Source organism: Ursus americanus, chromosome 26 (genome assembly GCF_024610735.1).
Source record: "Ursus americanus isolate L20-20 chromosome 26, mUrsAme1.1.p, whole genome shotgun sequence".
Classification (NCBI taxonomy): domain Eukaryota; kingdom Metazoa; phylum Chordata; class Mammalia; order Carnivora; family Ursidae; genus Ursus; species Ursus americanus.
Window position 1 is genome coordinate 5,900,806 of NC_142152.1, and position 121,896 is coordinate 6,022,701.

The window sequence follows — 121,896 nt, forward strand, 5'->3', positions numbered from 1 at the left end:
GGAGAGGTAAATGCAGAATGAGGTCCACTGTGTCACGGGAGAACAGAAGAGGCACCCTTGACTCCGGAGGCCCAGGAAGCCTTCCCAGAGCTGAGAGCTGAAGGATAAATAGGCATTTGCCTTGTGAAAAGGGAAGGAAAGACTGTGTCAAACAGAGAAAGCAGCTTGGAGACGGAGGAACAAATGAAAGAAGTTTGCCAAGGGTGGGTCCTAGAATGAAGGGGATCAGGCAGAGGGGTTGTGAAGGGTCAAGCGATAAGACTGGGCAAGAACAGAGGAGCCAGATCCTGCAGGGTATTGTAGGCTAATTTAAGGAATGTGAACTCAGCATAAAAAGCTAAGAGAAGACCTTGAAACGTTCTAGAGCATCCAGAGGGATGTACTCAGATTTTGCATTTTAAGAAGTCCCATCTGGCTAAAGTGCTAAGAATGGATGGGAGAGCCTCAGGACAGCAGAAGGAGTTACAAAGCTGGGCAGTCATTTTGAGAAGAGATAGGGCATGAGCTGGGGCAGGGTGGGGAGGTAGGGGCAGAGGGCAGAGGGAGAGAGAATCGAATCTTAAGCAGGCTCCATGCCCAATGCAGGGGTGGAGGGCTCCATCTCCAACCCCGAGATCCTGACCTGAGCCAAAAAATCAAGAGTCAGACACTTAGCTGACTGAGGCACCCAGAGGCCCCGCTAGAGAGAGGTGATAGTTACCTTGCCTGTCCATGGAAGGGGCGCGGGGGAGGGGGCATTTCAGGGTGGATGGGGAGGCCCTTCTTTAAAATAGGAAATGAGGAAATGAAGAAGTTACCTATCTGGGTGGCCTTTCCCCCACTCTAATGCGGGTGTTTTCCCAAAATCGCTTTTATTTGGGAAAATAAACAAATGTCTCAAAAATGTTCCTACTGTATAGGGCGTGCCAGTTTAGGAACAGAGGGGTGAAGAAGGGGAAAGACTGGTTGGTGGCCCAAGAATGAGGAAGCTGGGTTCTCATCATTGTTCCACTAACTTCATTTCCTCCTACATGTGTTCTTCAACGTCTTTAGTTTATTGTCTCCTTCATGAAGGTTGATTTTGTTGAGTACTTCCTATATCTTGGCTGTGGGCTTATCTGCGTGGTTGTGATTCCCAGTCAGCTTCTCTGTCACGTCCGTTTGCATGGTCTTCCTGGAAGAGAGGCAAGAGTTGTCCTGCTGACGTGCTTGCATTCTGGTCTGCTTTCAGGAGAGGAAGGACAGGATGTGTCCCCGGGCAGGGCACCTTACTGGTTTGTTAGATGTTAGTACTCACCACTCCCCACGAAGGTCATCGGCTACCTGCGGCCCCGTCTCTGATCTGATGGAGGCTGGAGGCAGACACTCCATGACTGCTGCCTGGCTGCTGTCCCTATGATACTTCTACCCTGTCTCTTGCCCAGGACCCCCTTCTGCCACAAGTTTAGACAGCCTCTGTGTGTATACCCCCTTAGTGGGATTCAACGTTCCTCAGCAGTCTCAGATGAGTCTGGACTACAGATTTCCCTTTCAATCTAATCTTCTCAATTTTTATTCCTTTTTAAAAAGGATTTTATTTTTAACTAATCTCTACACCCAATGTGGGGCTCCAACTTACAACCCTGAGATCAAGAGTCCCATGCTCTACTGACTGAGCCATGCAGGTGCCCCTCAGTTTTTATTCTTTAAGTTATTTATGACCAAAGTCTTATCTAGTTTTTAAGCACAATTATTTCTAGGAATTTGGAAGAAACTGCAACTTGTACTTGGTCTACCATTTTGATATGGAAGTCTCTGTTCTGGCTAACCCCCCCAGGTATCTCAGAAGCCAATCTTTGATGGTCATTGGGATTTGTATTTATTCACCCATCTTTGCTGAAATGAGAAGAGGACATGGACACTTGGTTAGAAAGTAGGAACAATTTATTTTCTTAAAGCCGATTTCTTTTAATACCTGAATGGGAGTTAGAAGTTTGTATCCAAAAGAGTATTTTTTGGTTATTGGGAAATGGGTCAAAGTCAGAAACATGCTCAATGTCAGAAAAATATCTCTACTTGCCTTTTGGAGTTTGGAATTATATACTCTCCAAAAGAGTGAATGTCAAGCCCCTGGAGCAAGCAGAGCTACCTCCTCTGGGCTGAGAAACGGTTTGGTTCCAGGCAGCTGGAGAATTTATGGACATCTGAATCCAGTCCAAATGAGCAGGAGAGAAGCTTGGGAAAGAGCCAGCCAGGTGCACGACAAAATTAGGACTACAGCTGGAGAGAGGGGATTCCATGAGGGGGAGGGTCAGCCTCAGGGGCTGAGTCATCAGTACAGAGAGGATTCCGAGGGCTCTGGAATTCTGGTTAGGCTCTGGTGGTGAAATGAAATTTCGGCTTTGATCCTCTGGGAAGGGGCAGACCCTGTTGAAAGAAATTCCAATCAGAGGCTACTCTCTATTTCGCAGAAAAGGGAAAAAAATTGCAAAGTCCTGAACAAAGAAAAAAAGGTTTTTATTTGCTTATTTGTTTGTTTAGAAGTGTTTTAGTCTATTTGGGTAGAATGTAAACAGAAACAGGATTTAATAAGTTAGTTAAGAAATCGTTGCTTTGTTTCCTTTCAAGAAGCTGGGTAAAAAGATTCAGGACCACCTGACCATTTTCTAAAATTTAAATGAGTGTGGTCTGCAAAGGGTGGGAGCAGGATGTGGTGGGGCGAGGGGGACTGGCCATGGAAGTATGAAGTGCAGTGCTTGAACTTCAGGGTTCTCACTGGCAAGGACCCCTGACAATGTGTTCACTCGGTCATATGCTTTTGCAAAATTTGCAAAAGTAAAACCAATGTCTCCTTCCACCCTGACTTCCCTCCATCATCATCATTTCATATCATGTGGCAGCTAAGGGTATTTCAGGATCTGACTAAAGGGGTGTCAAAGCAGAGACACAGTGACTTTGGCTCAGCGTGATGTATTTACATAGTTTGCAGGCACTTTCGGGTATAGTTATTTCCTGCTGTTTGTAGGAATGGCTTTCAGGAATGCCTTTTTATTTTAATTGAGATATAACTCCTATTTCCATAAAATTGAATCTTTTAAAGCATATAATTCAGTTATTTTACTTTTAAAGCATATAATTCAGTTATTCAGTTATTCACAGGCTGTGCAACTGTCACAACTATTTGATTCTAGAACATTTTCACACCCCATCCCCCAAAGAAACCCCATTAATCACTCTCTGTTCTCTCCTCTCACTTCCAGCCAGCTCCTGATCTCTTAATCCCCTCCTAATCTACTTTCTGTCTCTACGAATTTGCTTATTCTGGACAGTTTATATAAATGAAATCATACAATATGTGGTCTATTGTGTCCGGCCTTTTTTTTTACTTAGCACAATGTTTTCAAGGTTCATTCATGTTATAGCATGAATCAGTACATTACTTTTTTTTTTTTTTTTTTGACAGAGAGAGAGGCAGCGAGAGAGGGAACACAAGCAGGGGGAGTGGGAGAGGGAGAAGCAGGCTTCCTGCTGAGCAGGGAGCCCGGTGCAGGGCCTGATCCCAGGACCCTGGGATCATGACCTGAGCCGAAGACAGACACTTAACCACTGAGCCACCCAGGCGCCCCAGTATTTTATTCATTTTTATGACTTAATAATACTCTATTTGGTTCATCCATTCATCAGTTGGTAGCCATTTCGGTTATTTCCATTATGCTCCTCCTGACCAATGTGTGAACTCAGCTAACATGAAGCTCCAGGGCCAGTGGTGGTCTCTCACTGTGGAGATCGTAGGGTGCCCGATGTTGGAAGTGTGGAGGGTTATGGAGGAGAAACACTTTGAAAAGTACAGTCAGAAGCTATCATATTAGAAGAATGGCTTAATCTATCTCTTCTTCATATAGAAGTGATATTACAAAATTATTGTCAAAGAAAGAAGTTTTCAAAAATTTTTGCAGCCAAAAAATGTAGAGAGACTTATAGAGGTGTGTCTGGTAGTTAATTAAAAAACTTTTAAAAAAATTTTGGTACATTTTTGTTAATTACCAATTTTTTTCAAAATGTGTGCTTTAACACTTTTAAATTTAAGTTTATATTTGTAATTTTGATTTCTTTTCTCAAAGCCCCTAAATAATAAATTGTAAGCCCCTCAAAATCAGGATCCTCCTTGCCATTAAGCAGTACTTTTAACTCCCACTTTTTTTCCCCCTCAGTAGTACTACTTTGAGGCGGCCAGGAGCCTGTGAGAGATTTCCTCCTAGGGAACGTTACAGCAAGCAGCTCATTTTGTTGCTTTCCACCTTCTTCTTGTCCATTCTTTTCTTTTTCGGCTCAGAAACACTTTCAGGAAAAACTAGCTCAGGCATACCTTATTATCTCATTAAATATGCAATAGCTTGTAGAGTTGCTGTGATTGAATATTATTGTCGAGCCAACATTTACCTCTAGGCTCCCCTTCCCTCTGGGGCCGACTCTACCTCCCCCTGCTTCCCTTGGTGGGCTTGGCCATGTGACTCGCTTTGGCCAATGGGATGTAGACGGAAGTCCACGTGACCGTTCTGAGCGCCAGAAGCCCCGTTAGGTCACGTCGTGGAAGCCAGTGGTCCTTCAGCATGGGTCCTGCAAGAGGCTACCCACGGAGACCTGCGTCCTCCTGAATCCCATGTTCAGCCGCAGAAAGAGCTGCTGCCCTGAGCTGCAGACCGTGAGTGAGAAAGAAACCTTTTCCGTTCTGGTGGGGGTTGTCTGAACCCCCCCCCCCCCGGCGCTGCCGGGAGCTCATTCAGACGCACGTTCCCAATCCCCACAGCAGAGCCAAATCGTTTCTCTCTCATATAGTCCCAGAGCTTAAACTTCCAAGATCCTTGACAGCCGATCCCAGGACACCACCTTTCTAGGTTCCTAATTTAGCATGCTTCCCCCCTTTCAAGGAAATCCTTTTCTGGGTTGAGGACATGCCTCCTTTTCCCCACCTCCCTTCAGCTATAATTTTAAGTACGAGTTATTTCATTGTTTCTACTCTCTAGAATAACATTTTTGTCACTTCAGTTAAACTGTTTCCAAAAGCAGCCCACTAGACTTCTACACTCTAATCTGTAGCTTCAGTTTGACAGCCCAATCAAAAATAGAGAAAACTCTGGAACTCTTTGATCAAGTAATTGCACTTCTCCCAACCTCTTGACCTCACGACCCCTGCCCCGATAGTGCCCCAGGACTCCCCCCAAAACCCACCTTCCCAAACCCTGTCGTGTTATGCCTAAGCCCCCCAGGGCTCTTAGAACAGGCCTGAAAACAGGCCACATTCTCAAGGAGAAGCAAAAGAACGAATGAAAATATGACTCCTGCCACGCACAGGGCTGGCTGCCTCTAAGCACAAAGTGAAACTGGAATGGTCCCTTTGAACTTACAGGGAAAACATAAAGGAAATTAAAACGGCCTTCATGGTACTTGGAGAACGGCAAATCTAACTTCCTTTCTACTGTTTCTCCATCTGCAGCTCTGTCTCAGGTAGCATTGGAGGTGGTGTTTTGTTACTTTTTTTATTCTTTAGTGTCTAGAGAAACAGCTCAGCTTTCAGAGTAGAATTATTAAAATAATTTGGGCTAAGATGTAAAATCTTTCACTTTTCCCAAGCCATCAAATCTTCCTGCATTTCATAAATTCTCGTAAGCTTAGCTACTGCCTCTCCTCTCCTCCTTGGCTGCAGGGTGGAGGGACATGATTCCTTTGGATTGGGTGTCAGTGGGACAGGGACAAGGGGCTGGGGAGTGAGAGACTAGGCACTGACATAAAAATGGCATCCTGTTTTAGTGTCCACTTGGCATGGTTGTCATTTTTTATGCTGGTGTCTTTAAGTCTTTTATCTACGTGTGATCTGTCGGTGCTACTTATAAAAATTCCTATAGCAACAATTTAAGGCTTAATTTAATGGCTATAATATGTAAAAAGGAATGAGAAAAAGAAGCTCCAGATCCTGAGAAATCTTCAAAAAGACAAGCTCTGTCAGTAATACGGTGAAAAATAATGCTTTGAAATTTCTTTATAAGAGCATCCATGTATATAAAAGAAAATTTAGAATATATGAAAGCATAGAAAATAGTAGGAATCACCAGAGTCCCATCTTCCAGCCATGATGACTGCTTCCCTAAGGTCTATTTCTGTGTGTGTGTGTGTGTATTTATTCAAATATAGAGCAGAAGATGCAAATGGGTAGCCTTTCTGTAAAAAAAAAAAAAATCTGGTATGTTTTATTTGGCCCATGCAATATATTTATAATTTAAGTTAGATTTTAACCTGCAAAAATGAAGATATTTACATTAAATCCAGATTTAATGTTTGTCTTGAAAAATTGAACCTGGGGGGCACCTGGGTGTGACAGTATGTTAAGTGTCCAACTCTTCATTTCGGGTCGGGTCATGATCTCAGGGTCCTGGAAAAGAACCCTGTGTCCAGCTCTCTGCTCAGCGGGGAGTCTGCTTCTCGCCTTCTCTTTCTGCCCCTCCCCTCTCCTTTCTCTCAAATAAATAAATAAACCTTAAAAAAAGAAAGAAAAGAAAAGAAAAAAAGAAATATTGAACCTGTATTTCAAATGGTAGGAGCTGAGGAGAGAGTCACCTTCAAAAGGAACGCATGCTTGCCAATGTGCCCTTGTCCCAATGCATTTCTTTTTTTCTTTGTTTTGTTTGTTTATGCTGCCTGTTTGGCTCCTATTGGTATTTAAGTTTGATGCCCTTAATGTTTTTTTAATCATTGCATTCATTTTGCATATGCAATTTTATGTTCAGTTCTTTTCCCTAAGCAGTATATCACTAACCTTTCTCCCTGATTATTCCAGTATACATACGTGTTACATACCATGTCATACTGTACATGCTTTCTGCCTGATTTTACTAGTGTTTTATACACTAGTAGGAAATTAACTAACAGTAGGAAGTATCAAGTACCTGAAAGTATGAAGAGGAAATTAACTATTATTTGGAACTTTTCTTCTCTTTTTTTCCCTATGCAAATATCCTTTTAAATCGTGGCAGTCATACTATACATACAGTTTTGTATCCAGCTTTTTCACCTTCTCTTGTATTATAAACGCTAACAGTCCTCATCAACGATATGCGGCTTAGTTAGCAATAGTCTTCCCCCATGGTTGGATATTTAGGTTTTCCTTTTTCTGTCATAATTATGTTGTAATGCGCATCTTTCTGCTGAAAGCTGTTTTCTATATTGAGGATTCGTCTGCTAGGGTATATTCCTAGAAATGGGCTATGCACTTAAAGGATAGAAACAGTTTTAAGGCTCTTGATGTATGTTGTCAAATTGTATCCCAACAGGACTATCCAAGTGTTCTGATTTACACATGTACCTACATTATGTGAGAATATGCTTCCACACACCTTTAACAGCATCAAATATATATTTGTATATATATATTTAATATATAATGTATATATATTTATGTTTCTGTTATATATTCACTATTGATTTGATATAGAAACATCGTACCTTCTGTTTTTAATTTGCATTCTTCTCATCCCCGAGAACCCAACTTTGCCTTTTGTAAAGAGCAGAACACCAAGGAAAGGGTCTCCCTAATTGAAGGGGACGGCATGGGACAGCCACGGCAATGGAGAGGGAAGTGAGTGTTAGAGGCAGAGACCCAGAAATCCCCAGCCGAGGTAGAAGAAGCCAGGAGAAAGGGGATCCCTCCTACATTGTTGATAGGAATGCAGGTTGGTACAGCCACTCTGGAAAACAGTGTGGAGGTCCCTTAAAAAGTTAAAAATTGAGCTACCCTATGACCCAGCCATTGCAATACTGGGTATTTACCCCAAAGATACAGACGTAGTGAAGAGAAGGGCCATATGCCCCCCAATGTTCATAGCAGCATTGTCCACAATAGCTAAATTGTGGAAGGAACCGAGATGCCGTTCAACAGATGACTGGATTAAGAAGCCGTGGTCCATATATACGATGGAATATTACTCAGCCATCAGAAAGAACGAGTTCTCAACATTTGCTGCAACATGGACGGCACTGGAGGACATAATGCTAAGTGAAATAAGTCAAGCAGAGAAAGACAACTATCATATGATTTCTCTCATCTATGGAACATAAGAACTGGGAAGATCGGTAGGGGAAGAAAGGGATAAAGAAAGGGGGGTAATCAGAAGGGGGAATAAAGCATGAGAGACTATGGACTCTGAGAAACAAACTGAGGGCCTCAGAGGGGAGGGGGGTGGGGGGATGGGATAGACCGGTGATGGGTAGTAAGGAGGGCACGTATTGCATGGTGCACTGGGTGTTATACGCAACTAATGAATCATTGAACTTTACATCAGAAACCAAGGATGTACTGTATGGTGACTAACATAATATAATAAAAAAACATTAAAATAAAAAAAAAAGTAGAAGAAGCAGCAGCCAGGAGCAGAGGCACCCGAGAGCAGAATAAGGCAAAGGAGTGGAGACCACAAGAGTTGGCCCTGCGAAAACCAGGAAGGTTTAGACAGCAGTCTATGATCCAGACCTCATTGCTAAAGCCCAAAATAGCTAAATCCACAGGATTCAGATATTTTTTGTCTTCTAACGCATAGGTTTTTAGGTCCAAAGTCCTAATGAGGCCAGTAGTCCGGGGCCACTTTACGGTTTTCTGCACGGGTCATTTCTCCATTCCTTTATCTTTCTTCCCAGTTCATCCTGCCAGCTTGAAGTTCCTCTTGAGAAAGGATTTCTCCAGAACCTACTGTCCTGAATCCAAATAATTTATTTAACTTACAGAAGCATGTAACTAAACTAGAAATCAGGTACCCTGGACGTGGACTGTGGGGCCTGAAGTAAAATCACTCAAGACAGGAAGGAGACGTCAACATGGCCAATCAGACTTCAGAGCCAAGGGTAACATCAGGAGTAGCCAGCGTTTACTGCCTGGAGCTGTTTATTATTAATGTGGAGTCAAAAATCTTTTTATATATTTTTTTCTGTGAACACTTCATAAAGCTGAAGTGTAAAGGGAAAAGGAAAATATGAAAATCTGAAACCTCATAGGAATAAGTGAATATTCTTAGCTACAGTAATAATGTAATTAAACTTGAGGGAGCAGTTGTTTCTAGATTTTAATTTCAAATTTATTTCATCGAAGGCACTTTGATTAGTTTTTATCTCTAGTCTTTAGGATTTGATTCTAGTGCCTTTACTGCCTGAGAAGCTGAGAGTAGGGAGCATGAAAGTTGTAGGTGTCCCTAGCTCACAAAATATTAATAAAAGCATTGATCTCCACATCAGGGCCAACAAACCTTGCCAAACTCTGGCCTGCCTTTGTACAACTTGTGAGCTAAGAATACTTTTTATTTTTATTTATTTTTATTTTTTTAAAGATTTTATTTGCTTACTTATTTGAGAGATAGAGATAGAGAGAGAGAGAGCAAGCAGGGGGAGGAGCAGAGGGACAGAGACAAGCAGACTCTAAGCTGAGCTCAGAGCGAAATGCAGAGCTCCATCCCAACCTGAGCCGAAGGCAGGCAATTAACTGACTGAGCCACCTAGGTGCCCCTTATTTATTTATTTTTAATTAACATATAATGTTATGTTAGTTTCAGCTATACAATGTAATGACTCAACAATTGCCTGCATTTCTCAGTGCTCATCACAAGAAGAGTACTCTTAATCTAGTTTATCTGTTTCACCCATCCCCCACCCTCCTTTCCTCTGGCAACCTTTTGTTCTCTGTATTTAACAGTCTGTATTTCTCTGTATTTCTCTGCCTGCTCATTTGTTTTGTTTCTCAAATTCCACATATGAGTGGTGAGAACATATGGTATTTGTCTTTGTTAGTCTAACTTATTCCACATAGCATTATACTCTCTAGATCCATTCATGATGTTGCAAATGGAAGATTTCATTCTTTTTTTCTGGCTGAGTAATATTTCATTATCTATATTTGTATCTATATCCTGTACATACACAGTACATCTTTATCCATGCATCTGTGGATGCACACTTGGGTTGCTTTCATATCTTGGCTATTGTAAATAATGCTGCCATAAACATAGGGGAGCATCTATCTTTTCCAATAGTATTTTCATTTTCTTTGGATAGATATCCAGTGGAAGAATTACTGGATCATATGATAATTCTGTTTTTAATTTTATTTTTTTATTAAAAAACTTTTTTTTTTAGAATTTAATTTATTTATTTGACAGAGAGAGACACAGCAAGAGAGGGGACACAAGCAGGAGGAGTGGGAGAGGAAGAAGCAGGCTTCCCGCTGAGCAGGGAGCCCGATGCGGGGCTTGATCCCAGGACCCTGGGATCATGACCTGAGCCGCAGGCAGATGCTTAATGACTGAGCCACCCAGGCGCCCCTCTATTTTTAATTTTTTGAGGAAACTCCATAATGTTTTCACAGTGGCTGCACCAATTTGCACCCCCAACAGCACATGAGGGTTCCTTTTACTTCACATCTTTGTCAACTCTTGTTTTTTCTTGTGCTTTTGATTTTAGCCATTCTGACAAGTGTGAGGTGATATCTCATTGCAGTTTTGATTTGCATTTCCCTGACAATTAGTGCCTTTGGCCATCTTTTCCTCTTGGCCATTTATATGTCTTCCTTGGAAAAATGTCTATTAAGGTCTTCTGCACATTTTTAATTAATTAATTAATTTATGATTTTTTTTTCCTCTGCACATTTTTAAATCAGAATATATATATTTTTTGGTGTTGAGTTGTATAAGTTCTTTATATATTTTGGATACCAACCTCTTATCGGATGTATTTGTCATTTGCAGATATCTTCTCCCACTCAGTAGGTTGCTTTGTTGTTTCATTGGTTGTTTCCTTTGCTGTGCAAATGCTTGTTATTTTGGTGTAGTTTCAACAGTTTTATTTTGCTTTTGATTCCCTTGCCTGAGGAGACATATCTAGAAAAATATTTCTATAGTTGATGTCAAAGAAATTACTGCCTATTTTTTTTTTCTAGGAATTTGTGGTTTCAGGTCTCACATGTAGGTCTTTAATCCTTCTTGTGTTTATTTTTATGTATGGTGTAAGAAAGTGGTTCAGTTTCATTCTTTTGCATGTAACTATCCACTTTTCCCACAAGACCTTTTGTTGAAGAGACTGTGTTTTTCCCATTGTATATTCTTGCCCCCTTTTTCATAAATTCATTGACTATATATGTTTAGTGTTATTTATGGGCTCTCTTCTGTTCTATCGATCTATGAGTCTATGATTCTATGAAAAATTCTATTGGTATTTTGCTAGGTATTGCATTGAATCTGTAGATTACCTTGGGTAGTGTGGACATTTTAACAATCTTAACTCTTCCAATCCATGAACATGGACTATCTCTTTCCATATGTTTGTGTCATCTACAGTTTCTTTCATAGTATTTTATAGTTTTCAGAGCACAGGTCTTTTACCTCTTTGGTTAAGTTTATTCCTAGATATTTTATTATTTTTGGTGTAATTGTAAGTGGGATTGTTTTCTTAATTTCTCTTTCTGCTACTTCATTATTAGAGAAATGCAACAGATTTCTATATATTAATTTTGTATCCTCTGACTTTACTGAGTTTATCAGTTCTAGTAGTTTTTGGTGGATTCTTTAGGATTTTCTATGTATAAAGTATCATGTCATCTTCAAAGAGTAAAAGTTTTATTTCTTCCTTACCAAGTTGGATGCCTTTTATTTCTTTTGGTTGTCTGATTGCTGTGGCTAGGACTTCCAGTACTATGTTGAATGAAAGTGGGAGAGTGGACATCCTCATCTTGTTCCTGATCTTTAAGGAAAAGCTCTTAGTTTTTCACCACTGAATATGATGTTAGCTGTGGGTTTTTCACAGATGGCCTTTATTGTGTTGAGGTCTGTTCCCTCTAAACCTACTTTGTTGAGGATTTTTATCATGAATGGATATTGTACCTTATCAAATGCTTTTTCTGCATCTATTGAGATAATCATATGGTTTTTATGCTTTCTCTTGTTAATGTAATGTATCATATCAATTGAATTACAATACTGAACCACCCTTGCATCCCTGGAATAAATCCCACTTGATCATGGTGAATGATTTTTTAAATGTAGTGTTGAATTCAGTTTGCTGATATTTTGTTGAGGATTTTTACATTGATGTTCATCAGAGATATTAGCAGTTTTCTTTTTTTGCAGGGTCTTTATCTGATTTTGGTATCAGGATAATGCTGGTCTCATAGAATGAATTTAGAAGCTTTCCCTCCTTTTCTATTTTTTGGGATTGTTTGAGAAACATAGGCATTAATTATTCTATAAATGTTTGGTAGAATTCACCTGTGAAACCATCTGGTTCTGAACCTCTATTTGTGAATTTTTTAAAAACTATTTTATTTATTTATTTGAGAGAGAGAGAGCATGAGCAGAGAGAGGGACAGAGGGAGAGAGAGAGGAAGAAGCAGGCTCCCCACTGAGCAGGGAGCAGAATGCAAGGCTCAGTCCCAGGACCCCAAGATCATGTCCTGAGCCTATGTCAGATGCTTAATTGACTGATCCACCCAGGCATCCCTTGTTGGAGTGTTTTGATTACTGATTCAGTTTCATTGCTAGTAGTCAGTCTGTTCAAATTTTCTATTTTTTCCTGATTCAGTTTTGGAAGGTTATATGTTGCTAGGAAGTTATCCATTTTTTTTCTAGGTTGTCCACTTTGTTGGTATATAATCTTTCATAATGTTCTGTTACAATCCTTTGTATTTCTGTGATGTCAGTTATTTTTCCTCCTTCAATTCTGGTTTTATTTATTTGAGTCCTCTTTTTTTTTCCTTGACGAGTCTGGCTAAAGGTTTATCAATTTTGCCGATCTTTTCAAAGAACCAGTTCCTGGTTTCACTGATTTGTTCTATTGTTATTTTAGTCTCTATTTCATTTATTTCTGCTCTAATCTTTATTATTTCCTTCCTTCCACTGGGTTTGGGCTTTCTTTGTCCTTTTTTTTTAGCTCCTTTATATGTAAGGTTAGTTTGTTTATTTGCGATATTTCTTTTTTCTTGAGATAGACCTGTATTGCTATAAACTGCCCTCTTAGAACAGCTTTGTTGCATCCCAAAGATTTTAGACTGTTGGGTTTTCATTTTAATTTGTCTCCATGTATTTTTTAATTTCCCCTTGGATTTATTGGTTTGCCCACTCATTGTTTAGTAGCATGTTCTTTAGCTTCCATGTATTTATGTTTTTTTCCAGATTTTTCTTGTGATTGAGTTTTAGTTTCATACTGTTGTGGTTGGAAAAGATGCATGATATGATTTCAGTATTTTCGAACTTATTAAGACTTGTTTTATGGCCTAACATGTGATTTATTCTGGAGAATGTTTCATGCGCACTTGAAAAGAATGTGTATTCCATTCTTTTTTTTCTTTTTTTTAAAAGATTTTTATTTATTTGACAGAGAGAGACACAGTGAGAGAGGGAACACAAGCAGGGGGAGTGGAAGAGGGAGAAGCAGGCTTCCCGCTGAGCAGCGAGCCCAATGCGGGGCTTGATCCTAGGACCCTGGGATCATGAACTGAGCCGAAGGCAGACACTTAACAACTGAGCCACCCAGGTGCCCCTGTGTATTCCATTTTTGGATGAAATGTTCTGAATATATCTGTTAGGTCCATCTGCTCTAATGTGTCATTCAAAGCCAGTATTTCCTTGTCTATTTTCTGTCTGGATGATATATCCATTGATGTAAGTGGGGTGTTGGAGTCCCCTAGTAGTATTATATTACTGTATGATTCTTCCATATGTCTGTTAGTAGTGGTTTTATATACTTTTCTTTCCTTTTTGCTCCCATGGTGGGGCGCAGATATTTACAGTTGTTACATCCTTTTGTTGGATTGTTCCCTTTATCATTATGTAGTGTCCTTCTTTGTCTCTTGTTAAAGTCTTTGTTTTAAAATGTATTTTGTCCAACCAAAGTATTGCTACCTTGGTACTGCAGCTTTCTTTTCACATACAATTGCATGGTAAATGTTTTTCAATCCCTTCACTTTCAATCTGCGTGTGAGAGTCTTTAGGTCTGAAGTGAGTCTCTTGTAGACGGTGTATAGATGGGTCTTAGCTTTTTTATTCATTCTCTCACCCTGTGTCTTTTGGTTGGAGCACTTAGTCCATTTACATCAAAGTAATTATTGATCGGTATGTACTTACTGCCATTTGTTACTTCTTTTATAGTTGTTTTTGAGTTTTCTGTTCCTTTCTTCTTCTCTTGCTCTCTTCCCTTGCTTTTTGATGGCTTTCTTTACTGTTATGCTTGAATTCCTTTCTATTTTTTGTGTATCTATTATAGTTTTTTGATTTGTGGTTGTCATTACGTTCATATATAACATGTAATGCATATAGCTGTCTATATTAAGTTGATGATCGCTCAAGTTCAAACCCATTCTAAAAAGCACTAAACTTCTATTCCACCCCCCATGTTTTATGTATTGGATTTCATTCTTTACATCGTTTTATTTTGTGAATTCCTTAACTGAATTTCATAGATATAATTGATTTATTGCTTTTGTGCTTTAACTCCCATACTGGTTTTACAAGTGATTAATCTACTACTTTTATTATATATTTGCTGTGAAATTTTATCCTTTTCCTAATTTTCTTACTCCCGATTATGTCCTTTTCTTTCTATTCAAAAAATTCCCTTTAATATTTCTTGTAAGGCTGGTTTAGTGATCATGAATTCCTTTAATTTTGTTTTTCTGGGAAACCGTTGATCTCTCCTTCTATCCTGAATGATAACTTTGCTGGATAGAGTATTTGTAGTTACAGGTTGTTTTCTTTGAGCACTTTGAATATATCATGTCCCTCCCTTCTGGCCTGCAAAATTTCTGCTAAAAAATTAGCTGATAGCCTTACGGGCTTTACTTTATATGTAAGGGTCTTCTTTTCTCTTGCTGCCTTTAAAATTCTCTCTTTTCACTACAATTTGCCATTTTAATTACTATGTGCCTTGGTGTGGACCTCAATGGGTTGATTTTGTTGGGAGTTCTCTGTGCCTCCTGGATCTGAATGTCTGTTTTCCTCCCCCAGTTTTGGGAAATTTTCAGCTATTATTTCTTCAAATAAATTTTCTTCCCCCTTCTCTCTCTTTTCTCCTTCTGGGATCCCTTTAAGGTGAATATTATTATGCTTGATGATGCTGTTGAGTTCCCTTAACCTAGTCTCACTTTTTATCTTATTTATTTATTCATTTTGCTATTCATCTGGGCTCCTTTCACTACCCTGTCTTCCAAGTCACTGATTCATTCTTTTGCCTCCTCTAATCAATTGATTCCCACTTGTGTATTTTTTATTTCATTTATTAAGTTCTGTATCTCCGACTGGTTCTTTTTTGGTTTCTCTGTCTGTTTGTTGAGGGTCTCACTGAGGTCCTCTACTCCTTTTTTCTCAAGTCCACTGAAGGTCTGTATGACCATTACTTTGAATTCTTTATCAGGCATATTGCCTATCTCCATTCCATTTAGCTCTTTTGCTGTGATTTTGTCGGTTCTTTCAACTGGAGCATACTCCTCTGTCTCCTCATTTTGTCTAAATCTGTGTTTCTGTGTATTGGGAAAGTCAGCTGTGTCTCCTGCTCTGGGAAGTCATGGCCTTATGAAGAAGAAGGCCCTGTAGCACAATGCCCCCTGTTCACCAGGGCCAGGCACTTCAGGGGTGTTTCCTGTGTAGGCTGCATGTGCCTTACTGTTGTGTCTGAGTTGCATTTACCTTCAGTCCAGTCAGCTGTGGTAGTTCACTTTGACTGCTCTGGGTACACCAGGAAGGGCTCGGTCCCTGTTAAGGGGCCGGTCTGGGACTACTGTGGGTTTGTAGTTGGGCAGTGTCAGCCATCAGACCAGAAGCCTGTCCTCAGCCCATAGCTGAGCCTGCAGTCACACCAACCTGCAGGGCACTCTCTCTGCGTTGTCCTCTGAGAGGCTTTCACTGGTGGGTGGGTCAGCAGTCAGACCAAATGCTTGCCCCCAGCCCAGGGCTGCAGCTGCACTGACCTGCAGGGTTCTCTACTGTACTTATCATAAGGTTCAGCTCTTGGGACTCTGGGTGTACTGGTGCGTGTGGTTATCTTTCCCTGTCCCCGGTGCAGGAGTCACTATAGGGTGGCACTGGTCCCTGCTGGGGTTCCTTGCAGGGTATGTTGGGGCAGGAGCTGATTTGGAGGGATGCCTACTAGTGGGACAGGTTGGATGGGGTGGATCTGCAGGAGAATGTGGGGGCAGTTGCCTGGTTTTATCGAGATAGGTGGAGAGTGACCACACTGTTCCCTCCAAGTGTCCTGCTGTCTAGTCTGGGGGTGGTTGGTGGGGATATGAACAGAAATGGCACCGGCCAGTACTTTTGTTCTTGGAAAAATCTCCTAAATATTCTTGCCCCTCCAGTGCATGTTCTGAGGTAGTAAATAAATCTCCTTCTTATATATTCCAGGCGCTTTTCAAACTGCTGCTTCTGTGCTGTCTCTAGAGGGGATGTTTATTACGTTAGCTCTATAAGGATGGGGACTCGGTTTCCTGTCATCCTCTGGCTCTCCCGGAGCTAAGCCTGCTGATATTTAAAGTACCCAGAGTTAAGCCCGGCTGATTGTAAAAACGCACAAAATTAAGCCCCCCTGGTTTTCAAAGGCAAAATGTTAATGGGGACTTTCCAGTGCAGGTCCCCTGTGGCTGGTTTGGGGTCTGCTCATCTCCCTTCTTATGGTGTCCCTCTGCCAGGGGTTTGGTTCCCAACAGTGCCTCTGCCCCTCCTGTCTTTATATATATATATATGTATTTTAGTATATATATTTATATATTTATTTTGATTATATTTATTTTTAATATAAGCTTCTTCCACCAAAGTGTTAATTCCATAAAAGGAATGCATCTTCCTTTTTCATGTGTCCTTTATTTAAGTTCGTAGTAATAGTTAACAAATATTTCTTCAGTGAATGATGACTGTCTATATATGTAATATTTATCAATGTATAAATAACACTGTTTAGAGTAGACTCAATTACTTTGGGCATCTAACATTTATAGAATATTTTATTTATTTATATTTCAATGGCTTTTCATAGGAATATATCATCTAGAGGACATACCTGTATATAAAATTAATAGAGTATTTAAGGAAGATAGTAGACTTACTTTTCTTTTTCTGGTTTTATTGAAATGTAATTGACATGTAACATTGTATTAGTTTTAGGACTACAACATGATGATTTGATATGTGTATATATTCTGAAATGATCACCACAACAAGTTTAGTTAACATCTATCACCTCATATAGTTATTTTTTTTTCTTGTGATAAGAACTTTTAAGATCTACTCCCATTAGCCACTTTCAAATGTATGATACAGTAGTGTTCACTTTAGTCGGCATGCTGTCTGCACTTTACATCCCCAGAACTTACGCATCTTATACCTGGAAGCTGGCCTCTTTTGACCACCTTCCTCCACCCCACCCACCCCCACCTCTGGAGTCCACCAGTCTATTTTCTGTTTTAGGAGTTTGGTTCTTTTAGATTTTAGATGTAAGTGAGATCATATAGTATTCATCTTTGTCTGAGTTATTTCACTTAGCATAATGCCCTCAAGGTCTATCCAAGTTGTAGCAAATGGAAGAACTTCTTTGTTTTTTTTTATGGCTGAATAATATTCCTGTGTGTGTGTGTACACCACATTTTCTTTATTCATTTGCCAGTGGGCACTTAGGTTGTTTCCATCTTGGCTAATATAAATAATGCCGCAAGGAATAAGGGGATGCAGATACCTCTTCAACATAGTGATTTCATTTCCTTTTTTTTTTAATGTTATGTTACTCACCATACAGTACATCATTAGTTTTTGATGTAGTGTTCCATGATTCATTGTTTCCGTATAACACCCAGTGCTCATTGCAATATGTGCCCTCCTTAATACCCATCACCGGGCTAGCCTATTTCCCCACCCCCCTCCCCTCTAAAACCTTTAGTTTGTTTCCTGGAGTCCATAGTCTCTCATGGTTCATCTCCTCCTCTGTTTCCCACCCCCCTTCATTTTTCCCCTCCTTCTCCTAAAGATACCCCTGCTATTCTTTATGTTCCACAAATAAGTGAAACCATATGATAATTGTCTTTCTCTGCTTGATTTATTTCACTTAGCATAATCTCCTCCGGTCCCATCCATGTTGATGCAAATGTTGGGTAATCATTCTTTCTGATGGCTGAGTAACATTCCATTGTATATATGGACCACATCTTCTTTATCCATTCGTCTGTTGAAGGGCATCTCGGCTCCTTCCACAGTTTGGCTATTGTGGACATTGCTGCTATGAACATTGGGGTGCATATCGCCCTTCTTTTCACTACGTCTGTGTCTTTGAGGTAAGTACCCAGTAGTGCAATTGCTAGGTCATAGGGTAGCTCCATTTTTAATTTTTTAAGGAACCTCCACACTGTTGGATAAATAGCCAGAAGTGGAGTTGCTGGATCATGTGATAGTTCTATTTTCAGTTTTTTTCTATTTTCTATTTTTCACTTTTTTCCACATCCTTAGTAACAGTTGTTATCTCTTGTCTTTTTGATGATGGCCATTCTGACAGGTGTGAGGTGGTATCTCACTGTGGCTTTGATTTGTATTTCCCTGATGATGAGTGATGTTGAGCATCTTTTCATGTGTCTGTTGGCCATCTGTATGTCTTCTTTTTTTTTTAAGGACATTTTTTAAAAAAAGATTTTATTTATTCATTTGATAGAGAGAGTGCACAAGCAAGGGGAGTGGGAGGCAAAGGGAGAGGGAGAAGCAGACTTCCCACTGAGCTGGGAGCCCAATGTGGGGTTCGATCCCAGGACCGTGAGATCATGAACTGAGCCGAAGGCAGATACTTAACTGACTGAGCCACCCAGGTGCTCCTGTCTGTCTTCTTTAGAAGAATATGTATTCAGGGGTGCTGGGTGGCTCAGTCGGTTAAATGACTGACTCTTGGTTTCGGCTCAGGTCATGATCTTAGGGTCCATGAATCGAGCCCTACATCGGGCTCTGTACTCAGTGCAGAGTCTGTTTAAGTTTCTCTCTCCCTCTCCCTTTGCCTCTCCCCCTCCCCCTCACATGCACATGTGCTCTTTCTCTCTAAAATAAATAAATAAATAAATCTTTTCTTTAAAAAAGAAAGAGTACCTACTCAGTTCCTCTGCCCATTTTTTTATTTGGATTGTTTGGGGGGGTTGCTATTGAATTGTATGAGTTCTTTATATATTTCAGATATTAACCCCCTATCAGATATATAGCTAGATCACAATATGTTAGTATTTAAGTATTGATCTCTAGATCAAGGCTACCAAACCTTGCCTGATCTTAGGCTGCTTTTGTACAGTCTATGAGTTAAGAATGGTTTTAAGGGTTTAAATGGTCAGAAGAAAATTGAAAGGAAAATAATATTTTGTGACGTGAAAATTATATGAAATTCAAATTTTAGTGTCCATAAAACAAGCCGTATTGGAATGCAGTCATGCCCAATTGCTTATGTATCATCTACGGCTGGTTTTGTGCTATGATGGCAGAGTGGAGTCGTTGCAACAGAGACTGTATGGCCTGCAGAACCGAAAATACTCATTCTCAGGCCCTTTGCAGAAAGTTTGTGGGCTCCTGCTTTAATGCATTTAGAGACATAGCCTTACACAATTGAACACCCTTACAGAGGGGTTCTATCAATAGTAGAAGATACAAGAGAGATGTCCCACGTGACTTGAAATCAAGTATTGAACTTATGTTGGCTAAGTTTGTAGTCCTGCTAAATCAGGCAGGAGGAGGAAAGAATTGTTAATCAAATATCAGAAAAAGTATTAAAAATAAATATGATAAATGATTAAGTTGAAGTGGGCATTTAGGATCTAAAATGAAATGCTACAGGTACAAAAAAAGGAAAACTGAGGGTATGGCATTAATAATTTGATGAATGTTATCAAATTATAGTGATAAGTAGTAATGCCATATTCTCAAGAGAAGCAAACATTGGTGAGGTCTAATAGCAGTGCTTATCAATTTGAGATCAATACATGACTCAGGCCCCGGGGTTGCACTTTTTAGTGCTTTGGATCCCCTCACAACACACTCAGTCCATAAGGCTGTTGACACATGACTCGATCTATATTAGGGTGTCAGTGTTGGATCTCTAAGCACTAGAAAGACATGGGACTGAGGGTTCTACAAAGATGATTTTAAAGTGGGGGAGAAACAGATGTAAAACAAATGGTCAAGTAATCTGGCGTGTTTAAATGGGAATAAAGAAGGGGCAGTGCTAATGCTGTAGAGCAAGGACATTGTGAAAGAAAAGTCTTGGTCTCTAATGCCCAGTCTTGCCACTTCTGGTCATGTACTTTAACCTATCTAAACTTCTTCAAGTAATAGAAATAACATCTTCTTAAGTGATTCTTGAAGGAATTAAGGAAGATAATATTAAAAGGGCTTTGTAAATTCTAAAACATAGACAGATGTGGGACACTGTTACTGCTAGGAAGCCAGGCTATGATCGTGACTATCCTTGAGTACTGATGAATTACTCTGTACAGTTGTAAGGTTTGCTCACTGCACAAAGGGTTGCAGCCATGGAAGCCAGTGGGAGCTGGCCAGACTGCTCTGGCTCAGGCAGTATTCATCAGTAAGAGGAGCACCTTTTTCTCATACCATGGCATCTTCTGCTCACCAGAATATATGCACCCATGCAGAGGATATATCTTTCCTCATTCATTCTCATGAAGGTGTCGTTTTCACATATCGACATATAGATATACAGTAGCATTGTATATTCTGGCAGTAGTCAAGGGGATCATGCTATATGGTTGTTTTCCATCTCCTTAAGAGAAGATGGAATATTTGCTCAACTTGGAGCAACAAAGAGCTCAGCCAGGCAGAGAAGCTGCTTTTGGATCTAAATTAAGAGCTCAAACATTAGACCATGCGAAATGAGAATAGAATATTCATCTTGCAAAATCTTTTAAGACAAAATAGAAAATCTCCCAAATATTTGCCATTTCACGTCTGCGTGACACTCCTGATTCTCTGATTCTCACATTATCCTGAGATTAGAAGACATGGAACCTGCCTTGTGCCTTCCCTGTGCTTCACTCGCCAGAAAATCAAATTGTGTCTTTCTCTTAATGAGATTTGCATTTATCAAACACCAGACTGTACTGCATGATGATAAGAAGAAGAGCAGAAAATATTTGAAACTTTTTGGAATCTTTATAAATATCTTATGTCCTGTGCATTGATCTTATTTACAATTTTTTTCTGATCTTATTTTCAAATCTATTGATTAATTCATAATGTTTGACCTACTGTGTAGAAATGCTTCCTGTATGATGCTTCTGCATTGGCCAGAAGCTGAGGGCAATAGTGAGCGATGTCGTCTGTAGGCATCAGCAGCAATAATACTGTCTGCCCCGAGTCAGGAGTCAAAATAAAACGGGTGAGCTGTTCGCCTGAGCCGGATGTAGCTTTCAGTGATCCCAGCGTGCTTACTTCTCTTCTACTTTTAGAAACCCTGAGGAAATTGTAGTTGAATCTTTCTGAATCTTTATGCAGAGGACTCTTTGCTTTGGATATATTTTTGCAAAATAATGACCTTGTCATCTGTATAAATTTATACCATAGAGGACCATCTGTTTTTTTCAGCAATAGCAAATGGCCCACAACTAATACTGCTTAAAATGCATTCAGGGACTGAAGGGATGCTAGAACACTTTAGATATAGAATCATTTACATTCTAAATGCCTTTCTATAATTATATAATCTTTTATAACAACTCTGTGTGACACGGACAGATATCCTTGTTTAGCAGAGGAGGAAGCACATTTGGAAAGAAGTTAAATATTGGAATCAGGATCACACAAGAACTTATCAGCTAAATCTAGTTTGACCTGTTACTTTTGTCAGGTTCTTTTTGGGCTACTGTCTTTGACTAACAAGCAGGGGGAAAAAAGCTTATTTTTGGCTATTCTGAAAGATAATAAGCAGATACCACCACCAGATCACATTGGATGTTAAATTATATTAATCTAGTCAATCTCCTTGCTGCTGCCTTTTCACATATCACATGGCTTAAAAATTATTTTCAGAGGGCTTATGAGTAGAGCGTGGGATAAGGAAGGAAGATCTTGACCTGCTTTTAATTGTTCTTCATTTCTCTAGACTAAACGTGTAGGGGTTATTTTCATTCCATCATCAATCAGTAAAACTCCTCATTCACATTAATTAAATGCCTGCCCTTGAGAAATTTACAGTTGAGTCAAGGGGGCTGATTATACATATTCAGAACAGAAAATATAGGTGTAATCCTCGTATCTAAAGCTGGTAAACATAACTGTGGTCCCACTGACATACATGTCCACATCTTGATGGCAGTTGATTACCAGAGGTCCAGTGTCTTCCAGTGTCTTTCTCAACAAAAATCTTGGGATTCCCAGAAATGCACACTTGTGTCTAAGACCCAGTCTTGGTTACTGAAGCAACAGTGGGTGACAAAGCCAAGGGTCTGAGCTCCTGGTTCTGACAGTCCCCAGAGGTGTCTCTGCTGATAGGGGAACACTGCTCGCTCTGCATGGCCACTGACAGGCTGTACATCTGGTCCCCACCAAGATGCAGCTGGGCTGTTCTTCCAAGTGTTGAGAATACTTCTATATTGTCCTCCGTCAGTGCAGGAGAGGGACAGCTATTTATTCAACATCTATTCAACCATCTATTACATGCCAAGCACTATTACATCTAGGCACTGAGGGTACAGTGGTGAAGAAGACAGAGTCCCTCTTCTCATGGAACTTATGTTTCCAATGGAAGAGAAAGACAATAAACAAACAAGGACACAATCTTGTCAAAACAAACTCTTAAAGAATCAGTTTTCTTGAGGGCCTCAGTCTCTTTTTGGTGCAGCGTCATCAGTAAAGGGCAGAACAAGACAAACATAAAATATAAAAATATATTACAAATATAAATATTATAGATACTTAATTTAAAATATTAAAAAATTTGTAATTACAAATATTTAAAAAATGGAACCTGTGTTGCATTCAATTTTTAACCAGTCTAGGCCTAATCAGGAGAGTAAGTCTCAAAGGATTGGTTTGATTTGTTTTAATTAACCAAGTGACTGTTATCCCCTTTTTTGATTAATTGTTTTGTCTTTTTTTGGTCTATTTACCCAGTTCCAGAAAAATGCATTAAATATTATCAGACAGCATCTTGGCTGACTAGGAAATAGACCAGGGCAATTTTATTATTTAGGACTATTTTATTTTATTTTATTTTATTTTTTTTAAAGATTTTATTTATTTGACAGAGATAGAGACAGCCAGTGAGAGAGGGAACACAAGCAGGGGGAGTGGGAGAGGAAGAAGCAGGCTCATAGTGGAGGAGCCTGATGTGGGGCTCGATCCCAGATCGCCGGGATCACGCCCTGAGCCGAAGGCAGACGCTTAACCGCTGTGCCACCCAGGCGCCCCTATTTAGGACTATTTTAACCAATAAATTTATATTAGCCTCTTAAGGAACTCAAGATTGAGTTTTCTTATTTTATATTGGGGGCCATCGTCAGACATAAATTATGAATCTTACCTACATTATAGTTCAGAAATCCTTGTGTAGGGGCGCCTGGGTGGCACAGCGGTTAAGCGCCTGCCTTCGGCTCAGGGCGTGATCCCGGCGTTATGGGATCGAGCCCCACATCAGGCTCCTCTGCTATGAGCCTGCTTCTTCCTCTCCCACTCCCCCTGCTTGTGTTCCCTCTCTCGCTGGCTGTCTCTATCTCTGTCAAATAAATAAATAAAATCTTAAAAAAAAAAATCCTTGTGTAAACCAACAAAATCTATGTTGGACAACTCTTGGTAAGTTATCATGTAAAGCTCTCAATAAAATGTAAGTAAATGATAGAATGGTTTTAAATGCTTGGAAAGACCAGATTACCATGTCCAGAAAACAGATGATATTTTAGTATGGTAAGGACAAGAGGGCTGTTTTGTTATTCTAGAATAGACTTAAGAGTATTGAGGTGCCTGTTTAATGAGAACAGGTACTAATAACAATCTGATCTTAATTGGTCTAGTTGTAGCAGACAAAATCCTAGGAGAGTTAAGAGAAATCATGCAGTGATTCCTGCAAAGTTTTATGGAAAAATAATTTGGACCAGTTTGTATAATTAGTCACATGTCTCCTTATTTTCTAATGTCCTTGGATCCCTTTTAAGCTCTGAAAAATATCAGTAGCAGCAGCTAATTGATGGGGATCTAGAATCCCACTGAACTACGGAAATGTGTGAAAGTTAAAATATATATATTTTAGTGAATTTTGATAGATTAAATTTAATATTTAGAAAGTTTGGTGCTTACTGCAGTTCTTTGAGAAAGGCAAATTTAGTTGAGAGAATTCTATAGGAAAGGAAGTAGTTGAGAAGAGAGCAAAAGAGATTAACACAAAAGGAAAGAAATAAAGGAGACAAGAAATCTTAAGTTCCATGATAAGTCCTTTGACTAATCATAGATACTCATCCAAAGGTGTTGAAAGGAAACTGTCTATACTTAATGTCACCTTTTTCATCCATAGAGGGTTGGGAAGTAAGCTGATGACTTCCAGACGTTGTCTTGCTCCTGAAGGACTTTTAGTGAGCCTTGAGTCAGATACACAGTGGTCTAGACCTCAGGATACAAATGGAGGATCCTAAGTATGTTTACTGGCACACATGTGTCTACGATATCTGTCTTGGAACTTAAGAAAAGTATTTATGGTTAGGAGTACCTGAAAGAGCCCTTTTTGATGTAGGGTTTTTTGTTTTGTTTTGTTTTGTTTTTTTAACGTAGGCTCCATACCCAATGTGGGCCTTGAACTCAGGACTCTGAGATCAAGAGTTACATGCTGTACCAATAGAACCAGCCAGGCACCCCAAAATGTATTGCATTGCATTTTTTAAAGTTGACTCCATGCCCAGCATGGAGCCCAATGTGGGGCTTGAACTCATGACCCTGAGATCAAGACCTGAGCTGAGATCAACAGTTAGACACTTAACTGACTGAGCCACCCAGGTGCCCTGCATTTTTTTTTTCTTAAGTAAGCCTACACCTAACGTGGGGCTTGAACTCAGTGTAGTTTTAAGGCTGACTTTCATTGGGGTCTGTTTGAATATATTTGGTCTCCTTAATCTATATCATATAGTGATAAATTCAAACTATGTACCTTTTGTGATGGCAGCTCACAACTGTTGGACCTATGACCACGTATCTACCTGATTATATCTGACAAGACCAAATAGAATCTGCCAGGGGAAGAGTCAAGCTGAGTCTCACAGGGCTTTATGCAACAATTTAATTTACAATTTTTTTTACAATGCATATTTATGGAGGTTTCGACAGATCCCATAAAAATGGAAAACTGGGACACTTTTTATTGTCAAGTACCATTAGCTCATTTTATGTTCATGGAGTTTCAGGAACAGTATGTCAGTAATATATTTTTTTAAGTATTTCTTCAAATATTTTAACTGTCAAGTGAGATTTTCAAAAAATCATCCAGTTTTTCCTGGATTATGATAACTATATGTGGCAAGATTTGATCATCTGTTGAGTCTGTCAGGTAAATTTTTTCCCACTAATTTTTTTTTTTAAAGATTTTATTTATTTATTCGACAGAGATAGAGACAGCCAACAAGAGAGGGAGCACAAGCAGGGGGAGTGGGAGAGGAAGAAGCAGGCTCATAGCAGAACAGCCTGACGTGGGGCTCGATCCCAGAATGCCGGGATCACGCCCTGAGCCGAAGGCAGACGCTTAACTGCTGTGATACCCAGGCGCCCCTTTCCCACTCAGTTTTGTAAAGTCCGAACCAGTTTGGCTTTGCCACTGTTGCTTGTTTGTTTGTTTGCTTAATGCATAAGTACAAAAACTTAGAGATATGGTTTGGAAAGACATCAAGGGATGTGAGAAAATTTCAAAATAATATCTTTTCAGTGGAGAAAATTCTTTTTCTTTTTTTTTTATTATGTTCAGTTAGCCAGCATATAGTACATCATTAGTTTTTGATGTAGTGTTGAGTGATTCATTAGTTATGTACAACACCCAGTGCTCATCACGACATGTGCCCTCCTTATTTGAGGAAGTCTATTTTATTCAGAAATCAGATTGAACCACAGTAATAACACCAGAAAGGGGTGTTTGCTTTGTATAATTGCAGGCTGGTCTATTTTCTTTTAGAATGGGCACCAGTCTGAATTACTGAGACTTCCTTTAGATATTAGGTTGTTCTAATAAGTAGACATTAATTTATTTTTTAAGTTTTTAATTGGAGTTCCTAAAGAGGTTAGAAAACCCCTTTTTCTAGAATAACATGTCAAAATCATGTAAAACATCAGGTTAGACCTGTCTTAATTTTGGCATACTCATGCCAGAGCTATCTGAAGAGAATAAGCTATTGATTACAGGATATCTAGAATCTATTACTCACGCAGCACAAAGTACACATTGATTATTTGTAAGATGGGAGCAATCACCAAATATATCATTGTCATGAGGGTCAAACATGAGTCAAATCAGAGCAGAACAGGCTTAGAGCAGCTCTTTGAGATTCTCTTATACAATCATGAGATTCTCTTATATTAGGAAGAGAACGGGGCGTCTGGCTGACTCAGTTGGTAGAGCATGCAACTCTTGATCTTGGGGTTGTGAGTTTGAGCCCCACGTTGGGTGTAGAGATTACTTAAAAAATAAAAAAATAAAAACTTTTAAAAAAAGGAAGGGAAGTTGGGTTACTGGGTTTAGATCAAAGCAGCATTTAACTAGTGTGTTGGAAATAGACAACACAAGAATTTAATAGGTGATAGATAGTAAACTGGCCTAAAGTGTTGGTTACTGTTGGGTTACCTACAGCAGATAGACAAGGTGTATAAGCCTTAGATGAGGGGTCAAGAGAAACATAAGCCATGGGCTTATGATAAGCTCCTGATTTGGAATAAGTACCCTTATAATATAACTTTGTCCTTCATGCACAAATTATTAGAAGGGGTTAGTATCAGTCAAAATGTCCAAAGTAGGGAGTTAGTCTAGTTTTTGCTTAAGAAAGGAAAGGCTCATTTGGTATCTGGATCCAGAAAGCGAGCATTGACACAATTATTTCAGTCATTCGTATAGCTGATAGAGCTAATTAAAATATAAAGAGCATGAAACATACCTCATTATTTTAGCATCACTCCTTTTATAAGGAGAGGGGATAAATCCTTTTAGTTACCAAGGGACCATCTAGACAACCTCAAAGTTAGTTTAGATGTAAAAGAATCCTGGGGCGCCTGGGTGGCACAGCGGTTAAGCGCCTGCCTTCGGCTCAGGGCGTGATCCCTGCGTTATGGGATCGAGCCCCACATCAGGCTCTTCCTCTATGAGCCTACTTCTTCCTCTCCCACTCCCCCTGCTTGTGTTCCCTCTCTCGCTGGCTGTCTCTATCTCTGTCGAATAAATAAATAAAATCTTTAAAAAAAAAAAAAAAGAATCCTCACAGATTTTTTTGTTATAAAATTCGAATTGGGGGTTTAAATTTAGGAAAGACAAAAGAGTCTCTATTATATCAAAAACTAATGATGTACTATACCAATTGAATTTAAATTAAAAAATAAAAGAGTCTCTATGCATTTAGGAATAATGATGCAACATCTGTAGGATGATTTGGAGTGGAGAAGGTCTGAAGCCAAGGAGATTATTTAGGAAAATATTGCGGTAGTCTAGGTATAAGGTAATGAGGACCTGAGCAAGAATCTGTCCTTGAGAATGGAAGGGAAGGGAAGGATGTGCAGTAGGGAATGAAGTGAGAACTGGTAGGTCTTAGTGACTGCCTGAGAGAGAAGGAACAGGAGAAGCTGAAGATGATGTCTAACTTTGATCCCAGGTCACAGGGAGAAAGAAGGGAACCCAGGACAGAAATGGGTTTAGAGTACAGTGGAGTTGAGATTTAAAAGACAAGGGAAAAGGCATTTGTAACTTTGTAAAGGAGGAGAAAGAAGGAAAGTTATGTGTGTTTTCATTCACTCATTCATTCCTTCATTCAGCACATCACCTCATTCCACAATGGATCAGAAATCACTTATAAAATTGCATAGAGTACAAATAGATGAGAGAATGAGTGGGTGAGAGAAACAGGCACAGGAAGTATCAGTCAGATGTGGCACATAGGTCTGCATGCTAAAGCACTACACTGCATGTTACTAGGGTTGTAGTGCAGAGTTGGCTGTAGGCTGCTTAAGGACCTGTGCAGGGGCAGAGGCCCTACCAGTGGAGGATTTCAGTATCCATGAAGACGAATCTACTGTTTGGTGGGAGCGCAGCTTTTCCTGATATTGACATAGGAATATTTTCCTGTGTTCCCAGAAAGAAGCACAGTGATGTACTAGATGATGTCCTCTCCTGTCTAACCTTGCAGGGACTGATGATGGTGCGAGTCTGTTAATATATGAATGCTGCTGGCCTTCCCTTCTCCCGGCTCCTTAAAGAGTATTTTGGTTTTGCTCACTAAGCTGCTTCTCCCCCTCCACCGTTTGAAGACGATTCTGCCTTTGCAGATTTCTTCCCCTGGATTTTGTTGATGACTAATTGGGAGGAAAGGGAGAAGGATGGGAGCCAAGATAAGTGTGAACTAAGATTGGAAGAGAAACTCTCTAAGGGGTTTTAGAGGAGTTTCGGCTTGAAAAAGCCATGAGGCATGAAAGAAACACAGGAGAACAAAATACTTTTTTTTTTTTTTTTAAGATTTACTTATTTATTTTAGAGAAAGAGAGTGAGGGAGCGGAAGGAGGGGCAGAAGGAGAGGGGGAGAGAGAATCTGAAGTATACTCCCTTCTGAGTGCAGAGCCTGACGAGGAGCTCAGTTTCATAACCCTGAGATCATGACCTGAGCGGAAATCATGAGTTGGATGCTTAACCGACTGAGCCACCAGGCGCCCCAAGAACAAGATGCTTTTAAAAACATTGCTGTTGATTATGTATCTCCCTCAGTGTTTGAGAAATATCAGTCAGGGATTGCTTCACTTAGAAATCTGAGTTGGCTGCTGCAGCTTTTTCTGGAGATGTTGGCACCGCTCAGAGACTGATGGATGTGGGTCATGGTGTCATTATGGATCGACAAGGGGCTTCAGGTGGGAGAGGGGACCCAGGTCTTGGACTGAAATCACCAACACAGATAAGAGCCGAGAAACAGTTTCACTCTGATGGTTAGACCAAGAGCACAAGTGATCTTGAAACATTGGAACAGGAGCCAAACAAGACTTGATCCACTTTGAGTTGCAAACTAAGGGATAAGGCACTGGTGTGTGTTTACTTAACCAATGTTGTTTCATTAAAAATAAAATGAGGGGCGCCTGGGTGGTTCAGTCAGGTACGTGTCCCAACTTGTGATTCCCGCTCAGTTCATGATCTCATGGGTTGTGAGATGGAGCCCCGGATTGGGCTCCCTGCTTGGCGGGGAGTCTGCTTAAGATTCTCTCCCTCTTCCCCTCCTCCACTCTCATGCTCAGTCTCTCTCTCTCAAATAAATAAATCTTTTTTAAAAAGAAATATAGTGAAAACAAAACAGGAAGTCTCAAGAAATGACCAACTTGAAATTGTTTTCTATGTCAATTCTTCAATTGAAAATATAATTTCAAATGTAACTTTCAGGGAGGAGAGGAGGCCTAACACCACAGCCATGTTTGCTGGACAGTCTTTGTGAGCTAAGGGCAAAATTTCTAATCTCCAGCAGAATGATGGATTATGTGCTTTTGTCAAGCTACGTTTTTGTAGTTGAACTTTGGATCTATCTTGGACCACAGAGAGTTGAAGGTTGTAATATTAAGCAAAATTTGGAGTGGGGATATTCTGGGTTGCTAACTAAAACCAGATCCACATGCTTTGACAAGCAATAAAGTCAAGGGTAAGATTATGATCCTCTTACTGAAATTAAGGAGCCTGACCAGGACGGTTATTTGGACAGAACCATGGCAGAACCAAAATCATCCTCCAGAAACAATTCTGGGCCCGCTCTAACTTATAGATAAGCAGTCAAGACCCCAGGACTCTGAAGTTCAGTGGCATGGAACAGATCATTTTTAGATTGGAAAAATTTTAAAGAAGATACTACTAATTTCCCACCAAAGTCATAGCAAAATTTAAATTAAATTCCTGTAGAAATTCTGATTTTAAGCAGTGTACCTTCCGGTGTGCTCACCAGTATAAATTAATTGTAAGTTGCACAAAAGATACTTGAAAGTGAAGAGGATGTCTGGTTAGAAAGCATCATGAAGGCAGGGAGTCAGGAAGAGGGTATTGCTCTACAATCTCCTGGCTGGCTCTGTGACCTTGAACAAATGACATTACATCTTTGGATCTCTAGTACCTCATTTCTAATATGGACATAATATTTTACCTACCTGAGGGCAAGGCATAGGCCAAGTGCCTTGAAGCTCTCATTAATTTCTGAGTATCAGTGATTTTGACTCCTTCTCTGTAGAATGAGAACGTCGAATGACAGTCTTTAATGGATCTGCTTGTTCTTAATATGCTGTAATTCAGTTCTCTAGGCTTTTCAGAGAAATGGGGGCAGGGAGGAGGACTGTGAAGAGGACCAGGCAGGGAGAAATGCCTAGCCCAGTCTCAGTGGTGAATGCTGAAGTAAGCATACAGAACGATGAGCAAGAGGTTCTGAGTAGCACTTAGGATCCAACTGCGGTTGTGTGAACCCAGCCAGGCCCAGCAGCTTGGGATCACAGTGGGGAAAGCTGAGGGCTGAAGAGACCCAGACGAGGCCATTTAAATAGGGAAAGCTATGAGCCAGACCCTGGGGTCCAGCCTCTGCATGTGGAGAAGTAAATCCAGAAAGAGGTTGGTGTTCAAAGCAAATGGACCAGAAGGGGGGGTGTTCTGTGGGACTTTGGTTCAAGGTTAACCTGAAGAAGCAGAATTCTGAAAATCAATTCAGAGAAAGAGAGTTGAAATTTAAGGTCTTGGCGGTGAAAAGATGCTGTCACTGTGTAGCCTGAGAAAATTGCACTTGAGGAAAGTTAAATGAATACATACGTACATACATACATACACACATAAATACATAAACAAACAAACCTGTGTTCTAGGCACACAATAAGCTGTGAACCTCAGAAAAGGGGTTTCACCTCTGGAAGTCCTGTCAGTAGAATAAGGTGCAGTTCTAAAGTCCTGTTTGTCTTCCTGGCTTCCATAGTAATGGGGCAATGGTGGTACAGCTCATGGTTCAGAATAAACAGCTGTCCATAGAAAATCTTGATTTTGCCCCATTATATATTACATGTTCCCAACAGTCCCTCTAGCAAAAGGAGGAGGTGGATGGTGGGGATAAAGAGGAAGTGGTAGAACTTCCCCAGAACATTGGAGGACCTACAAGGGGCCATCCTTTCCACATCCTTCCTTCACCAGCTTATAGGGTGTAGCTTCCGGAACTCTACCAGTGCTCCTAAGTCATGTCTGCTCTCTCCTTTTCCTGCCCCACCCCGGTATGCCCTGGCAACAGAATGACAAATGAATGGATGACTCTTCACCCAACTGCCCAACTGGACTGCCTTGAGCTACTGTACCTCTACCAAAGGACATCAACAGGAGGGTGACAAGCCATTCCTTTAATGATGTGGAACCGAGGAAGGCTTGGGTGTAGACAGGAATCCAGCTCTGTGGTTGTCTGGATTATTCTACAATATGGAGAGAGGAACCTTAGGCCCAGGCCCTTCATCTACATGCCTCTGAACCAAAGATTTTCATATTTTGAATATTTATTTCTCTGGGTCCTGTGCGTTTGGATATTTTGAAGCTTGTTACACCCAAATTTTTAGCTACTTTTTTTTTTTTTAGGAATAACAAAAAGAATGAAAGCTTTAAGATATTCTAAGGAGGAAGATTCTCTTATTGGCATTATGTCAAATTCTTTTCTCTGGGGGAGGTTTACTGTTGGGGCAGGGTGGGGTGGGTTCAAAAGGGTTGTAACATATTCTGGCTTTGGGCCCAACATTGTTGAAAAATGCTCAGAGGAGACTCAGAACACTTAGATGTTTGGCTTTAAAACTTTCTTTGTTTAGATGTTCAAATTTGTTTAAATATTTTCTGAAACAGAAACAATAAAAGAACTTGAATAGAAATTTTTTCCATGAAGCAAATTCTTTCCTGACTTAGAGTGACAAGTTCACTCTAAAATCACATTCATGTCTTTATTAAGTATCATGCAAAGAATGGAAATATATATAGGATTTGGTTAGGTTTTAAACTACTCCCAACTTTCCACAACAATAATAACAACCACTATCAACTATTATTTGATGTTAGGTCCTGTTCGAAGTGTTTCACATACCTTATCTCACTTAATCTCAGTAGTCTTTAAACTCAGTAGTACTATTATCTCCACTTTAAGGGTCAGGAATCGAGACTCGTGGCTCCAGGAACTTGCCTAGGGTGCATTAGTGAGCATCAAAGTTTAGGCTTGGGTGCCAACCTAGATTGATTTGACCTCCAAGCCTGGTCTCTGCCAGCAGTGTGCTGATGGGTGTTCAAAATCCAGTTCCCTGGTAAGGGAGGGGAGGTCTGCTTTATATAGTGCTTGCCAGTTTCCAGTAGTATAAATATTCAAGTACCAAACATTAAACTACCAAACGTTCAAGCCACCAACGTGACCTCACTGAACATAAAGTGGGGAAGAAATACACAAAACCAACTCTCACTGCTCTCAGCTCTATCAGCCGCCTTCAGCACACCACAGCTTACCTTGTAGATTATGTTGTCATCAAATGCATTTGGAGCTGTGTCACTCACCACTGAGTGGCAAGGTCTGCAGTCTTCCTACTCCTCATATTCCCACACGTTTACTCTTGTCGGGTGCCTTCTTGCCCCTGGGTTCTTCACCTGCCCAAGCACTGCCATAAAGGTGGAAGAGAGGTCATGTTAGCCAAGTAAGATTTTATGTAGATGAAGTTTATCTATATCATGTCAAAAAAAAAAAAAAGCTACGAATCACTTGTATCAGGATGATAGTAAATATCAGAATTTTTAGCTGTGTTTTTCACTTTAAAAAACTGGATAATTTGGGCAAAGCAGTTGTGGTACAGTGAAAAGAATGTGAAAGAATCGGAGGGTCTGGATTGAGTTCACTTCAGCCAATGAATAGATACATGATCTCAGATGTGTCCCTTGACCCTTCCTAGCTTTGATGATCTCATCTCTAAAATGGTTAAATAGGCATCAACTGAGACAATTTAAGTGAATGGCATTAATCATCCAAATGTTAATATAATATTAAGTTTTGGTGTTGAACAGACACGGCTGAACCAAAGAAATAGCTTTTGAGCTTTCAGGGAAAATGTTAAAAATCGAGAATTAGGGGCACTTGGCTGGCTCAGCTGGTAGAGCATGCAACTCTTCATCTCAGGGTCATGAGTTTGAGTCCTACATGGGGCATGGAGTCGAAAAATAAAAAAACAAATTGAGAATCAGATCAATTATTGTGTAATTTGGGTTTTGATGATAAAAAAAAGATACATTTTTTTAAATCTTCAAGAACTTTAAAGAATATGTCCAAAAAGAGTATTTTTCATGGAACTAAAAAGTTGTGAATTTATGGATGAATATCTGGAATCAGTCTTCTTCAGGAGAACTTGGTCAAGTTGTTTTATTCTCTTTTTTAGAACTTTTAGTTCTTGCTGATTTTAGGGTTAGGATAGAAAGCCACCTGAATCCAAACTGTTGTTCCAGGTCCCTTCTTAAGGCTGTCTCTCTAAATTCACTTTGCACGGGAATGGTAGGTGTATCTAGCCACAGGCTTTTGAAAGCTTTCTCGTACATTGATACACGCAAATTGCAGGCAGTATCAAGACTTGATGCTTAAGGAATTAAATCCTCTACATTCTCTTTTGACCAGAAGGAATGTTGAGAAAGAAAAGTATAGCTCTGTTCCCCCATAGATGTGATAAAGTCTGAGCCTTGCAAAAGAGCTTAAGTAGTACAACTTGTGTAAGAAGAATTCTTTGGGTGCAGTTAGTATAAACAAAGGGTCCTTGGCACGAACAGAGACCTAAGCAGCTGCAAGAGATTTGCTTTAAAAACCGAAAGATTAAATACTCTTAGGAGAGAGAGGGAGAGAGAAGAAATACCCACTAAGGTCTCTGATATTTCCTTTTTCTTTCCTACTTCTGTATAGTCTTCTAGGTTTAAATAATATCTACCCGTGGTTAAAAAGACAAAAAGAATCTTCTACTTAAGAATGACCATATTGTCAGTGTTTTCCCTTTATCTCTCTTGGCTTAAGCAAGCATGGGAATCTAAGGTTAAGTCACAAGAAATAAATCATTTACATTCCCTCGCCACCATATCTATTCTCTATGAGATCATCAATGAAAGGATAGTGATAGTAATTTGACCCCCATGAGAATAGTATGAGTTAGTGGGAGTGATTGATGCAGAAAGTAATTGCCTTGAAATGAAATAATTAAAAGTACATGCCAGAACCAGTTTGTTTATTATGGAAAACCCTAGTGAGCAGTAATACGGTGTAATAAATTTCTTTGTAGTCTTGCTATTCCTCACGATACCGCAGCTACTCGTATGCCAAGTTTCTTAAGACATAAACATGGAATTGACTAGATTTTGTTTCATATTTCCACACAATTCGGCTGATCGCATTTTTCTAAAACAGTCCTTATTGCTGCAACATAATTCTCAGTTCAAAGCTGGAAAATGTGCAGTGTATAATTTCATCAGGAAGTTTGTACAGCTTTAAAGTTTACTTGAATATACTAGAAATATAATAGCTATTACATTGAAGCATATGGTATTGTGAAAATGTGATTTTTTACATAAAAAACCTCAGAAATTTTCTGTTTTATTAGAAAATATAACACATTAGATGATTGAATAAAGCATACATTGAATACCATGATGTGGAAGGCTAGCCAAGATTATTGTTAAGTGATAAAAGCAAGTTTTCAAACTGTATATATAAAATGCCACTGTTTTGTACTTGTATGAGACTATACTATATACACAGTACAGCAAATGCATGGAAACTATATGGAGGAACATACAGCTAAGCTGTTAATGGTAGCTACAACTAGAAAGTAAAATAATTAAAGGAAACTTTGGTATTCAATATAACATTTCTGGAACATTTTAATTTTTTAATAACAGGCATGTATATTGTGTTTGAAATCAGATCAAGTATTTTTTAAAATCTGTATATGCAGGGGTGCCTTGGGTGGCTCAGTCATTAAGTGTCTGCCTTCCACTCGGGTCATGATCCCAGGGTCCTGGGATTGAGCCCTGCATCAGGCTCCCTGCTCAGTGGGGAAGCCTGCTTTTCTCCCTCTCCAGCTCCCCTCTGCTTGTGTTCCCTCTCTCGCTGTCTCTCTCTGTCAAATAGATAAAATCTTAAAAAAAACAACAACAACCGTATATAGAGCTGGCAAATAAGCATATGAAAAGCTGCTCAACATCATTCATAATTAAAGAAATACAAATTAGAACCACAGTGAGCTACCACTACACATCTAACATAATGGCTGAAGTGAGAAATTGTGGCAAAATCAAATGCTGGAGAGCATACAGTAAAAAACAGATCGTGGATAAATTGCTGGTGGGAATGTAAAATGGTACAACCATTCTGGAGGACAGTTTGGCAATTTCTTATAAATTTAAACATACACTTAGCATATGACTCAGTAGTTCCACTCCTAAGACAAGAGAAAGAAAAACTTATTTTCACGCAAACACCTGTACATGAATGTTTGTAGCTGTCTTATTCATAATCATCAACATCTGAAATGGTCTTTCCACTGGTGAATGGATAAACTGGTATGCCAATAAAATGAACTACTATTCAGCAGTCAAAAGAAACAAGCTATTAATACGTACAGCAACATAGATGAATCTCAAATGCATTACACCAAGTGGAAGAAGTCCAACCCAAAGAGCTGTATGATTCCATTTATATGACATTCTGGAAAAGGCACCACTGAGTTGGTGTCCAGGGATTAGGGGTGGGGTAAAGGACATGGAAGCACTGGGCAGGGTTTTAGGGGTGATGGAACTGTTCTGTATTTTGATTGCAGTGGTGATTATACAACTCTAAGCATTTTCAAAACTCCTAAACTATACACCAAAAAAGTGACCTTTATTGTATGTAAATTTTTAAAAATGCTTTTAAATTGCTATTTAAAAAAGATCTCATTAATGTTGTATTTTTATAAGTCCACAAGTCTTGATTCATCCTATAAATTTTCTGGGTAAAATTAGAAACTGCTTTTAAATGGACCGAGGTGCTTGTCATACTGTGATATTCTTGCTACTTGAGGACAGATTAGAAGTTCAGAGCCATAGCTGGCAAACGCTCTGTATAAATGCAAACTGTATGAAGTGTGGGTCAATACTCAGTCATTCAGGAGTAGACTGTACAGATTGTGATGCTGTCCATTAAGGCTTTAACCTCCTTTGCACCAGAGGGTTGTCTTGCCCACCTATCAAAAGATGCAAAAAATTGTGTGATCACATTTGTCTCAAATTCCTATGCTGCTGCTTTTATTGAAGCCATGAGTAAAGAAGGCCCTTGAGGGCCAGAGGAAGCAAGGTTCTCTCTCCTCTAACAGTTTTGGGGGCCCTACCTGCATATACTGTTTGGGCTCCAAAATCTAAAACAATGCTTAATAGGCAGCATTAGAATAATCTTAAGCAGTTAGCATGGGTTTTGGCAAAATTAAAAGCACTGTTTCTAATTATATTTTCCCTTTAAGTTTGTGTGTCTTGTGGAAGGGCAATAAAGAAATTTTTAAAAGAGGAAAAAGAAGCAAAAGGAGAAAACAAAATAACAAAATCTGCTGGCCTAAGGCTAGAAGCCTGAGCTTTTCTTGGTCACATCCATTTTCCAGCTCAGCCAAAAGGGGAAGCCTCCCCTTTTCACATGGTTTATTAATGAGTCAGGCTTGACAAATTTGGGTTTGTTAATAGAAGAGGCTGAAACAGATTTTTCTGTATAAATAAGTCTTTAAAGTGGCACCCTAAGTACTGGTTACGACGCACCAGATGTTCTTACTGAAGTGACCGCGTCACATAAGAGCGTGCCCAAGCGTCACACTGCAGGGAGTGCCCTCCCCCAAATGCCTGCCTATCATTTGATTTCCCTTCTTCTGATAGAACATCTCCTCCTGCCTCCCTCAGAAAGTACCAGTGGGACACCAGCTTGCTGCCTATTTGATTCTATCTGCTGTTCTGTTTACTGTGGCTCCCAGCTGCTTCAAGTAGATGCTGAATGGGGGTCTTTTTTTTTTTTTTTAACATTTTATTTATATATTTGTCAGAGAGAGAGAGAGAGCAAGCGAGCACAAGCAGAGGGAGTGGCAGGCAGAGGGACAACAGGCTCCCTGTTGAGCAAGGAGCCCGATGCAGGACTCGATTCCAGGACCCTGGGATCATGACCTGAGCTGAAGGCAGATGCTTAACAGCCTGAGCCACCCAGGCGCCCCAAAGGAGGTCTTTTTAACCCAGATCATCAAGTTAATGCTTCCATATCTCAGTCAAGTGAACAGGGTCTGTTGAGCCCTTCCTATATACTTTGTCTCTGACGGGGTAACAGCTAGAAAGCTCGGGGAAGAGAGGCTCACTGCTGCTTGCAACTGATCTGAGAGAGGGTGCTTCTCATCGTGACTGTTTATCCCTGGCATGCCTGCGTGGGGACGGCAAGGCCTGGAGCTCTGGCTCAGAGATTGCTGGCCTGGGAACTAGGCTTGATTTGTTCCTACTGGTGCTGTGATGTCTGAGTAAGTGACTGTAACTTTCTGAGTCAGGGTTTTGTCACACTAAAACAAGGAGATTAGATGACGGGCTTTCCTGGGCCCCTGCCAGTTGTAAAAGGCCATGAGTCTATGAAATAAGGGGGGGAAATGAGATCAAATCAGTAACGGAGCTCAAGGTTATATAAGGCCTAGGATTCTTCCTGAATCATGAACGCCCCTGTAGAGGAGTATACTACCCATTCAGTATATAGAATACAAAGTCAAAGGGTGACAGGGGGAGACAGTGATACTGTGAGAGGAGGACGATTCTGAAAGACTGGGGATTTTCTAAAGTTCTAGGGCACACGGCATAGTGATGTTAGATGCTCAGGTTTTCGAGTCAGCCTGCCCAGGTTCAAGTGTTGGTCTCTGTACTTGGTAGCTGTGTATCCTTCGCCACATTTCTTTCTTTGGGCCTCTGTTCCTCAGATGTACAAAAGTGATGCTAATATTCTTCTCCTCGGAGAGTTGCTCTGAGGATTAAATATAATAATGCGTGCTGGCCTGGGTTGTGACACATTTGAGGTTGTTCACCAACGCCACTTCTGCTGCTGCTACGTACAGTTTCTGGTGCATGACTCACTCCAGAACTCCTCGGAGCAGCGGCTGGCGGTGGGGAAAGGGAGGACTGGTGGAGTGACTCAGGCACCAGACATGGCCTCCAAAGTTAGTTTTAGTTCAAGATAACAGAGAGATCAAGAATGTGCCCGCAAACAAATTCCACAGTATAAATTAGACTAGGCGTGTGCTGCCACTTGCTAGCTGGGTGACTTTGGCCATATTACCCAACCTCTCCGAGCCTCGGTCTCCCCATGAGGGTTCTAATGCTTATCCCTCAAGGATGTTGGAAGGAGCTACGTGAGGTAATGCATGCGAAACCATGCGTCGTCACCCACCAACTCCTCTGCAAATGCGAGGATTGTTAGGAGCTGCCGAGATGATGAATGAAAATGTAGGACAGAAGTCTTTCTGAAATGACACTCCATTTCTCAGACAGACTGAAATCATTTGCAATTTTTTTTGATGACTCGGGGTTATCTTCATGAACATCTATTACTGACACAACATACCTGTCTCTGGCGCGTTACCATTTTAACCTGCGTCCGCGTACGCAACTTCCTCCGTTCCCACTGAAAGGCACATAAGCTCTTTGTCCCCATCCTGACCCCGTCCTTCGTTCTCATCGGCATCTTCCTTCACAGCTGCCGTAGTCTGGCCGCTGCTCCCACTTCTCTCTCATTCCACATAGTTATTATTGGAAGCAGATGTAAGAATCATATCAAACATTCATCTTGAATGCTAGGTCAAGGGGAGCCTTGAGTAAGGAGGAGGCATATTCAGGCCTTTTAGAAAGTTTACCTAGCCACAGTTGATATGACAGACTGGGAGATGGGGACTGGGGTCAGAACGGAGTCGTGTTATTTACTGACAAGGAAAGGTGGGAAGAGCCTGTACTTGAATGATGGCAGGCAGGAGCAGGAGGAGGTAAAGACTAAAGAGAATAGGAGGCAAGCCGGTAAGTCTATGGAACGTTATTCATTCAATAAATATTTATTGAACATTAACCCTGTGTCAGGGTTTGTGCCAGGGAATACATCAGTGAATAAAATAGGCAGAATCCTGATCTCTGTGAAATTATGGTCCATTCCATTTGTCAAGTAACTGGAGGTCAGCGAGAAGGGAACGGGAAATCCAACAGAGGGGACTGAGGTTTCCAGCTTGCGTATCTGGGGAAATGCTAGTGTAAACGACAGCAATGGAAGGCAAGAGGAGGACTGGGTCAGTGTGGAAGGTGACACATTCAGTGCTCAGCACAATGAACTTGAAGAATTGATACCTAATTAAAATGCTTTCCTAAAATGAAATGAGCTCTGACTTCAATTCTTGGGTTGTGTGACTGGCACCAGGTGATATCTGTGGAGTGGTACAGTTTCTCAGTGTCTGATCAAAGAGACATCCAGATTGGACTAGACACACTCATTCCTGGTCCCAAATTTTAGGAGACATTTTTTTGTAAACCTAATATGAGAAAATTCAGTAACATAGACAATATCTGTAAGTATAGCTTTATAAAAAGATACTAAAATATATGTCAAGTTGACTTTTCCCATAAAGACCTTCTATACAAGCTGAAAGGCATAAAAGTAAATCTTTTTGTTTTTTTTAAAGATTTATTTATTTATTTATTCGACAGAGAGAGAGAGAGCCAGCGAGAGAGGGAACATAAGCAGGGGGAGTGGGAGAGGAAGAAGCAGGCTCATAGCGGAGGAGCCTGATGTGGGGCTCGATCCCAGAACGCCAGGATCACGCCCTGAGCCGAAGGCAGACGCTCAACCGCTCTGCCACCCAGGCACCCCCATAAAAGTAAGTCTTAACCCAATTAAGGTACTTTTTGGAGACAGTAAGACAAAATACATACATTTCTTATGATATAAGTTAATATAGGGATGGAATATAGAGACTATGTCTTGTAGCCTGTGTTTCAAATATCAGATGTATCGAGGAAACTGTTGCCAAGGACTGGATTTTGGTTAATCTCTGGCCACACTCTCTGCCTGCTCCCTAATACAGCAATATTCTGTGTGGCTCATCAAAGAAAGGTCTGTAGGCCACAGATGTATACTAACAGAGTTGACATGCTGCTGGGAAAATTTAAAAGTCTTACTTTTTTATTCTCTCCCAGGCCAGAGATCATTCTACTTCCTCACAGAGGTGGGCCACAGAGATGGTAAAATCATAGTTTCCTCCAAAAAAAAGTATAGTGAGTCTGCTCATACTTCTAAATGATTTATTTAAACCTTACTGCTTTGTACCATAGTTCTAGAAGAGACCATTTTATCTTGAAAAAATATTAAGAGTAGGGTCAAAAAACCAGTGACTTACAAATAGGTTTTCATTAGGTCAAAGCGGCCAGCAAGTGATTTATAAGGTGTGTATAGAACAGTGGTTTTCAAACTTGACTATATTTTGAATCACCTTGAGGACATTAAAACATATTGATACCCAAGTCTGACCCTAGGGGTTCTGTTTTAATTGGTCTTTGAGAGAGAAAAAATTTCCCAGGTAATTCTCATGTGCAGCTATTGTTGAGAACTATAGCTGTAAAACATTGGATTTGGGAGTAAGACCATATCCCAGAGGGCCTTGCCAACATAAGCTGGCTGACAAATAGGTCCAAAAAGAGACACTTACTTACTACGACTGTACGCTAAAATAGTGCTTTTCTCTTGGATGCGCTTTACTGTGGCAGTGGAAACGCACCCTAGCCAATTCATGGAGTATCTTTATCAGGCTACATGTCTACGGTAGAAACAAAACAACAACAAAAGAGGGCAGCCATGGAGAATAGCCTGCTGTACGTCATTTAGAACCTGAGAGTGTGTTCTTACTCATGCTAACCTTGGTAGTAGTGTTACGTTATAAAGACACATGAATAGTGTCTTATACGGGCATGCTACTGCTCGGGGAATCTATCCACATATTAATAGAATCAAGCACTAAGAAGATTTTGTAGCCTTCACATTTTTGTTTTTTCTTCATTTACTTGTTGTTTTTGTTATTTCTAATGCTTATGCTTGGAAGATTGCTGGCTCATTTTTTTGCTCATGGTTATTCTGGATGACTTATGTACCAGGTTCCTCTCACTGCATGAAACACAACCATATTTACATTTGATGTCACTGCTGGGGCCATGAGATCCTAGCCCAGCTACTGCTAGTTGTTAGAGCCTGAGCAAGTCAAATTCTCAGAATCTCATTTTCCTTATCTTGTAGGGTTGTTGTAAGGATTGCAAATAATATAGTGTCTGTTATATAATAAATGCTCCATCAAGTATAGCTATTATTATCTCCAAATCTAGATTGCAGACTCCTTAAGGGTATTGGGTCATATTTTCTCAACAAAGTTTAGGTATTTGTAATTCCCTAAACATGCACGAGATGGTTTTCAATAAAGATAACACAATTCCAACTTTATAAATGGTAGGGAATATTAGAACGAATTACCTTTTTCAGGCTTACAGAATTGAAGGTACTGTCTATGAACACGTTACTGAGCAAAGTAACTGGTCTACCAGAGAATCAGATACACAGTCTTTGGAGGTTAAAAGCTTGGGTCCTGGAGTCAGACCACCAGAGTTCGAATTCTGGTTTCAATTCTTGCTGAGTTTTTTATCAAGTTGCTTAATCCCTCTCAGCTCTTTCTTCACCTGTGGACTGGATATGTTGAATAGATTAATGAAATAATGTATATACAGTCCTGAACTAGAACCTGGTACAATATAAAGGTTCAGTTAGGCTCGCTATTATTATCTTTGGCTTCATTAGCATTGTTCTGACTCATGCTCTGACTTCTAGAGGAAGGGACAGTGGCCAGCAGGTCACATGCAATAGAAACGAGGTGACTCAATTTGGTAAGAAGCACAGGATGTCTAGGAAAGAAGCACAGATGAAGCCAAGGACAACAGCCTTTAGAAACACAACCACAGCCACTACCCAACGGAGACAGCACACACTGAGGTCACCTTTGGGCAGTCACTCAACTCACTAGAAGTTGACCAGCCCTATTTATTCAACATTGTGTTAGATAGCGGTGGGAGTATTTAAAGGAAGTGAAAAGTAGATCTTTTGAGGAACTTACAGTCTGGGTGAAGAGAGAAGTCTTTGAAGAAGATGGATGCTGATGTTAAGCGCTAACTTATGAGATTCCGCCTGTGCTCGCAGTGGAGTTACAAGAAGAGAGAACAATTTTGGCTTTTCTGCACCATTCTTTCTAGAGGAAAATAATGCCGTTAGCCATAATACCTTCAAGTATAATTAGTAGTGAAGGTATCCTGGCTACCAACGTAAAAGCCACACCTTCTAATTCCTTTTACCCCACAACAATCCAGAATATAACTAATATGTGAAGAATTGGGGAGTAGATTATTCAGGAAAAAAGTGTGGGAGTTATGGAAGATTTCTTTTTATTTATTTATTTATTTTGGGGGAAGATTTCTTTACAACACTTTTCCCCAATTCAAATCAGCAGTGGTTTACTGAACAGCCCAGAAGGTTGTATCAGGTACTCTGCTAGACCTGTGACGTTTAGGATGAGGAAGATACAGTCCTGCCTCCAGGGTTGGTTTGCATTCGAGTGGCCTATCAAGGCCTGTCTCTTTCTCTGTGCTCAGGCTTGTGGTAAAAGTGATCTGAAATAGATGTACCGAGTCCAGAAGAGTGCTTAAGAAGAAAAGAAGACTAAAGTGTGCCATTATATGGAAACTACCCCTGAAGCCCTTTTAAGCAGTTGAAGGGACAGATATAAATAGACCACTTCAGTATTTTTGGTGAGGACCTGAGATGGGAGTGTGCCAGGTGTTTCAGCCCCTCAGAGGCTGCCAGAACTCTGGGAGGCCGCTGATGTGAAGTGATGTCTGAATTGAGTCCTGGAGGCAATGAGGGGTCATCAGGAGGTAAGAAGCTGTTCCAGGCAAGGAACAGCATAAACAGGGGCACCCTGGAGTCAAGCTACCTGTGTGGATGGGGAACTACCCGTAGTTCAGTTATTGCTAAAGGTCCAGGTAGGAAAAGGCAGGAGATGACAGACAGAGGCCAGGCGTCAGGGCCTTTCCAGCTTACCAGAGCCTGCAGGTGAGGGAGGATCCACCCAACGGTCCTAGACAGGAACATGTGGTGGTCAGATTTGTGTGTTAGAAAGATGTAGAGAAAGGAGTTAGCCAAGCATCAGGATTAGGTAGTGCTGCACGTAACAGCGGCTCACACCAGCGCGGGTGTGTTTGCCCACGTAGCAAATAGTCTGGAGGTAGGCAGTTACTCACCAACTAAGACGCTCATCTCCTATCTGTCTCTTGGCTTTGCCATGCTTTCGTCCTCATGGTTGTCACTTCATGGTCAGAAGAGGGTTGTCCAAACTCAAACCAACACATCCACATGTAAGGCAGCAAGAACGGGGAAAGAGGCAACTATCCCCAGAAATCCCCAAGTTAAGAGCCCTCCCGGAAATCACCAGCCTTTCAGCAAACTGCTAGGGGTTTCGCCCGGACTCCACTAGATGGTGACTCCAGCTGCAAGAGAAGCCAAGAGAGCACTTATCTCCTTCCGTCTGTGGTGGGTTCACGCAAGGGAGGAGATTGGGAATACGGGTTGGGTAGCTAACCTGTCGTTTCTGCCACGAAAGCTAGCTGGTGAGAGCTGAGAAGGACGGGAGACAGGGCAATGGTAATCAAGAAGGAGTGGCTATTGCTGCCACTAACGAAAACTAAAAACTCAGAACTTCTGAGTCGTGGATCTAATTCTAGAAGTAGGTTTGATGTGTCATCCCACCTGCGGAGGGATATAGATGAAAAACTCAAGTGAAAGCTTAGGGCTTGGGATATATTTGGAGGTCGTTAGAATGTAGGGATCTCAAATAATCTATCCCAAGCACTACTCAGAATTTCTGAGCCATGAATAGTTTTTTTTTAGGCCTAACAATTTCGATTAAGCCTAAATCTGCAGAGATGTGCTAATTTGCACAGCCCTGGCTTTTTTTCTACATACTAATATACCCACCCTGGAATTTAATGGATAGTAAAGTTATGCAAAGAATCACTGTGCACAACAAGAACCAGAACATTTTCTGCCAAGCCCACCTCCAGTACAAACACACACACACATACCAGTCAGGGCTATACATAGAACTTGCTCTTGAATCCCCACATCTATTTGCCACACTGTGGAGCAAATGTGTTTTCATTCTCTTGATTAAAATAACAGGAAGTATCATCATTCTTGAAGTCTCGGTATTTCTAACAGGCATAGAACCACACACACACAAATATAATCGTGGAGACTCTTGACAAGGTCTATCGGCAAGGCGGCTGGTACCATTCCTGGCTTGGGATAAAAAGTTCTGTACCTAAATCCTCTTACCTCTCAAGTCATGCTCGGAGCTACCGCGCAGATGCGATCCAAGAGGACTTAGACGTCTCTAGAGGTCCTCTATAACTGCCAACCCAAAAGGAGCCTCTGCCTCTTCGGCCAGTCTGGCAAGGCATGGAAATTCTACTCTGGGACTGGCTACAAGAGTAGTATTTCTTCAGTATTTGCTTTGACCAGTGAATTACTATGACAGGTTTTTTCTTTTCCTGAAGACACAGAGTGACATTTTAAAGGAGAAACCACGGGGTTCCACAGTGTTTTAAAAATAATATTAGAATAAGAGCTCAAAGGAATGTCTGCTCAAGCACAACCGTCTATAGCCTCGTATTTCAAGCAGAATTCGGCCACTCGAAGCAGCCAGGGAGCCAGCACTGCTCTTTTCAGCCCCTGCCCTATTGGCTGTACTTCCTTGTACTCAGCATCAGATTCAGATTTGAAACTAGTGACATCCTCTCGGTGCGACCGCTCTTTTTGCCTGTTTTGTTGCTAAGTCTGTGCTATGTTGTGGTGTTGCTGCTTTTTCATATTTATACTCATTTTCCCTGACCCCAGAGCAAGAGTTTCTTTCTTTCTTTTTTTTTTTTTTTAAGATTTTATTTATTTATGTGACAGAGAGACAGCCAGCGAGAGAGGGAACACAGCAGGCGAGTGAGAGAGGAAGAAGCAGGCTCCCAGCAGAGGAGCCCGATGTGGGACTCGATCCCGGAACGCCAGGATCACGCCCTGAGCAGAAGGCAGACGCTTTAACGACTGCACTACCCAGGCGCCCCAGAGCAAGAGTTTCTTGAGGTCAGGGGTCACACGTCATACTCCATTGTGTCTTGCCGAGAGTTGTGTTTGTCATGGTAAACTGGCAGGAAATAGTTGTTGGATGGATGGATGGAAGAATGATAAAAGCTGGGAAACAGTGGAAGGTGGCTGCAGCCTGGTAAAGAGGATTAGGAAACGCAGGTCAGATTAGCAGGAAAGGTGCTGTAGGGGAAAGAATGCTTCATTTGTGTCAGCAGACATGGATCTTAGCCCCAGGCTGGCTGGCTTGCTTCACTCATTCAACAAACATTTCTCTAAATTTCTCTAGATGAGCCAGGCAAGCATTGCCCCAGGCCCCGAATAAGACAGAGGCCCTGTGCTCGAGGTGTGGTGCTAAGAGTGAGAGAGACATGTGGCAGTCAGAGATTACAGGAGATGCGGTGGGATTGGCAATATGATAATGGCATGCACGGAGCACACGGAGATTCTAAATCAGACTGTGGTTTCCAGGAAACTTCTGGAAAGAGAATGAAGGATGAATGAGTGTTGGCTAGAGGACACTGATTGGGAAAAGCATTACAGGTAGAGGCACTAGCATGTGAAGGTATTCCACACCATAAAATAGAAGGTCGCATTTGAGAACTAAAGTCTGAGCTAAAATGGTAGCTGTGGCCAGAGCTGAAGTTAGAGAGGTAGGCTAGAACTGCCTTGCAAAGGACCTTGTGGCAATATGATTTAGTGCTAAAGAGCAGAGGTTTCGAAATCAGACAGAACTGAGTTCAAATCCCAGCTCTGGTACTTGCAAGGCACATAACTAACTGATTTTTTTTAAAAAAAATTCCTCAGCACTGTGTCTAGCTGTATCATTTATCTATTGCTGCATAAGAAATTATCCCAAACCATAACAGCTTAAAACAACACACATTTATTAAGTTCTTATGATTCCTCTGGGTCCAGAATCTGGTTTTCTGCTTCAGGGTCTCCCACAAGGCTGCAATCAATGTGTCAGCCAGAGATGAGGTATTGTTTCAAGATGTGATGAGAAGGATCCATTTCCAAGCTCATTTACATGGTTGTTGGCAGAATTCAGTGCCTGGCTGGCCGTTGGCCAGAGGCTGCCCTCAGTTCCTTGCCATGTGGGCCTCCCCAACATAACAGCTTGCGTCATCAGTCAGTGACAGAGGGTCTGCGACCAAGACATATGTGGCCTAATCACTGAAGTGACTTGTCACTATTGCCACATTCTAGGTTAAAAGTCACTAAGCCAGCCCACACTCCAGGGGAGGGGATTATACAAGGGAATGAACAGCATAAAATGGGGATCTTGGGAGTCATTTTAAGCCACTAGCGTATAGCTGGTAGCTTATAGTAGTAGCTGATAGCTTATATTACCACCAAATAAATATTAGCTTTTCTTTATTATGCTCAATTGAGAGATTTGGAAAACCTAGAGAGAGCTGGTGAAGGATTTTATATCAAGAGTAACTTTAGGTGACCCTGGCTAGGTCAAATCACATCATGTCTTTGAGCCTTATTTCCTCCTCAGTTCAGTGAAAATATCTATCTCCCATAGAAATGGGAACATATATGTGCAAGCACAAATACATTTTTGTAACAACAAGCATACAACTCTTTGCAGTCGGAGGAAGCAAACTGCGTTGGGCTGGTTTTCCATTTTGTGCTGATACTGTGAATCTCACAGTCTGGTATCTTCAGAGTTTTCAGGGCTTGGCCCTGTAGGCCCAGAAGGATTTGTATAACTGGAATAAACACCCACAAAAAGAAATTTGTCTTTTGCACATCCCTCAAGCCATTTCCAAGGGTTTGCTTTTTTCCTTCTTTTTAAATACCTTTGCTTCCAAGGACCCCATGGGGGCTAGAGAGAGAAAACAGACTATCTGGGAAATTTCAAGCTCTTGATAATAAAAGTGGTAATAAAATCTCGTCTGGTTCCTGATGCTTCACAGAGGGGTTGTTTGTGGTGGATGGGGTTCCCCCACATCTAGCAGCTGGTTTCCAGTCCCAGGGAGCGGCTCAGGTTACCACCCCCTTGCCCAACGCAAGGGCAGCCTCGATGCCTGCAAGGCAGCGGGTGAGAGACCCAAAGTACCCCTACCCTGGCGCCTCACCCATTTCCGCTTGGTGCCCAAATGGGATGCTTCATTCCATGCCCCACATGGAGCCGATCACACACGGTAGTGTTTCATGGTCTTTCCAGGTCCCGTTTTCCCTGGGAAAGGTACACAGAGCTCTCTTGACCCAGAACCAGACCGGTGGGCATTTCGGCGGGTAGCCTTTGGATGGGGGCCGGAATTTAGGAATTAGCTCCCCCCCAACCCCGCCCAATCATTCCGGCTTCATACAAAGCGCGCATCTCGGCAGGGCGTCTCTGGGTGGAGCAAGGGAGCTGTGGCAGCGACGCCTCGAGAGCGAGGGGCGCCCGGGACCCCCCCCCCCCCGCCACACCCTCGCCCTGCCAGCCTGGCGGGGGGCGTCGCGCCAGCCAGCAGCTGCACACGCCGCTGCGGGGTACCCCCTTGGCGCTGAGGTCCTCTCCTGCAGCGCCGCTGCCCTCGGACTTCGCGAGCCATTTGGTGTCGGGGGAGGGGCTCGCGGACCCCGCCGAGCAGTCCCCGCAGGAGGGCGGGAGCGAGCCCTGCAGCTCTCGGATTGCGGAGGCGGAGCAGCACTCCGGGCAGCCCCGGCCCGAGGCTTCTACCTCGCCAGCCCCGCCGCTCCCGCGACCGCTGCCTTAGAAAACTTTTAACAAGAACCAGATGTGGCAGCCGCTGTCGAACTTTCCCCGAGCCTGTGATTGGTCCCCGGCCGAGGGCGGCAGCCAGTCAGCGCGCTGGGAGGGCCCGCAGTCCCAGCCCGCCCGGGCGCCCGCGGGGATCCAGGTTGGAGGCTGGCGCGGCGCAGCTAGTGGGCAGGCGGGCCGGGCCGGGACGCGCTCTGCCGCCGGGCAGCCCAGGAGCCGAGCGAGCATGCGGGGGGACCACGCAGCCCGGCGACTGGCGCTGCAACAGCTGGCGCTGCCGCTGCCGCTGCCGCCGCCGCCACTGCTGCTGCTGCTGTTGCTGCTGTCCCGGGCCGGGGCGCTGCACCCAGACGAGCTCTTCCCTTACGGGCAGTCGCGGGGGGACCAGCTCCTGCAGGAAGGCGACGATGAAAGCTCAGCCCCGGTGAAGCTGGCGAGTCCCCTGCGCTTCTACGAAGCCCAGTTCAGCTACCTCTACGTAAGTTCAGCCCCCGCTTGGTGTGGGAACCGGCAGCTTTCTCGCAGCTTCTTTCCACCGGTCAATGTAGTGTGGATCTCACCGAACCCCTGCCTTCCAAGCGGAGGAAATAGTCCGCACGCCGGGCTGTCCCCGAGTGCCCCTGGGGTGGGACCTGGCTCTGCAGCGGTGCTGCTGTCTGGCTTGCTTTTCTTTACCTCGAGAGGAAGAGCAAGAATTCAGACGCACAAATTCGTAGCTACATAAGCGTCCCAGGCAGAAAAGGAGTTGGGGATGCTGGGGCGGCCAGTAGGGTTTCCAGTAAGGACCCCGAGAAGGCTATGCACGTCTGCAGAGCTAGTGTGTTCCCTCCTCGGACCCGGAGGTTTTCTCCAGCGTTATGCCGGGAGTGAGAAGATACGTGAGCCGGGAGTTTTAGGGCTCCTGGACTTATCGCACCGCGCTGTGGGGTAGGGAGGGCGGGCGGGGCGCCGGCTGAAGTTGCGCTGGTCGTCCTGAAGGAGTCCGGTTCCCCGTGGGTAGGGAAGGGGCAGCTTCAAGCCCCAGGCGGTTCCCTTCCCTCCGTGCGTAGCAGGGTGGGCGCGCACATTTGGACCTGTGGTGGCCGCCCGAGGGCCTCCTGCCTCGTACACGACCGTCACCTTTTGTCCCTCTGCTCCACAGGTGGGCACCAACGGTATCATCTCCACTCAGGACTTCCCTAGGGAGACCCAGTACGTGGACGATGATTTCCCCACAGACTTTCCGGCCATCGCTCCCTTCCTGGCGGACATCGACACGAGCCGGGGCAGGGGCCAGGTCCTGTACCGTGAAGACACGTCCCTGGCGGTGCTGGGCCTGGCCGCCCGCTACGTGCGCGCCGGCTTCCCGCGCACCGCGGCGCGCTTCACCCCCACCCACGCCTTCCTGGCCACCTGGGAGCAGGTGGGCGCCTACGAGGAGGCCAGCAGCCGCGTGCCGCCCTCAGAAGAGGTAACCGACCGGGGGTGCTTGGCCGCCGAGCCAATGGAGGGATGGGTTTGAATTCTGGGCTGGAACCCAGGGCGTGGCTTGGAGTTTCTTCGGAGTCCGCTCTCGTGCTGAACCTGCTGTGCCGTTTGGAGGCACCAGGGCTGACGTGGCTTGGAGGTGAAGAAGGCTGTTTTCTCCAGGCGTCCTCTAAGGGTCTGAGAGCGGCTACTTCTAGCAAGGGTCGGGTGTGAGGGCCCCAGTGCAGATGCGGAAGGCCCTCAGAACACAAGGCAGTTCACTGTCTGGTTGTTGATTTTTGGAATCCCCTCTAAGTATACAAGAATTATTTCTAATTATATGTTCATCGAAGGAAAACATCAGCAAATACAGGCAATTTAAAAAAGAACAACCATTCATTTTCCTACCACTCAAAGATAATCACTGTTAAACATTTTCATTTGTATCTTCCAGAGGTTTTTTTTCCTATTACTATCTATTTATCCGTCACTGTCCATTAACACTAATGGGTTGGCACTGCACATACTGTTTTGTAAACTATTTTTTTCACTCGGTAGTGTATTGTAAATATGTTTCAGTGTCACTAAATATGTTTCTACAACATCATTTATAATATCTGCATAATATTCTACCCAGTGAATTTACCACTGTGTCCAGTGGTCATTAAGGTTATTTCCAATTTTTCATCGTTATAAATAATTTTGTGAAGCACTTTTTTTTTTCTTTTCTTTTCTTTTTTTTTAGCTAAGTCTTTCCACATGTCCTTACTTGATATTCCGGGAAGTGGAACTGGTGGGTCAGAGAGGATCCACTTTTTATGAGGTTCTTGATAGCTTTTGCCAAGTTACTCTGCAGACATCAGTTTACATGCTCCGTGGTTTACAGGAGACTGTCCTCTATTTGTTTTAAAGTGTCTACCTGAGAAGGTAAACAATCTGAGCTCCCAGTCTTAAGGCTTGGCAGCAACATTTAAAGTACTCCTAATGGACATCAGTTGGGACCAGGGTGGCTTGGCAAATGGGGACCTGCCTCAATCCTGGAATAGGTAAGGGCTTCCTCCTGTGAAATAAGACCTGAATCTAAAATTTCATTCTCAAGGGGCCGAAACTCCTAGAATTTATCTTTATTTGACTCATCATAGTTGTTTCTTAGCTATAGAAAGATGGCACATACCCTCCCTGAAAGATTAAGCAGCCTGCCTGCTCTCACTAAGTAGTTCAAGATGGTGGCCATTTTGTTTTGTATTCTGTAAGAGAAATATTCCCAAAAAGCTATTCTAAGAAGATCTAGAAATAAAAGATATTTGAATTGTGATTTTTTTTGACATTCATTTTTTGTCAGGCAGCATTTAGTTTTGTTTATTAACTTTGTTTTACAGATGTGGTTTGACATTTCAGTTATTCAATTCAACAGAATACATTCAATTCAAACAAATATATTGGGTATTTCCTTTGTGCAGGGCATTGGGCTAGGTGGAGGGTTGGAGAAAGATGAATAAGATAAGGCTCCTCATCATGTTGAATTAATTCATTCACTCATTCATTCATTTTTGTATACAAGTTTTAAAAACTTATTTAAAATTAGAGGCTTGGTGGCTCAGTTGGTTGAGCAATGGACTCTTGATTTCCGCTCAGGTTGTGATCTCAGAGTCCTGAGATTAAGCCTGGCAGCAGCTCCCCACTCAGCAGGGAGTCTGCTTCCCCTCTCTTTCCCTCCGCCCCTCCCCCAACTTGTGCACTCTCTAAAATAAGTAAATAAATCTTAAAAAGTAAAATAAAATTAAATATAACATACCTATCATAGAAAACTTAGAAAATTAGAAAATAAGAATATAAACATTATTTATAATTCCACCAACCAGAGGTGACCACTGCTAATACATTATTGTGTTTTCTGCCAGTCTTTTTTTGTAAACATGTATCTTATATGTGGCATATGCATATAAGTGTGTGTATAAGCAATTTATATGTAAATGTAGTTAAGATTTATTTATCCAGCAAACTGGTTTTGCACACTTACTATGGTTCAGAACTGGTATAGACACAGTGAAAGGAAATACTCTTTGCTCGTAAGGACCTCATAGTTTAGTGGGGACTTTGATTATGTTCAATATGATAAATGTAATAGCATCTTCACTTAAGAAGACTAACTCGGCACCTTCCTGGTTAGGAGACTCAATATGGGAAGGTTATAATGAGGAAGTAGCTTTGAATCTGAGTTGAGCACAGTGGAACAGTCTCAGAAGAAATAGCATGTGATGTACACCCACGTGCTGTAAAGTGTACTGTGTTTTGCACCTTCCGTGTGGTGCATTACTGAATAGGAAGGGTGGTTGGGCATGAGGATGAAAAAGCCATGGGGTGGGGACAGATCATGCTCTGTGGGAGTTTGGATTTGTTTCTTTGGCAGTGGGTAGGTTTTGAAGGATTTTAAGCAAGGGATTGGATTTCTACCCCCTCTCCCCCCAGAGTTCTTTTTGTCTGTATTGAGAAGGTAACGACTCAAAGGAAAGACTACTAAAACAATCATTATATATGTTGTTTACTCAAGCCATCTAGTTAATTCTTAAAACAATTATTTTATCATACTGTCTTTCTACAGCAATCCTACGAGATAAGTACAACAAGAATTATTGTTTGCATTTCACAGATAATGGCAAATAGAAGATAATGCAATTGTTGTGAATTGTGCTCTTAGTGAGGCAAAGGCAGGTTTAGAGTATACATTTCTTGATTCTTAGGTTTTTTTTTGCCTTTATTTTTAAGTAATCTTTACACCCAACATGGGGCTTGAACTCACAAGCCCAAGATCAGGAGTCGCATGCTGTACCAACTGAGCCAACCAGGCGCCCTGGGTTTTTTAATTGCTTTTAACCCACATTTTTCATGCAAGACCCATTTTCTTGGCTCAAGTGATGTAAGTGGACATAATAATTGTGCTTTTTCTAAAGGCTTCCAATAAAGCTTGATGTGCTCTTAGTATCAGAAGAGTATTTGGAATCATATTTCATTCAAAGGAAGAATGAACTTGCAATGAAATTGGCTGCCAAGGATGCTGTTGATACCTCATTACTTCCAAATTAGTGTTCTGATGCTCTGAAGAGAATTCAGCTGCATCTGTTTTACTTTTTCAACAGAACAAGGATGAAGCTGAGTTGAGTGGGATGAATTGGAGATGAACAGTTGCACAGAAGTGCTGGGATGGCGAAATTACACTAGAGCTTTAAGATTCCATTTTTTACAGCTTATTTGAAACCAAAAATTACAATACAGACAAGGTGACTTTGTTAATTATTGTTTCAATTTCATCTGTAGCATGGAAATACCACCCTTTCACGCAACTTTCAGGGTGGTTGTGAAGACCATGACGATATAAAAAGATTTTGAATGAAGACGTGCATTACAGAAGGTTATTCAGTGACTTTGGAAGCAATGACTCAGCCCCATTCTTATTTCCTAACCTGTAAAATGGGGGAGCAATGCCTACCTTACAGGATTGTTGTCAGAATTAACTAAGGTGGCACTTTTAAGTAGGGTGACATTTTTAAGTAGTCATTGTATTCTTTTAGACCTAGTGGGTGTGAATGCTCAGTCAATCTGTGTTCCTCTGTGTTGGCTTGATAGGAACAGATTCTGGTTTTTAAATTTCTCTATTTTGTAAAGACACTGGGATGTAAGGCCTTTGCCTAAGAAGTCTTTAAATACTAGGTTTTCTGAACTACAACTTCTGTCTAGTTTCTTTTGGGTGAGAAGTATAGGAAGATTTGTAGATTCCATCACTCTTACTTTTCTAGTTAAAATCATTCTTCAGACATTGCCATATGCTGAGTTGGCTTCAGAATTTGTTTCGTTTTGAAAGGAGATAAGGGTTCTGTTTGGAGAGAGGATGTTTTTTCAATTACCCACATTGAAGGTTCTTCTGCATACTTTAAAGAGCCCTGTGATTTGAGTTTTTATTTTAATAGTTCTTTGGAGATAGATTCTGGCAAACAGTGATCTGCCTTGCCTGAAGGGCTGTGTGAGTTCTACGTGGCTTTCTTAAACCTTGACACACTAACCCTATGTTGCAAAGTTACTGGAAACTTGAAGATATCAGAGGAATGGCATCTTCACCATTTGAAACTGTTTCAGTTGCTGCCCTTTCTCTCCATGGATATTCATGGTGGGTATGACAGGATGTTGTATCTGATGTGGCAGGAATGGCAAATTGTAACTGCAAATTAAAAGAAGTGAAGAAATAGGGGTTGCCTCGGAGGCTCAGTTTGTTAAGTGTCCGACTCTTGATTTTGGCTCAGGTCCTGGTCTCAAAGTCGTTGAGATCTGCCGTGTTGGGAGCCTTGGACGTGGAGCCTGCTTAAGATTCTCTCCCTCCCCCTGGCTTGCCGGGGTGCGGCGGGGTGGGGGGTGGGGGGGTGTGCGTTACGCTGGCTCTCTTAAAAAAAAAAAAACAAATAGTGTTTATCAGTTCAATTAATCTGAGACTCCTCATCTGTCATAGGTACCTTATGGGGCAAAGAAGTCATGGTATTGACCTTCAGAGAACTTGACGGAGACATAAAGAGGACTCGTGTTTACTTCAGCTTTGGTTTTTGGGGGCGGGGGAGAATTGTTTTGTTGTTTGAGAAATGGGAGTTATGGAGAACTGGGCCACACAAATCTGTGTGATATGGGGGATGTTTTGTTGACCTGGAATTTAAGTTGAGCCAAAAGGATGGAAAGCATGGATCTTGAGAATGAGGCGGAAGGAGAAATTGTTCTGAGTAAGGCCTTGTCCTGGGAGCAGACTGAAAGAGCTGAGGCGGGAGACATGGATGAGGGGAGTCGTGGAGCCAGTCACACAACACGAGCGGAAGGTTGCCCCTCGGAGGCCTAAACCGTGTTGACTTGTTTCAAAGGATGATTGTTGTTGATGGAGGGGGGTGAATCCGCAGAGAGAATGAGAGGTAAAAGAACGACTTTGTTGTAGCTTTTTGACTTCTGGAGCTCAAGTCCAGAAGAGGGGAGGTCTGGGGTCTCTCCGAAAACGTTTAACCTGAGGGCTAAAATATAGCTATGAAGATGTACTGAATAGAGACATATATGGAAATTGGTTAATGAAATGCTTAAGTTTGCTAATGAAATGCTAAAGACTAAGTGTCAGGAAGGATGTCACATTGAGACTAGAGCACAGATGTTTGAGTTTTGGGCAGGATCTGTATGATTTAGGGCATACAAATGAATGAGAGGAGATCGTGCCTTTGACAGTGAGCTGCAGATGCTGGGGGATGGAGCAGTATATCAAGGAGTGGAGGTTAGTGCAGACTCCAAACCCTGGAGGCTGGAAGTCAGTGATGCCACCACTGTGGAGAGCATGTGACCCCAAGGCAGACGGGAAGGAGAACTTTGTGACCCCTGTAGGAGTTACCCTACTTCTTCATTTTCACTGTAATTTTTGTAAGCCACTATAGGCAAACCTGTTTGGGACAAGGCTGGCACTGTTCTGTTTCTTGGCCAGATGGCTGAAATTAATTAAATGAATTGCAAATTTAGAAGCTTGTGGAAGGGCATGAAATTCATCAGGCTGGGTCTGCTGAGTGTCAAGTCAGCATTGCTTGGTGATGTCCCATACCTGAAAGAGAGGGTCAGACCCTGGTTTCTGCTGACAACTCTGGCTTTTCTCTCTTTCGGATAACAGGATGGCAGAAACCTTGAAGCAAAGCAGCCACTGGCCCGGATCCTCTCTGTGCTGTTCCTCTTCCCGCGGAGGCCCCCTCTGTCCTCCCTGGGATCCTGAGGAAGTTGGGAACCGGTGACCCTTTTGTGGGGTTTGGCAGCCCATCTGAGGGTTTATCTTCAGAGACAGAGCACGTGCGGTTCTTGCAAAGGCGCTCGTCTCTCCGGGAATGTGGAGACCTTTCCGGTCTGGAAGCTAGTCGAGGAGTGCTTTGGGAGGCTGAGTCCTTCAGGACTTCATGAAGTGTGCTCTTTAACAGTTAGATGTAGAATTTTGTAGAGCCAAGAGAGAGAACTTTAAAAATGATCATTTGGTGTGTGGGTGGTTTTTAAACAAACTCTTTTGGCCTGTACTTTGGGATCATAAATTCTATCTAAACTCCTCCTTTTTGCCTCTTTCAGCAGAGACAAGTAAATTAAATAAAGGCTTGCCACCTGTATAATAAGTGCTTGGCTCAGGGATGGCGTATAAAAGGCACCGAATAAATTTTCATCGAAATGAATTTGACTGACAGAATGAATAAAATAAAGTGCTAAGTTCCCAGACTCCACAGTAGAAGCCAGACGCTCCCCTTCACAGCTCTGTTTATTCCCTCCCTCCCCTCCTCCCCCATCTCCTTCAGTTCCCTCACAATCTGCGGTACCCCCTCCTCCTTATCTTCACAGAATTTCTCTAAACTTAGAATCAGGATTCTTCCTATCTTACATTTGTTGTAAGTAATCAATGCCAGGAGCTTCGAAAGCTTGGCTTGTTACAACAGGTCCTTTCTCTTCCTCAAGTACTTTTCTTTCCCTAGCCAAACTTTGTTGATTCTGACCAAGGAGTACTCTGATGTTATGGAATCACTGTTCATCGACGATGTAATATATATTATGTATGGACATGATGCAGAACAGGCTTTGCTTACATTCGGCAGAAGTTATGGTTTCCTAGCTTTGAGAAACTCTAGAAAGCATCCTTTGCCTCTTGTTTGTGCAACAGTCAAGTTTTGCTGATGAACAGTCAACAACTGCAAAAATAACAAATACATGAGCCCCCCACCTCTGCCGTCTTTAAGTGTGTGAGCTTAAACAAAGAAAGCAGGGGCGCCTGGCTGGCTCAGTCAGTAGAGCATGTGACTCTTGATCTTGGGGTTGTAAGTTCGAGTCCCATACTGGGTGTAGAGATTACTTAAAAATAAATCTTTAAAAAAGGAAAAAAAGAAAGCGAAATAAGGTAAGTGTTTCTATGTTAGAGAACAAAAAGAAAATTGTGTGCTGCTTTTCTTCTTGACAAACACTTAACACCTGAATTGATGTGTCCTGTCAGCAAAGTGTCAAAATTATACTTTTTAATTAAGTATTGAAAGGAAGCATAAACATTGGAAGAGTCTGAGCACCATATGGGGAAGGGTCCAGGACAGAACAAAATGCAGGACACTTTCCTGTTGTTTGCTGTTTTATTTAGTAAGATGTGATGTTCTTCTCTGTGCCTACTTTTGTCTGTCTAGCGAAATGGAGAGATAATACCCCTTACCAGTAAATAAGATTTCTAAGAGTCACATATTGGGAAGTAGTGGTATTTATAAATAGCTCCCAGGTCCCTACCAAATTGTAAAAAGAGGGGGACTAGTGAGAGAAGAGTTCTCAGAGTCCTAAATATAATACCTTTTTAAAATAAAATAAGGAGTACTCCTAACCGATCATGTGGGGGTGTGGGTGGAGAGAGCGTTACATAGGTAAAGGCAAAAAGTGTCTGGCTGAAAATACAAGAGTAAATTGAACTTAAGGAGTGATTTTATGAGGGCCTGGGCGCAGAGTTTGCGGCTAACTCAGACTCCTGGTGTCTCACTCTGGTCTGCTTTGGCTCCTCCTGTGTTTATGAATGTTCACAGGCCACCTCTGTGACGCCTCCCCAGCCTAAGCCTGACGTTCACACACCCTCCTCTGGCCTCTACTATCTTCTCCAGTAACTCTCCTGAATTCCAGCCATGGCCGTTCTAAGTGTCAGACTGTCCCAGGCAGAGTCTCCCTTCCTTTGCTCCCTATTCCTTCAGCACCAAGCATAATGTGTAGCTTCGTAGGCACTGGGCTGAATTAAGGTGCAAGTGAATTATTAATAAGTGGAGTTTACAAACAAACAGCTAACCAGGCAAAATGAGGTGGATGGTAACCAGAATGGTAACCAGAAACACCAGGTGTTATGGTCAGAGAACAGAAATAAATCTACAGGGAATCACAGAAAATCTCAGAAGGGCGGCATTAGAAGATTAGGAGGGTTTCCCAGCACAGGGAAACATGAACAAAAATACAGAAGCGATAAAGTACATGGCAGAAAGGAAGGGGCAGGGCTGGGGTGGGGGGGGTGCTATGACATAGTCTAATGAAGATGCAGTGGATCTAAACCTGGGAAAAAGCTTGGGGCAGTTATAAACCACCTTGAATGGGATGCTACGGAGTAGTTGGGGTGGCCTAGTGGTGCAGGGCACGGACTCTGGAGCTGGCTGGCCTGCCACCGAGTACTAGCTACCTGACCTTAGGCAGATCTGTTAGCCCCCTTGTCTTGTTTCCTGGTCTGTGAAAGGAGGGTCGGATAGCTCAGGTGCTGGCATGAAAGGCGGATGAAAGAAAAAAGAGAGGAGGCTGTGAGAACAGTAAGGAGGCGTTTTGATCAGCCAATGGCTAACACCGTGCCTGCCCATCATAGGCATTCAGTAAACAGGTGAATGAATGAATGAATGAATGAATGAGTGATCCACCTGAGTGCCCAAGGCAGTAAACTAGGGCAGCAGCTGTAGGAATATACTGGCTAATTTTGGTACTTGCTCTTAGTTCTTAAAGAGGTTTGGATGAGAGAAGTTTGAAACCTTAAAAACATTATTTTTGGAACCCGTGGTTCTTACCTATACATATTTCAAGTATTAACGTAAATGATAAAAGAGAATTATGATAATAATATAGCTTACACAATTACAACTTGTAGAGGAAACTGAAAAGAATATAATGTAAAAAAGCAATTTGGAGGAATCCTGAGAAGGGGGAAGACCCTTGTACTTTATGATGCGTTGCTTGCATTCTGTTTTGTTTTTCATTTCTTGTTTGTTTTATTAAGAATATTTCCTATTTTTTGTTTTTCATAGCTGAACACTTTCCAGGCAGTTTTGGCGTCTGATGAGTCTGATACCTACGCCCTCCTTCTGTACCCTGCCAATGGCCTTCAGTTCTTTGGAACCCGCCCCAAAGAGTCTTATAACGTCCAGCTCGAGCTTCCCGCCCGGGTGGGCTTCTGCCGAGGGGAGGTCGATGACTCGAAGAGAGAAGGACCCTATTTCAGCTTGACTAGCACTGAACAGTCTGTGAAAAATCTCTACCAGTAAGTAAACCCTTCCCTGTCTGATGTTAGGACCCGATGGAGCTACCCAAACTCGAGTGCCTCTAAGACCATTAAGTAATATCTTGGTGGCTTCTAAGGGAGGTGTCAGGTCAAAACCAGACACTAGATTAGACCCTGGGAGGAGCAAATTCGCCAAAATATAAAAGACCCTTTTTCTTCCTGCCCTATTGGGTATAGATACCGGAAACAGAACAGTGTGTATGTGTTTGCACAGCCACTGAGGCTTGCTATGAAAAACATTGCTCTTGGAGCCACATAAAAATTATCCAGTAATGTAATTGCCCAGAGTGAGATTTTTCCAGGTTAATCATTTCACAAGGAGGAGATGTTGTGATTTAGTCTTTTAGACAGATACATGTTAAAAGTTAAATCGAGAATAGTGTTATTTGGGGAAAAGGGAAAACCAGACACATGGGTAGCATTTAGAGGTCTCAGGGTTTCCGTGTGGCTTCATTATCTGAAACCGTTGGTTTTCCATGAGGTAGCCAGCGCATTCCTGAGGCCCATCAGACGCTTACCCTGCTAGGGTAAGAATAAGCCCCTTTTGCTGTTTGTCAGTCCACGTATCACCATATCCGGGTTTGCACCAGTTGATATTTATTAATTTCAGGGCTTGTGAAAAAATATCTTTGCTTATATTCCTTTCCCAAGTCCTGGTCTAGAAGCCAGGCAGAATACATTGGTTCCTTAGCCTTGCTTAACTGCTTCTCCCTTCCACGACATTATTCCTGGGCACTGGAGCACCTTACACTTCTGCATGCCATCTGTTTTGCTCAGCGGCCAGGGAGCAGCCCTACCACCAAATATGGTTACCTAGAGCTGACGTTTACTGAGAGCTTCTTACTTGCCAAACACTGTGTAAAACACTTTCCAGAAGTTAATTAAAACTCACAAGAATCCTAGGAGGTAAGTTCTACTATTTTCTCAATTTGACAAATGAGCTTAGGGAAGTTAAGTTGCCTGTGACCTCGAAGCTACTTGGTGGCAAAAATTCGAACACGAGCCTGGAGTCCCGAGCGACTTCTTTTGTGCCGAAGCCTGGTCTCTTTTCCCAGTCTTACGACCCACCATGGGCATCTTTAGGTCTCCACCGAGGCTGCCCTTTGGTCCAGACGTGAGAAAACTTAGCCCTTTGCTTTCCCTTCTCTGGTTCCACCTTCCTCTTCCCCTCTGGAGCCGCCGGATTCTCTACTCCCCAGACATTACTGAGAGATCACAATGGGCCGAGCTCTTGAAATACAAAGATGTGTGAGGCCCCGGCTCCGCACACTAGCAGCCTGCGCTCTGGTAGGGTCAGCAGATGAGAGGATCAACGGCTCCGGAGCACTGGAAGGAGCGCCAACTGTACTCAGGGTACAGGAGGCAGTGGGGGCCAAAGAGCCTGTAGGAAAAAGCAGTTGCGCTCCCCCACCACGGTGATAGAGACCCCACGGAACAAACGCACACACGCGTGTGCGTGCACACACACAGGGCTCCCGTTTACCTCCTTCCATGCCCGCCGCCGTTTGTATCCTTGATGCTTCCTAGAAACCTCGGAGTTGCTTGATGAGGTCAGAAGACGTGGGACTGACACAGGGATTTTTCCTTAGTACAAGCCATGCTTAACTTAAGAAAGAGCACAAACAAGACAGCATGATATGAAATCAAAGCACATATTACCCACTATCAGTACTCCAAGTGATAGCCAGTATTGGCAGTCATTCGCAGACTTAAGCAATATGCAAAAACTTTTTAAAACCAACATGGTTCTTTTGCTATACATGCGGCATTTTCCCATTGATCACTGTCTTATAGGTATCTTTCAGGAAGATGTTCGTTTTATCATTTTAAGCCTATAAAACATCGTGTCGTATTTATATTACACTATTAAGTTATTGATGAACATTTAACATGTTTTTTAAATTTTTCTTTTTATAAATATCATTGCGGTAAACAGCATAACACACATTGCTCAAGAATCTCATTTCCACGAAAGATAACTTCTTGAGAGAATTGCTGAGAAAAGCTATATACGCAATCGAACATTTTGATGGACACGAACACACTGCCCTTCAGAAATGTCTGGTTTATGTCCTCACCAATAAGATGGAGCTGTGATTGGCAGCTTCTTTCTTTTCAATATTTGTGAATCTGGTCGGTGTCAAATGTTCATACTCTCACCTCTAATTTCTTTGATTTCTAGTGAAACCAAACACCTTTTCGTATGTGTAATAGCCATTATCTGTCTTTGTGACTTCTCTGCCCCTGTCTTTTGCTGTTTTCCGTTGGGGTATGTCCAAAGAGCTCTTACAAATAAAAAATATAGTGAGGAAATTAATCCTCTCATACGGTATAGATATTTTTGTCCAGTTGTTCATCTTTAAAGTTACTTACCATCTAGAAGCTGTAAGTTTAGGGTTGGCTAAGTTATTGCTCTTTTATGATTTCAGATCTTTGTTATTCTTGGAAAGGCCTTCTCTACCTCTAAATTGTAGAAATGTTCCTCCATTTAATCTTCTATTTTACTTTTCATTATTTAAATTTTCAAAAATACACAGAAGGGTGGAGGGAATAGCTTAATGAACGCCCAAAATCTCATCACTTAGATTTAGAAGTTGTTGACACTTTGCCAATATTCATCATTTTTTTTTTTGCTTAAGAATTTTTAAGTAAATTGCCAACATCATCCTCATACTAAATACTAGATAATTCAGTATGTATCTCTAAAGAATAAAGTTATTTTCCTAGTCAATAGAATCTTTGTCTTCCTCAAATTTGTCTCATAATTAGAAGCTTAAAGGTAATAAATTATGTAATTCATAGCGGATTTGGCATAACTCCTCTTCTGGAAATTTAAATATGAATCCACCCATTTGTATTTTTTGAGATTATACTTTTCTACCTCCTCGAAGACAAATTGTAATTACTAAGTACTAATTATGTGCGGAGCCTCATGCTAGGCATTTTATGTGGTTTTCTTACTTACTCCTAATGACCCAGGGAGGAAGGCGCTGTCATCCCATTTTGTAGCCTTGTTTTCCTTTCTAGAAAATAAATTAAATTCAATCACTAAGCTTTCCAGATGACTTTGTATTTTAGGATACACTCCAGTTGGTTACTTTTCCATAACGCACAATGACAAAAGCCAAGGTAGTGATTTATATTTCATTAGAAGGTTATTTTACTTAGTTTCTTTCTGCCATAACTTTTATTTTCCTACTCTTTGAAGCTTTTATAGTTTTCTCTAACTTTAAGAAGAAATTTCGCCGCTGCAACACGTCTGATGTGATAATAAAGGCAGTACCCTCAGATCTTCAGGGTTCTCTCTTATTTTCTTACTAAAGTGTTCCTTATTTGCTTGCCAAAAACACCAACATTAAATCTTAGAACATGCCAGGTATACGTAGCATGTTGCACAGAGGATCATGGTTTTGCTTTCTCTGCTCCTCTTTCCCCAAAGTAACTATAATAGCAGTAGAAACAACTATATGCGTGTGCGTGCACACACACACACACACACACACACACACACACACACAGAAGAGGGAGAGGGAGCAGCGGAGAGGGAGAGAGGAAGTAAAGAGACATTCTCAGAATTGTATTGAAAAATATTACTGCTGGGGCACCTGGGTAGCTCAGTAGTTAAGCGTCTGCCTTCGACTCAGGGCGTGATCCCGGCATTATGGGATCGAGCCCCACATCAGGCTCCTCCGCTGGGAGCCTGCTTCTCCCTCTCCCACTCCCCCTGCTTGTGTTCCCTCTCTCGCTGGCTGTCTCTCTCTGTCAAATAAATAAATAAAATCTTTTTAAAAAATATATTACTGCTATAGGGACCCATGTGAATGCGTTCAATACCTACCCAAATCAGCAAAAGTCTCTTATTCTTATAAGGATTTGATAAATTTTGTATTATCTTATTAGTTATTAAGTCTTAAACCCCACTGACTGACTTTTGAGGAAATCCCATAGCATGGGGGACTTTGAGCCTGGAATTTTGCACATACACCAAAGAAGTGTAGAAACTGGTGCTTTCAAGCTATCCAGACTATTGTTTGTTCAAAGTTTGTTTGTTTGTTTTCTTTAATTTTTAGAAATCTTATAGGTAGTTGTTCTCTTTAGAATGTATCATTGATTAAATAATACATCACTGAAACATTTGAAAGACTGAATGGAGTCCATGTTCTTTTCTAGTAAAGAAAACACGTGAGCTCTCTGGTTCCAGATCCATGTCTCACCTATAACCCGTGGCATTTTGACTAAACTACTTTCTTATATTCCCCTTAACTTTGTTCTGCATTTGCTCAACATTTTTTAGATGTGGGCATTTATTTCTCTTTCAGTTTTTTTACATTGACTCATTGTTCCATGTCAATTAGTTAATTGGTTAATCCATGTGATTAAACAGGGAAATGTCTGTAACATTCTATAGACCAGTGATAATTCAGATGCTGATTGACTGTAGTATATTGGTTTTCTGACATAATGTAGTTGTTTAGAGCATGGGCTTTGGTGTTAGTGCTGAATTCAAGTCCAAGCTCTGCCAATTATTCGTTGTATGACCTTAAGAAGTTTAGCTAGCCTCTCTAAACCTGTTTTCTCCTCTGTAATATTGGGCATGATCACTGCCCCTACCTTGCGGATTGTATTGAACATTACGCACTGGGTACATGATTAAGTTTCAAAGTATGTACTAGTCATTATTGTTTAAGTGTTTGGCAAAGATTATTAAGCATACATTTTCCTGAGTGTGTTAAAAGTAGAGAAAGTATAAAATATTCCTACATTCCCTTTTTGTTTTCAAATAGCCAGATTTTAGACAAAACATGTGAATTTTAGAGCAGATTTCTAAGTTGATGGTCTAGCATTCTGAAACCTAATGTTAAATAAGAGGTAGTTTATGTCAAAATTCCAGTATAATCCTTTTAGTCAGCATGTAGGCCTGGTTTTATTTGGTTTTATACTAGTGAAAACTCTGAATCTGATCTGAATAGTCTTTCAGTTTTAAAATAAATTGCTCACTGTTGTAGGATGGTGGGTAAATGGACACTTTTGTCATGCACTGTTTTCTTTTTATTTAGACAGAGCAACCTGGGGGTTCCTGGAGTGTGGGCTTTTCATATCGGCAGCACTTCCCCACTGGACAATATCAGGACAGCCACTGTTGGAGGAGACCTTACCAAAGCCCACCCTTCACCTCCCCTGGAGCAGTCCTTCGGCCCTACTGCAGCCGCGGAAAGAGACTACACTGAGGACAGTCTGGATTATTATGATGAGAATGAAGGAGAAGTGGAATACCCCCCAGGTGAGCCAGAGGACGCATGGAATGGCCACAGCAGTATTGACGTTTCCTTCCAGTCGAAAGCTGAGCCAAGACCTTTAGGAGGTCCGGCCTCCCCTTTGCCACAGCTGACAGCTAGTGATCGACCTCTCTACCCTGAAGCAGAATCTGCCACCTTGGACCCTCAAACCAAAGAGGGGAGAGCTCTGGGTGGGGTAGATACCCCAGGTCTAAATGGCCGAGTCAAGGCTTCCAGACAGCAAGGGACCAGAGGCCCGGCTCCATCAGAGATAGAAGGAGATTCACTGGATCCTACCCGGGGAGCCCCACCTCCCTACGCAGATGGAGGGGCCCCGCCTTCAGAAGAGGGTGCTCCTTCAGCCCACCCCGAAGGAAAGGCGGTTCTTCTAAATTACCCCGTGCCCGCTCACACCCCACCGCTGGGTCGGGGGAGGCAAGTGCTGGGCGTGGAAGACGTCATTGGTTCCAGCACTGAGGGTAAGTGCCGGAGAAGCCTGGGTGCTGGGATTTCATTTTTAAAATGCTGGTTTGCACAGAGTTGCAGTTTTTCTCTTAAGCGAGTTGGTGTAACGTTTAGCAAAAGGAAGATTGGAACAGACTTTTTAAACCTATGTTTCAGGAGATGGAGTATCTTTCCTTTGCCAAATAAATCTTGGCAGGCAAATTCTATTGGAATCTCTTGACCATTAATAATGTTTTTTACAAATGGGCCTCATGAAGCAAGTGGGGAAGAACTAGGCTGCTCGTGCCAGCTACGCTCTCAAGTGTAATGAAGTATTTCGGCTTGAAAGTTCAGCAAAGGTGAAACGTTCCAGGGTTTCATATACATTACCGGGCTGGACGGGTTAAGGCTATAGTTTTAAGTGGCTGGTTGTGCTGGCTCAGATGAACTTTCTAGATTCATACTCTGTTGTGGGACAACACTTGTGCTCCCCTGGGTTAGAGATGCATCGGTAAGTGTGTGGGAGCTGAGACCCACGGGGAAGGAAAGTTGCTAACCACCTGTGTCTTGTCATTTCTGGTTCATGGCTGTGCAGCTGTGGTATTCACCTCCCTGGAGTCCTGTCCTCATTTCATGACTCACTGACCAGAGTGAGGGGCCAGGAAAGAAATGCCGAGAGGAGGCAGTGGTTAATTAATTCAGACATGGAGGCATTTCGCCTTCTCTTCCTAGTTGAGACGTGTCACATCAGGTCTTTCTTCCCAGTCAGGGGTGTAAACACGTGAGTGGGAAACTGAGCACGGATTCATTCCGTTTGTTCCAGGGGCTGCTTGTCTGACCTCTAATAGGAGGAAAGGGGCCAGAGGTGAAAGCACTCTTCAGGACCTCTCTCCCCCTGCACCCCCCACCTTTTCTGTTTCCCATTCTTTCGTAATTGACCCAGCAAAGAGGACCTTCTGGGTTCTTCTGCTGTGGTAGTGATCTGCAAGAATATGCTTGAAGAAGTGCCTGTTTTAGGAGGAAAGAAACTATTTTGTGATGAAAGTGGCATTATGTCATGATTAGACGGAGAGTCCTGGTGCGTTCTGGTGAGTTAACTGGTGAGTTAGGTTTGAATCCTGCTGCCTCATTTACTTGCGCACCCGCTTGCTGGGTGACCTGGGGCAACTCATGGAACCCCCAAGCCTCTTGGATTTCTCCTAAATTTGCTGAGGGCACTAAATGAGATAACAAAGTGCTCAGTGTCTGCACCAGTCGGTGCTGCTGTTACTACTTATAGGAGATTTAAAGCAGTAGGAACGGGGTTGGGGGATGGCTAGAGACTAGCCAATAGGCTTGTTGAATCAGCGGGCCTTAATTTGTGCCGAAGGGCCACCTTTCTGTCAAATCCAAGATGTGAATGTGATTGGAAGGCTTCAGAACCTCCACACCCTTCTGACAAGCTCCTGATTTTTCAGCGAAAATTCTGTATATCTAAAGAAAATGTAAAGTCAAGTATCAAAGATTTTTAGTAAAGGGATTTTGGGGTAAAGATGGAATCCTAAAATGGTCTTTTCACTTGTGACTTCCTGCCCTGGGAAGAGGTTGGAATATTAAGAAGCAGATCTGTGGAGTGATTCAAAGAGTTCAGAAGAAGGGGCTGCACTGCCTGCTTTGAGCTGTGAGAGGCTGAGCTCACTGGAGTGACAGGGGAGGAGCCTTAAGGAACATTGAGAACAGAGGCAGCAGCCATCACCCTTCTGGGGCATGAACTCTGGTATTTAGCAGCTGCTGGAGGGCGTCTCCTCCTGACGTCTTAGAAATGGCAGAATGCATATGCAAAAGCTGGTTAACACACTAAGACATTTAGAAAAAATATAACTAAACATTTTTGAACCTTGAAGGACAAAAAAAAAAATCAGCAACTGCATGTTAGAAAGCACAGAGAGAAGACTTGAAAACTTGAAAGCAGAGAGGGAAAATGCATGAGCTTCTGTTTTCACCTCAGACTTTAGGAACACTGCGTGGATTATGGAACCCTACAGTGGGTAGATACTTTTTTTTTTCCAGACAAAACAGTGGCACCCCAGAGGTCATTAAGCAAAAGTGGACTTCCTCTGGGACAGCGGGTGGGTGGGGGTGGCAGAGACACAGAACATTGCCTACAAGTGCCCAGCCGTGAGCCGTACTGCCTGGCTGTTTCTACTGATGGCGGGGAGAAGCATGGATTTTGGTGTTAGGTGGACTTGGGCTTGATTCCCAGCCCCGCCGTGTGGTTTGGAGCCATTTTCCTCAGCTATAACACGGAGGAAACGTAGACCTTGTGAGGTAGCTGTGAGAATTGAGATTGAATATGGGAAGCTCCAAGCCCAATACACTTTAATTTCCCCTTTAAACTCAGAAGTCATCTTGCCAAACAAAGATATTAAGATTTAGTTAAAGAACCCTCACATATCTCTCCCTTTCTTTTCAAAAAATTTTCCCCCCCTTAGGGACTCTTTTTATAGACTTTTCTTCTTGTTGAGAAATCTAGATTCTTTTCAGAACATGCGTACACCACGCAGGGATGTCCCAACCACACTCTAGTTCTGGCTTCAAGTGTATCATTGGCTTTGTTCTGTTTTCATCGAGCATAGAACCAGCAATACAATGGAAATGCGAGCATCCTCTGTCTGAGGTGCCTTGTTTCTCCAGGGAGCTCCGGTAGCTTGCTGGCAGCCCGGAAAGCTACCTGCACACCTGCCACATGCCCTTCTCTGGCTGAGGCGCTAGACGTTTGGGTGGCCTTCCCTGCACTCCCCCCGGGACACAGAGTGGGAACTTGCTTTAGTTTGTGCTGCCACGATCACTCATCTGGACTGCCCTGTGAGGGAGATGCTGTTATTCTTCCCATGCTGCAGAGGAAGACCCTGAAGCCTGGAAATACTGAGCGACTTGTCTGAGTAAGAGGCAAGGAAGCCATGGAAGGATTGGCCCAAACTGTGAAGTCTTTGTGAAAGAGGAGGGCCTTGAGTCACCCAGTGGGGTCAGAGTCTGAGTATAGAGAAGGAAACTGGGGAAACGCTCCACACAGAGGGCTGACACGTGTGGACATGGAGAGAGGGGGAGAGTCGAGGGGGCGGGTGAGAGGGGTGAGGATGACAGCTGAGCAGGACTGGCCGTGTGGTGGGGCAGGGATGATGGCTGACAGAGCTCTTAGAAGCCCTTGCACCTGCGAGGTGGTGCTGTGCGGAGCGGCATCTAGCCTCCGTCTGCGTCTGCGTGGTGAATTAGAAAGGGGGAGGGGACCAGGCTTTCGGAACCCCTTCATGCTCTGTTGTGGGATCCTCGTGCTCCACCTCAATGGCAGTCGAGCTGGGAGAGCCCAGGGTGTCACAGGGATCTCCCTGTGGCTTCTAGTCCAGCCCTACTTTTGGCTTTGGGAAAGGCTGCAGGACTGTGTTACTCATGCGGCTTTCACCCCAGGATGAATTAGAGCGCGCTCTGTCTCCCCATCCAGCCTCCCAGACGAGAAAGCGCCTCTCCCGGGTCCACCTCCAGGTTGCTAGGGTCTGTGAACACCAGGGCCTCCCATACCCTTGAAGACACCTGCACAGGAGAGCCTGCTGAGGTCATGGTCCAGCTAGCTTGCTATATGCTGCACACACACACACACACACACACATGCCAGGATTAAACATGAAAACTGGAGGAAAAAGCATACCACTGTTTTTCATTACAATGTTGGATGTGGTTTTTCTTACTAATCAATCATTCTTCAAGGCAGGGAAACTTAGGAACATCTTTCCTGCAGTGAAAATGTGAGGCCTTTTCTTGAGCAGTAAAAGCTGTTAAAAGTAAAAGTCACTGCAGCTGCCAGGGGCAGCCCCAGGCTGGACGCCCTCCATCCCCTCTGTGCTCCCACGCTGTGCCTGGAGCCTGCCTGCCGTCCGTCTTCCACGTGGCTGGGCCAGAGCCCTTAGCGAAGGAGGGCAGGCCCAAGGGTGAAGACTGGTGCTTAAATGTTGCTGGCAAAATGAAGACTGAAGGACAGATCAAATCTAGTGCAGAGTTTCCCATTTTCATAAGTAACTCTCAAATTAGGACAAATCTCAAGTACTTTGGCCATGACTTTGCTTCTTTTCTCCTATGTATCCCCACTCCATTTTTCTTTCTATTAAGGATATGAGAAGAGTAAAAAAGCATCAAGTGGGAAAAAGAAATGAGATTTAAAAGTCCACATGTGAAGATTGCTTTACTTACTATCTATCTAACCACAGTTCACAAAGCCTTTGCAAACTGAGTGCTTCAGACCTGGCCGGCCCCTGCCCTCCTGCTGTGCCCTGAGAAGCCTTCTCTCCTGCCCCTGCCCCTCTCCCCCGTCCCTTGTGTCCTGCTTGTCCCTGCCTCCAGGCCTCTGCCCAGAGGTCACCTTCTCCCAAGGTCTTTCCTGATCCCACTGTTTAAGAGAGTGAAGTCCCCTCCGCGTCAGCCCTCTTGACCTTCCCTGATTTAAGATTCTGCACAGCTCTTAACAAACCTCTGTACTAAATAATTTACCTGTTTGTTCACTGCTGTCTAAGAGAATGTAAGCTTCAGGACAGAATGTTTGTCTGTTCTATCCCTAATTCCTAAATCAGAGCCAGGCCCAGAGCAAGTGCTCCCATTGTTTGTTGAATTAATAAACGAAGGAAAAGTGCAACAGGCCTTTACCTTTCCCCTGACAAGCTGATGTTGTAAGTGTTAAGTGTGTGTGTCTGCGTGCACACCTGTATGAAGGCAGGCGTGGAGAACGGATCCTACGGGGAAGGCTGTGCTCCCCTTGTTAGGAGCGAACCCACCTTCTTTCCCTGTGTAGCTGTCCTGGGGCTGGAAGGTTGAGCTTCTGTGGCTCAGTAAGCTCCGTCCTGAGAATGCAGTATCCCACAGCACTGCTTATGAATATCCCTGAGCCAGCTTCCCAATAACCCGTCGTAATTGTAGTTTGTTTCCCGATGGCCTTTCAAGGGAGCCTAACCATTTTTTGTTGTGAGAAAAATGCAGTCCGTATGGCAGCTCAAACTTTTGCTCAGTTGCCTTTGTAAGTTGCTGGCTGCATCGCCGAGCTCTTCTCCTTTTGCCCATAGGAAAGCCATCCCTGCGTCTTTTGGTTAAATTAACCTAACTCTCCCAATCTGTAGTCGTCCTGCATCCCATCTCTCCCTGTTTGATGCCGCACTCTTGCAAGGGGGACTGAGTGCAAGGACAAGTCTTCACCAAATAACAGATAGAGGGAATATAACACAACCCCCCCCATTTCTTTAACTCCAGAGAACAGTGTTTAGAATTTGGTTTTATTTTTACTCGACTTAACCTGAAAATGACTACCCTTTAGATCTGTATCAGATTGCTTCTTTACCTTGCTACTCAGATGTACGTTCAGAAAAGTGTGATTTCTGGCAATGGAGGTGTGAAGGGGAGTCACCCTGATTTTAAAGAGGAGGGAACGGAGAGACCGTGCCCTTCTGCGGTTTGCAGAGCCACCTGAGCCATGGCCAAGGTTGAGTTCTAGAGGTTGGAGGCCCCCTGCTGTCCTCCCCCACCTTGCTGTAGAGGCGAGTCCTCAGCACTCGTCCCTGTGTGAGCTCCTCCAGGTGCTGCTACTTCACACTTAGCCGTTAACTTCGGGGCTCAAGAAACACAAGACTGACAAGTTATACTGGTTTCTTTTTTCTTTTCTTTCTTTTTTTCACATTGGTTTCTTCTTACTCGAACTGGGTCCCCCTGGACTTCTTTAACCAATGGTAGACAGTGATACATAACTTTCTTCCCAACAGAATCTATAATATCCATTCTGGGTTTTTTTGGGTGGGAGGGGGATGTGAATTCTATGTCACTGTTCCTATTTAAAAAAAAATGTTCAGGGTTATGCCTAAATTTCTATTTATATCCAACTGGAAATTTTCAGCTGTGTCATCAAGTCACTATACCAAGTCTTGAGTCACTGGCTTCATTCTCCTGCTGCTCCTAGATGTTCCACTTGAAACTGTATTACCTGTCCTGCCACCCCCTCGGCCTGCAGCTTTCTCAAGAATCTGTAAGCAGCAGTCAAGTACTGTCCAAAAGTTAATGCTCCTCCTGTGTCCCTCCCCGCCCCCCCCACGTGCTGTAATCCGTATCTGGGTCATCTCTGCTCTCCTGCCATTAGGCTTGAGTTATCAAGTGTGCCTCAAATCCGCTTGCTGAAGCCCGAGCTCTCACCATCTGATTCTTGGGTTCCCCCGGAGCATGACTGTCAGGAATCTGGAGCCAGACCTCCTGGGTTCAAGTTCCAACTTTGCTACCTACTGCCTGGGTGACTTCAGGAAAGTCCCTTTAATCTGTGCCTCAGCTGTGCACGACGGGAAGAAAAACGGCCCCTGCTCGTGTGCAAATTGAAAGCGTGAATAAGTTTCATAGAGTAGTATCTGGCTTAGAGGAAGCACTACTTAAACGGTAACTTTGTTCTGTTTTCACTTGTCGGTAAGTCTCTGGTTGTGGTGTTACTGACATGGTGCTACATCTTCCCTCCCTGGGTTTGTTTTCTGTTCTTGCCTGGAATCCTGTGTCCCTACCTGTTGATCTTTCCATTTCTTCCTTATCCTCCGGTTTCCTCCTCCGCACACCTAGATCTGGAGCACGGCCGCCAGCTGGGTTTGCCCAGGAGGAGGGGATCTACCTTCTTCGGGAGCTGGCCCCTCACCGCAGCAGCAGGGGCCAGCACTAGGCTTCTGTGCTGTCCCTGCTTGCCCCTGTGCTCCCGGCGTCTCCCCCCAGCTCCTGCTCCGGGGAGGTGGAGGCCAGGTGTGCACAGCCACTTTGCCTCCTGGTGGCCACGCTCGGGATCAGCATCTTCCCTGGTGTCTGGAGAAAGCTCTCTTCTCCATTAGCGCCCCCCAGCCATGCCCCACTCCCTTGGCCATTTCCTTTACGGACAATGGCATCTGCTCCAGTTCCTTTGTTTCTTAGTATGGCCCTTTTTTTTTTTTTTTTAATGGGCATAATAAGTAGATGGAAGGAACCACTACTGGTCCACTCTGGTCTCCCAAAAGAGCTGATTGTGGCCCCCCCTCTTGTATGGTGCGGCAATCTGCTTGTGCCATACCTGCCGCCAGAAACCCTGCAAAGGCGTAGGGCATTTAACAGCTTCATTCCCTCTTCCCCCTCCCTCTCTCTCCATAGACTTTCCTTGGGGGGTGTGTGTGTGTGTGCTCTTGAAGGCCCTTCTCACAAGCAAACCTGCTTAGCTAGGCAGTGAGACAAGCTACAAGCTATTCTCTCTCGGTTCAGGGTGCCCCTGGAAGAAAAGAATGTTTGCACCTGAGACCGCATTCATTCTTTCTCTCTTCGGTCTTCCTCTCGGGGTCATTACTCTCAGGTTGAGCCCCCATTAAATTGCTGCTATTTGACGATTGTAGACCCACGGAATGCCAGTTTTGTGCAGTCTGGTCTAACGTGTGCTTCCGGGGTGGCTTTTCTGTGCCCGCGCTCACACCAGAGTGTGCGGCCTCCTTGGCCTCCCCCAGCCCTGCCCCGAGACCAGATGGGAGCCGTCGGCAGTGCTCCTCGCCAGAAGACCAAGTAAGTGAATTCCCCTGGGTTGAATGTTGTTCCTGTCTCTTAAACATCAAAAACCCATTTGTTTGGTACCATCTAAGCTGGTTTTACGGAGATGTGGCGTCCATAATGAAGCTTGACAGCAGCAATGTTGCAATCAGGCCTCTTAATGCAAGCTGGTTTCTGCTTTCCAGTCTTCACGTATAATGCTGCCAACAAGGAAACCTGCGAACACCACCACGGACAGTGCTCCCAGCACGCCTTCTGCACCGACTATGCCACCGGCTTCTGCTGCCACTGCCAGTCCAGGTTTTACGGAAACGGGAAGCACTGTCTGCCAGAAGGTAAGGGCTGCGCGCGTGACCGGCTGGGGCTGCGCTGTGTGTATTTTTGCTGCTTGCTTGTTTGCGACTGCCGCCGTGAGCTCTGCGCCATGGACCTCATATCTCCACTGCGTGGACCAAAGCACTGGCGACTGGCAGGTGCTGGATAAATGCTTGAGAAATGAACATATCTGGGCTGATTTCCCAGTTCCAGGATTAGCCAGAAATCTTTTCTCCTTTTTGCCAGCTCATTAGAGTCAAAACGGACGGGAGAGTGGGAGGATGGGAGAAAAGAAATCGGAGACAGGTCTGTTTTGTACTTCCGGTGGTTCATTGGTTGGTTTCGGGATCATGAGAATGGCCAAAGACTGACTTTTGGAAGTTGTGAGTGGGATGATTTTCTGTACACCCGTCGCCGACCTGGACCATGATCCAAGCTGACTGGATTTGTTGTCTTTCAGGGGCACCTCATCGAGTCAATGGGAAAGTGAGTGGCCACCTCCGTGTGGGCCACACGCCTGTGCACTTCACGAACGTGGACCTGCACGCTTACATTGTGGGCAACGACGGCAGAGCCTACACGGCCATCAGCCACATCCCTCAGCCCGCAGCCCAGGCCCTTCTCCCGCTCACACCCATCGGAGGCCTCTTTGGCTGGCTCTTTGCTTTGCAAAAACCAGGCTGGGAGAATGGCTTCAGCTTCACAGGTGAGTCGGAGGGGCCTTTGAAGGGGCCGCTGGTCAACAGCCATCACGCTTTGGTTTTTGTTCTGGGAGCGAGGATTGCTTTGTTCCGTGTTCTGGAGCCACAGGTGTGCTGTATTTTGTGTGGAGGTAGCTGGGAATGGCTTGGTCTCCCAGGACTGTTCTTGAAAGACTGATTTCTTCTACATGTTCTCCAGGTTGTCCTGAGAAATAGGATGATTCCATTTGGAACATGTAGGTCCTCTCACCCGAGCTGGGTGAAGCTTGTTTGTCAGGCTGTGTTTACTTGAGTTGTTACGCACAGATCTGTCAAGTAGGGAGGCACACATGGTGCTTGCACGGTCTCTGGAGAGGAGTTTACTTCATGAGTAAACTTCCTTCCTCCTCGCAGAGCTCTGACGGTAACGGTACAGGCCAATGCTTCTCAGACTCACCTGCGCCCAGATCACCTGCAAACCTCGGGGAAAAGGCAGATTCTGGCCCTGGGGGCCCGGGGTGGGGTCTGTGATTCTGTTTTCCTACCAAGCCCCCAGGAGATGCTAATGCTGGTCTAAGGACCACGGTTGATAGCAAGGGTGTAGAGGATACTTGGGGGCTCTTTCCTCCCTACCTGAAAAGGCTTGTTTCCTACTGGATTTATCTTTATCACAGATAACGTCCTGAGAGAAAAGTTCTTCCCCCACCTCCAGCTATAGACTCAAGAGCTACTTGGAGGGTCTTGTTTTTCATCAAATTTTGAATAAAACAATCATCGTTATGTGCCAAATATTGTATGAGACGTGTTATACTAAAATATATTATTTATCTGAAATTCAAATTTAACTGGGTATCCTAAGTTTTTCACTTGTTTTTGAAGTCTGGCAACCTGAGAAAGAGAAAGGTCAAGATGTTCCTAGTAGCTTCTCACAGAAAACAAGCTGTTAGAAAGAGAAGCAGTGTGAAATGAGGCAGGATGAAACCACAACATTAAATAGAAAATTGGAGGAACTGATGAAATCAGCAGCTGATAGTATTTAGTCCTGGATAGCAGATGGTCCTCTTAGACACCATCTGCAGCAGCAGTAGAGATTAAGTACGCACTGGTAATTATTACTGGAAGGTGCTACCTACCTTAGCTCTATGCTGAATTCTTTCTTCCTCTCCAGGGGCTACCTTTACCCATGAAATGGAAGTTACTTTCTACCCAGGAGAAGAGAGGGTTCGAATCACTCAAACTGCGGAGGGACTTGACCCAGAGAACTATCTGAGCATTAAGACCAACATTCAAGGCCAGGTGCCTTACATTCCAGCCAATTTCACAGTCCACGTAGCTCCCTACAAGGAGATTTACCACTACTCAGACTCAGGTATGTATAGCCAGTTTTGACATCTGTAACATGGGGATAGTACATGTCTTAAGAGAGATCTTGAGGATGGTGAGTTATTACATGGAATGTCCTTAGAACAGTGTGTGATACATAAAAGGAGCCTAATGTCCTTTTTATTACTTTTATCAAATATATAGCATAAGTGAGAGAAGTGTTGGCTGCTTCACAAATGACTGTCATGCCCCCATCCCAATACAGTGTAACCTAACGTAAGCGACAGCAGCCTTGTCTCTGGGGGTGGGTGGGGTTATATAATTACATACAGTTTTTAACCATCTGGGCCACAGGAAAATACGGATCATTGGAATTTTTGCTTGTCCTATACCCTTGTTTCAGCCTGTCTTAAGATGAGATGCTGCACAGTGTTGTAAAGCGAATGCTCAGTTTGGAGTTAGAAGATCGGAATTCACATCATGGATTTGTAGTTGAAAATATATGCAGATAAGGTCACTTACCATCTGAGAGCCTATTTTCTCCTCTTCAGAATGAGCATAAGAACACCTTTTCTCCTTGCTTTCCATGGTTGATGTGCGTCGATCCTGAAAACCACATCAGTTCTGGAAAACCACCCGAATGCAAGATACTGGCTTAGTCACAGTTCTGCCCTGTGCCGAGCAGTCTGCTTTGAGCTGTGCTTTCTGTGATGTGAGAGTTGGAAGCCAAGCAAGAGACGAAGGGAGAATGGGTAGTGGAGACCCAGACAGCGAATAGAACAGCTGATGGCCAGAACCCTGGCCCGGGCTTCCGACTCTATGCTCAGACTGAGAGAAATGACTCCTCCCTTTGCCCAGAACCCTTCAGACTTAAGCGCAGGCTGTTGGGAGCGGTCATGTCTGTGTCAGCTATAGCGTGGACTGGTTGAAAACTTGGGGGTATAGAGTCAGGCTGACTTGTGTTCCAGTTCCAGCCCTACCACACGCTCACCTCGTGTCTCAGGCTACTTCTTGACCTCTGTAAGGCTCCCTGCAGGTGATTGCAGGGCCCACCTTGCTGGTAGGAGTCATAAAGACGGCCGAGCTTATAGAGTGCTCGGGTGGCTGGCGTGTCGTCGCAGAGTCTGTTCTTTGCTAATAATGACGGCAGTGATTGTACCTCCTGGTCTTGGGCTTTGCATCCGACTCGCATCCCCGGAATTGCCTTGCAGGTTTCCAAATAAACTCAGGAATTTCCCAAGGAAACATGCTCCAGGCATTAGATGAAAAACCAGACAGAAAAAAATCGACCCCACATGAAACTCTAATATTTTAAAAATTTACCAGTTGGGCTGAATCCTGTCTTTTGCAGCGGTGACCTCCACAAGTTCCAGAGACTATTCGCTCACCTTGGGTACCATCAACCAAACACGGTCCTACCGCGTCTACCAGAACATCACTTACGAGGCCTGCAGGCACTCCCCCAGACACCCGGCCGTCCCCACCACCCAGCAGCTGAATGTGGATTGGGTCTTTGCCTTGTACACGGATGAAGAAAGGTTGCTTAGATTTGCTGTGACCAATCAGGTTGGCCCAGTTGAAGGTACGTTTCTTTCTGTTGTTTTGAGCAAAAATCGAAGCTCACATTTCTTCCTTTTTGAGTTGCCTCAGCGTGACTCACAGAGGTTACTGATGGTTACTGAGTGCCAGGCTCAGTGTTAGGTGCTGAGGGTAAGGGTGAATAAAGCAGGGTCTTGTCCTGGAGGTGGAGACTGGTAGAAGCGGAACTTTTAGAACAGTGTCCCTGCCGGACGAAGGAATAGTGTACAATATGCGAAGCTGGTCTGTATCTACACCCAGTGTGTGTGCCAGTCTGTGTTGGGGAGACACCTGTGAACAAGGTGAGGCCAAGTCAGGAGGGAAAATGATACAAGTATTACAATTGTGATGAGAACAGGTGCTATGAGCCTAGTCTGGAGGTTCAGGGAAGAGGTCCCTGGAAAGTGACATTTTAGCTAGAACTTGAAGGATGAGAAGGATTTCACCAAGTCAAGGTAAGACAAAGAGCTGGTGCCTGGAAAAAACAAAAAGAGCTGCGTGTAAGAAAAACCCAAGTTAGGGGCGCCTGGGTGACTCAGTCGTTAGCGTCTGTCTTCGGCTCGGGTCATGATCCCAGGGTCCTGGGATCGAGCCCCGCATTGGGCTCCCTGCTCCACTGGGAGTCTGCTTCTTCCTCCCACTCACCCTGCTTGTGTTCCCTCTCTTGCTGGCTGTCTCTTTCTCTGTCAAATAAATAAAATCTTTTTTTTCTTTTTCTTTTTCTTTTTTTTAAGAAGAAAAGAAACCTAAGTTAACATCATACTCAGTGAGGAGAGACTGAATGCTTTCACTCTAAGATCAGGAATAAGACAAGGGTGTGTGTTCTTGCTGCTTCTATCCAGCCCTGGATTGGAAGCTTTAGCCTGGACAATTAGGTAAGACAATGAAAAGCATCCAGACTGGAAAGGAAGAAGTAAAATGACCTCTGTTCTCCTAGGGTGTAATCTTATATGTAGAAAATCTAATTCATTAAAGTACCAAAACTAATAAGTTCAGCGAGGTTGCAGGATATAATTTTTGTATATTGACCTGTATTTCTATATAGTAACGATGAGCAAACTGAAAAGGAAATTTTAAACAATTCTGTTCCAAAAATGTTTAGGAATGATAATTTTCAGTGTAATACCTTTACATTAAAACCTATAAAGCATTTTTGAAAGAAAATATTAAGACCTAAATAGAAAATTGGGAGACTGAATTCCATGTTTATGACTCAGAAGACTTAGGGTTAACATGGCAATGCTTCCTAAATTGACCTATAGATTCAACACAATCCTATTACCTGGCTTTTTTTGCAAAAACTGAGAAATTGATCCTAAAATTCATGGAAATTTAAGGAACCCAGAATAGCCAAAACAATACTGAAAAAGAACAAAGTTGGAGGAATTCCACTTCCTGATTTGAAAACTTAGAGTAACGAAGACCATGTAGTCCTAGCATCAGGATGGATATATAGATCAATGGGATAGAAGCGAGAATCCAGAAATAAACTCATTTACAGTCTGTTGGTTTTTGACAAGGTTGCCAAAACAACTCCGGGAGGAGAGAGAGTAAGTTTTTAACAAATGGTTCTGGAACAGCTGGATATCCACATTCTAAAGAATGATGATGGACCCCTATCTCATACCATCTACAAAAATTAACCAAAAATGGGTCAAGGATGTTAATGTAATTTAGCTAAAATTTTAGAAAAAGAGGAGTGAATTTTTGTGACTCTGAATTTGGCACTGACTTCTTTAGAGAGGATACTAAAAGCATAAACAACAAAGGAAAAAATAGGGTGTCATCAAAATTAAAAACTTGTGCTTTGGAGGACATTATCAACAAAGTGAACATACAACCCACAGAATAGGATAAAATATTTGAAAATCCTATATATTTGTTAAAAGTTTTATTTGAGAGAGAAAACACAAGCAGGGGGAGCTGCAGAGGGCAAGGGAGAAGCAGGCTGCCCCTTGAGCAGGGAGCCTGAGGTGGGGGCTTGATCCCAGGCCCCTGAGATCATGACCTGAGCTGAAGGCAGATGCTTAACCTACTGAGCCACCCAGGAGCCCCTGAAAACCCTTTATTTAATAAGAGACTTGTATCTAGAATATATGAAGAACTCTTACAACACAATAAAAAGAAATCTGGATAGAACATTTGTCAGAAGATACACGAACCCCACGCACATGAGAAGATGCCCAATATCATTAGTCATCAGCAAATTGCAAACACAATCAAAGCCATAATAATGCTACTTTACATGCATGGGGACAGCTGTAATAAAAACCAGAAAACAACAAGGATTGGTGAAGATGTGGAGAAATTGAAACCCTCATACACTACTGGTGGGAGTGTAAGATGGTAACCCTACTGTGGAAAACAGCCGAGCAGTTTCTGAAAGTTAAACACAAAGTGCCACTTGAGCAATTCTACTCCTAGCTGTATAACCGAGAGAAATGAAAGTTTATGTCCTCACAAAAATTTGTACATGAATGTTTGTAGCCAGCATTATTCAAAATAGCCAAAAGGTGGAAACAACCCAAATGTCCATCTGTGGATGAATGGAATTTTAGAATGGCCTATATCCATACAGCAGAATATTATCAACACATAAAAAGGAATGAAATACTGATAAGAATGAATTTTGAGAATGTGCTAAGTGACGGTAACTAGTCACAAAGGACAGCATATTGCTTGATTCTGTTTCATGAAATCTCCAGAAGAGGCAAGTCCACGAAGACAGATTAGTGGTTGCCTCAGGCTGGGGTGTAATAGGAGCATAGGGAGTGGATAGCCAAAGCGTTCACGTTTCTTTTGTGGGGGGACTAAAAGTCATTGTGCTGATGGTCGTGTAACTGTAACTATGCTAAAACACATGGAATTGTGTACTTTAGATGCACGAATTATATGGTATGTGAGTTCTGTCTTAACTGGAAAAAAATAGCTATAGGGAGAAAAAAAAAACCTAAAGCAGTGTTTCTCAAACTTCAGTTAGAATTAACCATACCTGCGAAGCTTGATAAACATGATAAAAATGTTCTACGCTTATGAAGGACTTACGGACGTGAGGCGCCCGAGATAGTATTGCTACGTACAAGACGGCGGTCTGGAAAAGCTCCCTCTGTGTGATTCCACTACAGCTGACCCTCGAACAACATGGGTTTGAACTGAGCAGGTTTACTCGTATGTGGGTTTTCTTCAGTACGGTTCTGAAAATGTATTATGATTTTCTTTTTTTTTTTAAAGATTTTATTTATTTATCGACAGAGATAGAGACAGCCAGCGAGAGAGGGAACACAAGCAGGGGGAGTGGGAGAGGAAGAAGCAGGCTCATAACAGAGGACCTGATGTGGGGCTCTATCACAGAACGCCGGGATCACGCCCTGAGCCGAAGGCAGACACTTAACCGCTGTGCCACCCAGGCGCCCCGTATTATGATTTTCTTAACATTTTCTTTAGCTTACTTTATCATAAGAATACATTCTATAATATAAAAAATATGTATTATTGGTAATGCTTTTGGTCAACGGTAGGCTATTTTTGGGGAGTCAAAGTTTTGCAGACTTTCAACTGTGTAGGGGGTCAGCACCCCTAACCCGCACGTTGTTCAAGGGTTAACTTTCTAGGAAACGTGAAACTACAGAGAATAAAAAGAGCCGTGGTTGCCAGGAGTTCAGGGGGAGGGAGGTGGGGTGAATGGGGAGAGCACGGGATTTTTAGGGCAGTGAAGCTGCTCTGTATGCTCCTGTAATGGGGGATACATGTCATGATACATTTACCCAAACCTATAGACCAAAACCAATAACTAAGCCTATAGCACACTATAACACTATACCCTGTAACACAAAGAGTGAGCCCTAATTACCTAAATTTTAGGTAATAATATATCCTGTGGGTTTATCAGTTATAAACGTACCACACTAACACAAGAAGCTAGTGAACTACAAATTGGAGGAAGGGGAGGGTGTGGAACCTTTACTTTCTGCTCAGTTTTTCTGTAAACCTAAAACTGTCTTTAAGAATCTTGATTAAAAAGATAATGTTTAGGTGAGTTAGAAGATAAGCCTGCAAAGTCCGGGAACCCTAGCAGGAGGAAATAGTCAGATGAAAGGGACATTTATTTATTTGTTTATTTAATCTGAGAGCAAGAATAGAGGGAGAGTGAGAGGGAGAAGCAGACTCCCAGCCGAGCAGGGAGCCCGATGTGGGGCTCGATCCCAGGACCCTGAGATCATGACCTGAGCTGAAGGCAGACACTTAACCAACTGAGCCATCTAGGCACCCAAAAGGGATGTTTTAATTCTGAAAGCCAGTAGCTGGTGCTTTCCCCCTAGAATGCATGGGGCATAGGAGGAGAAAAGAGAGGGTCTGCCACATGTGGCTCCACATTGATACTGCTGAGGCCGGAATCGGTGCCTCCGAGAGGTGATTCTAGGACTCGACTTTGGAGAGGAGGGCTCCAGAAACCACCTCCCACTCAAGGGGCAGCGGTCACTGCAGCAACATGATACCGAGATTAAGGCCAGAGGGCTGGACTCTTTAAGGGTACGGAGATGACTTGAAATGAGAATCCTGAGTTTGCTGGTGCGGGGTGGGTGGGCGGTTTGGTTTTAGGAAACTTGCTTGGGGATGCAGACATGGGGAGCCCAAGAATTATAAGGTGTTGAATTAATAGCATGAAAATGTCAGTTGATTTTAGAGAAACATACATTGGAGGAAGGCAAAAAATTGTTGCCTATTTCTCAAGAAAAGATTTGAACAAAAACAACGGAAGAAATCCACCTTCTGCCCTTTGCTGAGTGTTCGGGGTCTGATGTATAAAAACAGTGATTAGCGGAGGAGCCTCCCAGGCCAAGGAATCCCGCTCCGATTCTAGCGTTATGTAGGGAAAAGATAAGTCTCTGGGTGTGTTTTTCCTGGAGACCAACCAGATGGGAGTAACAAAAAGAATGCCCGCAAACTGGCAGGTACCGAGCTGCTGATCTGTCTTTAGAACTGATGTGACTTTCCCTTCTATGCAAGTCCAGTCATAACAGTAGCAAAGGCTGCTTTACTTGGTGCCTAGTCCTGTTCTGAGTACTTTCATGAGCTCACTCCTTTAGTCCCACACAGCCCCCGCCCAGTAGGGGGATCAACCCCCATTTTGCAGAGATGGTGGTATAGACAGGAAGTAACTTGCCCAGTCACAGCTACAGAGTGGCCAGCTGGGACCCAATCCCGGGCACCAGCTCCAGGGCCTGCCCTGTCAGCTCGCCCGGCACTGCTTTCCCACATGGACTCCATTGGCTTCAGGACGGCCTCAAAATTTGGGCTGAATTTCAAGAGGGAATGTGTGTTTGTCTGCACCCTGTCGCATCCACCCTTCTAGAAAACTTAGAAAACTGCTATATGGCTTATGCTCCCTGAATAGGAGAAAAACGGGGGGAAAGGAAACAAATGACAAATCCTTCCCCCGCCCCCCTGCACCCCCCCCCCCCGCAGGGCAGAGCGCTGTCATCTTGAGTGTTTCCCTCCCTCCAGAGGGAATGACGGTCCCGCTGGAATGTCTGGGACGCAGCAGGGGCATCCCAGCTGATGTGGGCGCTCGTGGCTTCCCAGGACCTGGGAGACCGTGCTGTCTGGTCTGCGTCTGCCCGGGGAGCCAGCAGAGCCTGGGCCCCCCCGCCCCCCAGCCACAGCCCCTGCCCCTCCCCAAGTGTTTGCGCTTCAGGTGGGGGTCGGTGGTCTCTCCTGGGCTCCTGGAACAGGACCCCCTTGCACCCACTTCAGAGCTCCTTCCAGCAAGTTGAGACTGGGCAGAGGGCCACGCAGGGAAGCGGAACGGACTGTTCCTTGAAGGAAAACCGCTCTTCTCCTCTTGATTAAATGAGTAAATTGGTTCCAGATTTCCGGTCAGAGTCAGGCTGTTGGAGAGGGCGAGGGCGAACTAGGGCTCGTCCTGAGGAGGACGCCGTTCTTGCTGTAACAGGAGAAAGCGAACACCCCATAGAGAATGCATAGCCACGTGGTTTTAGGAATGTATTTTTAAAACTGTTTTTGGAAACCAAATTCCCTGAACAGGGCCTGTGCTCGGAAGGGCTCTACACTTGGTTTAATGCTCTGCTGCTGTTCTCTTGAGACTTTCATTTTTGAGCAAGGGGTCCACGTTTTCATCTTGCGCTGGGCTCTGTGCGTTATGTGGCCCATCCTGTCAGTGAAGGATATTTGCCGTCTGTGTGCTGTAATCAGGGACATTTCCCCCTCAGTTTCAGGTGGGCAGGGGTATCAGGTTTCCAGGTCAGCTTTTGCACTGCATTTTTTGCATGCCTAGCAGGGTGCTAAGTGCTTACATCTCTGCATACTTGCTAATCGTTGCCAGAATGTGCCGCAGTGCAAACTGGACGCTGGAAAGTACTGAGCAAGAAGGTTAAGCATTAGTATTTACACATTAAAACATTTCAGAGCTTACTTCTCCCTTCGGCTGGGTAGGCCAGGCATTTAATACAGAATCTTCTCCTAAAATGGAGAAATAAGAATTGTCTTGCGTCGGGCCTTCTGTGAGGACACGACCCTGTTGTTCTTAACTATACCCACGCAGGGGACTGCCTCAGGAGCTTGGTCCGTACTAGCCCGTAACCCCAGCATGGTGCTTCTGTCCTTTCCAGCAGGAGATGAGGAGGGAAGAACGAGGGACGCGCGAGGGAGTCCGCTTGCTCTGCTGAGCTAGGTTCACGTCGGCAGACTCGTTCATCAGGTTTAGAAAGTGCCAGACACATTTGTTGGTCCTGTTTTCCTGGCAGAGATTCTGTAGCATACTCCAGCCAGAATCATTGAGGCAGTTCAAGGATAAACCTGTGGCCCTCCTGCTTTCCTTTTTAGGCTGTAATATGTAAGAACACACGGTGGGGTTTTTTCTAAGGTAATGGGAGGAATTTACCAAAACCCACGGGGGTCCCTTCGGAGACTTGGCCAAGGCATCCCAGTTCACAGCAGACTAACGCACAATTCTGGAAGGGTCCACGTGGGCAGAGGGGCAAGCTATGGGGAGGTGGCTGGACATCCTGAAGGATGGGGGTGGGAGTCCAGTCTGAGGCAGGTGACAGCAGCAAGCACGTGGGTCTAGACTTGGAGTTACTTGAACAAGGCCCACCCGCCTGAGGGAAGGGGGGTGAGGAGATGTGGATGAGCTAGAGAGAAGTGAGAGGGAATCCAGGAGGAAGTGGTTCTAGGAAGTTAAAGGAGGTGGTAATGCCCCCATGTCTACTGATGCCAAGATGCTGGTACTTGGAGCCCTGAGAGCCGTTGAGAGCGATGCAGGACTTGGGGTGTGCTGAGCTGGCCGGCAAGCCAGGCACTTGGGCACAGGCAGAAATCCAAGGCAGAAGCTCAAGTTATGACTTAGACGAAACCTCATTGGTAGCTGGGATGGATTGACAGGAAGCCAGGGAGGTTTGGGTGAAGCTCCTGAAATCTTTTAGCTGTAAGATCAGAATCAATTCTAGGGACTGAGACAAAGCTGAAACCAAGTGAGGGTGAGCAGTGGTCCCACTGAGGAGGAAGAGGGAACGTAGTCCCTTGGGACTGGGGAGGCCTGTCCACGGGGGGAATTGCCTTTCACATATATTACGTCAGGGTTTCTTTATCTTCTTCGGTTTTAGCGGATAAGTATTATCTTTATTGCTGTTTTACACCTGAGGAGTCAGAGGAGTGGATGGAAGTGCCCGGACTGAATGGATTCATTGTGTCTGGGGCCCTTTGCCACATCATCGCAGCGCCCTTGGCTTGGGTAACTTTAGGAAGTTCCTTTGGTGGTGGCTGTAGCAAAGTGGTGGAAAGCACCGACTGCCTGGCTTTTTGTTCCTGCTCCAGCCACCTCTTCTGACTGTGTGACCTTTGCCAGGTTACTTGGCCTCTCTGTGCTGTCGTAAAAATGAAGATATTAGTACCCTCCTCACAGTGCAGTCGTGAAGATTTAAAGGGATGGTATGTGTAAAGGTTTTAGAACAGTGCCTGGCAAATAAGTTTGCAATGAGGATTACTACTGTGCTCTATCTAGAAACAAAACCCTTTAGGAAAGATTTCAGATGTTAAGAGTTATCACTGCCTAGTGGTTGGGTGGGTCGGTGGCAAGGTTAATCCGAAAAAGTAAATTCTGCAAAAATCATTCCTCTTTAGTCTTCCAAATCTTAAAAAAGCAAGGTTTTCCCAGTAATTAAATTTTGACTTAGGAAATAGTGAACTTCAGTGAGAGACTGCCCAGGTTATTGGCAGAAATTTGGGGTGTGAGTTCTTGCTGTACCGTTTCCTGGCTTTGTGAGCTGGGGCAAGTCTTCCAGTGTTCTCACTTATCTGCGAAAATGACCAGTCATGGGGATGACAGCCCACCTCACAGAGTCATCCTGAAAATCACACAAGGGGATCGAGTGAGAGCACTTGAAAATAAAATTATGCCATATATTGGGATGTTTGTATTCCCTGGACACAAGCCTACTGTAAGCGAGAAAAGGTTAGTTGTCTGTGGGGTAGGCAAGAGGAAGTCATTCTGGAATTTAAAACTGCAAGTTAGATAGTCTAGGCCAGGTGGCCAGGTGGGCCCCCCAAACAGCTGAGTACGCGGTCCGTTCCGAGGAGTCCTTGATCTCCAGTCCCTGCCGTTCTCTTCCTAACAACCAGACTGGGATTGTGTGCTTTATTTCCTCTTGACTCATGCAGGGGATTCAGACCCCATCGGCGTGAATCCTTGCTACGACGGGAGCCACACATGTGACATGAGGGCTCAGTGCCATCCAGGGGCAGGGGTAGACTACACCTGCGAGTGTGCCTCTGGGTACCAGGGAGACGGACGCGGTTGTGTGGGTAAGTTGTACACGCTCCGTTCATCCACGGGGTCCTCCACTCTTGTTAACAGATGCACGAGACACGTTCAGCAGCTGTTAACCGAAGTGCTCTTATTTCTACACGAAAGCACATTCTGGTTAGAGTTGAGAGGGTAGTTTGGAGGTGGGTGTTTGGGGCTGGGACTGAGAAAAGAAGACATGTATGGCAATTCCTATATATTTTGAGTTCTCAAGTTTGGTCATTTTAACCTTGTATTAAGTATTCCTTATATTTACTAAAACATGTTTTCTGGTTATCTTTAGGTTTCAGACCTTGTGTTCCTTTCACCCGTGACATCCCCACAAGCCACAGAAATTGCTTTACATTTCTAAAAGAAAAATTGTTAGTGTGTTTTTCTGGTAAATGTTGAGTGGGTTTTATTTTTTACCGTTTAAAGAATTCTCAGAATATTCAAATATTTTCCCTGTGGCTTATACTTGAATGACTTCAGATAAAGATTATCTGAAGGTTATCCTGCAACATGCATTCACGTCTGATCCTTAGAAATACTATATTTTGACCCCCCCCCACGCCCCCAACTAATTTAATTGTTCTGTTGGAGCTTCATGGCAGTGAGAAAATACTGGGTTTTCAGACCTGCCACTCGGGGAACCCTTGATTTAAGCAGTGCTTTTCTGTCCTTGTTTCTTCTTAGATGTCAATGAGTGTGCAGCTGGCTCCCATCGCTGCGGCCCCAACTCCGTGTGTATCAACTTGCTTGGAAGCTACAGGTGTGAGTGCCGGAGTGGTTACGAGTTTGCAGATGACCGGCACACTTGCGTCGGTGAGTGCTAAGGCGTTTCTCTCTTTGGCCAAAATGGTGCTGACCCTTGCTCTTTGATTCCTTAATGTTTCCACTCCGACCTACAGAAGTTCTGCCATGTGGTTTTAGAAAACAGTTTAACACTGAAATAACCCAAGGCTATGGATCGGTTCAGCCCTGTGTTGTTGTTTTCCTCCAAACAGATACTTTTGGTGTTGAGTTATTGAAAGGTGTTCACCGAATTGGGTTTCCCGTGTGTCTTGGTATTTGGCCCAATCATGTAACAAGACCATGAACCTCTAATGCCACCAGTTCTAGATAGAAGTAAAATATTTCTCAAATTTAAATGAAATGGATTATAATTCAAAGATGCTTTTTCCACGTGCCCAGCTATAGCACTCCCTCTGTAATAAATCTACCCTTACTAGGGTAAAGAGAAAGGAAAAGAAATCTTTGGACCTAAAAGCAGACCCAAAAGAACTAGGATTCCAGATTCATCCCATTGGTAGAGCCAGATGATAATAGAGAAAATACACCTTTTAATCCAGTGGGATGAAAAAGTAGCCACGAGCATAGAGACTCTGTGTGTGTGTGTGTGTGTGTGTGTGTGTGTGTGTGTGTGTGTGTGTGTAGTTCTGGGACTTGAATCAAGGACTGTTTTAATGACTGGTCTTCATATCTACCCAGAGCAGCACTTCTCAAACTTGAACACGCATGCAAGCCGTCTTGTTCAAAGTCAGATTCTGATTTCCTGGCTCTGGGATAGGGCCTTGTGAGCCCTCAGAGGTCCTGATGCGACTGGTGTGTGGATCACACTGTGAAGATCAAGTCTCCCCCACTCGCAGGCCTGAACTCTGGGACGTGCTTACGTTCTTCTCTTTTCAGCGATCACCCCACCTCCCAACCCCTGTGAGGACGGCAGCCACTCCTGCGCTCCTGCCGGCCAGGCCCGGTGCATTCACCACGGAGGCAGCACATTCAGCTGCGCCTGCCTGCCTGGTTACACGGGCACCGGGCACCAGTGTGCCGGTGAGTACCTGTGGGACGTCAGCCCCAGTGACCCTGGAAAGTCGCCTTGGATGCCGCATCCCCACGTAGCCAGAGCTTTCTCAAGAGGACCTCTCCCTTTCTTGACTCACGCAGCCTGGGAATGGTCTAAAGAGCAAGAGGAAAGCTGTCCTTTGAGTCAAAAAGCAGAGCCAAGGGTGATTCCCCTGGGACTAGATTGTGGCGCATATACGGTTGTCCTTGGTGGAGACGTTCCTGGAGCACTGGGCAGCCAGTGCCGGCTTGTAACTCCTGTTCCTGGGAGCTGGTGTAGCTGGAGGAACTTTGGGAGAACCCACTGACCTGTTGGGAAGTCTCAGGTCTTCAGTCTCTCTGGGTGACGGCTCACTCTAGCACTCGCAGTCCTGCCTGCCTTTTGGTTGCTACCCCACTGGTTGAAGTGGTATTTTAAGCAATCTCTAAACATACATGCAGTGCTTTCTCTCTAAGTTTTTCCCTCCCTCCTCTCTCCCTGAAGAGAGGGGGAGAGAGAGAAAGAACTCTACCTTCGTAAGAGAATAGTAACGCATACCTAAGTGCTCAAAACTTTTCTCCCAAAAATCCAAAGATGTTTAAGATGGTGAAGGCTTGAACGGTCTTTTATAAAATCACTAAACTGAAATGCAGGACTAACTTAAAATTTAACGTGGTTAAATAATAACAGTGATGCGTGAGGTTGTTACTAAACGGTATAATTCTCTGGATATAAATGTTCGTGAAACCGGGATCAGTAGTACTTTAATACAGAGATTATTTAGCAAATCTACATAATCCACTAAAGATTTTCAAAATATACATGACGTGATGGAATTGAAACTCAATTTCATGCTGTTGGTAATACCCACAAATTATGGTAAAATGAGACCCTAGGAATGAGAGAATGGTGGGGGAGCGTCTGTTTGGGGATTATGAACCTGAAGCACAGGCTCTCCCCCCTCTCCAAACCGCTGTCTGCATTGGCCAGGCCTCTGTACACCTGGGCACCCTGAGCTGGTTTGCTAGAACAGCTGTGTAACTCCTGGGAGCTTTACAGCAGCTTAAATAGCATGACCCCCCCACCCCCCCACCAAATGTTTGTTTCTCATCCTCCTCCCATCCCTCTTCCCTTCGGTCTTGGTGGAGAGGCTGCCTGAACCAGCAGACAGAAGCCATGTGTTACGGACAACAAATGTGTCAGGGCAGCACAGCCGTCCTGTCCTTCCCAGATGTGACGGGCCCCTTGGTATTGTCTGAACTGGCTCTTTAATGTTTCCACTTCTGTTGTACAGAAGCTCGGCTGTAGGGTTTTCTTAAAAACATGGTTTATACTGAATGACCCAAGGCTGTGGCTCAGTTCAGCCCTGTTTTGTTTTGTTTTGCTTTTTTTCCTCCTAAAAACACCCCCTGCTTTAGAGCTCGAGTGTTTCTCCAGTTAGACTGAGGTAGATTTGGAATTCCAGATGCTTCTCTGACTTGACCAGCCCAAGAGCTCCATCTGTCACAGGACTCTACAGACAGAGGGTCGCCTCCACAGGTGTGCGGGTCAGGGTGTGAGGGGCACTAACTCCTCATTGTTCTGTTATTTCTCACGGCGGGAATGATATTTTTTCCATTCTCGTGGAACCTTGCCATTCAGTTTCCTTCTTTCTTCCTTCCTTCCTTCCTTCCTTCCTTCCTTCCTTCCTTCCTTCCTCCCTCCCTCCCTCCCTCCCTCCCTCCCTCCCTCCCTTTCTTTCTTTCTTTCTTTCTTTCTTTCTTTCTTTCTTTCTTTCTTTTTTTAAAGATTTTATTTATTTGAGATATAGAGAGAGAGAACACGAGTGGGGGGAGGCGGAGGGGCAGAGGGAGAGGGAAAAGCAGGCTCTCCGCTGAGCAGGGAGCCTGACACGGGGCTCAATCCCAGGACCCTGGGATCATGACCTGAGTGAAAGGCAGGTGCTTAACCGACTAAGCCACCCAGGCGCCCCTGTCGTTCAGTTTCATTTAACACACTGCTGGCTCTAAGACATGAGACTGCACGGAGAATCAAAATCTTGTCAGAATTTCGTACTTAGACATCTGGCTGCTTAGGACAGCAGAGATGGTACTTTTAAGGTATTCAACTCCTTAGGTCTGTGGTTTAAAGCTAACAAGTTGAAATTAATTGGAGCCTAGATGTGATGAGTGTTAATAATCAGAAAGTTAATTGAGTTAGTCGCTTCTTGCCTTAATCTCTTCTAGAATCATTCTCTTTTCTTTCTTTTAACTTCTACTTGTCCTGTAAGACTTTGATGACCTTTGGGGCTATATTAGGACGTTGAAATTGGCCACTTTTCCATGTCGAGAACTTTCGAATAACGCCACTCATTGTTATTACCGCCCTCTTGCTGACTTTTGCCATTTTTAATTGTCCCTATTCAATCTCTGCTTCTCTACTTTTTCTCTGGAACCCACAAACTTTTAAAAACCTGCCAAACCCATCCGTTGCTTCCCTAGTGTAGTCGTTGTCTATTGCTGCTAACACATTACCCCCAAATAGAGCAGCTTAAAACAGTACACGCTTATCATCTACAGGTCACGGGCCTGGGAATGGCTTAGCTTGGTCCTCTGCCTGAAAGGGCCTACAAAGCGGCAACAAGGGGTGTGGTGGGCTTGGGGTCTCATCTAAAGGCCTAACTGGGGAAAGATCCTCGCGTGGTTACTGGCAGGATTCAGTTCCTTGAGGACAGAGAGCCTCAGGTCCTTGCTAGCTGTTGCCTGGAGATAACCTTCAGCTAGCTTCTTGACACATAGACCTGGAACAAGGTAGCTTACTTCCTCCAGGCCAGTGGCAGAAAGTCTGCTAGCAAAATGGAACTTATAGTCACAAAAGTGACATCCCCTCAATGTTGCTTTGGTGTATTGGTTAGATGCAAGTTCCTCAAGGGAAGGAGATTGCACAGGATTGCAAATGCTAGAAGGTAGGGACCTTGGGGTTCCCTAGAGGCTGCCTCCCAGAATCAGTTCAAGCTTTTCAGACTGGAGTAGTGGAAAATGAACATTTTCCTAAAGACCTATGCCATGCCCAAATCGATCTGGGCTAATCATGAAGTGTGTGTGTGTGTGTGTGTGTGTGTGTGTGTGTGTGCGCGCGCGCGCACACGCATGCATGCACATATTTAAAGACATGCCACGGTGTGCATGTGTCTCTGTGACCACAGAGAGAAAACAGCAAAATAGAGAAAACTGGAGATAAAGGCTCTATTTTGTAGAAAGTGTGCCTTTTTGAAGCACACGTTTCTTTACTCCATTAAAGTAGCAGTAAAAGGGTGTGTGGGTTTTTTCTCTAGCCAGTTTGTCAAAAACTGAGTTCCCTGGAGAGGCTGGACTTGGCTTTGGGCTCTCAGTCTAGTCTGAGTCACTAGCAGGAATTACTTTTATCCAAGTAGAATTAAATCTTTTCCAGCTTCCCTCAATCAACCCCGATTTCAACGGTTTCAGGGTTTTTTTCAACCTTGTGTTGGTGTGAGCTGATGTGTCTCAGGCCTGTTTGTCCTGCTCGATCTTGGTGACTTTGCTAGGTGCAAAAGCAGATTGTCTCGAGTCCGGATCTTTCCAGGGAGGAGCAAGTGTGAGTTGAACAGGTGGGATGTCACTCAGCCCTTACTGCTCGGGAGGGGCATGAGAAGAGGTACGTGGAGTATTTCTCTCAGGTCTCCTGTTCTACGAATGGAGAGGTTAGGTGAGGTATGGTAACGGTGCATTCACAGGAGGAGAAGAGGGCAAGGCTTGAAAGGAAGGAGTTTCTTACACTCATGGATCCCAAAGAGAGGGTTGCCACATTCCACATGGGGGAACAACTAGCAGGGTGCTTGACTGACTAGGTGGGGAGTGAGAACTTGTGGGCCGAAGCCTTTACTGGGGTCTGGAAATTTCACTGGATGGTGTGGAAGCAAAGGGGGTGAGGTGGGGTGGGATGGGTTAGCGGGGAGCTAGAATTTGGTAATCCAGTGATTGGGTTTGTTTTTTTTTTTTTTTTAATATTTTTTTATTATATTATGTTAGTCACCATACAATAGATTGGTTTTGTTTCAAAGGGACTTCACCTGGTTTTGGGTGTAGGCAGAATGAGGGCAGTGAGAAGAGTGTTGAAACACTGACGTCTGAATTCAAAATGGAGGATTTTAACAAATTTTCCGTATAGGTTTCTTGACTAGCTTGACAGGTAATAGAATGGAGAACGATACGGGGATTGAGCCACGTTTCATTATCTGAACAGCAAAGGAGCTCTACTGTGCCTGGACCTCAGTGTCCTAACAGCCCCTAAAGACCCTTGACATTGATTGTTAAGCATAAATGGCAGCCCCCTCCCCCAGTGGTACAACAAGGAGTTTCTCCCTTGACAAGGGGCTGAAAGTCTTTCCATGCGTTCTGTCCAGACACTTGACATCCTGTGACATAGGAAAGAGCTCCTCTTCCTTTCTCAAAAGCTCTGGTTCCCTCCAGCCGTCCTCAGCGTTAGCCCTCTGAGGAGGAGCCATAGCCTGCTCTGAGCTCAGGCCCTGGAGTGGCTGACTGGACTATTTCCTGTCATGGTGGAAGGTCTTCCAAGGAGGCATCGAGGACTGTGCTTCGGGGAGCCTTAACCCTCTCCAGCCTTTAGGCTCCTCACTTGTGATGCTTTCCACCCCTCAAGGGCTTTCTCCCTTTTGGTCATTTATAACCATTACTGTCCCCCACGACTCTCATATCTGTGGAGAGGATGACTGCTCTTTCACTCTGATCGGAAGTCCTAGGCCATAGGCTTTAAGAACATGAGTTAACTTGGTAGCCCTGGGGCGTCCCCTCTCTCTTAGTTCAAAAAATAATCTCAAGAAACTGATCCCTGGGTTCTAGAAATAGGCCCTGTGTCTCAGGAATTCCTGCTTCCTGCTATTGCCTGGGGTTCCTGTTAGCAGAGAAGTGCTTTTAGCATGTGTATGATGAATAGCTTTAACTTCCTGCATTGACTTTCCTGCTGGGTGTTCATTCTTACAGCTTTGGTTTGGCAGGCCCAGGGGACTGCGTGGCCACCGGCTTCACCCACCTAGGTGTTGGGGTTGTCCTTTTGAAGAGACAGAGAGCCAAACTCGGGGATAATTAAATAGGACAGCACAGAACCCGTATCGATTAGATTAGAGGTAGGGTTTTTGTTGTGATTGGTTTTGTTTGGTTTCTTTTCAGTTAACTGAGGAGCTAACCAGAAAACCTGGCTTGTTTCTGACTTTACAGATGAATGTATAAGTACTTTCCCGCCTTTGTAGGTGGACGGGAAGGTCACCGGCGAGGCCAGCTGCTCATCTGAGCCTGTCTGGGTGGCATGAAACTTGGTTGTGTCAAGCATTCAGGATTATTTGGGACTTAAGGGGGCTCATTTATTCTGACCAAACGTCTGCAACACTGAGGACACACAGAGTGTGAATTTGCTAATTTAATCACAGTGTAAGAGATTCCTCTCCTGTGAATAGAACGTCTGGGTTTCACGTCCAGCATGTCCGTCAGCTCACGGGTACCTGTGAAAGGCACTTAGCCATGGGAAGGGGCCTCAGGGAGGGTGTGGTCATAGCCGGCTGGTACCAAGAGCCCTAGAGCGGGTTTCATCTGGTGCCTGGGAGGCAGGGCGAGGAGCCACCTCTGTCCCCAAGCTGATTCACGGCACATCCAGGCTGTCACTCTCCGGCGTCCTGGGTTCTATGTGTCTCTGTCGCAGGCTGTAGCGAATTGGTGCAGTTCACTTCTGGGACTCACATTCTTCTAGGCTTCATACTGATCACCCCAACCCACATTTTTAAATCATTTTTTGGGTGTCTTTGGGGAAGTGGCTTGCTTTCTTTTCAGTTGAGCCTTGATCAGACCTACACCCTTTATCCTCCTTTTACTCTGGAAGACTTCCTGTCTTTGCAGATAGCTTATCTCAGTCACTGGTTTTATGTTACGTATTTTTTTTTTAATTTTTAATTTTTTAATTTTTTAAATTAAAAAAAAATTTTATTTCTCGTTTGAGAGAGAGAGACACAGAGAGAGCGTGCACGAGAGAGGTGAAGGGTAAAGGGAGAAGCAGACTCCCTGCTGAGCGGGGAGCCCAGGATCATGACCTGAGCCAAAGGCAGACGCGTAACCAACTGAGCCACCCAGGTGCCCCCCTTTTTTATTTTTAAGTAATGTCTACACCCAATGTGGGGCTTGAACTCACAGCTCCAAGATCAAGAGTCGCACGCTCCACCAGGCACCCGGCGGTTGGTTTTAACAGTTGGACTCTCAGAGGTTTCTGGAGGGCAAGGCGGAGTGCCTTGCTACTGTCCGCACATGCTGATTACAGTAAATAAAAGGACTATAAGCTGGCGTTTGTTTGAAGTTCCGGGATGTTGCGGTTTTGAGAAATAGGAAAATCTGGTATCGTGTGGAGGGGGGCGGCTGGATTGTTGATGCTGATAAGCCTGACAAATTGAGATTTTCTTTTTTCTGTGACAAAATTTTTCTTATACTTTTCTATCCCTTCTAAAGGTAGGAAGTAGAGAACATTTTGATTAGTTGGGCATGGTAGGTAGGAGGCCTGTGATTGCGTGACGCCGAGGGTGCTTGTGCCTTAGCTGAAAGGCCGTCGGGAGCCGGCCGCTGGGCTGTGCGCTCTGCGCCCAGATGCTGTAGGGCCAGGGCACCAGCAATGCAAGAGCAAAGCCATTGTTACACGTATTTGAGAGGAAGCGAATGATTTACAGTCGAAGGCAGTTCAAAGGTGAGAACTTCCTGGAATTCACTGTGGGTGCAAGATGCTCTAGAAATACACTGCAGGATGTTTTTTTCTAGAAGTGACCACACGTTCGATTTCTACATTGTACTTTCTTAACACCCATGTCCCTCGACTTTGTACGTGAAGCTTGCCTCTAGCTGTCATTATAGTCCTGCTCATGCCCCAAGGTCTTCTAAGGTTGCTTGAGCCTTTGTCATTGACTCACGCGTCCTAAGGCCGTGTATACAGTAGCCCCGGTTGTGTGCAGTGAAGTCATGCTGTTCCTTCCTCCCTCCCCACCCCCTCATCCCTGTTCCTGCCTCCACAGATGTTGATGAATGCTCGGAAAACAGATGTCACCCTTCGGCTACCTGCTACAATACCCCCGGCTCCTTCTCCTGCCAGTGCCACCCTGGCTATCGTGGCGATGGATTTCAGTGCACACCTGGTAAGGTTTGGAGAGCCAGACGAGGCACAGAAAACCCTGGCTCCTTCAATGCGAGTTTTCTACAGCCTTCAGTCCACCCTTACTGGAGACCAAGGCTGGTTCCCTCTAGCAGCCTCGTTTACTGAGAGCTCACTGCTTATTAGCATTCTGGGAGGCCGGGGGAATGTCCTGTCCGTTGTCCTACCTAGTGTCCCACCGGTTGTGGTCAGCTCCCTTCATGATCTAAGTGTCATGCATATGAAGTAAGGAGACCCAGCTTCCCGGACAGGAGCCGTGCGCACGCTGAGCCGGCGGAAGCCCCCAGGACTATTCTAGGAGGTCTTGGCCAGCGCGGTGCAATCTAGTGATTGCCATTGACCCGGGGCTTCTCAGACTTAAATTCTGGACTTCGGTGGCTAAACAAAGTTTTACTTCTTTTCTCTAGAGCCTCTAGGGATGTTTGGACAGAAGCCACGGGCTGTTCTTCATTTTAGCCAGACGGCAGCGGGGACCCTACGGGCTGAGGGAGGGGCCATTTTACAGGACGGTCAGCTCAGGACAGGGTGAACTGTGAGATGTAGGGAGAAATTAGGGAGATAGTGGCAGAACTAAAAGAATCCAGGAGTTCAAAATCTCAGTGCCTTGCTCTTTTTCCCATGGGATGCTGGCTTCCAAGTATACGGAGGGAAAAACAACCCCTCAGACAGGAGACTTTTGAAGTTAGCCGGTAAGAGTGGATGGGTTGCAGCGTCTTACTGCTCCTTTGTGCACCCCCTTCGCCCCGGCCTCGGAAGACCCCTCGTCAGGGCTGACCCCCTGTGAAGAGCGGCAGCGCCAGGCCCAGGCCCAGCACGCCGCCTCCCCCGGCAGCCGGCCGCACGTCCCCCAGTGCGATGAGCGCGGCGGCTTCCTGCCCCTGCAGTGTCACGGCAGCCCCGGCTTCTGCTGGTGCGTGGACCCCGACGGCCGCGAAGTCCCCGGCACGCGCGCGCCCCCCGGCTCCGCGCCGCCGCGCTGCGGGCTGCCAGGTGAGCCGGGCAGGGACGGGAGCCGCGCCAGCCTCGGCCTGGGGCTCGGGGAGCCGAGCGGAGCTGACCGGGGCGAGGCCAGGGGGCTGGAGGGTCTGTGCACCTGTGGGCACATTCGTGCGGCAGGGACGGACGACAGACATGTGGGATCCCTGCTGCGCGTTGGCCTGCGGCCTCACGCTGCTCCGGGACAAGCCTGGAGTGTGTGGGTCAGGCCGAGGCCACTGCCCTGCGTCCGTCACGGCCGCGTCGGGCGATCTTCGAGCGAGAGGATCTTGCCAGACCGGCCTTTTTTCCAAAAGGAAGACTGCCTTCCCATATTCCTCCCTCCCTTCCCTCTGCCTTCTGAACCGCCCGGCAGGAAGGCCCGGGGGACACGTGGGTGGGTCCGGCGAGTTGCTGTCCGCTAGTCACCTGGCAGTCTGCCGCCAGGCCTGGCACGTTGATGGGGGCCCTCTACGCCCCCGCCACCCGGCCACTCAGAAGAGGGGCGGGAACCGTCATGAGCCGGTGCGGCGGGAGATGCTGCTGGTGAACTCGGCCGTGCGGGCGGGGCCTGGGGTCAAGTGCGCTCGTTTCACGCCAAGTGCAGATGTTCGGGGCAGACTTGGGTTCCTTGCTGCATTGTTCAGAATGGGAAGAACTGTATTATGAAGAACATGGGACTGATCTACCATTTTAGCCAAAATAATTCCTATAGCCATGAGCTTGCTATTCAGAGGTCCATTTTTACTACTGAAAAAGATAAATACTAATTTCAGTTTTTCACGTGTAAGAGTAAGAAGAGCCGGAGAATTACCACTGGCTTTGATCCTTTCAATAATATTGTTACGGCCAGCACATCGGTGCTTCTAAGATTCCTATAGATAAAAATCGGTAATGCTTGATTCTGATGTATGACCTTGTTTCCACAGTGACACTCCTAGTTCCTCTCTGTCCCTATTTTTAGGAAAAGATGTTGCAGGTCCAAAAAAAACACAACCACCCAGAAAAATCCTGTTTCACTCCTGCCTACTCTTTAAAAAGTCTCGGTTCTAACTCCATCTGGGATTTAAAGAAATCAGATGGTTGGGACACGCCTTAGGGAACGGTTCAGAGTTCTGTTACACTTACTAAGACAAGCCTGTGTTAAGGACAGTGATTCAGAAGGGAGCCAAGAGAGTGAGAAGTTAACGACTAGAGGAGGGACACGTTCTCTCAGGCACTCTTTCTGCATGGCCCAGACTTCTCTCCTGGTGCTGGGTTTGGCCTCGGCTGCCACTTCTGACTAGGCTCCTCTGCATTAATGGGGTTGGCTTGAAGGGAAGGAAAACACTGCGTCCAAGATTTCAAAATATTTAAAGCCCTGCCAACCAAAAACAGAAAAGAAAGAAATCTGTGGTTGAATTAAGCAGGAGCTTCAAATAGTAAGGAACGAGAGGGAGGCACACATATCAGTGATGTGAGGTGCCCATTTCCCAGAAGCTGGCTGTGCTGTGTGTCCGCATTCCAGACAAAGAACTTTGCCTTGTTGGGTGGTCCCCGAACCAAGAACGTACCCTCTGAGTTTGCAGTGTGGGCCTGGGTTAGTGTTGGAAACTTCTGCAGGGAATCCCACCCTGAGATGGATGGCTAGTGTTTGAGGAAGTGACATTTCCCCATCTGGGGTCTCTGAGACACATCTGGGGGAGGAAGTCAGAGACCCTCCTTCTCCATGAGGTCTTAAAGAGGGCGTGGCTTCCCAAGGGTCATAAGCTATAGAGAGGACCTGAAGAGTGTCCACTTCCCCCAAACCTGGTGAGTCTTGTGTTGAGCTAGTTGGGTCGGAGTTCTAAGGATTTTATTTACCACCCTCCCGCTTTCCTAGACGTGCGACCAAAGTGTAATGTTTCCAACTTTGTTCTTTGAAGCCATTGGAAGTTTGACCAAAGGAGTGCCATGAAATGACTGTGTTTTAAAGGGACTCCCTTCCTGGCTGCTGGTAGTTTACACTGGGGGGCAGGAAGGAGGGGGGAAGCCACGAATGAGTAAGAAAGCTTTGGTAATAATTCTAGCAGGAGACCATGGGGCTTGGACCAGGGTGATAGGGGTGGATGCGGTGATAAGTGAGGATTTTCTGAATGTATTTTGAAGGGACAGCTGACATCTTATGACCTGTCGGATATGGAGAGCGAGAGAGAGAAAGGAGTCGAGTCGATCGGGCTTGAACAATGGAAAGTGGAGGTGCTGTTTACTGATAGGGAAAGTCTAGGGGAGAGCAGCTTTGACGGTGGAAAGCAAGGGCCCCATTTTGTTCTGAGACGGATGTTATACATCCAGTTGGGGGTATCGAGAAGGTACTTGGCTGTATGGTTCTACAGACCCCAGGCTTTCAGTTGCACAAATTAAAAAAGAAGCACCTTCAGGTGCGCCTGGGTGGCGCAGTCGTTAAGCATCTGCCTTCGGCTCAGGGCGTGATCCTGGCGTTCTGGGATCGAGTCCCACATCAGGCTCCTCCGCTATGAGCCTGCTTCTTCCTCTCCCACTCCCCCTGCTGTGTTCCCTCTCTCGCTGGCTGTCTCTCTGTCACATAAATAAATAAAATCTTTAAAAAAAAAAAACACCTTCTATTTGAGTTCCTTTAGATAAGCCTATGCTAGCTGGGTGGCTGAGTTATTTAAACACCCTACAGCCGAATCCCTGCAGACGGAGAACCGCCATGTTTGTGACAGAGTGACAGCCCTGTGGGAGCAAGGCTGGGACGAAAGAGCTAGAGAAACTGGTCTGCAGGAGCTCACAGGTGGCTAAGCCCGGTGGTGGCGAGCTGGGAGGGGGAGCAGGGAGGGCAGGATGCTGGAGATGGGAGGGGGCAGAGCTACATGGCGGGAAGCCGGAGCAGACCCGGGAAAAAGGTTCAGCTCTGAGCCAAGGGGCTTCCAGGAACTGGAGTGTCTAACAGTACGGAGTTGTTGGCCACCACGCCTGCTGTGCTCGCACATACTAATGACCGCAAGTCTTACTCCATAGTTTTCCAGTGAGCAGACACGAGGGCCACATAGGTAGAGCACGCAGGGACAGTTTCTAAGATACATGGCCAGTCTCACGATTGCCCTCTCCGCTGTAGGTTCTGGAGCCCGAACCAAGTGGGAATGAATAAATGATACCTTTAAATATCATGTAGGTCACTGAGTCCCTGAGGAGGGTCCCCACCAGGCATTCTGTTAGCAGAGGCCCTGGACCCAGGCAGAGTGGTCCCCGTGGGCCTCTCCCGGCCTCAGAGTGCCCTGCACCCCTGATTTTACCTCCTCTTGCTCTCTACTCAAGTGGCTGGACCTTGATGACAAATCCTCTTGGCCCCTCCGGATCCCTGTGGAGAGCTTCTTAGAGCGCCTGACCGCTGCGGTCCGGTGTCCGGGGGCTTGGCCGGGGCCCTGCTGGTGGACACTAGGAGGGAGGCCAGGTGTGGGGATCTTCAGCTACATGCTGTATTCTGTCCTTGGCTCACCATCAAAGGCTTTTTTGTCCCCATCTGCTCAGAGCCCACCCAGAGGCCCCGGACTGTCTGTGAGCGCTGGAGGGAAAACCTGCTGGAGCACTACGGTGGCACGCCCAGGGACGACCAGTACGTGCCCCAGTGTGATGACCTGGGCCACTTCATCCCCCTGCAGTGCCACGGGAAGAGTGACTTCTGCTGGTGCGTGGACAAAGACGGCAGAGAAGTGCAGGGCACCCGCTCGCAGCCAGGCACCACCCCTGCATGTAAGCACCCAGGGACCATCACCTCAGCTGCTCAGAGGGCTTGCTGGAGGCCAACTACCAGCTGTGGGTGAAGGTGGGGAAATGGGGGTCACCAGGTCCGGTGAAAGTGGTCACTAATACACCATGTTGGTTTATACTCTGGTCTACCCGAGATCCCAATTTGGATTTCATGTTTGGTTTTGTCATTAGCAGTTTCTGTAATTAGAACATCTGGAACTCCATTCAACATGCAGTTACCCCTCCTCCCCAGCCCAGGGTGAAAGGAGACACGTGTCGCCCTGGGGGCCCAAAGAAAAGCGGACACGATACTGGCTAGTTTCTTTCCCGTAAAAAGAAAAAAACCTTTGCTTTGTTCTGAGGGAAATGTTTTGTTTTCTTCCTCCCTAGTAATTGGCAGTGTTTTACATAATCCTTGGGGGAAAAAAACCCCCTAGAAATTAGAATTTCTTTTAAGGAACATCTGGAACACATCTGTCTAGGCTAAAAACCTTTTGATGTTTTTGGAGGTTCAGCTATGTGGAAAGTAACTTCTTCCCCTCTCTCCACCTACCCTCGTTTCCCTTCCTTTCTGTCCTTCATCCCCTCCCGCTCTTTCCCACGGCAGGTATCCCCACAGTTGCTCCGCCCACAGTCCGTCCCGTGCCCCGGCCTGACGTGACCCCTCCGTCTGTGGGCACCTTCCTGCTCTATGCCCAGGGCCAGCAGATCGGCCACTTGCCTCTCAACGGTACCAGGCTTCAGAAGGACATGGCCAAGACCCTGCTGTCACTACATGTAAAGTGGACTTCTCCTGCGGGGGGGGGGACTGCACAGGGCTTTCGGATCTGGGCAAGGGCCGGAGGCAGAGGGACGTCCTGGAGGGTGTCTGGGCTGTAGTCTGACGGCAGGAGTCAGACGACGCTGCTCTCGCAGGAAGTGGGGGCACTGTTGCCCGGAGTCACGTCTGACTGACCCAGGCTTTCTCCAGTGCTTCATGGGGTTTCAGATACGTGGAAAGGGAGTTTCAGCTTTGTGAGGCTGTTGAGGCAGTATGGGATCCACGGCAAAATGGACAGAACCTTAACCCAAGACCCCAGGGTCCTCTCCGTGCCAGACCTGTCCAGAGGCCCCGGGAGGACCAGCGAAAGGGTGTGGTTTCTGTGGTTAGTTGAGAACCCCAAGTGGAAATGAATGAATGACTGCCTCGTTGTTGCAGCCCCCGGCCCTCCCTGTTCTGGTTCTGAGGACCAGGCTCTTCTCTAACTCCTTCACAGAGGATCTGGGTGGAGGGGTGCTGGGAAAGGAGCGGACAAGCTTTCCCTAGATCCCTGCTGGTCCTGCGCCAGCAGTGTCCCCACGGTCAAGGCGTTCCATTTTGGAGGAGGGATTTCTTCTCTAAAATGGAGAAAAGGGAAGGGAGTTCACCAGCAAGGCACTGCCACTTATAAAGGAAAGCCATCTGGTCCCATTTCTAAACCTCAGGCAGCACGTACTTGCTCAGCTAGGACAAGGAACAGTATAATGTCCATGTTTGCCTTTACTTCTGTTAACAAACCAACTCCTTACCGGATTCCAGAAGTGGAGAAGCAGCCAGTGTTCGGAGGAAGAGGTGTTTTTTCTTTTTAGGTTTTAGGTTTTGCAGTTGTGTTGGCAAACACTTGCATGCTGTTGTGTAAGGTTCTCTAAAAAGATGCAGAAACTAAGAAATTGTCAACACCTCAATCTAACTATCCAGCCAAGTCTGTAGGCTCTGCTGCGCGTCTGAACTTGCCTCTCCTAGGGCGGGGGGGGGGGGGGCAAGTGGGACAGAAACAGAATGGAACATGGGCTGTAAGCACATCTTGGGGAAATTTACTTACAATGATTTATTCTTCAAAGAGATTTGAAGTCAATACATGATAGCTCCCATGATTTTCTAGGCCAATGGAAACCCACATGGACATGCCCTCCTGCCTGAGACAGAGGACTTTCACTTTTGAAGTGAAACTACACTTGACCTTCAGATCCTTCCATATATACTGACCACTTTTTCAGAGGAGCCAAATCCTGCTTTGTTTAGTGTTTTTTATATTGACTCCTCTCCCAGAGGCATGTCAAGGCAGCCCCAGGAGGCTTTGTTATTAGGCAAGCCAGGAACTGGTGTGACCTCAGGGACAGCCAGATGGCCCTTAGATGTTGGCTTTGCACATCTGTTCAGTTTCTCAGACCAGGAGTCGGAGTTGGAAATTGAATGAAGCAAGTACTGTGCGGAGTTTTGCAAAGAAGTATCACAGGCTCAGCATTTAAAAAACAAAAAAACCCAACTTATTTACTTAGCAATGAAGAACGGAAGACCTCCTGAGCCAGAGGTTTGGTGACCATCAGTCTCCAGTTCCTTTACCCATCCAACTGGAGTCTTTCTTTTACATAAATGTACAACCAAAAAGTTTGCTTCGTAGTGAGGAGGAGAGATAGGGGTAACACCTCGGGAAAGATTATAGTCACAGGGAAATGGGGGAGTAGATTTTGTTATTATATGTTGGTGACTTTTAGAAAGGCTGTTTCAAAGGTGCTGATACCATTTGGAAGCAGTAACAGATTTTTTTTGCCCAGTAAAATATTAAGAACTTACTTTGCTGAGACTGATGTTTGTCCTTTAATCCCTAAAGGGGCTGATTTTTTTCATGAGCTCATTTTATTACTGCCGGCAGCAATAGCTCTTATTAAGCCCTTGCTGCAGACTCATGACTGGGACGCTGTACGAGAATTTATGGTGTTAATTTTTAGAGCAGCACTATAAAGTAGGTACTGTTATCTTCACAAACCCAGGCATAGAGAGGTTAAGTGGCACAGCTAGTCGGTGGCCAAGCCTGACTGGGACCCCAGAAGTCAGCCTCCCAGCCCACTTGTGTAACCATGCTGCTTGGTTGCCTGCAAGACTACATTACGGGCTGTTCACTACAGCCGTGCGTGAGGCAGCTGAGCGCGAGCTCCAGGGAAATGCAAGGAGTCCTAATTCTTCCAATTTCATGTTTTGGTCCACAAAGGGCTCCATAGTTGTGGGAATTGACTATGACTGCCGCGAGAGGATGGTGTACTGGACAGACGTAGCTGGACGGACAATCAGCCGTGCCAGTCTGGAACCAGGAGCAGAGCCTGAGACAATCGTCAACTCAGGTCAGCGACTTCATCCAGAAGACACTTGGTAGTTCGCTTGACTCTACTAAGTGCAAAAGGGGAGGTTCAGTGCCACACAGGTCACTTCACTGAGTGGTGCTGTGCCGGCCTCTCTGTACACACACATTCAAATGTAAGAAACGAGAAGGTGATTCCTGCGGTGAGCCTCCTGAGGAACAGGGCTCCCCACAGGGCGCGGCCACCGCGGCCACTGCCCGGCCCCCGCACCGTGCACATGCCTGGTGCCATCAGGCCGGAGGGTGTGTTAGAGAACTAGAGGTGGCAGAACAAGTTCCTCTGTTAAACGGGTTCTTGCAACTGAGAGCCTCTCAGGACTTTGTTTTTTAAACTTTTCAAACCTAGTAGATCTCTCTGCTTCAGGTTTTCATACCTGCAAATGCTCCAGTCCTGCCGTTGTTCTATTTCCAGGTCTGATAAGCCCCGAAGGACTTGCCATCGACCACTTCCGTAGAACAATGTACTGGACGGACAGTGGCCTGGACAAGATAGAGAGGGCCAGGCTGGACGGCTCTGAGCGCAAAGCCCTCTTCCACACGGACCTGGTGAATCCTCGAGCCATTGCTGTGGATCCAATCCGAGGGTCAGCTGGGCTTCCCGATTCTCCTGTTACCTGTCGATCCTAATTTGAAGCCCTTGGATTTCAAATGCCGGGTGGGGAGGGTCAGAACAAGAGTGTAAAAGCTCCAACACATGAATTTGACAGTATTTGTATAGGACCTACTAGGTGTAGACACTGTGCTAGGCAGACAAGGTCTATCCCTTCATGGAGCTCACATGCTAGGAGGAAGACGGTAAACTAATTATTAAGACTGTGGTACACTACACAGACCTCAGAGACTATGTGAGAGGGACTGGGGGTGATGCGGATCAGATAATCAGACCAGGCTGCCTAACACTTAACCTGGAATGAGGCCGGTCTCCTTCAGCAATGCATTAGAAAATCCTAGCGTTGAAATCCTAGGTTTATCTTCATTAAATGGTGAAAGTAACCAAAACTCAGAAACACATTTCTTGGACTGCATTTTCACTATATTTAATTTATCCCACAGCAACTTGTACTGGACGGACTGGAATCGAGAAGCTCCTAAAATCGAAACGTCTTCTTTAGAAGGAGAAAATAGAAGAATTCTGGTGAATAAAGATATTGGACTACCTAATGGTTTAACCTTTGACCCCTTCTCCAAACTGCTCTGCTGGGCAGACGCAGGTATTACTGAGGGCAGCGAACACGCCACGCTTCGTTACCATGAGGGCCCGCACTCTACCACGGATTTTACAACAAAACCAGATCTCATCATGTAGAGCTTTTGGCTTAAATTTTTAACAGTACAGCACAAAACCTACTCCTTTAGTTGGTGTATAAACTGTTAACACTTTGTATTGATACTTATAATCCTTCCTGGGGTTTTGGGGGCGGAGGGGTCTGTGAATCAGGTGATAATTTGAGGGCTAGTCTTATGTCCAACTCATTTTTGTAATGCTTGCCCTTCCCCCACACAAGCACTTGGTATACTTTTTAAAGTAAAAAGAAATAAACCCACTGTTGAAACTGACAAACTTAGATCAGTGAACAAGAGGTGTTTTGTTTTTTTGTTTTTGCCAGTATTTATTAGAAGATTTTAAAAAATCTGTTGCTTTACCAGTCAGTAGGCTATTATGCTAAGGACATTCTTTGGAAAGTGATGTGGCAGTTAGGGTTGCTAATACCCAAGTTCTCTCTTTCTGTAGTGTGATTTCTTTATTAGAATAATTAGAAAAGAGGCTCTATGTCTATTTCCATACTAAAGAATACGAAAAGGTCCATTCTTGAAGATTTTATAATCTAATGAAAAGGACTATAATGCAAATGAGTCAGTATTTAACCCGGGTGGTCTAAAACAACAGTTACTTTTTTTTTAAAGTTACATTTTAAAAAACTATTTGAAATTTAAAGCCAGGTTCCGTAAGAAACTTGTTTAGGTATTGCAAAATGTTGAAGACTGCTTCTTTTACACTGAAAAATATAAGCCATGTTACCATTTTAATTACTTTTAATTCCTATCTAGGAAATAACAGGTCTTTAAAAAATATTTAAGGATTTTAGTTAAAAGGCATTATACATTGCTTATGAAGGGCCAGTATTTATCTAGATGTTATGTTTACAACAATTTATGAGGTGACACTTGAAATTAATTAGAAAAGTTTATCTCTAATGTCCTACTTCGGGAGAAGAAATGCAATCCTTTCTTCCAAGAAAGGATCAAGGGTCTAAATTCTAAAAACTAGAATGCTATTATAGTTTCTAATTTGTATCACTGCATTGGGAATAAAATGTCTTATTTCCTATTCTTTGCTTCCTTTCAGAAGGCCTCTACCTGCCACAATTATTTTTGGCAAAGTTGTTTTCTTTTCTCATGGTATGAAAGGATCTCATTTTCCCTTTCTGATGTTTTAAAAGGAACCAAAAAACTGGAGTGTACACTACCTGATGGGACTGGACGGCGCGTCATTCAGAACCACCTCAACTACCCCTTCAGTATTGTTAGCTATGCAGATCACTTCTACCACACAGACTGGAGGAGGTGAGCCTGACACACACTGGCCAAGCCTGAAAAGGCAAACTAGTCTGGAGACATACCACCCTTAGTGACATTTTACCTAATGGCACTGATGACTTTAGTAATTAAGCTCTTCACTGAAGTTTTCATTATCTCTTAATTAGTAGATAACATTGTTCAAGTGTTATTGCTTTTAAAAATCCTACTTAATGGTGTTGCTTAGAAGTGGAAGAGCTGATACTAAACTATCCAAAAAAGGAAGTGCATTAATCTAAATTTGATCTTCAGAGAATAAAAGACTACACTTAAGTGGTACCATGAGCTATATTAGCTGTATGATTTAAATTGGTTTTAAAAAAAAAAATGACATCATGGACATTTTCCTTGTCCACCTGGGAGAAGGAGAAGTACTGTAATTTAGACTAGTTCTCCAAGGAGGAACATTAAAAACGTATCTAGATGTCTAAGCCCCTCTACCCCATCCCTTGCAGTGTTGATTTAATTGGTCTGGCAGGAGGCCCAGGCATCAGTATTTTAACAGATCCTCAAGTAATTTGTTCAGCAAGGGTTGGGAAGCACTGATTTTACCAGTGGTTCTCAAAATTTTAGGATGGCATCAGAATCATTCCAAAGGACTGTTAAAACATATCGCTGGGTCCCATCCCATAATTCCTGATTCAGTAGGTCTGAATTGAGGTCCAAGAATTTACACTTCTAGCAAGTTCCCAGTGATGCTGGTCTGGGGACCACTTTGACAGCCACAGATACAGAAAATCTTCAAATCTAAATGAGTCAAAACACATTTGGTTAAATTTAAAAAAGTCATTCTAGAAGGCTAGCTAGCAGAAATTCTCTATTGAAAGTGACTTTTTTTTCTATCCCAACTTAAATCCCACGAATTTACTCTTCCTTTCTGTTACCAGGGATGGTGTTATATCAGTAAATAGAGACAGCGGCCAGTTTACTGATGAGTATCTCCCAGAGCAACGATCTCATCTCTATGGGATAACTGCAGTCTACCCCTACTGCCCAACAGGTAAATAAAATGCTCAGGCTGCTCCTTTGGACCAGCAGGGAAGGATTACCCTTGGCCCAAATACGGCTGCTACCACAGACATTGCCACCAGTGACAGCCACTTCGAGTGGAAAAGTTAATGGTCAATACACAGGGTAGTAAAGACTATTAACCCCTATGTCTACACAAAAAAGGTCAGCCTATTAGGATATTTCCCCTTTAAAATACTTGCTGTTGCAACTGGGTTATAAAATATTTACCTAGTGTTCCTTCTACCTCCCCTCACAGGAAGAAAGTAAACATGGCATCATAAAGGACTTGGAGTTTACAATCAGAATCTGGACCCTAAAGAACATTTACTGCAAAGGTGAAGAAAGTGAAAAAGGAATTGGTCTTACAAGATGAACACTTTCAGAACAAAAAGACGATGTATCTTGTGAAAAGTTTATACCTCAATCTTTACTACTGTATTTTGAAAAACAAAAGTTACTACAAGTTTAAAAAAGTAACAATTTTAATTATTGCTTATTAAAGCAATTTTTATAAACATTTCTATCATTTAAAAGGTCAAATCATTCAACTAAGAACCAATTAGAGTATGTTAAGACCCTAAATTTAAATTTTTGCTAAGGATTCTTTCTGGCCAAGAAATTAAAGCAAGGTTATCAGTATAAAGACACAATCCCGAAGATCATAAGCCTTGACCTAGAGAAGGCTATGCAGAACTAGCGGGGGAAAAACCAACTTATTTATAGTTTCCCAGCAAAAGTTCTAAGTTTTTTGTGTGTGTTTTTGTTTTTACCTCTGCATCACTGCATTTCTATTTATATTAAAAGGTGCTAGAATGTTTCGATTTGTATCTTCTGATCCTGTTAAGTCTCTCTATAGTTACCCACAGAAGTTACTACATTTATAAATACCAAAGATGTAACAATTCTCAAATTTTCTAGATTACTCCAATAAAATATTTTAAGTTTTCCTATGATCTGAGGATCTGTACTGTCTATATAACAAAGCTGGGGGTTGGCATGTACCTCAACCACGAAAGAGGATGATTAATTATATAGATACACAAACATAACAGTCAAAAAAAAAAATCCACTCTTCTCAACTTTATTAAAGAAAAAGCAATGATGGTAAAACACATGCCACAGGGTACATGGTTACCATGGTACTAAGTAGGTGAGAAGCTGAAATCCTAAAACGTTCATCTTCCAACCTTGCCCAGTCTGTGGTCTGTCTTTGGATCAGCAATAATTGCCTGAACAGCTACTATGGCTTCATTAATTTTTGTCTGTAGCTCTCTGAGCTCTTCTATATGCAGCAATCGCAGAATTTGAGCAGCTTCATTAAGAACTGCATCTATTTTATAAGAAAACTGCATTAATCAGTATTCAAGACCATTTACTTGCCCATTTCTCCCCCAAATATTCACCTAGTCTCTAAAAAGTTTGAATTCAAACAAAATCACTCACCTCCTGTGTCAAAACCAAGAATATGTTTGTCTAAAGCAACAGGCAAGCCCTTTAAAAAAAAAAGACAAAACTTTATAGTTAAGAATCATGTTCTTTTCTCATCTGTAACTGAAAATCAGCTAGCTATTCCGTTGACCCTTTTAGCTGCAGTGGCAAGGGGGGGGGGGTGTCGGGGAATTTTCTCTAGATTTGCCTTTTGATACGTGAAAGAATGGCCTCTGCATGGAGTGGGAAGCTAGTTCCATCACCCATTCGCTCTAAGACTAGGCATATAATTCAGTAGCTCCTTTTACGGCTATGCCGTCACTGCAGCCGAGCAGGGCTGCTGCTATCCTATTCTACCTACAGTAAGCAGCAGAGTACAGGGCAAATGGAATAGGATTACCTTCAGTATTTCTGAGCACATTAATTTGTCTTTATATAAAATCTAAAATTTATATTATTTTTTTCAGTTAGCATGATTACCAGATTACCTATATATAATTTAACTTTCAATAACAGTTCATTTGGAAGTTACTCCGAAATCTAGGAAAATGAACAGACTCTAAACCATTTAGTTAACCCTGTCAGTACCTCTAACAGAGGTATGCCAAAGATGGCGACCATGATGCCAAACTCTATGGAGTTCACAGTGACAAGAACAGGCAGTCTAAACTCTGCTGATCATACTATATAAAATCTCTACTTTCAATGTTACAAAATGCTAAGCTGTTACTACTCAATTCTTGCCTAATAATGCAAATCTAATGAGGCCCCAACTGCTTTAAAATAATACTACATTAAATAAATGAAAAAATATACAGGTATGTAAATTCAGCAAGCAAAACTAACAAGCAGAATTGCACTGAGTGGCTTTCTATGTCAGTCTTCTTTTCATTTTACTTGCCAACAGACCACCAAGGAACAACTAACCCAAAGACCTTGACCAAATGCCCCAAATGCTAGTTACGATTATAAACAAGAACACTTACTGTAAGAACTTCTCCTCTGTATTACTATATAGCATGATACTTTGAGGTGACACTAAAGACTTGGAGCACTGAAAATAAAATTTTACTTTGTAAACAAGAGCAAAAAGATCTGGCTATGCCCTTATTTGCACTGCCTTCAAACCGAAGGCATAGTTTTCCTGAATGAATGAATGAATGATTTTATTATGCCAGAACAATTTACTGTCTGTTCTACAGTGTGGGTGAAAGAAACCGATCTTTAATCCAATTTCCAGTGGCCTGATTCATACATAATTAATAAGCAATAAGAAGAGCATTTAAAACAAACAGTGTCTTTCACGGTGGACTACATTGCCCTGGCATTAATAACCATTTCACACTGCTGGGCCTTGCTAAAGATGGGATCAGAAGACGAAAGACACTGGGGAATTAGGGGAGACAAAAAAAGGACCAGAATCTAGAATGTCCCTTGTGCCCAAGACATTCATTGCAGTATCTATGCACAACAAGAAGCATTATCAGACACCTGCAGCTACTGCTGCTCACCCCTGGAGGACATTCTCTGCACTGTCCACAGTCAGTGAGACTTTAGGGGGCATTTGGATTTCTAGTGCACTTCATCTAAAATATCGCAGAATTCAGGGAAAAATAGTTATGGTGTATAGTTTCCTCAGCCTACAAAGCAGGACTGAAAGATGACAGATGCAGTCACCTGTACCCAGAAACTTATAGTCTAATATAGCCTCTATGCCCCTACCCCTTCACCTGGGCTGGCCAACTAGCTCATGTAGGCCTTCACATACAGACCGTTGTCCCCAACTACTGTAAGAGCACTGGCTCTCCAGTCAGACTGCCTGAGCTCAACCACTTACCAACTAGGTGGCCTTAAGTAAGTTACTTTCTCATAAGTGATGCTAGGAAATGTGAATAGAATGAGAACAGATTTCTCTGAAGAAACAAAAGAGAAGGCACAGGATTTAAGTCAAAAGAAGGAAATTGGTAAGAAAAACAATGCGTGTTCTACTTTCTAGCAATTCGTCAAAATAACCCAATAAATTTTACAAGGTAAATTCTCTTAAACTGGGCACGTGCAGTGGTTTGTGCTGGTAGACTGTGGGCGTGCTATTGATAGCTGCTTTAAGGTATGAAGTGAGATAAGTTTATTTTTCACTCAAAAATGGCTGTAACTTGCTTATGAATCAAATTCAATCCCACTGAAATAAGCTACCCTTTCTCTGGGCAGTTCTAACAAAGAACGGTTATCTTAAGCAGATACATACCAAACTTGAACTCATGACGATACCAGAAGAAACTTTCATTATTAATCGGAAATTTATTTACAGAATAGCGCATACCTCTTTCGTTTGATTTGCTTTAGCAACTGCATCCTGTGTCAGGCGCTCCTGGACCAAAATGCGAATTGCCTGAGAAACACAAAAACAGTTTTTTTTAATTGGCTGTTCATCTTTTCTGGTCTGAGTCTAGAGAATAAGGATACCCAATTTGATAAAGTTAGATTTACCTAGTTCATTAACAAAATTCGCCAATAAATTAAAAACAAAACTGCTGAAAGAATTAAAGTTGTCATTTTAATACTTTATAATGTGGAAAGATGCTCACAATTAAAAGCATTTTTTGGAACAGGTAATTTATATGCATGAAAAAAAATTTTAAACAAAGGATACGTGGTTAAAGAAAAAAAAAAAAGGTCTCCTTCCTACCCCCGCCTCAACCATCCCTCCAGTCACTGGAACCAGATTACTGTGAATCCCTACAAGGATTCTATTACAAGCAAGCTCAAGCATAAGCGCGCACACACACGCAAACTCTTGACACAAAGGGTAGCATATCATACACACTGTCCTTGATTTTTTTCACTTAATTATAGTAAAATGTTTTCAGATCTCTCATACAACACAGTTTTTCTTCATCACCAATGCATTTTATTATGGCAGATACAAGTGCATTCACGCACCAACACACGCTCAAAAAATAAGATCTTTTTAAAAGGAATTTTAGTGAATAACAACAGTAACTCAAGTGCAAAAACTTAAAAAATTAATATAACAAGCCGAATGCTACATTTAAAAAGAACCATTAAACCAGTCTTTAATAGGAGTCACAAATTTATTAATCAGTCCTGTTGCCGAATAGTCAATATATCAATTCTCACACGTGGCAAACCTATCAAGATGTTTTCCACGTTGTCATGGATTGTTTGGTTCTTAAAATAACTCCAAACATGCAACTTACAATTTTATAAAGCTTTTGATTATTGCTGATTTATACTTTTCCCTTTGGGTTTTTAAAGACTAACAAAAGCATCCCAAATATGCTAGTCTATTTGTCTTCTCAGTGCCAAAGCAATTTACATAACTGAGTAAGGAACAAGCCTTTGAAAGAGCTAAATTTCAATAAAAACAACTTTTTGTCTCTTTTTAAGAAGTTCTAATTTATTTATTCATTTAAGTAATATCTACACCCAAAGTGGGGCTCAAACACATGACCCTGAGATCAAGAGTCATGTGCTCTACTGACTAAGCCAGCCACGTGACCCAACTTTTTGTCTCTTGGCATCCAATCTGAGTTGAGAAAATCTGAGTTAACATGCAGATTCAGTATAGAGAATTATAATAATCTAGTTTTTCTCTTTTACTATCATTTAGTACATACAATTCTAAAAAGTAGAGTAAGTTATGGCTAATCTCTCGTAGTCAGAATGGAATTTATTATATCTACTGCAAAGCAGATTAAGGTGATTTACACGTATAAGGTATAGTCAAATGCTCAATTTCTCATAAAATCAGTAATAATTTCTATAATAATATCTAAGTCTGGAATCTTAAGTATTTTAAATACTACTCCCTTCCCCATATCCCAGCCCATTGTACTATCACAATTACGTGACATAATTTTCTGAAGTAAGAGTGTATTTTTCGTCTTAGAAATAAGAGACCTCTTTCAGATCACTGGGTCCCCTGAAGTGCAGGTATGAATTGAGTGGCCTATGTAGGATGGAGCACTAGGAAAACAAAAACATTCAGTCCTCAAAGAAATTTGGAGGCATACATTTTTGACCAAATCCACCATGACTCATTTGGCATTTTCTATTATCTTAGTGAATACAGATCACAAATCTTTAAAAGGACCGATTAAATAGAAGTATGGAGATACAGGAAAAAGAATGGACCACGTGGTCAGAGTGCCTAGATTAAAATCCTGGCTCTCCCATTTTCTGTGTCATCTTGGACATTATCTATTCTCTTTAGGTCTCAATTTCTTCATACTAAAATGAAAGGATATCAGCATCTACCTCCACTACCTCCAGGATTGGGGGGAGGACTGAATGAAATCATCTTTCCCAAAGACTGCGCACAGAAGCAGGCACAAAGTAAACACGCTTGGACATGAATTGTTATGAGATAATCTAAAACAGATGAAATCATGAAATCTGCTTTAAGTCCCCCATCCCTCCACATTTCAGTCATTTAGCCATGTATCTACATATCAAACATAGGTAATTTTTAGAAAATGAGGTTTTTCTTCTACATACAAAATTTGTCAAGAATCAAGAACATGAAACTAACCTTAAGCATTACCAGGTAATCATCATGACGCTGAATCTGAAGAAGGTTAGCCAAAGCCATTACACCAGCCTTAAAATCAGGATTATTTACTATAAAAGATTAAAAGTGGAAACTTATAGCTCTGCAAGCATATAATTACAGACATATATGTAAGCATATAAAGTTACAAAAAACATTTTTAATTTTCCAATAACAAAAATATCTCTTCGTTTTTAAAACTGCTGCTGCTAAGAGCAGTCTAGTAGGGACACTGACGATTAGGTAAACTGATGAGATCAACCGGTTCCCTATTAGATCAGCCACACTGAACAAACCAATGAGTGACTCAGTTAACTCACGTTAGGACTGTGCTGTAACTTTTCCTGCAAGGTACATTTATGTAGCACTTTTAAATCATATTTCTGCCCAAAGCTATTAATTTTAAACTAGACCGCTTCAATGGACAATTTTCCCAAAACCTGTTCTCTAAGCAGCAGCAGTCTGTCCAAGCAGCGTATTAACCTGTAAGGGTAAGCAGTTTATTAATTCCTACAAGTAACTTGTAAATTATAGGTCACAATGAATCTGTCATGAATGAATAATTATTATAATAGAATTAGAATCTTTATACTTAAAAAGAGACTTAAAGGCATCTGGAAGTGAAAATAATGAAAAATTTTTACCATTTGTCTCATGTCATTAGAGTAGAAAAAATATTTTATGCATCCAGGAAGGCAAACAATCACCACCATGATTAAATACAAATCAAAACCCCAAATTAGTATGAAGAGATCAAATAACAGCATTCAGGTATAAGAGCTGGGAGAAAACATATTGTAAATGATAATAAAAAACACCACAGAATTAAACACCGACATAAAGCATTCTTAATTTACTACAACCAAGTAAACCCAGGCTTCCTCATTCTAGGAAATAAAAAACATTGAAGGGACCAGAAATGCTGATCATTTTTATGCACTTAAATACTTACCATCCAAATTGATCAATGGCTCTGCATTTTTAGCTGCATTGTCAGCATTTTTTGTATTATCAGGTACCAAGTCCTTGTATTTTTCAGCTGTAAACGCAGACAAAAATATAATTTGTAGAACTGTACCTTAAGGTAAAATAAACATTGCTTATTTACTGAATTTAACTGAGCCAAACTGATTATAAGCTTACGATAACTCATCCAAAGTTGTTTTATGCTATAAAAAATCCATCAGAAGACAATACGACTGTAGCTTTCTGATTAAGCTAAAATGATTACTGAAATATCTATACAAATCTCTCTTAACATTGCTAAAAGGAAGACATTTCAAACACCATCTAAGTTTGAGGAGAGAGGGTGTGCATTTACAGCTTGCTCAGAAACTTAGCAGGGGTAGAAGAATGGGAGGAAGGTAAGTATAGGTTACATGAGACTAAATACAAACTCACTAAAAAGTTTCTTTCCAAATCTTTTGAACGCCAAATACGGAATCCAAAAACCTTACCTTCCAAAAAAATCAGCACTTCAAACACACCATCATATACAAACCTAAACTAATTCTATGGAGACCTGAAACTCAGAATTCCAAAGGCCGGTTTTATTACTTTTACTTGAGAAATACTTAACAATACTTAAAAGACTTTACAAGTATTTAATAATAATTCACTAAACTTAATGCCCAAAATGCCACCTCTGGTTATAGTGCTTCTGTGATTTATAAATGAAACAAGAGGGAAACTAAAAGCATTAAACTTTAAGTCAGACAGGGGTTAGCTGGAAGGAATTCCCACTGGCCAAAACTGGAACAGCGTAAACATCAAAATATACAACAAAAAACATTATGCTGAGTAAAATAAGAATCCACATATCTACACTAATTTAAATAAACAAACATAAATTGGAGAGATACTGGAGAGAGGGGAAAGCTCCTCTTTACAGTAAAAAGCCAACAAATAAATGTATAACTAATGATGAAATTAGAAAAACCTCTAGCAATCATCATCAGCATAATAATTGACTCAGGCAAGAAGAATCAAGCCGAAGCTAAAGGCAGAGGTAAAGTTTGAGGAGCAAAAGCATACTGACATCATCTCAAAGTATCTCCCCACAAGATACGTATTTATTACAGAGGGGAAAATATTAACTTTACAGTGGAGAAACCTTATTGAAGTGATCAGAACAACATGACCAGTAACACAGCATATCACTAACTTAAAAGAACACATTACTTCTATGTTATTCTTAACAAAAGTACAAACTTTGAATCTATTTATGAAGAAACATCAAACAAACCTAAACCAAGAGACATTCTACAAAATAAATGTCAGCATCAGGAAACACAAATAATGACAAAATATGATTGAGTAAATGTTCCAGATGATAGGAGGCTAAAGAGATAAAATAACTGAATGCAACCCATGGTCCAGGATTGCTTTTGTTTTTTGTTTTTCTAAAGAACATTACTGAGACAACTTGTGAAATGTGAATGATAGCTATACATAACAGTACTGAATCAGTACTATACTGTAATTATGTAAGACAGTGTTTTTTTTTTTTTGGAAATGTGCATTAAAGTATGTAAGGAGAAAAGAATCATTTACAACTTATCAAATGGTTGAGAAAAATTACATTAGTGTATATGTGTACACGGACAATAAGGCAAGTGAGCTAAAACGTTAATAATTGCAAAATATGGAAATGTGAAAATTCTTTGTACTATTCTGCAACTTTTGTAAATCTGAAATTGTCAAAGAAGTTAAAAGAGAAACATTTAAGTCAGATTTTAATCACCTTAACTGAGAAGCTAATAAAAGGATTTAAAAAATGTTAAGGCACAAATAAAAATCCACAACGGTTTCATCAAATAATAAAAAATTTAAATACCTTAAAGGTCAAGAATGCAACGTATTAAGGTAAAACAAAAGAACAACAGCACCTCCTACTGATAAGGGACAGTATTACTACTTTAAACCTTTTCCAAAAAATTACACAAAAACTTGTTTTCTTGTTTAGACTTTTAATACTACTTACTTCTCAACTATAATTCAACTAAGGTTTCAAATAAAATTCAACTACAATTTTTCAATATCAAAAAATTTACCGTATTTCAGAAACAAACTCATTTGTGTTTTGTTTTGTTTTTCTACTAAAAAAGACCATGCCATTACTGATAGGTAAATGTACTTAAGAGCTACAGTAAACTGTAGGGACACACAATCATACAGTATCTACTGTTCTTGGTAGCTAGGTAACCTAAATTGCAGCATCATAAAAACAGGACAAGTAAAACGAAAAAAGGGTAAAACAGAAATAAACTGAGATGTGAAAACAATTTTATTTGGGAATAACTGAAAAACACTTTGGAAAAGCTGGAGAAATTTTTGTTGCAAACCAACTCACAGAGTTTCTGCCGACTCAGACCACAACAGATAAAGATTCTAATAAAGACCCTAAAAATCAACTAATGCTACCAAGGCTTACGATTACATTTATTAAAGGAGGAGAATCACAAGTATTTTCTTTCTAAACTAAAATTGAAAGTAAAGAAAGTCTTAGAGCTTTCCTTAAGATTTCTGCCATAAGGCTTCTGAAATTTAAGTCTGAGGAACCAGCAAAAAAACAGCCGGTTGATGCTCCATATCAGGAGACGTAAACATTCATACACTATATTCATCAAACATTTATTAAAGCTCATAAACACATCTATTGTATCTGAGAACTATGTCAGACACCGTGGCAGTAAAATCATGACTGGTCCCCTGCCTCCCCACCTCCCAGCCCCAAGATGTCCATTATCCCAATTCCTGGAACCTATGATTATGTTACATTACATGGCAGAAGGGACTCTGCAGATGTGATTAAATTAAGGACCTTGAAATGGGGGATTATACTGGATTATCCAGGTGGGCTCAATATAATCATAGCATCCTTATAAGAGGGAGGCATGAAGAACAGAGTCAGAGAAGATGTGACAATGGAAGCAGAGTCACAAGAAAGATTTGAAGATGCTATGCTGTAAATCTGAAGATAAACGAGCCAGAGTCAAGGAATGCAAGCAGCCTCAAGGCGGCGAAAAAGACAAAGAAATGGATCTTCCCATAAAGCCTCCAAAAGGGACCAGCCCTGTGGACAAAATGACTTTAGTCCAGCAGGACAGATGTCAGACTTCCGACCTCCAAAACTGTAAGATAACAAATCGTGTCTTAAGTCACTGAATTCGTGGTAATTTGTTACAGCATCAGTAAGAAACTAACAGAGGTACTACACAGGAAACAAAGCTGAGGGTCAGCTTACAACTTAATGAGGCAAATAAGACACAGAAGTAAAATGGAAAGTGACAAATGACATAAAAAGTATACATGGCATAGAGTGAAAAGCTATGAAAATCGAGAAAAAATATTATTGTTGCTAGGTGGCATTTAAGCTGGATCTTACAAGGATGCACAGGATTTAGATGTGTAGAGACAGACTTACATGGCATAATGGCCAAGGAAAAGTGTAAGCAAAGAAATCTAGGGGAGAAAAAAAGACATAAACAGGAAACAGCACTCTTATAGTCTGGCTGGGATGTCAAGTATGTGAATACTGGTTAGACACTAGTTATCAAAGGCCTTGAATACCAGGCCAAAGGACCTGCAGCTCCTTTTGCAGAAAAAGGGAAAGCAATGGTGTTTCCGAGTATGTAATAGGAGCTTTTCTTTGAAAGCAAAGTGTAGCATTCTAAAACATTTATGTTTCCAAAAGTAAGCCTGGTGGGCCATGAGGATGAAAAGAGAAGATGATGCTAATAGGAGATGAGTTTGAAAGATACTACAATAATCTTAGCAGAAAATGACAAGAGCCTGAACCAGGGTAACAGCTGTGGGAATGAAGATGAAAAGATATTGGAAAAGATGGATGGTGATGGAATGGGAGGAAAAAGAAGACAAAGATCAAAAAGACTTCAAAAGGGGCACTTGGGTGGTTCAGTTGGTTAAGCATCTGACTCTTGGGTTTCAGCTCAGGTCATGATCTCATGGGTCCTGAGATCTGGCCCCACCTCAGGCTCCACACTCAGCAGGGAGTTGGCCTGAGGTTCTTTCCTTCTGTCTCTTTCTCCACCCCAACTTTACATGCACACATGCATGCTCTCTCTAAAATAAATAAACCTTAACAACAACAAAAAAAGGCTTCAAAAGCAGAAGACGAAAAGGACATGACTGCCCCATAAAAGAGAACAAAATAAAACTCAGAGGATGTAGGTAAGATAATTGGATCTTGCATTTAGACATTGGCAGGCCTTTCCAAATGAAATGGTCTAATGAGAGGAAACACAAGTTTACTGGAAATTTTTTTTTTTTTTTTACTACAGGTACTAATATGCAAAAGTGTCCAATAATGTAAGTATCTATAATAAAACATGAAACAAATAATAAACATATTTTGGCCTATAGTACCTATTGGAATTAGATGTATATTTCAGTCTCTTGTGAAATTACCTGCTGCAACCAACACTCTGAAATCCTATCAATTGTAGGACTCTAACAATTTAACTCAGAAGGCTAAGGTGCAAACCGTGAAAGACAGCAAATCTACCAATGTAATGTTACTTTGTGAGAAGACAACTACCAGGAGACACCATTCCCAAATACTAAAAGAAAAATCTAAATACCAACGAAAGACAGTTGCTTTTAATGTTTTATGATAAAAGACCGTAACTTTTGAAAAGAAAATTCTTTCCTAGACAATTTGGGAGTTACAGGGTGGGGGGGGGAGGCTGGTTACAAAAGTAAGCTTTTCAATAGATGCTAAAAAGGGAAATGAGGATGTATAAAACTTATAATGAACCAAAGGTAAAACAATGTAAGACAAAGAAACTCAAACTGTTAAGTTCCCTACATTTTAACACTCCTTTTGCCCACCTTTCCTCTTCCTCTCTTTAAAACACGCATTTCCCACAAAACATACCATTATCTCCATATTCAAGTCTAACAGCTAAACCAAGAAGCCAGTCAATTGCTTCTTGTCGATCTTGAATCTTGAAAGGACAGTTAACATCTTTGAGATACTGTGAAGAAAAAAAATATCTAGTTTCATTATTACTATAATGTTATAGAACGAAAAAAATGGTAGGGCTGAAACAGATCTTGGTTTGGATCTCAAAGAATATAAACAACACTTACACTACTAAACTATTGATGCAATTATATAATCCAAAGGAAGGAAACATTGAAGTGTACCACTTAAAGAAAAAAAGTATTTCCATCATGCTTTTTGAAATTACTTTTGCAGATTCCAGGTAGGGTGCCACTGATCTAAAACAACTTCCTTAATTTACAGATGAGGAAAAAAGGCCTAGATATTAACACTTGCAAACAGTTACACAACTTAGATCTGGGACTTGAACCTAAATGTTCTGATTCTAGGTCTGAAAACACATGGAACAGTTAAAAAAAAAAACAAGCAAAACTTTAAAAAGAAGAATATACAAATAAACCAATTATCATCTAAACCTTAGCTTTCATATTATGGAAATGCCACTGAATAGAGTAAGTCAGGTGAATGTAACCAAGTGTTTTAGATGATTGCCAGAAGCTGTATGTCCAAGTGACCACTGTCCTTCAAATGGGTCTTTTAGGAGCTTAAAATCTCATTCCAGGAATAATGCTATTAGTCAAAACTTCTGCAACTCCCCTTTGGAAATCCCTCTGGGCCTAATTAATAAATCAGTACTTTTTAGCTGTAACTCGTTTTTCTTTTTCTTTTCTTTCTTTTTTTAAGATTTTATTTATTTATTTGACAGAGAGAGAGACAGCCAGAGAAGAGAGGGAACACAAGCAGGGGGACTGGGAGAGGAAGAAGCAGGCTCCCAGCAGAGCAGGGAGCCTGATGCGGGGCTCGATCCCAGAACCCTGGGATCACACCCTGAGCCAAAGGCAGACGCTTAACGACTGAGCCACCCAGGTGCCCCTAGCTATAACTCATTTTCTAACCCCAAATTTTATACCGCTGCTTTAAAGAAAACACCTCATTCACAAGATTTGGTAATGGTGCAAAAAACAAATCCACCTTCAAATTATAAAAAATTACCAATATTAAAGATATTCAAAATATGTCTCATGATCTAAAAGTAATTCCAAAAGTTATGAATATGCTTTAAACAATGACATCATCATTCCAAAGAGACCAGCTTGAAAGATAATGTCCATTTGGATTGTAAGTCCAATATATTTAAGTTATCCTACTTTACTGTCACTTCTAGGTGTTTTTCATTAGAGAATTTTTTTATATTCTTCAAATACCCTTCTGTGAAACTATGTGCTGTCTTGCACACATGAATGGGTCATGAGATGTGATATAAGCAAATATAAAATCCTAACAACATATTTATAAGTCTAAACATACCAAAATTTCAAAAACAAAACCAAAAAACCCCACAAAAAACCCTTTTAAGAGCAAAAGAAAATAATCCAGTAGTAGCAATAATGGTAGTATATGCAGGGGAAGTAATAAAGCATATAGCACTTGCTATGGGCCAGGCATAACTATATATCACTTATTAACAATACACACCACTGCTCTGACATAGGAACCACTGTTATCCCATTTATTGATGAAAACACTGAGACAGAAAGCTTAATACAATTTGCCTGTGGTCATAGAGCTAGTGTGTAACTTACACAATTCCATAATTCATAAACTCTCTGATTCTAAAGAGAAAGTTCCTGATCACTTTGCTATAGCAAATAAAAAATTCAGTTACTTCTTGTATTTTTAAAGGAAAATATCTTACTCTTCAAAGTAATATAGCTGATTAAAATGTTTAATGTAATTAATGATACTGGAAAATGTGATTTTTATTCTAATTTGAAAACACTTGCCTTTTCTGCAAAAATGTTACTACAATTAAACTAAATCAAAGGGAAAATTATTCTAGCCACAAAAATAAGATACATATACAGACCTTTTCAGGATTATTTATATTGTACACAACAATGGACATCTATGTATGTTTAACAGAACCACAAACGAGAAATAATCTTAGTTTTTAAGCACATCAGTGTCTTATTAACAAAGTAAGTATGTTATTGCTACCTTTTGGTTTAAGGAAAAGTCTGATTTTGGCCACCTGTACCATTTACAGAATACAAGTCACCATTTATTTAAGAAACCTCACAGTGTTTCCAGACAAAACTTTCTAACACTGAAAGCTTGTAAAAGATATGATTTACTTTAAAAACAAATATAGGGGCGCCTGGGTGGCACAGCGGTTAAGCGTCTGCCTTCGGCTCAGGGCGTGATCCCGGCGTTATGGGATCGAGCCCCACATCAGGCTCCTCCGCTATGAGCCTGCTTCTTCCTCTCCCATTCCCCCTGCTTGTGTTCCCTCTCTCACTGGCTGTCTCTTATCTCTGTCAAATAAATAAATAAAATCTTTAAAAATAAATAAATAAATAAATAAATAAATAAATACAAATATAATTTAAAAAGTTAAATCCCTGAAATCCAGCTTTTCTAACACTGATCATTACTATTTTTACTTATTTTAAAAGAACAAATTAATTTTAAGCTTAACCGTCATCATATAATTTTTAGAAAAGCTCTCTGTACTACTATTATTTAACTTCCTAATTCATTACCTTTTCAAAGAACTTGGGCCAGTCACTGCTGTGGATGTTTCTTAAATTACCTCTGTCTTCAATCTTGTAGTGTCTGATTTTCTGGTCTTCAAGCCAAACAATAAAGTTTCTAAATTCTGTTTCATCTGCAACAAAAATATCTCATAAATCTCTAGAAGCACTAGATAAAAACACTTCCTTCTTACAAACAAATGGTCTCATGGATTTTTTTTTAAAAATAGTAAATTAACTGAGCTGCTTGAAGCAGGAGTTGAAGTGCAGGTTTTGGATGAACAGATTAACAAGTGTTCTGTTCAAATTCTGGCCTGCGCTCATATTTTAGCTACACTCAGTGGTTGTGCGAACTTGAGCTAATCACCTTAAACTTTTGTGCCTCAGTTTGAGTTACGAAATGAGAATAATAGGAGCTACCTCTTGGGGTTGTTATGAGGATAAAATAAAGATAAAAACAGCGTCTGGCACATAGTTTTGCTATTTAAGTGTTGGTTATTATTCCAGTTCCTTTGAGGGGGAGAATGAGGGAGGGCTGGGCAAAGTTAAACTTATAGCAAAGTAATAGTGAAATACAAGAAACTAAATGACAACACAGAAGAATAGAAGATATCACTGTCATTTACCGTCATAAGGGCATACACCAGAAAAGCTCATTCATTTCATTTAATCCTCCCACACCTGAGGAAGGTAATATCCCCAATTTACACATGAGAAAACTGAAGTCCAAAGATTCAAATCTATATCGAAGCTCTGTTGTCACTGACCCTTTTTTATTAAATAAAGGCAAAGGAGAAAAACAAGGTTCTATACATTGATATGCTTCTATCAACAAAACACCCTTATACTGCTCAGAAATTATTTCCAATGTCAAATTCAGGCTTCCATTAGGAAGTCTTGAGAACTATACAATGGTCTTAGTACCCTGCGTTGTAGGGGATCACTTTCACACTTATTAGTCTACCACAGGCCAGAAACTCTGGAAGACATGAGTAGTGGTGAGAAGCACTGGGTAGCAATATTAACGCATTTTGAAATTTTAATGCTGGGAAATCCCCAATACCTTTTCATTTACAATTCAACCGCCCTGATCACCTGCCATTAACTTTTTTGCACGACTCCACAAGCCTGTTACTGTGTGTGCTTATCCCAACACTGCTGGTCCTGAACTGAACTGTGCACTCTCTTGATCTCAAACTGCTGGGTGGGCTCCGACTGCACGCCCCCCGCCCCGTCACCCCTTAGTTCCTGGCGGACAGTGAACTAGTCTTCAAGTTACTCGGCACCTTCCTCAGATTTCAGCCATGTGCTTAAAGTATCGCCCAATTACCCGGGGAGCCATGGAGTTGAAGAGCTAAGTGAGAAAGTGAATACTCGTGTGCTGAGGGGGTGGGCTGGGGGGTTGGAGTTTAGCAAGTGCACACAGTGGCAATGCCCAGGCAGAAGTGGGTGAGGGGGCTCCGAAGCCAAGCACGGGGGGCGGAAAGCACGTGCTTGGTGGCCGGGAAGAGAGGGGCCAGGGGAGCCCCCGAGGGAAACAAGGCCGCGGAGGGTCCGGGTGGGGAGCCCGGGTGGGGGCGCTGAGGAAGGGGCCGCCGGCGGGGTCACGACGCGCGGCCGGCCACGGGCCGCCGCCTCACCTTTGCAGTTGAAGCCAGCCGGGTTGTGGTAGTCGAGGGCCGTCAGCTTGCGTCGGAACATGGTCCCCGCGTCTCGCTCTGGTCTCCCGGGCTTCGGCCGGGAGAGGACAGGCGAGGAGGAGCGGGCGGCGCAGGCACCGGCGACGCGGCGAAAGGGCGGGCAGGCGCCGGGACGCTCCGAAATGACGGCGGCCCTCGCCAATCGGGGCTTAGGAACGGCGGAGCCGGCCAATGCCCACCAATCGCGGCTCCGGCTGGGGGAGGCGGGGCCACGTCGGGGCACGTCGACGCTCAAATAAACTTTATTGTCAGCTTCCTGGTTGTACAATATGCAGAAAGCGGCTGAGAAGCCAGTGATCTCGTTTTCCAAGCCAGTTTCCTCTTGTTTCCTTGCCTTCTTGAAAGAGCAGGCAGAAAATAGTAAAGGTAGACTTTCTATTAAGCATTCCTCTCATTGGGCCATAGAAGTACTGTTTAGTATTTTCCATGTGTTTGTTCATTCATTATATGCCTCCCATATAATAGGTGCTCTTTTTAAAAAAGATTTAATTTATTTGAGAGAGAGCGCACGCGA

General features: G+C 43.2%; 2 protein-coding genes across 4 annotated transcripts; one reads left to right on the top strand and one right to left on the bottom strand.

Annotated features, from left to right (window-relative positions):
- Positions 1 to 48,103: 48,103 nt before the first annotated feature.
- NID2 (nidogen 2) lies at positions 48,104 to 106,075 on the top strand. 3 transcript variants are annotated; one of them, XM_045810308.2, is made up of 21 exons: positions 48,107 to 48,642; positions 49,306 to 49,614; positions 58,442 to 58,674; positions 63,753 to 64,450; positions 72,143 to 72,292; positions 72,733 to 72,978; positions 74,121 to 74,321; positions 75,627 to 75,857; positions 84,530 to 84,673; positions 85,350 to 85,478; positions 86,343 to 86,486; positions 93,539 to 93,658; positions 94,432 to 94,665; positions 98,161 to 98,382; positions 98,987 to 99,156; positions 101,388 to 101,517; positions 101,947 to 102,118; positions 102,588 to 102,745; positions 103,976 to 104,099; positions 104,999 to 105,111; positions 105,379 to 106,075. In XM_045810308.2, the coding sequence occupies exons 1-21, from the start codon at positions 48,181 to 48,183 to the stop codon at positions 105,387 to 105,389; spliced, it is 4,401 nt and encodes a 1,466-aa protein (XP_045666264.2). In that variant the 5' UTR covers positions 48,107 to 48,180; the 3' UTR covers positions 105,390 to 106,075. The 3 variants fall into 3 exon arrangements, with proteins under 3 accessions (XP_045666268.2, XP_045666264.2, XP_045666267.2); XM_045810311.2 differs by lacking the exon at positions 94,432 to 94,665 and having other exon boundaries at positions 48,109 to 48,642; XM_045810312.2 differs by lacking the exons at positions 94,432 to 94,665; positions 105,379 to 106,075 and having other exon boundaries at positions 48,104 to 48,642; positions 104,999 to 105,119.
- A 112-nt stretch (positions 106,076 to 106,187) lies between these two features.
- RTRAF (RNA transcription, translation and transport factor) lies at positions 106,188 to 121,488 on the bottom strand. The gene is made up of 8 exons (XM_045810313.2): positions 121,323 to 121,488; positions 119,692 to 119,816; positions 117,020 to 117,119; positions 112,073 to 112,159; positions 111,103 to 111,191; positions 108,871 to 108,939; positions 106,566 to 106,614; positions 106,188 to 106,452 (listed from the first exon to the last, which is right to left on the bottom strand). The coding sequence occupies exons 1-8, from the start codon at positions 121,381 to 121,383 to the stop codon at positions 106,298 to 106,300; spliced, it is 735 nt and encodes a 244-aa protein (XP_045666269.1). The 5' UTR covers positions 121,384 to 121,488; the 3' UTR covers positions 106,188 to 106,297.
- Between the last annotated feature and the right edge of the window lie 408 nt (positions 121,489 to 121,896).

What these genes read in the sequence shown, in the direction of transcription:
- NID2 (XM_045810308.2), top strand. Translation starts at nt 48,181, where the DNA reads ATGTGGCAGCCGCTGTCGAACTTTCCCCGAGCCTGTGATTGGTCCCCG. An exon ending in CCCAGTTCAGCTACCTCTAC is followed by an intron (nt 48,643 to 49,305) that starts GTAAGTTCAGCC and finishes TCTGCTCCACAG; the next exon opens with GTGGGCACCAACGGTATCAT. An exon ending in AGACCCTGCTGTCACTACAT is followed by an intron (nt 99,157 to 101,387) that starts GTAAAGTGGACT and finishes TGGTCCACAAAG; the next exon opens with GGCTCCATAGTTGTGGGAAT.
- RTRAF (XM_045810313.2), bottom strand. Translation starts at nt 121,383, where the DNA reads ATGTTCCGACGCAAGCTGACGGCCCTCGACTACCACAACCCGGCTGGC. An exon ending in ACTTGAATATGGAGATAATG is followed by an intron (nt 112,160 to 117,019) that starts GTATGTTTTGTG and finishes CTGCGTTTACAG; the next exon opens with CTGAAAAATACAAGGACTTG. An exon ending in TCTTGGTTTTGACACAGGAG is followed by an intron (nt 106,453 to 106,565) that starts GTGAGTGATTTT and finishes CTTATAAAATAG; the next exon opens with ATGCAGTTCTTAATGAAGCT.